At 47.4% G+C, this 144,179-nt stretch overlaps 2 protein-coding genes across 2 annotated transcripts in view; both read left to right on the top strand.

Annotated features, from left to right (window-relative positions):
- Positions 1-57,575, top strand: part of SYMPK (symplekin scaffold protein) — a 74,489-nt gene extending 16,914 nt beyond the window's left edge. The window contains exons 4-27 of the mRNA XM_068250078.1: positions 11,997-12,050; positions 12,135-12,208; positions 13,131-13,257; positions 14,474-14,723; positions 22,982-23,152; positions 23,243-23,485; positions 26,992-27,131; positions 27,783-27,933; positions 28,019-28,226; positions 29,389-29,539; positions 34,407-34,633; positions 36,229-36,310; positions 40,245-40,358; positions 41,246-41,393; positions 43,492-43,652; positions 44,856-44,964; positions 45,865-45,965; positions 48,280-48,370; positions 48,744-48,845; positions 48,928-49,115; positions 51,549-51,725; positions 54,457-54,531; positions 56,945-57,115; positions 57,392-57,575. Coding sequence (XP_068106179.1) covers positions 11,997-12,050; positions 12,135-12,208; positions 13,131-13,257; positions 14,474-14,723; positions 22,982-23,152; positions 23,243-23,485; positions 26,992-27,131; positions 27,783-27,933; positions 28,019-28,226; positions 29,389-29,539; positions 34,407-34,633; positions 36,229-36,310; positions 40,245-40,358; positions 41,246-41,393; positions 43,492-43,652; positions 44,856-44,964; positions 45,865-45,965; positions 48,280-48,370; positions 48,744-48,845; positions 48,928-49,115; positions 51,549-51,725; positions 54,457-54,531; positions 56,945-57,115; positions 57,392-57,508 — 3,432 coding nt within the window. The 3' untranslated portion in view covers positions 57,509-57,575. The remainder of the gene's footprint in view (positions 1-11,996; positions 12,051-12,134; positions 12,209-13,130; positions 13,258-14,473; positions 14,724-22,981; positions 23,153-23,242; positions 23,486-26,991; positions 27,132-27,782; positions 27,934-28,018; positions 28,227-29,388; positions 29,540-34,406; positions 34,634-36,228; positions 36,311-40,244; positions 40,359-41,245; positions 41,394-43,491; positions 43,653-44,855; positions 44,965-45,864; positions 45,966-48,279; positions 48,371-48,743; positions 48,846-48,927; positions 49,116-51,548; positions 51,726-54,456; positions 54,532-56,944; positions 57,116-57,391) is intronic.
- A 14,883-nt stretch (positions 57,576-72,458) lies between these two features.
- Positions 72,459-134,226, top strand: ARHGAP35 (Rho GTPase activating protein 35). The gene is made up of 7 exons (XM_068250077.1): positions 72,459-72,754; positions 99,808-103,722; positions 119,400-119,544; positions 120,970-121,047; positions 124,003-124,134; positions 131,833-131,938; positions 132,028-134,226. The coding sequence occupies exons 2-7, from the start codon at positions 100,048-100,050 to the stop codon at positions 132,335-132,337; spliced, it is 4,446 nt and encodes a 1,481-aa protein (XP_068106178.1). The 5' UTR covers positions 72,459-72,754; positions 99,808-100,047; the 3' UTR covers positions 132,338-134,226.
- The last annotated feature ends 9,953 nt before the right edge of the window (positions 134,227-144,179 follow it).

Below are 144,179 nucleotides of genomic sequence, written 5' to 3'. Positions count from 1 at the left end.
CGACCACGACGAATGTGCCAGACCGCGCTCCCTCCCCCTGACATTCCCAACATTTAGCATTAGATGAAAGGTTTATTACATTCCCTTGAGTTGGAGTGAGGAAAGTATTAGGATTATAAGGTAGAGGCACGTTACATTTGTGTACAGCTGAGGCGGGTAAAAATATTTATAAATGTATAAGTACTAACTTACAATCTGTAGGTAGTGTTTGCTGGTGGGAATTCTAACTTCTGACAGACTTGTGGAAGAGTTTGTTCTCACACATAAAATAGGAGAAGAAGGGCCGGCGTTTACATTTGTCATGTGGAGCATTCTCAGTGATGCTCTCTTGGTGTGGCCAACACTCTACACAGGTTGCTACGTGTGTGGCGGCGTGATACATCGGGGTCCCTTGCGGATTACTCACAGACTTCTTCTCTCTGAAAGCCATACGCCACACGGGCTGTTCATCCATAAAGCAATGTCAATCTCGTTCTTCAGCGCGGCAAGAGACGGCTCCCCTCCATAAATGTCCCCCTCCTCGCATTCCCCGTCTCCTCCTCCCTAGATATGCGGCGCCGCTTCACTCACCTGCTCTCGACATTCCAGCGACGGTATTTCCGTCTAGCGTCCTGTATCCATGGCTACAGCGATGCCTCATGTGACCTGTTAAATGCTGTCAGGTCACATGAGGCGCCGCTGTCGTCAGAGGAAGCAGGACTTGTGGCTGGTGATCCCATCGCTAATCTGCTGAGAGCGGGTGAGGCGCCGGTGCAGCTCTATCTGAATCTGCGGGTTTAATGTAGGGCGTGGCAAGCCGGGGTGACACTTCCTCTGGAGCTCTTGTGGGAACTATGGAAGTTTTTAGAATAGTCCAACATTACATCCACACCCCTGGGGAGGTGGAGAGGGGGGGGCGTGAGGGGGAGTGTTTTGTGAAAAGTCAGGCGTCTGCTCTTGTCCTATCGTGTGTGTGTGTGAGAACAAATCCAGCAGAGACTGGTATTTTCGGTAATTCCTTGTAAATTAATAAGTGCTTAAATACTTCAGGGACAAGTTAATAACAAGCTTTTTAAAGTCTTGCTTAATATTGATGTTTATTTACTAAACTCAAGTAATGATGTTTATTAAAGAGGACCTGTAGTGACATATAGCAGAATGCAGTAAATTATTCAGAATACACTTTCGCATTAATTATCCTGATTTCAGCATCAGAAACACTTCCTATATGTATATTTTGCTGTATGTAGCCCCGCCCTCCCAGTGATGTCACAGCCTAGGCTGATTAGTTATGCACCCTTCTTCTCCTGGTGCACTCTGGGAGACGAGGTGTTTTTTTTGTTTGTTAGTTTTCTATTCAGCTCAAAACCTACAACGCCCAATCATTCCCCAGCGGTGACGGTTGCCAGCAGTAAAGCTGCCGCCACTTGTGATAAATTTGAGAATCTAAATCGAGGAGAGGAAAGATGTTACAAGGGACAAACACTGACTAAAAATATATACATTAAAGTGGACCTGAACTCTTGCACAGGACAGAAAGAAAACAGAGAGATGCACCCTGTATGTATTTAGAGAGTTTAGCCTGTCTAATCCCCCTCATTTGTATGTAATCACTAGTTGTAATTTGATCTCTCCCTGTGTCACATGACTGCCTATGGCAGAGATGGCAGATAAGCCCATTTGAAAGCACGGGCTGTAAACAATATATCTGCTTCCAGGAATCAAGAAGTAGAAACTGCAGATTTATTTTAAGATTTATATCGGCTTTAACAAAGAAATGTTTTTTTTTTGTTTAAAGATTATTATGCTGTTGTGTAGATTTTAGAGCAGAGAGGAGGTCTGAGTTCAGGTCCACTTTAATACTGTATTGTAAACATCTTCATTGTTGTTTTTGCTACAGATTCTCTTAAAATGGTGCAGGGTACTACATAGGGGCGTAATGCTAAATCAAGGCCCCCTCCCCCCCCCCCCCTCCAAAAGCATAACCTTTATGGGACTGCCCCAGTGTTCACACACTTCCCCTTACCTATCCTAGTGACCCTCTCAGCCTGGGGACCTCATCTTGCAAGGGTCAAAAGTGAGGACATCGTCGTCTTCACACCCATAACAAGTGTAGCCCCCAAAACTCATGATTTTAAAGTGAACCAGAGACGAAGCACCCTCATGTATTTTACAATATATATCAGTGGGAACATTAGAGAAAACACCTACCCTGCTCTCTGTTTCATTCTTCACTGCTCAGCCTGCTTGTTACCAGCTCTGATAAAATCCCCAATTGAGCATTCAGTCTGGCTTTGCCCAGGATGATTATAGCTGAGTCAGTATTCTGTGATGTCTTTTCAAGCCCAAGTCTGCCCCCTTGTGCCTCTGCTTTCCTGCTACCAGGAGACATAACCGCAAACAGAACCACAAGGGGGCAGACTTGGGCTTGAAAAGACATCACAGAAGACTGACTCAGCTATAATCATTCCGGGAAAAGCTAGACTGAATGCTCAGTCGGGGATTCTTATCAAAGTTGATAACAGGCAGATTGTGCAGTGAAGAATGAAACAGAGAGCAGGGTAGGTATTTTCTCTAATGTTCCCATTAATCTATATGGTAAAATAAGGGTGCTTCGTCTCTGGTTCTCTTTAAGGATCGACCCCTTTATTGGAGGGAGTGAAGTAGTGGTTGGGGCCCCCAAACAGCTCTGAGCCCCCCTACGCCACTTGTACTACACCTCATTGAATACCTGTCTGATTCACTATTGCCATATAGATGAGATTTATCTTACAGACCATATGCAATTAAGAGATTGATCTTACATCTTATGGCCCATATGCAATTACCTTTTTTTTCTCCTGAGTTCTCTCCCAGGGGATCCTTTTTTTAATCTCTGATTTAGAGTAACTTTTCAGCAATTTGCAATGGAAAAAGTACCAAAAACTAGGCGTAAAAGTACTATCAAAATTATTTTGAGTATTTTTTTTTTTCCTTGCTGAGAATTTAAAAAGCATTTTGACAAGTTTAAAAATATCACCCACTCAGGAGAAAAAGGTAACTGCATATGGGCCCCGGTGTGAAATGGTTCCCTTGCCGATCATTATCTGATATGGCCATCTAAGCTTTTCTGTTGATTCCTGGAAGAGTAGATGATTTCCCGTGTGCTGAACGTCTTGCCTAGCTAGCACTGCGTCTTCTGCACTATAGGCCTCTTATAAAGGCGGAGAGGTGTCCTCTATTCTGATCTTCCTTATTATATCAGAAGTGTCCTTATGTATGTATTTCTAGGGAGGAGATGGAGGTTCTCTTTATGCTGTTCTTTTATTCCGTTTCTTTTTGTATACTGATATTAAAAACATTTAATAAACTTTTAATATTATTGATTCATAAAGCTCCAACATATTCTGTGGCGCTGTACAAAGTAAGAAAAACAAACCTGGGGTACATAATGATACAGACTATGATATACAACAGATATGGACACAGGTGCACAATACAGAACTGGTGATCACAATGACAGATGTAACCTGATGAATGAAATGTATAACAGAGTGCAAGCTATGAAATGAGTATCAAATTCCAAGACACAAAGGGTGAGAGAGCCCTGCCCTTGTAACATTGAGGGGGGGGGGGGAGGGAGGTGATGTACTATGCAGTAGTCATACAGGCAGTGTGTTTTTAGGTTATCTATTAGTTTGGCCAGAGGTCAAAGGGGGAATGGCCTAAGGTAGGGCGTATGCTTGTTAGGAAAAGTGAGTTTTGAGGGAGGGTTTAAAGATTGGAAGGTTAGAGAGTGATGGGTGTGCTGTGGAAGGGCATTCCAGAGGAGGGGTGAGGCACGTGAGAAATCTTGTCTCCGTGAATGTGATTCTAAAGGAGGCTAATAGAAGGCCATGTGCAGATCTGAGATTGCGGTTGGGTTGGTATCTGGAAACTAGTGAGGAGATGTACAGGGGAGACGGATTGTGGAGAGCTTTGTATTAAGAATGTTTAATACAAAACAGGGAGAGTAAGCATGTGAATCCTGAGAATACATTCTGCCTTGTAGGAGTAAGTTACAAGTGGCCAGCAAAGCCCTTTCACTCATCCCCCTTAACACACACTACTCTGTCCTTTAGGGATGTCTGTGAAGTCCTACACTGTTCATTCTGCAAACAGATCAGCCATCAGATAGATCCCTCTGATTGAATCTGATCATAGAGGGATCTATTTCCTGCCCACACACTGCACAGCGATTTCCAGTAGATTTCAGCATGTTGAAAGCTCACCCACCAAGAATCCTGGCCCCTTCCAGTGTCACCGCGGCGGTACCATGCGTCTCCGGGACATCAGTGTTCTCCCCAGGCTCTTTTAGCCGGGTGCTCCACCCAGCTAGTTTTGATGAGCACTCGGCTGTCATCGGCTCTCCTCCTCCTATGCTATAAGCAGAGTTGCACATAGAAGCACTGGTCCTGCATTCTCTCATATTGCCCCACCCGGCTGTAAAAAAATTCTGGGGAGAACACTGCACATGTAGTGATGGCACTACATGTGACCCTATCACATGGTACAAGCTGTGAAGTCGGAGGAGACCAGATTCGCAGCAGCATGACACGTGAGCTTTCACCGCCGCACAGAGGAATGGCGGAGATGCACTGGGGAGGACAGATCACCTGCCGGGGATCGCCCGTCATTGTGATATTGAACGCCGTTACTGCTGCACAACCGATGGAGCCCGTGCAACAGAGATTTTGCAGCATTCCCTGATCGATTTTGGGAGGAATTTGTTCGGAAGATTTATCAGGTAGCCAAGTTGCGGTATCTATATCAAGTCTCCTCCTAATATTATTGGATCAGATGGTTGGTCGGCCCACAAAATCGAGCAGTGTATGGGCACTCTTAGTGATTGGTGAGAGTTCATGGTGCTTTTTAATTGCTTTGTTTATAAAGCATACATGTCAAACTCTGACCCACGGGCCAAATCTGCCCCTCAGAATCATTCTATTTGGCTCTCAAGGGATTTCCCCATTTTGCATTATGTTTGTCCCACTCTGGACCACCAGGGAAGCTATATTGGAGGTGAAGCCCTGGAACACCAGGGAATCCTATGGGGGAGGGAGAAAGCACTAAACACTAGGGAAGTGTATGTGGAGGATGGGGGCCACTAGACACCAAGGAACTGTCTAGGAGTTGGAGGGGGGGGGGGGGGGGGGGATTAGACACCAGGGAACTTTATAAGCTGGCCAGTAGACATTGAGGTTGGCCCGCGACTTGGTCCCAGTGTTCAATTTCGGCCCACTTTGTATTTGAGTTGGACAACCCTGAGGCCAGCAGCAGTGGGGGTCCGGATGGAATGGTGACCCGAGGTGCCCCTGTGGGATGTCATGTGCAGGTGACGTCAAAACGCTTTTCGATGCCTTTGTCAGTCAACGTCCCCCGCAAGCGGCCGACGTGATGACGCAGAGCGTCAAGAACCTGGAAGAGCCGGCCTGACACCCGGCCCAGGTGTCGCCGGTAACGCATACGCCAGGACACGGACAGGAGCCAGGAGGACGCTGGGGTGAATGCTAATATGGATATTGGGAATGCTGTAGATGTGATATACCGTACTTGGACTTTGCAAAGGCCTTCGACACTGTTCCCCACAGAAGTCTGGTGCAAAAGTTGAGGATGCAAGGACTGGGGAAGAGTTTGTGTGCATGGATAGGGAACTGGTTAATGGACAGAAAACAAAGAGTTGTGGTCAATGGATCGTACTCAAAATGGGAGACTGTTAGCAGTGGGGTCCCACAGGGGTCTGTACTGGGTCCAGTGCTCTTCAATTTATTTATTAACCAGCTGAGCGGTCTGGACGAGCTCAGCTCGTCCAGTACCGCCGGAGCCTGCCGCTCAGGCCCTGCTGGGCCGATTTGGCTCAAATAAAAAGCAGCACACGCAGCCGGCACTTTGCCAGCCGCGTGTGCTGCCTGATCGCCGCTGCAGTGCGGCGATCCGGCGCATGCAGCGGCGAAACAGGGTCCCCCCAGCCGCCTGAGCCCAGCGTAGCCGGAACAAAAAGTTCCGGCCAGCGCTAAGGGCTGGATCGGAGGCGGCTGACGTCAGGACGTCGGCTGACGTCCATGACGTCACTCCGCTCGTCGCCATGGCGACGAGGTAAGCGAAACACGGAAGGCCGCTCATTGCGGCCTTCCGTGTTATTTCTGGCCGCCGGAGGCGATCAGAAGATCGCCTCCGGAGCGCCCTCTAGTGGGTTTTCATGCAGCCAACTTTCAGTTGGCTGCATGAAATATTTTTTTTTTTATTAAAAAAAAAAACCCTCCCGCTGCCTCCCTGGCGATCTTAATAGAACGCCAGGGTGGTTAATGACCTAGTAGATGCAGTAGTGAGCAATGTTGCTATTTTTGCAGATGATACAAAATTGTGCAGAATCATCAACTCTCAGGAAGATAGTGTCATATTGCAACAGGATCTGGATAGGATGGCTATATGGGCACATACATGGCAGATGAAGTTCAATGTTGACAAATGTAAAGTCATGCATTTTGGTCGTACCAATGGTCTAGCACCATACAAAATAAATGGGATACAGTTGGGGACATCAAACTTGGAGAAGGACTTAGGAGTACTCTTCGACAACAAGTTAAATAATCGTACTCAATGCCAAGCCGCTGCAGCTAAAGCTAACAAAATTTTGGGATGCATTAAAAGGGAAATAAAAACTCGAGATGCTAGCATAATATTGCCCTTGTTTAACTCTCTAGTAAGGCCACATCTGGAATATGGAATTCAGTTCTGGGCACCACATTACAAAAAAGATATTGCAGTTTTAGAGCAGGTGCAGAGACGAGCTACAAAATTGATACGTGGGATGGAAGGTCTCGCTTACCAAGAAAGGTTAGATAAACTGGGTTTATTTAGTCTAGAGAAAAGACGCCTTAGAGGGGATCTAATTAACATGTATAAATACATCAGAGGGCAATATAATAGCTTGGCAGATGAGCTTTTTGTCCCTAGGCCTTCTCAAAGGACTAGAGGACATGATCTGCGCATGGAGGAAAAACGTTTTAGCCATTTATTTAGGAAAGGGTTCTTTACAGCAAGAGTGATTAAGATGTGGAATGCATTGCCACAGGAAGTCGTTATGGCAAACTCTATACCTGCATTTAAAGGGGGCTTAGATGCTTTCCTTGCGTTGAAAGACATCCATGGCTACAATTACTAGGTTATGCCTAATGATGTTGATCCAGGGATTTTATCTGATTGCCATCTGGAGTCGGGAAGGAATTTTTCCCTTTTGGGGCTAATTGGACCATGCCTTGTGGGGTTTTTTTCGCCTTCCTCTGGATCAACAGGGGTATGTGGGGGACGGGCTGGAGTTGTACTTTGTACTGGTTGAACTCGATGGACGTATGTCTTTTTTCAACCAAAATAACTATGTAACTATGTACCTCGCAGCCTACGGTGGGCTGGAGGAAGCCCCAGGTAAGTGAAATTTTTGATTATAGGGTACTGCACATGGTCCCTTTACACACCTTTGGAACCATTGCATTCCAGTGACTCTGGAGGTGTGTTTAGCTATCAAGTACGACAGAGATGATTTTGCATATTCAGCAGTGATGCACTGTTTCACACCTCAGAGCTCACTCCAACCATAATAATCGCAAATGCCTTCTGTTTTAAGAAGGCAAACTTCTTTTAAACCTATGTGACATTTAATATGTAACATGATGCAGTTAGGATCAACACCACTTATAATATGCTGTGGCCACCATATTTTTTGGACAGCTACTGCAGTGCAGGTGGGCTTTCCATCATGCTTAACATGTTCAGCTCAAAGGAAAGTAGGATATAAAACAGAGTGAGGTGTTTATGCTACTAAACCGCTGGAGTGAGAAGACCTGGCAACAGCAGACCACATAAACATGGAGGTCCCCCCCAACTCTCCCCTGTTTACTAGCTCCTATAGATGGTGGTGTATTGTAAGGAGGGCAGAAAAGCCACCCCTTTTGCAGAAATGGTAGTACCTCCCATAGACATCCATAAGCGTAGTTCAAATGAACTTGCTGAGACTTGCCATATTTTTCAGACTATAAGACGCTCCTGACCATAAGACGCACCTAGGTTCAGAGGACAAAACCAGGGGAATAATATATCCTGAATCTGGTGCATCCATGGTGAAGGGGCATCTTGTGGATTATATCCCCTTTGTACTTCATGCCCCCTTGTACCTCTTATGTCTCTGTGTGTCCTCTATCCCACCTTGTGTCCTCCGCTTGTCCCTGTGTCCTCCTCTGCATGGGCACAGTACAGGGCGTCCCCGACATTGCAGCAGGTTGGAGGTCCGTATTGGCAGGCGTTCACAAATCAGGAACTCCCTGCATTAGGACTGTAAGACGCAGTGACTTTTTTCCGCCCGCTTTTGAGGGATAAGTGAGTCTTATAGTCCACAAAATACAGTATTTGAGTATTTTCAGCCACCATTAACACAAAACAACCTTCTGAACCTTATTGAATCACCACAGTCTACTTCTACAACCAGGACAGTAGTTGAATAAAAGAGCTTGATGAGAATTAATGCTTCTCCTGAAATCAAGATGAAAGACGTAAAATGATCCCAAGCCGAAGCTCGGGTTCAAAACAAGTTCTTACCCTGCAGAGAAAGAAGCCTCCGGATCCTATTGAGGCTTACCTCTCTTGTCAGCAGACAATCCCGAATCAGGGCGTGCAGCTTCACTTCCGTATTAATGGCAGTGCTGTAGCCTCGTGAACCCGCCTGCTGATGCACAGTAGCACGCAGCCTGGGGCTCCGGCTTACTGCGCATGCACGGGCTGGCTCAGTCGATCCCTGATCTGATTATCTTCAGGGGGCCGTGCTAAGCGACGGGGAACAGAATAGTGTGGGAAGCCTCAATAGGAACCTGAGGCTTTCCTTGTGTACCCAAGTTTTGGCTCGGATACACTTTACGGTGCCCATTGATTACTCGACTTTACAGCTGAACGAACATCCAATTTGATCATTATAATCGGATGATCTGTTCAGCGGAGAGCATGCTTGATCAAGGATGCAACCAATTTCAGGCCGAAATTGGTTGCAGGTATCGATCGGAAGCAGCGCATAACATTAACTGCAGTTAGATGTTGACCCGATTAACCCACAGTTAATGTTACGTGCATTGCTTTGCGCATTGCAATGCACGTAACTAAGGAAGGCACACACCTTACATGGCAGCGCACACTGCTATGTAAGGTGTGCATGGGGCGTTCTACTGGTCATTACGTGCTGCTTGATGAATCAAGCCCTATTTGTGCTAGGCACTGAACATACACACATCTATCTCATCATGTCACTTGTCACCTAGGGTAACCTTTAAGAGCTCAGACATGGCACATCTTGAACTCAAATGTAGGAATACGAGCCCAGGCGCCCTCTGTTGTTTAATAATCGCACAGCAGCTAACAGTAGGATCGAGTCCCATACACAGTCTCGTCAAATCGATAAGCAAGTCTGTAGCACTAGTGCCTCCAGTGATAAATAAATTGTATCTCTCTCCATCCACTGTCCTCAGGACGTTCCCCCTTATCTCCTCTAACTGTAGCATATTGGGATTCCGTCAGTGCTTGGTGCAGTAAATCGTGCTTTAATTGTAAATGTGGGCAGCACGGGGGCGTAGTGGTTAGCGCTCTCGCCTTGCAGCGCTGGGTCGCCAGTTTAATTACCAGCCAGGTCAACCTCTGCAAGGAGTTTGTATGTTTTTCCTCTGTCTGGGTTTCCTCCAGGCACTCTGTTTTCCTCCTCCCCCCCCCCCCCCCCCCCCAAAAAAAAAAACCATACAGATAAGTTAATTGGCCCTGGACAACGATACATGCACTACACGATACACACATAGACATATGACTATGGCAGGGATTAGATTGTGAGCCCCTCTGAGGGACAGTTATTGACAAGACAAACTCTGTACAGCGATACGTAGAATGTCAGTGCTAAATAAATATGTAAATAAATGCAGTACCAATAAAATAAAATCCACTCACTTCTATGGGTCCTGAACCAGTTAAGACCCACTGTTTATAAATGCTTACCACCTCAGTAGTACTAAGGTACAATCATCAAACAATCCTTGGTCAAAATAATGCCCGCTCTCAGCCCGACTGGTTTCGGCATCCTGCTGTCGTCATGGGTACATCGTGTAGCTTGCATACATAATATTTATTTGAAAAGCGATAACCTAGAGGTCAGGAAGGGAATATCTGCACTTATATTCAGAGATAAGGTACATCTTGTAGCTCGTGCTCTGTGTTGGCTTCAGTCCAAAGACCAGTACATCTGTATGAGGCTAGCACACGTCTTTCCAATGTGGATGACTTGAGACTCCTGTGAATCCCATATAGAAGTAAAACTCTGTGCGTAAATATAGATTGAAGAAAGCTCATAAGACACATTGCTGAGATGTGATAGGAGGTGGTAGGTATATTTTTCTTATTTCGATCTTGATGATCGATGCTCAGATATGTTGCCAGATATTTTTGCTATTGTTATACTGATTAATAACCCTGTTATAATATATAATCTTTGTATACTATTTGTATATCATTACAAAAATAAATGTATTATAGTAAAAGGATTTTGGTCTAAAGACTCCAGTTATTTCATTGGGGATATCTGTGGTACTACAAATACATATTGTTGACATGACAGTGGCTGAGAGCCAAACTGACCCTCCCTAGGAGAAATGATGCTTAATTGAGTTTAGCAATCTCTACAGATGGTTCACCTACTTTTTATTGGGACTGACACAGGTGGGTGTGTTTTTGCTGGAATTCGGTGGAGTATATATACAATGATAATACAGGTGGGTGTGTCTTGGCTGGGATTGGGCAGCATATATGATTAACTGGTGGGTGTGTCTTTGCTGGAATTGGGTATTGTATATTCAATGACAATACAGATAGGTGTATCTTGGCTGCGGTTGGGCAAAAACAGGGTGGGTGTGTCTTGGCTGGGAGTGGGCAAAAACAGATGGGTGTGTCTTGACTGGAATTGGTCAGTATATACAATTACGATACAGGTGGGTGTGTCTTGGCTGAGATTCAGTATTGTATATACAGTGATAATACAGGTGGGTGTGTCTTGGCTGGGATTGCATAGTGTATGTACAATGATGATACAGGTGGGTGTGTCTTGGCTGGGATTGGGCAAAAACAGGTGGGTGTGTCTTGACTGGAATTGGTCAGTATATACAATTACGATACAGGTGGGTGTGTCTTAGCTGAGATTCAGTATTGTATATACAGTGATAATACAGGTGGGTGTGTCTTGGCTGGGATTGCATAGTGTCTGTACAATGATGATACAGGTGGGTGTGTCTTGGCTGGGATTGGGTAAAAAGAGGTTGGTGTGTCTTGACTGGAATTGGTCAGTATATACAGTACAATGATGATACAGGTGGGGTTGTCTTGGCTGGGATTCAGTATTGTATATACAATGATGATACAGATGGGGTTGTCTTGGCTGGGATTGGGTAGTTTATATACAATGACAATACAATTGAGTGTTTCTTGACGGCTGTGGAGTCAGTACAATAATCATCCAGCTCTACCTCCCCAGTTTATGAAACCACTGACTCCGACTCCAGATACCCAAAATGGCTCAGACTCCTTAGTCTAATACTTACTAGGGCTGTGGATTTGGTACAAAAATCATCTCCAACTCCATCTCCGACTCCACAGCCCTGGTGTATACACGATGATACGAGAGTCTTATCTGGGATTATGGTTGTGTACATACAGTGATAATATAGGTGGGTGTGTCTTGCCTGGGTGTGGGTAGTGGATATAGAATATAAGTGGGTGTGTCTTGGCTGATGGTTGGGTTGTCTATACACGATGATGCGGGTGGGTCTTAGTATTGAGTACATGTTGTCTGGGATTGGGTAGCATATTTACAGTGGTGATATATATGGGTGTGTCTTAGCTGGGGGGAGGGGCTATTTCCAATCTTCTATTCTGTTACACGTTTATCATTTTTTTTTTTTTTTTTTTTTTTTTTTTTTTTTTAGGTTCAGGAACTAATTATAAACAAGGACCCGACGCTACTGGATAATTTTCTGGATGTAAGTGGAATTCAGCCACAAAGAATGGATTCAGAGCTTGTGGCCATTAATCCTTGTAGTAACATTGTGTTTTCCTCTGTACAGGAAATTATTACCTTCCAGGCTGATAAGTCTGTGGATGTTCGGAAATTTGTTGTGAATTTCATTGAAGAGGCGTGGTGAGTGCTGATCGGACAGTCATTCCTTCCTTATAGTCTTGCATGTGGCAGTAGGGTTGATGCACTAACCGCCGGTAATAATGCTGTGGCAGTGCGTGGTGATATTACCTTTACCACCGCCAGCAGTGTACCGCACAGTACTTAATAAGCAGAGTCTCATACTTTATTTTCAGTTTAAAGTACACCTGTGAGCAAACAAACAAAAAGGTAAATGATAGATACCTCAGTAGAAAAAAAAGTTTCTGGGTAGTCCAGAAACTTAAAGCGGACCTGAACTCAGAACCTCCTGTCTGCTCTAAAAGATACACAACAGCATAATAACCTTAAAGGAATCATCAGGCGAAAATTAATGAAATCCCATCTACTTACCTGGGGCTTTCTGCAGCCCCTCGCAGCCGACTGTCCCACACTGACAACTCCACTCTCCGCTGCCGGCCTGGGATCCCCGCGTGGTGCAGAGGATGACCTTGAGGTCATCCTCTACTGTACCTGTGCTAAGCGCCGCTGTCAATCACGGCCATGTTGTCCGCGGCTTACTGCGCAGGCAGCCACAGACAACGTGGCCATGATTGACAGCCGCACTTCACGCAGGCGCAGTAAGGACAACCTCAAGGTCATCCTCTGCACCGCGCGTGGACCCCGGGCCGGCGGCGGAGAGCGGAGCGGTCAGTGTGGGACAGTCGGCTGCGAGGGGCTGGAGAAAGCCCTAGATAAGTAAAGCGGATTTTGTTTAATTTTTCACTGATGATTCCTGTAAGGGGCCAAAAACGGCTGGTATGGAAGCGGTTAATTAAAGACCTGTATGGAAGAGGTCCTGGGTTGGGTAAGACCTTTGCATTTGTTACATGGGTGTATCACACTTTCTGGATTTGTCTAGCTCAGGGATTTCCTTCTTACAATTAATTTTTATTCCCTCATACAGCAAATTGGATAACGAGCTTTTGGTGAAGTTGATTGCCAACCTCAATATGCTTCTCAAGGATGAAAATGTAAACGTTGTGAAGAAGTCCATCCTGACCATGACTCAATTATATAAAGTTGCTCTGCAGGTGAGACAGCTGTTTCTGCTGCTTGTGTCCTCCATGGTGTCTCATCTGCATCTCAATTGAGAGGTTTCTTTTCACTACTTTCTGCGGTGACCTCTCCTCCTTCCACTGAATGTCATGGTCCTTCCTCCATATTCAGCTATCTACTTCTACCACTGAACACCATGGCCTGCTCTCTAAGTTCTATCTCCTCCCACCACTGAACACCATGGCCTCTCCTTCGAGTTCTAACTCCTCCCACCACTGAAAACCATGGCCTGTTCTCCAAGTTCTATCTCCTCCCACCACTGAACACCATGGCCTCTCTTTCGAGTTCTAACTCCTCCCACCACTGAACACCATTGCCTCTTCCCTCGAGTTTTATCACCTTCCACCACTGAACACCATGACCTGTCCTCCCAACCATCAACACCATGGCCTCTTCTCCTGAGTTCTCTCCTCCCACCACTGAACACCATGGCCTCTCCTTCGAGATGTATTTCCTCCCACCACTGAGCACCATGGCCTGTTCTCCGAGTTCTATCTTCTCCCACCACTGAACGCCATGGACTCTTTTCCCGAGTACTATCTCCTCCCACCACTGAACACCAGGGCTTTTCTCCCAACCATCAACACCATGGCCTCTCCTCTGAGTTATATTTCCTCCCACTACTGAACACCATGGCCTGTCCTCTGAGTTCTATCTCCTCCCACCACTGAACACCATGCCCTCTTCTACAAGTTCTACTTCCTCCCACCACTGAACACCATGGCCTCTCCCCCCTGAATTCTGTCTCCTCCCACAACTAAACACCATGGCCTCGTCTCTGAGTTCTCTCGTCTTCGACTACTAAACAATGTGGCCTCTCCTCCAAATTCTATCTCCTTCAAGCGTTTAATTCTGTTGCCTTTCTTCCAAATTCTGCTGTCTTTTCCACCACTGAATTCCATGACCCCTCTAAATGTCTTCCATCACTAAGTGACTTTAATTAGCTGCTGCTTTTTATTATTATTATTAATATTATTATTATGCATTTATAAAGCACTTACATCTTCCTCTGAGCTTTACAAAGTCCTTACTTATGTCACTAACTGTGCCTAAACTGTCTCTTTGGCCAAAAAATAATTTAGCGTATTTACACGTCCTGAGGTTTGTTTTGTTTTTTTGTCTAGTTGTTGTCACATGTTGATCATGTGATTTCCCAGCACACTGACTGCTTTTTGGCCATTCTTTACGCAGTGGGTCGCCCGTTCTCGCCCTCCGTCTGATCGCCAGGAGTCATGCTGGGATCTGGTGCTGGAAATGGCCAATGACATCCTTCAGCTTCTGGAATCGGACAACGACGGCATCCGAACGCACGCCGTGAAGTTTGTGGAGAGTTTGATCGTCACGCTATCCCCACGAACCGCAGACAGCGAAATTCCTAAGAGACAGGAAGGGGACATCAGTCTGGAGCAGATCCCCATGGACCACCCATTTCTAAAATACAGTGCGTAGTTTACTTTATCTGTACTCACGTCCAGGTGTCTTCCCTTATCAGACGGCATTATCTATAGTCACCCCTATATATACACCATTCCTGACTGATTTATGTCTGCTTCTCCATAGTCCATGAAGAGACCAGATTGTCAGAAACTGTCAGTTTCTTACAGTCAGCATATTGCCACTTGTATCTTTTAAACAATTCCTTAAAGGATACCATTTAATAAAGTAAAAATGGGGGGAGCAGGCCGGTGTACGAGGCTCTCCTCATGCCCACCACTCACCCCGTTCTCCTCCGGCGCCCTCCGTTGTGGTGTAATGTCCCCTCCCGAACCTACTTCCGGGTCAGTGAGCAATGTGCAGGTGCTGCCGGGCGATGTGCGTCCTTGACTGTGCGCCCGAGGTTGGGAGCACTCTGCGCATGCGCACTACATAACAACTACATAGTGCACATGTTCAGAGCGCTCCTGGCTGCATGTGCGCAATCAAGGACGCACGTCACCGGGCAATGCATGGGCAGTGCTCAACAGCCTCCCAACTCGGAAGTCGCTTTGGGGGGACATTACACCATAACGGGGGGAGCGGTAGGAGGAGAGCCTCCTACACATGCCTGCTCACCCTATTTTTGCATCTTTAGATGGGATAAGGTACCCTTTAATTTTAACTAGTATATTTTAACCTCTCAACGACTGCGTCATGCCGATGGGCGTGAACGCGGTGGCAGCCCCAGGACCGCCTAACGCCAATTGCCGGCAAGTCTTGAGGCGGGGTTTTGCAGGGGATTGTGCGCCGATGCGAGCGCATCTCCGCTTGAACGACGAAGCTCCGCTCCGTCATCAGTCTCCCAGCGGCGAGCACCGCCAGGTGAGTGTTAGACGACGAAACCGCCGTCTATTTACAGTGTATAAAATGGCTGTCCCCCTGAGAGTGTCAGGAGCGATCCGCTGTCGGCTGGCTGGGGGGGGGGGGGGGGGGAAGCAAAAAAAAAACAACAATATTTATAAAAGAAACCCCCACAAATATTTATATAAAAATTAACAAACATGCCGGTAGAAGTAAGAGCCTACCAACAGAGAGCTCTGTTGGTGGGCAGAAAAGGAGGGGGGGGGGAATCACATGTGTGCTGAGTTGTACGGCCCTGCAGCGAGCCCTTAAAGCTGCAGTGGCCTAATTTGTGAAAAATAGCCTGGTCACTAGGGGGGCGTAAGCCTATGGTCCTCAAATGGTTAAAGACCCTGCATTATATTCATATGTTCAGTTGTGCTTGTAAGTTTCCATACCCTGGCAGGGTATATAAACGTATGAGCACAGCTGTAGCAATGTGGAAGTTTTAGAACACATTTTGAATAATACAAGTTAGAAAAGGTATTGTTTATGTTCTCAGTTACAAGATGGATTATATTTCCCAGGCATTGAGACATAAACAACGCTATGCTTGGAGAAAGTAGTTTTGTTATGTCTGTATGTGTTCTTTATCAAATGTCAACAGGGTTTTTTTTTTGTTGGTATAAATAACAAGGTTTTTTCCTACTTTTAATAAGAATGTAACCAGCAACACCTGGTGGAGAAGTTTATATAATCACATTTCAACTGAAGAATAATTTAACAATTTATAAGAAAACATGTGAAATGATTTTTTTTTTAATAAGTGAATTTATGCTCTGAATATTCTATATTACTTTTCTATCAGGACAAGTAAAGAATTATCTTTTGTATTTTGTAGTATATAATTATCTTTTGTACTTAGCGAATTGTGGAACTTAAAGAGACACTGAAGCGAAAAAAAATGATATTATGATTTGTGTGTGTAGCACAGCTAAGAAAAAAAACATTAAGATCAGATACATCAGTCTAATTGTTTCCAGTACAGGAAGAGTTGAGAAACTCCAATTGTTATCTCTATGCAAAAAAGCTATTAAGCTCTCCGACTAACTTAGTCGTGGAGAGGGCTGTTATCTGACTTTTATTATCTTAACTGTAATTGAACTGTTTACTTTTCCTCTGCTAGAGGAGAGGTCATTACTTCACAGACTGCTCTGAAAGACTCATTTTGAATGCTGAGTGTTGTGTAATCTGCACATATTATAGAATGATGCAATGTTAGAAAATACACTATATACCTGAAAATAAAAATATGAGAATATTTTCTTTGCTGCTAATCTTCTAGTAATTATTCATAGTACACAACCAATTCACTATATCATATATATTTTTTCGTTCAGTGTCTCTTTAAAAGTTGCTGGTTGATTTTTGATTAGCCAAAATGTCTGGTAAATTAAGCTAATCTCCTACGTCATGGGAATAGATGGTGGAAAATGTTTCATAACCAGAAGTCAAAATGTCTGCTGACATTATTCTAATCAACAGATCAAGACACATTATGTACAGGTCAATTTATAGACTGGCCTCAATTCTGGCAGCTATGTGGTTAAAAAAAAAAAAAAAACTATCTGTAGTTCTCCTTTTTTTGAGAATTCTGAAAGATTTTTCTGCATTTCTGAAAATGTGTTTAAAGTGTGAAAAAGTTCAGTATTTCAGCGGTAAGCATGTGGTAAGTAATAAAAATAATAGTCTTTAATTGTTTTCCATAAGATAGGATAGTCTTTGTAAGGGGTTTTATTTTTTTGGAGGGGAGGGGTATTTCATTATGTAGAAATCTATGGAAAGTATATTTATAGGCATCCCCTAAAAAATAAAAAGTATCCAGTAAATATTTAGAGTTTCATTTCTACTATTCTTCCCTATTACATAGCCTGAGTAGGGACTCCAACAACAGCAATAGGAACTCTACCACTAAGAACTGCAAAATGCATACAAATTGACTTTACCTCCAGGTAAAGGCAGGTCTTAAAATGATCAGTAAATAATGTGCTAACATGCCCCCTATTTTCCATGAGAATTCCGATTTTCCAGTAAAATACCACAAAATTACCGCACATTTTATGACCTAGTTTACCGCATGCGGTAAATTCTGACTAAAATAGCAAACTTTTTTTTACGCATGCTGTAAAACTGATGCTAAGCCTACCAGAATTGAGGCCAATCCGCTTTAGTCATTAAGCTTTGCTGCTAAAGCAGCGCAGCTTAATGTAATAGAGCGCTTGTTAAACAGAAGAGTGGCCGCTATGCACACCTTACATAGTAGCGCTAGCTGCAATGTAAGGAGCGTGCCTTCCTTAGTTACCTGCGTTGCTTACATAACTTACATAACTTTAAATGTGGGCGGTCCTGTGAAGTATCGCGACCACGATACTTCACTAGCGGCCGCTAACATAGTTACATTAACTGTTAATTAACATAGTAGAAGGCACTAGTGAAGTATCATGGTCCCAATACTTCACAGGACCACCCATATTTGAAGAGACTCTGTAACAAAATGTTCAGCCTTATTTCTTCTATCCTATAAGTTCCTATACCTGTTCTAATGTGGTCTGGATTACTGCAGCCTTTTCTTGTTGCACTGTCTCTGTAATGTATCTAATCTTCTTTTCTTTGTCAAGCTCTGTAGACCCAGGGAGGAATGCACTGCCTCTGCTGTGATAGGGAGAAGTTATGCACGCCCCCTTTGCTCTCTCCTGTGTGCTGTGTGTGTATGAGTCACATGCAATGTCTCTGCTCACAGCCAGCATGTCTGCAGGCTCACAGAGCTGTGACCTTGTGAACAGCTGTGAGTGCAGAGGATCAGTGCAGAGCTCAGATAAGAAGCTAAGGCAACAAAGGGAATAACATTCCAGCAGTCATGTCAAGTTTGGGAGGAGCCTCTGCAAACAGGCACCTGCTCTGATGATGTACTTCATGTTTGGTGGCCATCTTCATTGTTTACAAAAACAATGAATAAAACAGTGACTTGACACCAAGAAAGCAGTGGAGCTGCGAAAATGGCACAGAGGGGGCTAGGAGAAGACAACTAACAGGCTGGTACATTTATTTATGTAAGATTTTCAAAGTACAGATTAGGCCTGAACGATAAATCGAATTTAAACCGAAATCACGATCACCAAGATCACAATTTCGGAATCGTAAAACCGGCAATTATCGCGATCACATCATTTCCACATGGGGGAAGTTTGAAGAGGCGGCTTCAAACTTCCCCAAAGTCCCGGCGCGTGCGGCCCGCATCGTTGGACGTACCTTCCGCACGAGTCCAACGATGTCCGTCCTCTATCGTCGTCTGCAGGCTCTTGTGCTTGCCACAACTCTGGGTTCCTGTATATCACATGACATACAGGAAGTATTCCGTGCATTAGATCCTGCAGGAGGCTAAGTGGATAGACGGGCATCGCTAGACTCATGCTGGAAGCTATGTCCAGTACTGATGCAGCTTGGGGGACAGAGGAGGCACAGAGATACATAGTGTGGGCACAGAGACAGAGATAGGAGATACAGAGAGAAACTGAGCGGGGACAGAGACACAAAGGGGGCAAAAAAGAGACCTAGAGGAGGCATAAAGAGGCAAAGGGGGCACAAAGAGGGACAGGAGTGAACAAACAGACACAGAGGAGGAACAAAGCTTGATTTGAAGGAAATCGTGAATCAAATCGAAATCGCAATTTCGGACAGAAATCGATCAATTCAATTTTTTCCTAAAATCGTTCAGGCCTAGTACCAGAGCCGGGACAAGGTCCTCCAGCACCCAAGGCTGAGACAGCAAAGTGCGCCCCTCCATCCCTCCCACCCCAGCCGTCACACACTGATTGCTATTAGACTAAGAGGGCCATAGGGCCCACAACCTCCCCAACACCTTAATCTCCAGTTATCTGGCTTGCAGTCACTGCCATGTATCCTTTTTCTTATTTCTTTCTGCTTCAAACACAATTAGGAATGACAGCTGAATGAATTGTGCGCCCCCTCCTACACTGCGCCCTGAGGCTGGAGCCTCTCCAGCCTATGCCTCGGCCCGGCCCTGCCTAGTACAGAGTCTCTTTAAAGTTACGCGCATTGCTATGTAAGCAAAGCGCGTAACTAAGGAAGGTGCGCTCCTTACATAGCAACTCCGCTGCTATGTAAGGCGGGCATAGCAACCACTCTCCATCACATTAGCTTAATGAATCGAGCCCAATATGTCTACGGAGCCCATGTCTAATCAATGACGTTAATTCCCTCTGGTAATATAAATGTCAAAATTGGAAGAATTTGGTTTGTGAGTCAATAGAGAAAAAGCTGGTATCGCCTTAGTAATTTGTAGAAGTTTCTTGAAACAGAACCGTGCCAGCTTTTCAGGACCTTGCTGGGTCCCTTTATCAAGGCGTGCAGCTCAAGATCATGAGCAGCAACTCCAAAAAGGTCGGCACCACCAATCTTTCAAAGCTCAATTACTTTTTTTAGTGAAAAATAATGAGACAAGTGCAGCGACAGACTGCTGTTTCGGTCCATTCTCAAGCTGCATGTAGTCATGATCTCGCCGGCTGCGAAAGAAACTTCAGAATTAGGCTTCGCCTTGTTCACATGCGATTACAAACGTGTAAAAGTGCATGATCAAACACTCATGCGTTTGTGTGCGTTTCAGTGCGTTGCACTTTTTTTTAACCACTTCACCCCAAGGAGGTTTTTACCCTAACGGACAAGAGCGATTTTCACCTTTCTGTGCTCATCCCTTTCATTTGCCAATAGCTTAATCACTACTTATCACAATTATATGACCTATATCTTGTTTTTTTCACCACCAATTGGGCTTTTTGGGGTTGATCTTTGTTTTCGGTAATTACTTTATTTTCTATGCATTTTAAAGGGGAAAAAATACACGATTTCTCCAAATTTGTCCCCTATATTTTTAATATAAACACTGCTACTGTACATAAAACCCACACATTTTATCTGCCTATTTGTCCTGGTTATAACAAGATTATAATTATGCCCCTAGTACAAAGTATGGTGACAATATAGCATTTGGAAATAAAGGTGTATTTTTTTTTTTTGGGGTGTTTTTTTTTTCTCACTATTTGCACGTGCACAGGAATGCACGTGCGGGTGCACGCGGGAGCGCGCACGGCAGCAGCAGCAGCAGTAGCAGTGCATGACGTTTTAAAACATCCTGGAGCCATTAAGAGGCTCCAGCAGGACGTTTTAATACGTCTTCATGTCACAAAGTGGTTAAAGGAAAACTTAAGCCAAAAAAAAAAAATGATATTTACTCACCCGGGGCATCCCTCAGCCCCCTGAAGCTGGATGGTGCCCTCGCAGCCCCGCTCCGATCATCCTGTCCCCGCCGGCGGCTACTTCCGGGTTCGGCGACAGCCGCCGACAGGCTGGGAACGCGGCTGTTTTTCCGCGTTCCCAGCCGCTATATCACCCCTCTATGCTGCTATAGCGTATATATTTCTTGTTGCACTGTATATACTATATATACGCTATAGCAGCATAGAGGGGTGATATAGCGGCTGGGAACGCGGAAAAACAGCCGCGTTCCCAGCCTGTCGGCGGCTGTCGCCGAACCCGGAAGTAGCCGCCGGCGGGGACAGGATGATCAGGGCGGGGCTGCGATGGCACCATCCAGCTTCAGGGGGCTGAGGGATGCCCCGGGTGAGTAAATGTCATTTTTTTTGTTTGGCTTAAGTTTTCCTTTAAGCATGTTTTTCTTATTGTAACAGTTGTCAATAAAGCTTCGTTTTCATATGAAAATGTATTTTTTTTTTTAATTGGGGTAAAAAACGCATTTGCTTCTATGCACTAAAAAAGTGCACCCATTCACTTGGATTGATGTGCATTTTACAGCTCAACGCACAAACGCATGCAACGCTGCATTTTTGTTAGCGCGGTGCATAGATGTGAACCAGGCACATTTAATTACACGGGAAAATCAATACCTTGCAGAACGCACAGGGCAATGCACTGTGAAAAGTGCACAGAAATGGCCCTGATGTGAATGAGGCCTAAGTCTGTGCAGGGATGGGTTGGATCCACCTCTGGCCATTCCCTGCCCCAGTCTGTGTCAATGGTCCACACTCCACATAACAGCCGTTGACTACACTGATGCGTTCGGGATTATCCTTTCAATATCACCTTTGGTTTGTATCTTGCAGATGTTGTGAAATATCACCAATCCGTCTCTAGGAAGTATAGTACAGGTTTATTTACTGTACATGAGACAATACTGTATGCCTGCCGAGGAAGGCTCGGAAGAGAAGTTATATACTCTAAATTGCATATTACAGTAAGAGTAGGTTCACACTTGTTTTAAAAACGTATCCGTGGCTCCGTTTTTTGGGCTTCTTCAAAATCGGAGCCACGGATACCAATGTTAAAAATAGCAGCCTTCTTCACTCAAAAAATAAACAAAACAAAAAAATGGATCGTCTGCGTTCACCCAGCTCCGTTTTGAAAACCTGAACGGAAGGTCCGGATTTGTAGCATTTTCACGGACCGCACCTGGATCTTCATGTCACCCCAATAGGTGTCTCCCCAGGTAGCCTGAGGGGGTACCGGGCACAGCGGTGGGGAGATGGGTCGCTCCCCCTCCCTCACCTAGGTCCCCCCCCATCCCCGCCCCCCTCCAGCTATTTGTGGCAAAAGTAAAGAGCGAGCGAGAGGGGAAGTTTACCTTTCTTCCTCTGCGCGCCGCGTGACTTCTGGTAATGCCACCCACTAGAGGGCAGCATTGCAGGAAGTCACGGCGAGCAGAGGAAGTAAGGTGCTTCCCTGCTCGCTTGCTCTTTACTTTTGCCGCAAATAGGGAGCAGGGATGGGGGGGGGGGGGCGACCCACCTCCCCACCGCTGTGCCCGCTACCCCCCATCCTGGCTGCTACCCCCTCAGGCAACCTGGGGGACACCTCTTGGGGTCCTGGTGCAGCCAGCCGGATCAAAAACGTTTGCTGCAAAAGGGCAGCACGGATCCGTTTGCCTTCAGGTTTTCAATCCCAGGATCACGGATCGCAGGCTCCATTCTGCAAACGGGCTAGCCTTATTCCTCCTACCTTGACCCCGATTGGATCCTTACAGATACTGTATCTAAGCTGACTATTGGACATGCATAAATGAATACCTATGAGTAGATGAGGTCAGTTAGGTTTGTTTAAGCAATAGTTATAATTCAAGGCTAGTTAGACTTCTAGGATTAACTCAGCAAGGTTAGTTAAACTTTTGAGAATAACATGTCACCATCTCTTATCTACAAGACTGCACAAATCATTCCCATCAGCGCATTCTAAAACCTATGACAATATGTGACAAAAGAAAGAGACCCAGTTTTATGAGAGTAAATGTAAGGGAGCGTGGCAAAATGGTTAACAGGCGGCCATTTTGTTATAACTTTCATTTTTACTTCACAGACATGTTACGAGACTCTGGGAAACAAGCCCTCAAAGAGCTCCTGAAGTTCATGGCCCATCCGGCAATCTCCAGCATCAACCTCACCGCGGCCCTGGGTTCACTGGCCTCCATCGCTCGTCAGAGGCCAATGTTCATGGCAGAGGTAGTGCAGGCGTATGAAACGCTTCATGGTGAGCAATGAAAGTGTTGTCTATCTCCATTCTTAGATGTTCTCTTAGGCCGTGGCTGTATCCATGGTTACTGTTGTCTTGTCATTCCAGCCAACTTGCCACCAACTTTGGCCAAATCTCAGGTGAGCAGCGTGAGGAAGAACCTGAAACTGCAACTCCTTAGCGTCCTGAAGCACCCGTGTTCCTGCGATTACCAGGGGCCCATCAGCACCCTCTTGCAGGATCTAGGCACCAGCCAGGCAGAGATCACCCGTAATTTGCCACCGCCAAGGGAAAGCAGCCGTAAGAGGACCAGAGAAGGTGGAGAGGGCAACCAGAAGAAGAGCAGGACTGGTGAGGGACGCTTTGGGTGACATCTCTGACATAGACACCATACTTGGGCTGCTAGTTGTAGCGAGTAGATACAAATAGCAAAGACGAGTCAAATAACGGTTATATTGCACTTTTCTCCTGGCAGACTCAGTGTTTGAGCTGCAGCCACTAGGGTGCGCTTTATAGGCAGTAGCAGTGTTAGGGAGTCTTGCCCAAGGTCTCCTTACTGAACAGGTTCTGGCTTAGTCAACAGGAAGAGCTGAAATTCAAACCCAGGTTGCCTGTGTCAGAGGCAGATCCCTAAACCAGTACACTATCCAGCTACAGCTGGACATGGTGTCAGGGCTGTGAAGTCGTAAAAAAATCATCAGACTCCTCCATTTATAAAACCTCCGACTCCAGGTACCCAAAAATTGCTCCAACTCGGACTCCACAGCCCTGCTCTGTATGCAAATGAATTATGTTTCCTGTAGGTTTTAGGCCTGCGTTAATAGTGTTTATAAACATATTCAGAAACTTGCCTCTGTTATTGTATTTTAAATTACCAATAACCTGTTGATGACTGCCTAGTTCCATATGGCGGCGGCAGAGCGGCTCTGTTCCTCCGCGCCACCATATGGCGTCATCTCGCGAGAGGCAAGATTCGACGGGAGCTCGCACGAGCATGAGCTCCCGTCAGTAAGCCCTGCAGGACACAGCGATCAGCCTGCCAGCGACTGATCAGCGCTGGCAGGCTGTTTTTTCTTTTTTTTTCTTTTTAGAAATCGTCAATTTAGTGTGCAAATAGCGCTGACATCTAGTGCAACGCTGCACAGAGTATTGCCTTGTATATATGTGTAGGGTTGTGTATGCATCATAGTGTAAGGACAATTTAGGGGGCGAAGGGGGGGGTGATAAATAAGGCATCGATTTTGCTATTTTTTATTTAAAATAAAAATGGCAACAGCAATCAAATACCACCAAAAGAAAGCTCTATTTGTGATAAGAAAAGTAGGTAAAATCATGTGGGTGCCACGTTGTGTGGCCGAGCAATAAACAGTTAAAGTTGTGAAGTGCTAAATTGTAAAAAATGGCCTGGTCAGTGGTGGTGGGGGGGGGGGGGTACAAACCTCTGGTCCTCAAGTGGTTGAAGTGTCCCCAAGCTGAAGCTCAGGTTCCCAAAGGCAGACTTATGGAAGAAGAGGGAGTCTTCTGGATCCTACTGAGGCTTCCCTCGCTGTCCTCTGGTCCCCTCTCGCCGCTCCCCTCCAGCTGGTCAGGGCTGCCCTCCTCTTCTGACACGAGCAGCAGTACTGCAGCTACATGGGCAGCTTTTGACGGTAATCTTTAGAGGGTCAGCAGTCAGCGACGGGAGACCAGAGGACGGCGTGTGAAGCCTCATTAGGATCGCTTCTTAGGTTAGCGCTCTTTCCTTGTGGCGCGGTTCTAATCCCAGCCAGGTCAATATCTGCAAGAAGTTTATATGTTCTCCCCATGTCTGTGTAAGTTTCCTCCGGGCACTCCGGTTTCCTCCCACATCCCAAAAACATAATTGGCTTCCCCCTAAATTGACCCTAGACTACGATACATGCACTACACGATACATACATAGACATATGACTATGGTAGGGACTAGATTGTGAGCCCCTCTGGGGGACAGTTAGTGACTAGACTATATACTCTGTACAGCGCTGCGATAGATGTCGGCGCTATATAATTACTTAAATAAGTATGCTATTTTAAAGAGGATCCGTTCTAATAAAAATGCCCCTGGGGGTACTCACCTCGCCTCTGGCTTCCCCCGTCCTCTTCCGTCCCATGGCTACAGCGATAGAACACCCAGAACAGCGGGGATGTAAATATTTACCTTCCCTGGCTCCAACGCAGGCGCAGTAGCAGCTCTCGGTTTGGAAATAGACACTCCCTGTCGAGTCCGCTCTACTATGCAGGCGCAAGTCTCCTGTTCCTGCGCAGTAGAATGGAGCCGACTAAGATCGGCCATTTCCGAGCGGAGAGCCGCAACAGCGCCCCCGCTGGAACCATGGAAGGTAAATGTTGCTCAGCCTGACAGATTGTCAGCTGTGCATTTAGTGGAACGGAGGAGGAACGAGAGGCTTCCCCCTACCGAGGTGAGTACCCCCCAGGGGAACTTTTTTTTATTAGAGTCTCTTTAAAGGATACCACAACTGAAATGTGACATAATGAGATAGACATGTGTATGTACAGTGCCTAGCACACAAATAACTGGGCTGTGTTCCTTTTTTTCTTTCTCTGCCTGAAAGAGGTAAATATCAGGTATGTAAGTGGCTGACTCAGTCCTGACTCAGACAGGAAGTGACTACAGTGTGACCCTCACTGATAAGAAATTCCAACTATAAAACACTTTCCTAGAAGAAAATGGCTTCTGAGAGCTAGAAAGAGATAAAAAAGGGGGAAATTCTTATCAGTGAGGGTCACACTGTAGTCACTTCCTGTCTGAGTCAGGACTGAGTCAGCCACTTACATACCTGATATTTAACTCTTTCAGGCAGAGAAAGAAAAAAAGGAACACAGCATAGTTATTTGTGTGCTAGGCACTGTACATACCCATGTCTATCTCATTATGCCACATGTCAGTTGTGGTATCCTTTAAATATCAATATATGTAAAAAACATCAGTCAATATACCACACTGAGTCCATTTTTAGCATATAGAAATATTGCAGTTCACGGTTGTGATCCTCTTCACCACTATCGCAGAGATAGAGATCTGTCTGCTGCCCATACACCGCAGACCGATTCCTTCACCATGAAATCTGTTGGGAATCGGCCGAGTTCGCTGCCTGGCCGCTGCCATCCAGTGTATAAATGTATCCCTGTGTGTGCATTTATACGTTACCTGTCCTGTGTCGTCCACCACGCGGTACCTATCCGTCCTATGAATCCCCCGCTTTTCTGTTAGCGGTATACATGCCGCTGGCACAAAGCATGCGCATCTGTCATCATGCACACGACACGCTGGTGGCGTGTATACCGCTAATGGAAGAGCAGGGGGTCCTGAAGATGGGTGGGCTCTGCGTGGTGAGCAACACAGGACAGGTAATGTATAATTGCACATGGGGGTACGTTTATACGCTGGTAGGGGGCAGTGCCAAAGGTTTCATTGCGTTGTCATCCCGATATCGCTCACTATTACCGATGTGCATCCTTTCGACCACGACGTCTAGATATCTTGCAGCATGTTCGTTTAAATTCACCCCGGCCGAAATAGGTTGTGTTGTTGATCGGGCATGCTCTTGGCAACACCAATTTTCATCCAATTCGATAATAAATGAATCGGATGGTCATTGGCCGCCAAGTCAAGAGATGTATGGGCATCTTTAGATGAGTGATTGACTTTTGTTTGTGGTGAGTGAATGAGTTTATGATTAGTGAATGAGTTTGTGCGATTGCCACGTTTACATGAAGCCAACACAAAGTGCGCTACATGTGGACATCCTAGGAGGACTTCGTATTTAGAGTTCTTCACCAGTAGAAATCCGAATTGTAACTTTGTTTTCTTTTTCTAGACGCTCCATTGGCTGATGACGATGATGAGAAAGACCCGGTTCCGCTTCCTCCACCGCCTGCTCCCAGCACTCTGTCTGCTACGGATATCACAGCGGACTTCCTTAACCCGCTGCTCACTCCAGAAAGCGTGGCCAACCTGGTATGTGAGACTTCTTCTTATCACTAACAAACTGGTGCTCATTGGTCACCACACAGGTTGGATGATAAGAGTGGGCAGGAGAGATAAGTATGGAAGAGATGGGCACATTGTGGGGAGGTCAAAGACTGGGGTAAAAAAAAAAAAACTAAACCTGGTGCGTCTATAGTGCAGGGGTGTCTTATGCACCTTTTCGCCTAAACTGTCTCTAAGCTACACTGCTCAGCTACGCTAACTCCTGCTGCCCCCACCAGCTACACTAACTCCTGCTGCCCCCACCAGCTACACTAACTCCTGCTGCCCCCACCAGCTACACTAACTACTGCTGCCCCCACTGTCTACACTAACTCCTGCTGCCCCCAATGGCTACACTAACTCCTGCTGCCCCCACTGGCTACACTAACTCCTGCTGCCCCTACTGGCTACACTAACTCTTGCTGCCCCCACTGTCTACACTAACTCCTGCTGCACCCACTGGCTACACTAACTCCTGCTGCACCCACTGGCTACACTAACTCCTGCTGCCCCCACCGGCTACACTAACTCCTGCTGCCCCCACCAGCTACACTAACATGAACTTTGTCTTTTGGTTAGGATATATGGTATATTGGTTCTGTTCCTTCAACCTAATCCCTTTTTTCTCGTTCTATGTAGGTCCTCATCAGTATGGTCTACTTGCCGGATACCATGCCGGCGTCTTTTCAGTCCACTTACACCCCGGTGGAGTCTGCTGGGACAGATGCTCAGATTCGGCATCTTGCTCGACTCATGGCCACGCAGATGACGGCGGCCGGCATTGGTCCAGGTGAACGAGAAGGGATTTACTAGAACGCTGATGTGTAACTATGCAAGCTGTGCTTGGCTTTGACTCGCCTGATCTTCTCCTGCAGGTGTGGACAAAGTGGAGCCTGCCCCGGTGGAAGTAGTGGAGGAGGAAGGCCCTAAACCGGAGGCGGTGGTTATTAAACGTAGGATCTCGACACTGGTTGTCCCAGGCCAGGCTATCTCCGTACTGGGCTCTCGTGTGAAAGCTGGAGACGATGAAGCACCTCTTGCTAAAAAGAGACCTGAACCTATATTGCCCTCAACTCAACCTCGGTGAGGAAGCTGACATCCTTCTTCTGTTAACATTAGGAAGATGGAGCATTGAAGGAATCGCAGATAAACTTATAGACGTCTGCAGCTCTATTCATACTGGACATAACAGGAAAGGCAGATTTTAAATGTCACACATTGTGCCGGAGATTTATAGTCAATCGTTCCTATGACACTGTCTGGGAAATGGCAGGCTCAAACGGGGTGGATCAGGTCATTTGGCTGTCCCAGGATCGGCAGGCATCTATGCCAAGCGGCTACTACATAGGAATTAATTCTTGTAGCTGATTATATGATCGGCTACAACAAGTGGTTGCTTGGGCGCAGTGGTTAGTTAAAGGCACTTAGAGTTGGGGTTAGGCATTAGGTTGGGGTTCTTGTTGGGCACCTGCAGGGGAAGGTTCAAGTGAGAATGGACTCCAGGTAGTGCATAGAAAAATATTGGTTAGCTAAATGACCAATATTTTGTAGGTAGCAGCGCCGCCCGCTGCCCATCTCATACAGTGACGATCCAATACGTACTCAAGAGGTGAGGGGAAACACAGACCGCAATAAAATCTAGAAGAGGTCATAGCCACTATGTAAAGTTAATTTGTTTTCCTGGATGTTGGGTTTTGTGTTGTCTTGGTTGAGGGTCTTCTTCCTTCTCTTGACCAAGCTGGAGTAAGGGCAGGAAGTGCGTCCCAGGACTACACTGGTACATACCACACTGATGCCACGTCTCAGTCTTTGCTCTCTTGACTAAGCATGGAGAAATTTGTGGGTGGAGTTAGGCAAGAATGCGGGTCTCAGGGCTACTCTGGTACGTACTGTGGTGATGCCACGTCTCAGTCTTTGCTCTCTTGTCTAAGCATGGAGAAATTTGTGGGTGGAGTAAGGCAAGGAGGCTGGTCTCAGGGCTACACTGGTACATACTGTGGTGATGCCACGTCTCAGTCTTTGCTCTCTTGTCTAAGCATGGAGAAATTTGTGGGTGGAGTAAGGGCAGGAGGCGGGTCCCAGGGCTACACTGGTACATACTGCGGTGACGCCACGTCTCAATCTTTTCTTTCTTGGCAAAACATGGTGAAAGCTTTGGGTGGAGTAAGGGCAGGAGGCTGGTCCTAGGGCTACACTGATAGATACCGCGGTGACGCCTCATCTCAATCTTTGCTCCTTCTCTTAGGCCGACAGGAACCGTGGGCCGGAAGAAAGTCTTTAAGTTGAAAGACGTTTCGCAGCCATTGACGGATGTGCAGACCAATAACCTGAAGCTGCAGGCCGTGCAGAGAATCCTGCACGCAGAGCGCACTGTTGGCGGCAGTGGGGCGGCCCAGGTGGGTATTAGAGAGAGCGAATGAGATGCTGGTAATTGCCAGTTGATGCACTTTTTATGTGCAATTCCAAGTGGCAGAAATATCTGTATGAACCTGTCATTTGTTTTCCTGCACCTGGGAGGGTGGGAGAATACGGAGGCTGCCATCTTTGTTTTCTTTTAAGCACTTCACATCCAGACCTTGTTTCCCACTTATGGACCAGAGCAGTTTTGACAGTTTATTTATTTTTTTAAGTATTTTTTTTTTCTAAGTATATAGTACCGACATATTACGTAGTTTAGCTATATCCTTATTTAATCAGAAATAACTTTATCCCTACTTATGACACAGAAATGAAATGTATATTGTTTTTTTTTTTCAAGACAGACTAGGCTTTCATTGTATGGCATTTTTTCCCTCGAACAATATTGTTTTCTATGGTTTTCAATGGTTAAACAAGGAGAAAAATAGAAAAAAACACATTATTTCTCACTTTTACCAATTCCAGTTTAAAAATAACAAGTGCTACTGTGGCTAAAAAACACAAATTTTGTTTGGCTATTCTTACCGCTTATCACAAAACTTAGATTACATTCCTGTCACAATTTATGGTGAAGATATTTGATTCTGAAATAATGTTACAGTGTGTATTTTTCACTATGAACTGAGAAAATAAAAGTATTTTTTTAATGGTAAAAATCTATCCCATTAGCTCAGGGAACATATATTCCCATTCACCAATTAGTGCCAGAAATGTGCACAAGAGCAAGCCCAATCCTGCACAGCACTGCTTCTGCTACAAGACTGATATCTACTGACTCGTGGCTTAGATGAGGTCACAGAGGACGTATATCTACTGTAGTGGTGGATAAAGTGGTTATGAAACTCCAGTAACTCGGCTGTGTTATTAACCCCTTTGCTATAAAAATCGCACCTGAAACAAGTATGTAGTTTGTAGACATATTGGTTCTGGGTCAGTAAAAACAATTAGAAACGGACCAAAGCTACAGTCCAGGAAGGAGGATTTGCAGAAGGAAGTAATGGGTAGCCTCCATGTTTCTCTCTCTTTAGGTTTCTCTAAGGCCCCTTTTACACTAGGAGGGTAAACCTGTGTTGCAAAACCCTATTTTACCACTGGGGGCACAAAAGCAATAAGTCTATGGAGGCAGGGGATCAGCAGGACAGCCAGACAACTGGTATTACTTAAAAGGAAATAAATATGGCAGCCTCCATATCCCTCTCGCTTCAGTTGTCCTTTAAAGTGGAACTGAACTCATAAAATGTAAAAACAGCATTGAAATCCATGTGAGAAATTGCAGGCAAAAACAGTACAATAAATGTACAAAAATATGTTAATAAACTATATAATATACAATTAATGCATAAGCCCCGCCCCCTGTGACGCTGGCTGCCGCGGCAGCCCTGCTGGCACGCAAAGGTCACTGGGAGACCTTCTGCTTATGCAAATTCTGCCTTCCAAGTCAATACCGAGTGAGACGTCCTGCTGCTATTGTTGACAGTGCACGTCATCAGCAGGCGTTTCCTGTGAAGATGGACAAACAGCTACTGCGTACACATGCTTGTGTAATTAACTCCTGCCCGGCCGTTCTGTGCTGCTCTCTGTCCCCGCTGTCTCCCAATTGCAGATCAGCGCTGCCCTCTGTCCCCAGCCCGCTGCCTTCCTGTCAGAAGACACTGGCCAGTGCAGTGTGTGCGGGGACAAACCACTTTTACAGAGGGGGTTTGCAACAAGCTGCTGTAAAAATAAATAGACTTAGATCAGGCTGGTGCCTGATCTACATTTCCCATTCCCTCCTGCTCGGCATTTACAGCTCCAGCTCTGCTGACTAATAAGCTGAGAACTGCAGAGTCCTGGAGTGTAAGCATGTCCAGCTCCCCCATCCCCCGGGAAAGTGAAGACGCTGGAAAGAGGAGAGATACACAGACACTCGTGCAGGGGAGACAGCGTGTCAGAGTGCTGTGAGCTGGAGGTGCTGTGCTGTATGTATGCAATGTGTGTATGGACCTGTGTATGAATGGCTGCTTGTGTGTATGCATTGTGTGCTGTGAGTTGGAGGTGCTGCCATATGTATGCAATGTTTGTAAGTATATGGACCTGTGTATGAATGGCTGCTTGTGTGTATGCATTGTGTGCTATGTATGCTATGTGTGCATATGTCTGGATCCACGTATAAATCACTGCTTGTATGTATGCATTGTGTGCTGTATGTGTGCACAGTATAAATGTGTGTGTGTGTGTGTCTTTGTGATATGCATGTATACATTATATATATATATATATATTGTACTTCTATAGAGAATGTTTCACCCTCCCTCCTCCTTTGTGTCCGGTGTAGCACCCCTCTTTCAGCCCCATATAGAGCATGGCCAATACCCCCCCCCCCCCCCTTCCAATATTAAAGTAAATAGTCGGTTTTGTGACACCAAGAAACAGTTTATCTCGGCACCTAAAGCGTAGCTCGTGAGTTGGGTACCTGCTATAGTCCACAGCATGTGCACAGGGTAATTCGGGTACTGACCCTCGGCGGACCCCAAATTACTTTTCCCTCCAAGTTACTATGACTTGGAGGGGGAATCATATTTAGCGGCTCACCCTGCGCCCAATTCACCGCCATAGATGGTGAACTAGCCGCAATGTTTGCTGATCTTTGTTACCTCAATTATATACAGTATAAGCTGTTACTCCGTGCCTGTACTGATAGTAAACTAGCTGCAATGTGTGCTGATCTCTGCTGCCTCCAGTATGTAGAGTATAAGCTGTTACTCTGTGGCTGTACTGATAGTAAACTATCTTCAGTATGTGCTGATCTCTGCTACCTCCAGTATGTACAGTATAAAGTGTTAGAGCTGGTTCACATTAGCTTGTGTTCCGCTCCGATGAGCCGCAGCCACAGCAATGCTTTCCCTATGGGAAAGTTCACATTGCTACGTTCCGCTGCCTGCGTTCTGCTCATCGGAGCAGACGTTCCCGACATGTTGGGACCTTGCGTTCCCACTCCGTTCAACAGAGCAGAACGCAAGAGTACGGGGTGGGTGTCGTAATGTGAACCAGCCCTTACTCTGTGGCTGTACTGATAGTAAACTAGCTGCAGTGTGTGCTGATCTCTGCGACCTCCAGAATGTACAGTATAAGCTGGTACTCTGGCCCTGTACTGATAGTAATCTAGCTGCAGCATGTGCTGATCTCTGCTACCTCCACTATGTACAATGTAACTTCTGTTACTCTGTGCCTGTACTAATAGTAATCTAGCTGCAATGTGTGATCTCTAATACCTCTGTGTACAGTATCATCTGTGACTATGTGCCTGTACTGATAGTAAACTAGCTGCAGTGCGTGATGATTCCTGCCACCCCCAGTGTGTACAGTATGAGACAAGACACATTTATATCATGCTTTTTTTCCTGGCAGACTAAAAGCACCAGAATTTCAGCCACTAGGACGCGCACTATAGGCACTAGCATTGTTAGGGAGTGTTTGCCCAAGGTCTCCTACTGAGTAAATCAAGCTTACTGAACTTGAAGAGCCAAGATTCTAACACAGGTCTCCTGTGTCAGAGGCAGAGTCCTTGACGAGTACACTATCCAGCCACTACAAGCTGCTACCCTGTGCCTGTACTGATAGTAAACGAGCTGAAGTGTGTGTGTGTGTGTGTGTATTGGGAGGGGGGCAATTTCAGTGTAAAATCGCGGAAAAAATCACTCCTGCAAAACGCAGGTGTGAATAGAGCCTAAGAAAGGTTTGCGCTTCGCAGTGTAAAAAGGACTCCCTGGACTTTTTTGGTTCAGTTCCTCTTTAAAGCGGAACTAAAAGGTCCTAAAAAAATAAAAATAAGAGTTTCACTTACCTGGTGCTTCTGCCAGCCCCCTGAAGCCGACCTGTGCCCGTGGTGTGACATCCCGATCCTTCGTTCCCACGCCGCGGCTCCCCTTCACTTTGCGCAGTGGGAGTCCACTGCGCCAGAGAGCGCATCCTTGTTAATACTCCTGTTGCGAGGAGTGTACTGTGCAGATGCAGTAGAGATTTTGTCGCACTGCGCCTGCACAGGACGCTCCTGGTCACATGAGGGCACACAAGGATACGTGTGGCCACGCCGTTGGCTTCCACTGCGAGAAGAAAAGTGAGCCATGGCGGTGGAACGGAGGATCGGTTTGGCACGATGCGGTCGCAGGTCGGCTGCAGGGGGCTGGCAGAAGCCCCAGGTAAGTGAAACTCTTATTTTTATTTTTTTAGGACCATTTAGTTCCGCTTTAAAGGACAACTGAAGCGAGAGGGATATGGAGGCTCCCATATTTATTTCCTTTTAAGTAATACCAGTTGCCTGGCTATCCTGCTGATCCCCTGCTTCTAAAAGTTTAGCCATAGTCCCTGAACAAGCATGCAGCAGATCAGATGTTTCTGGCATTCTTGTCTACCCAGCGAGACACAAGATTAGCTGCATGCTTGTTTCAGGTGTGTGATTCAGACACTACTGCAGCCTAATAGGCCAGCAGCGCTGCCAGGCAACTGGTAATAAATATGGCAGCCTGCATATCCCTCTTGCTTCAGTTGTCCTTTAAAATCATAGGGAGTTGTTTTTTGCATCATAGAATATAGTCCAATAAGCCAGTACACTCTGTAATTCACAGCTTTCTAGCTCAGTCTGTTCTGGGTAGGGCTCAATACTTGTCAGCACCCCTGGTATCAGTGAGCCGTGCTTGTGGTTGGCATCACTGTAGAGTTCCATGCTTAGGCTGCTGGTGTGTAGTGAGGGAGGACGTCCCCTTGCCATTACTATCGGTCAGACTATAAGCCAGACGCTCTGTGTGCTTCTGTAATACTCGTGTCTTGAGATCTCCACAATAACCAGACCTTCCTTTTTTGCTGCAGATGCGTGTGAAGCTTTTGGCTCGCTTAGTGACCCGCTTGGATCCATCTTTGAAGGCCGAGGTCTTGGCCCATTTTTTGAATGAGCCCCGGCAACGCCTGGACCTGGCACTAGCATGGCTTTACCAAGAATACTGCGAATATCAGTCCGGCGCAGGAGAGGAAGGCTATCAGGAGTGTCTGATCGGAATTCTGACCGGTCTGCAGGAGCGTCCTGACCAGAGAGATGGGTGAGCATTGACTGATGTCTCTAAAGCCTGCTACAAACATCCAAATTCGATTGGCCAATCGCTGGTCAATTTTACCACCTCCATGTAGTATGAGAGCTTACCTACACAATCTGTTCATAGTATTCAAAATCCATTGGCCCTCATGCTACAGGGAAATGGTAAAATTGGCCAATCGAAATTAGATATGCACCCTAATCCTGACCAAAGAGATGGGTGAACAGTGATAGATTTCCCTAACCTTTACCAGAATGATGAGTATTGACTTACTCTATATCCCTAACCTAGATCAGAGAAGTAAACAGAGAAGGCCGGCACTGCCAGTGTAATGTTTAATTGTTGCAGTTATGTTTAATTGTTGCAGTTTAGGGCCTGTTCATACTTGTTGCGTTTGTAGAACGCGTATAAATTCAAAGAAACGCAAGTTGAAAAACGCATGCGTTTTTCTTGCGTTTGAATGCGTTTTCTATTGCGTTTTGCACAAACACGTGACCCAGGGGAAAAAAAAGAATTATGGGAACCGCAGAGGAAAACGGACGCTAAAAACGCAATAGTACGCGTTTTTGATACGCGTCCATAGACTTTCATTGCGTCCGTTTCTATGCCTATCGCACAGAACTGCGTGCAGCAATGCGGATGAGAAACGTATGCGTCTCATACGCATACATGTGAACTAGCCCATTCAAAAGCATTAGGAGCCGTTTCTATGCGTTTTTGGTACCAGTACGCGTTCCCTGAAAACGGCTAGGAACGCATATAGTCTGAACAGGCCCTTAGAAGCTGACATTTCGGGACTCACATGTTCCTTCATCAAGGCTTAACAGGTCTATCCAACAATATCAGCCAGGCAAAGGTTCATGCAGCCGGACATACACTCACTGGCAAGCCATGTGTACTCACAGCAGCTGCCTGAGAGTACACACCACTTGTCAGTGAGTGCCCAACTGCATGGACTTGTTCTCAGGTGATATTGTCAGATAAACATATGCTCTGATGAAGGGACATGTGAGTCCTGAAACGATACCTCCTATCTGAAAACTAAACATTACACTAGGAGTTCCAGTCTTCTCTGTTTATTTCCTATGGATTTAAAGGGATACAATCGGCTTTCTTTTTCTGTAGTTTTTCCTGGTTTACAATAGCTGTAGGAGTGGCCTCAGAAATGGATGGAAAGATAGTAAGTTTGGCACAATAAGCTCAAGAGTTGGCGCAGTGTTTGGGAGTTGTTCAAGGGAGTATTGATGCATTGAACACTTGATAATAAGAGAGGGCAGGGCACAGACTAAATCTGTTTGAGAAGATTGCAGCCTATAGCACAGCCAGTCTGTGGTACAGGAAGTGACCAGTGTTGGTGCTCTTGAGTAACAGACATGGCCAGTGAAGTACTTGCCGACGATTTTGATTGGCTAATTTCGAGAATTGCATTATTAGCATCTCATTGACCATCTATATTGCCCGGGTCTTTTACAAGTGAATGAACATTGTCTAATCAAGGAGTTTATAGAGAAATGAAACACGCAGCTGAAGACCTGCACAGAGAATGTTTGTGGCTAGAAAGAGGCTTTGTCTTATTCTGTTTACCTTTCCTCCTCCTGTAGAGTTTTCACCAAGTTTGTCCTCGAGGCTCCGCTGCTGACTGAAGCCGCACTGGACGTTGTCCGAAAATATTGCGAGGATGAGGTTCGTCATGAATGGGGGCAACACGGGGCCGTTTTAGTGGTGTTCATTGCTAGGTTTGTCGGTCTTCCTCCAGCCAGAAAGACTTTTTTGGCTCCTACCAACAGCTGCTTATATATAGGTGTAAAGTTCGGTTCATACAACGCAGTGCACACGTGACGTTGGGTACGATCGATATTTCAGTACGGGTTGCACTGCTGATGCTGCTGTTCGATCAAGTAGGAAGCTATGAGAGTATCTGTCATGCTCCGCTTCTGCTCACAGCTCTTCCCCGCACTTCAGCAGCCTTTCCACACTATAAACAATGGACATGTTCAGATAATAAAATGGGCAAGCCTATCCTCATTTTTGTCTAGTCCATTTAAAAAAATAATAATCTCAAAGTGTATGCTGGCTTAGATGTATTTTATATTGAAAACACACCTGAACTGAGAGTGACCTTGTATGGAGAAAGCAGGGAATGGCAATGAGAAGATGGGTGGAATGTGGTGACCTTGTACGAAGAAAGAAGGGAATGGTACTGAGGAGATGGGTGCAATGTGGTGACCTTGCATGAAGAAAGAAGGGAATGGTACTGAGGAGATGGGTGGAATGTGGGGAACCTTGTGTGGAGGAAGAAGGGAATGGCACTGAGGAGAAGGGTGGAATGTGGTGACCTTGTATGGAGAAAAAAGGGAATGGCACTGAGGAGAAGGGTGGAATGTGGTGACCTTGTATGGAGAAAAAAGGGAATGGCACTGAGGAGAAGGGTGGAATGTGGTGACCTTGTGTGAAGAAAGAAGGGAATGGCACTGAGGAGATGGGTGAAATGTGGTGACCTTGTGGGCAGAAAAAAAGGAATGGTACTGAGGAGAAGGGTGGAATGTGGTGACCTTTGTATGAAGAAAGAAGGGAATGGTACTGAGGAAATAGGTGGAATGTGGTGACCTTGTGTGGAGAAAGAAGGGAAATGGTACTGAGGAGATGGGTGAAATGTGGTGACCTTGTGGGCAGAAAAAAAGGAATGGTACTGAGGAGATGAGTGGAATGTAATGACCTTGTATGAAGAAAGAAGGGTATGACACTAAGGAGATGGGTGGAATGTGGTGACCTTGTATGGAGAAAGAAGGGAATGGTACTGAGGAGATGGGTGGAATGTGGTGACCTTGTATGAAGAAAAAAGGAAATGGTACTGAGGAGTTGGGTGGAATGTGGTGACCTTGTATGGAGAAAGAAGGGAGTAGCACGGAGGAGATGGGTGGAACGTGGTCAACTTGTCTGAAGAAAGAAGGGAATGGTACTGAGGAGATGGGTGGAATGTGGTGACCTTGTATGGAGAAAGAAGGGAATGGTGCTGAGGAGATGGGTGGAATGTGGTGACCTTGTATGGATAAAGAAGGGAATGGTACTGAGATGGGTGAAATGTGGTGACCTTGTATGAAGAAAGAAGGGAATGGTACTGAGCAGATGGGTGGAATGTGGTGACCTTGTATGGAGAGAGAAGGAAGTAGCACTGAGGAGATGGGTGGAACGTGGTGAACTTGTCTGAAGAAAGAAGGGAATGGTACTGAGGAGATGGGTGGAATGTGGTGACCTTGTATGGAGAAAGAAGGGAATGGTACTGAGCAGATAGGTGAAATGTGGTGGCCTTATATGGAGAAAAAAGGGAATGGTACTGAGGAGATGGGTGGAATGTGGTTACCTTGTATGGAGAAAGAAGGGAATGGTACTGAGCAGATAGGTGAAATGTGGTGGCCTTATATGGAGAAAAAAGGGAATGGTACTGAGGAGATGGGTGAAATGTGGTGACCTTGTATGGAGAAAGAAGGGAATGGTACTGAGCAGATGGGTGAAATGTGGTGGCCTTTTATGGAGAAAGAAGGGAATGGCATTGAGGAGATGGGTGAAATGAGGTGACCTTGTATGAAGAAAGATGGGAATGGTACTGAGATGGGTGAAATGTGGTGACCTTGTATGAAGAAAGAAGGGAATGGTACTGAGGAGATGGGTGGCATGTGGGGACCTTGTATGAAGGAAGAAGGTAATGGCACTAAGGAGATGGGTGTAATGTGGTTACCTTGTATGGAGAAAAAAGGGAATGGTACTGAGGAGATGGGTGGAATGTGGTGACCTTGTATGGAGAAAGAAGGGTATGGGACTAAGGAGATGGGTGGAATGTGGTTACCTTGTATGAAGAAAGAAGGGAATGGTACTGAGCAGATGGGTGGAATGTGGTGACCTTGTATGGAGAGAGAAGGAAGTAGCACTGAGGAGATGGGTGGAACGTGGTGAACTTGTCTGAAGAAAGAAGGGAATGGTACTGAGGAGATGGGTGGAATGTGGTGACCTTGTATGGAGAAAGAAGGGAATGGTACTGAGCAGATAGGTGAAATGTGGTGGCCTTATATGGAGAAAAAAGGGAATGGTACTGAGGAGATGGGTGAAATGTGGTGACCTTGTATGGAGAAAGAAGGGAATGGTACTGAGCAGATGGGTGAAATGTGGTGGCCTTTTATGGAGAAAGAAGGGAATGGCATTGAGGAGATGGGTGAAATGAGGTGACCTTGTATGAAGAAAGATGGGAATGGTACTGAGATGGGTGAAATGTGGTGACCTTGTATGAAGAAAGAAGGGAATGGTACTGAGGAGATGGGTGGCATGTGGGGACCTTGTATGAAGGAAGAAGGTAATGGCACTAAGGAGATGGGTGTAATGTGGTTACCTTGTATGGAGAAAAAAGGGAATGGTACTGAGGAGATGGGTGGAATGTGGTGACCTTGTATGGAGAAAGAAGGGTATGGGACTAAGGAGATGGGTGGAATGTGGTTACCTTGTATGGAGAGAGAAGAGAATAGTACTGAGGAGATGGGATAGGAAGTGGTGACCTTGTATAGAGAAAGAAGGGAATGGTACTGAGGAGTTGGGTGAAATGTAGTGACCTTGTATGGAGAAAAAAGGGAATTGTACTGAATAAATGGGTGGAATGTAGTGACCTTGTATGGAGAAAGAAAGGAATTGTACTGAGGAGATGGGTGGAATGTGGTGACCTTGTAAGAAGAAATAAGGGAATGGCATTGAGGAGATGGGTGAAATGTGGTGACCTTATATGGAGAAAGAAAGGAATTGTACTGAGGAGATGGGTGGAATGTGGTGACCTTGTATGAAGAAAGAAGGGAATGGTACGGAGGAGATGGGTAGAATGTGGTGACTTTTTGTGGAGAAAGAAGGGAATGGTACTGAGGAAGATGGGTGGAATGTAGTGACCTTTTGTGGAGAAAGAAGGGAATGGTACTGAGGAGATGGGTGAAATGTGGTGACCTTGTATGGAGAAAGACGGGAATGGTACTGAGGAGATGGGTGGAATGTGGTGACCTTTTGTGGAGAAAGAAGGGAATGGTACTGAGGAGATGGGTGAAATGTGGTGACCTTTTGTGGAGAAAGAAGGGAATGGTACTGAGGAGATGGGTGGAATGTGGTGACCTTTTGTGGAGAAAGAAGGGAATGGTACTGAGGAGATGGGTGAAATGTGGTGACCTTGTATGGAGAAAGAAGGGAATGGTACTGAGGAGATGGGTGGAATGTGGTGACCTTGTGTGGAGAAAGAAAGGTTATGGTACTGAGGAAATTGGTGGTATTTGTGACATTATATTAGGGATGAGCAAGAACAATTTTGTGAGAAACAAAATTGTCCAGGAGGCCATTGTCTTCCTTCCGATGCGATCCATGCTGCTCTCTATCTTCTGACCCCTTGTATAGAGAACAAAGGGTAATAGTACTGAGAATATGGGTGGTATATGATTACGTTGTATGATGGCTGAACATTATCACCGATATGGAATGAGGATACGTGACTACGTTGTTTGGCATCTTTGTTCTGTTTTTCAGGCTTTAGGATTTGGCTCATCTGTTTTTGTTGCTGTGGTCGTCCTGTTTTGTCACAGTGCTTATTTCTTTACAGGGCCGCAGCTATCTTGGGATGTCTACTCTACGAGATTTGATTCTGATGCGTCCTGCTCGACAGTTCCAGTACCTTCACCTTCTCCTGGACCTGAGCTCCCATGAGAAGGACAAGGTTAGTTCTTGACATCTTGTGAGTTGATTTGAGTACTTGCATCATCTTCTGAAGCTGAGCTCTTAGTTGACGGGCAAGGATAGTTTTTGGCTTGATTTTCAGTTCTGCTAAGGTTCTTTATCTTCTGTTCTCGCGAGGAGGACAAGGTGAATGGCTGGCAAAGGTTTTAGTTTTGTTTAGCCTTTCAACCTTCTGCACGTGTGCTCTATGAGAAGGTTAGTGCATGACTCAACTTTTTTAGTTCCTTCTTGATTGACCTTCTGGGGCTGAGCTCTTGTGAAAGTCAGGATGAGTGTTAGGCCTTATCATCCACGTTTGTGCATTTTCTTCTGGAGCTGGTTTTTAGTAAGGACAAGGACAGTAACCGTGCATAAGACTCGATCCTGTGTGAACTCCATTCTAGAATTCTGCTTTCATAAGAGGGCAGGGTGAGCAGTTTGCCCAATTCTCAATTTTTTAGCATACCTACAGCCTTCTAGAGCTGAGCACTGCTGAGGCCGACCAGGTGAGGAATGGGGCAAAATGGTTAGTTCTGTACCACGGCTACACTTTCTCATGGAGCTGTGCTCTCCTAACCAAGACCAGTTAGGGAATTGGCCGTATTCTCATTTCTGTACAGTACCCACACCTCCTCATGGATCTGAACAGTCCTGAGGAAGTTCAGGTGAGGGACACGCCATGATTCTACATTCTGTCCAGAATCTTGCAAAGTTGAGATTTCTTAACAGGGTAGCTGATTTGTTAGGTTCTCGGTCATATCCTGAGTCCTATTCAGATTTGACTTGCTCTGCTGAAGATGAAATCTTACGGGAGGACTGTGTGAGTGAATGTCCACGTTTTCCGCCATTATTTGTTCTTATTGTTCATGGTGGTTCTCTTTTCTCCAGGTACGTCAGCAGGCTCTGAACCTCATTAAGAGAATGTATGAGAAGGACGCCCTGCGCCAGTACATCGAGAAATTTGCCCTCAATTACCTGCAGCTCCTGGTTCACCCCAATCCACCTTCACTGCTGTTTGGGGCAGATAAGGACACAGGTGGGATAATCTGCGCTATAATTCAATAGGAAGTCTGGGATAATAAAGTAATGTGTGTATGTTGCATTTTTTTATATTATGATTTAATGGATTTATGTAGTGCCAAGTTATTACGCAGTGCTGGACAATAAATAAGGTTACAGACAGTGGTGATATTAGGGTGATTCAACAAAATACATACAATGAGCAAAAAAGTGCACAGTGCCAGATCATACACTGGAGTCGTAGTCCCAAAAATTCAAGTTCATGTGATTCTGTGAGCAGGATGCAGAAGGAGTGGAGGGCCCTTGGCTTACAATCCAAAGTGAGGGGGTGGTGACACGATACAAACTATCAGTCTGTTGCTGTTTTTAAAGGACACAACCAAGCAACCTAAAAGTAAAAAAATCCACTTACCTGTGACTTCCTCAAGCCTCTGCCAGCAATCCTGTGCCCTCACCACAGCTCCGCTCCACGCTGGTGGTCCGGGGTCTTCTCCGGCGCAAGATCCCCACTGCGCATGCGTAAGCGGCTCTCAGAGCAGTGCAGTAGTTCTGCGCCTGCGTAGTACAGTCCGGATGACGTCAGCGCGAGCAGTGAGCCGCATACTGGAGTGCAGAAAAAGTTGGCATCTCCACCGGAGGGCATCGGGAGCCACCGGAGCTGCGGCGAGGGCACAGGATGGCTGCCAGGGGCTGGAGGAAGCCCAAGGTAAGTGGAGTTTTTATTTTTAGGTTGCTCTGACTTTCCCTTTAAAGTACAGCTGAGGCATTGAAAAAATCAACAAAAAGTCTGATACCTTTGGATAGAGAAAGCTCTGGAGCATTTTGAGCCTTCCCTGTTCCCCTCTTGGTCCCCCCATTCCAGCTCTGTCACCCTGGACCCAGGGAACGCAGTACAGAGCTGCCCATCTTTGGGGGCACTTGGAGAATAGGAGAGCTCCTGGAGGCAGCGTAACTTCACTGGGGGACAGAGAGGGAACGAGAAAACTGTGAGAGGACAGGGAAGGCTCAATGGGATCCAGGGCCTTTCCTTTCCATAGATAAGTATCTGACCCTTTTTTTTTTTTTTTTTTTTTTGTACTACAGATTTGCTTTAAAGAGGAGCAGTCAGCCATACTTTCTCAGAAAAAAAAACTAATATATTAGTAGATAAATACTTGCTCTACTTGCATAACGTGTATTGCACTGTCCACATTTCGATTTGAGTGATAGTTCTACAGTAAAAAAAGAGAAAATCCTCCTTAGCATATCCCATATTAACCATGGCTATTTTGAAGCCAATCCTGATGTAATTTCATCCCTTACTCTCCTCTGCCTGATTTGCCTGCCCTTCACTATAGAAAGTGTATTGTCTCAGCATGAGAAATATTGAAGCATCAGAGAGGAACAGAGGTGTGGGAGGGGAAAACAGGAGTAAAGAGGCTTCAGCCAATCAGGCTGCATTAGTTAAGTCTGAGGGGAAGTAGAGAAGCAAAAAAAAGAACAACCCAGCATGCCCTGCAACTTTTGTGTGTACCACATACGAGTCAGGTAAACTGGGGAATGATCATTTATCAACAAGAAAAGTAATAGTGATTTTAAACGGAACCAGAGAGGAACGTAAAAAAAAAAAGCTTTTATACATACCTGGGGCTTCTTCCAGCCCCATAAGCCTGGATCGCTCCCATGCCGCCATCCTCTGCTTCCTGAATCGGCAGTACCGGGTCCCATCACTTCCGGCGGACGCGGCCAATTGTCCGCATCACAGGGGCTCCCTCCATACCCATACGCATGCGGCTGCCTAGTAAGCAGCCTCACGCATACGTATATGGAGGGAGCCCCGTGTGATGCGGACAATTGGCCACGTCTGCTGGCCGACTGGCGGCCATGACGGGACCCGGTACCGGCGGATCCAGGCAGCAAAGGACGGCGGCGTGGGAGCGATCCGTGCGTATGGGGCTGGAGGTATGTATAGAATCTTTTTCCTGGGGCCTCTGGTTCCCTTTAATTTTTGGATTGCCTGGTTAGCATCCTTATTACTTGGTTACCAGATAAAAATAAAGAATTGATTTTGTGCCTGACAGTTACACTTTAATACAAGACACACTGCTTTACTAGTCTGCTTTTTCTTGTGTCAGAGGTGGCAGCTCCTTGGACAGAGGACACCGTCAAGCACTGCTTGTATCTCTACCTGGCTCTGCTTCCTCAGAATCACAAACTTATCCACGAATTGGCGTCCGTCTATACCGAAGCCACAGCGGACATTAAGAGGACTGTGCTGAGGGTTATTGAAACACCGGTAAGTGACTAGTGTTTTATGTATGGAGAAGTGAATACTGGTAATGGGGAGGACTTGGAAAAGTCAGAGGAATGGTGAGGAGGAGGGAACTTGGCAGAGGGTTGAAAAGTGAAGCTAAAAATGGAACCCATGGAGACTGGGAGGTGCTTGGTAAAGGTCTCAGGAACACAGAGCATTAGATCAGGGAGGTACCTGGTAGTGGTCTGAGGAACAGGGAGCATTAGATTAGGGATGTGCTTGGGTGTGGTCTGAAGAACCACTTATATAGAGGTAATAGGTTGGGAGTGGACAAAGGAATGGAGCCTGAGTTTAGGGAGGTACATGGTAGAGGGCTGAGGAACATAGCATTAGATAAGGTACCTGGTGGTGGTCTGAGGAATGGCTAATAGAAACAAGAGACTTGGAGAGGACAGTGGAACGGAGCCCAAGATTGGTGAGGTATCTGGTAGTGGTTTGCTGAACCGCTTATAGAGGAATGGAGCTCCAGACACTCCGATTGGTAGTCTGCCTTAACGATTTCTCTCATTGCTAATCTGAAATTGATGGTTACTTAATCTGGCAGGGGAAACTTGGACAGCCAGAAAAGTTCTGATAAGACCTAATTACCTACGCAATTTGGCCTGGCATGGAAAGTAAGTTTGTCAGCTTACTGGAGTACAAGAGGAATCGCCGCCGGGAGACTTGGGCGCAGGATACAGTCGGTATGGCTTATTAAGTTCCCGGCGACGTTAAATACTATTCCCCCTGCAGGCCGCCATGGATAGTGGGGAATGAAATAATTAAGCTTCCAGCAATTGCTGGAGGCCGAATTATAGTGTTTTATAAGTAACTTCAGCCCCATCTTCTGTTACTCATAATTCCTATTACGGCCTATGGTGGTGCCGGCTGCGCCCAAATCTCCTGCGCTGGAATGAAAGTGTTTGTGGTGACTGATATGTTATGCTGGAAATACACCATGATATTTTTTGGCAGATCGATGGTTCGATAGATAATTTCCGACAGGCCCGATCGGATTTTTGATCGTTTTTTTATAAAAGTGAATGGAAATTGATTGGAAAAATGATTGGAAAATCAATCGGACAGTAAATCTGCTGAAAAATCTCATCGTGTATTCCCAGCATAATAATGTATTCGGTTACTGTATGAAATATGGTAAATGCGTCACAGTAACGATGTCTGATCCTCCTCTCTCTCTTCTCTTAGATCCGCGGGATGGGAATGAATTCTCCAGAGTTGCTATTACTGGTTGAGAATTGTCCCAAAGGAGCCGAAACACTGGTCACTCGCTGCCTGCACATCCTGACCGATAAAGGTGATTTTATTTATTTTATACCCCCTTGTGCTTCCTGGAGTAGGAGGAGCAGGGAGGTTACGGTATAGCTCTCACTTCCTGCTATCTGCGAGTGTTGCCACCTGAAGACACGCCTCTTTCACCGCCCTCCACCCTCTCCTTAAAGGTGGCCACACACCATATAATTTATTTCTTTGCGCCTTTACAATTCTTGACTGATTGTATTGTTTCGAAAAATCAAACCAGCCCACCATAAACTATTCGTTTTTAAATTGATCAGAGTTTTCCATCGCAGCCAATAGATCAAAATATAGAAATTTTAGGAACTGGGATGATTTTTCTTGATCGCAAAAAAAATAAATATTTGATTTCTCTATAAAATTGCTAACTTTGTTTTCGAAAAAATTGGAAAGCTGAACATTCGGTTTAATCATGTTTGGCCACCTTGAAGCAAACCTGGGAGGTTTGCAATCCAATGTTTTTTCTACTCGTCTACATAGCCACATCTTCTGGAAAAATACTAAGTATACAGAGCCAGGGTTGTGGAGTCTGAGTTGGAACAATTTTTGGGTACCTAGAGTCTGAGTCGCTGGTTTCATAAACTGAGGAGTCGCAGTTGGAGTCGGATGATTTTTGTACTGACAGCCCTGTAGAGTGTTGGGTCAACAAACATAGGGCACCCCATTTTGACAAGTACAGATGGCTTGGACCAACTGATAAAAAGATGGTGCATGAACATGGCATTTATCGCAGGTCTGCGGGGCAGAGGCCTTCTACTTAGGAATCTGAGATGGCGTTAGGCATGCTCTAGCGCTATTTGGTTATTTAATGGAAATGTGGCCCAGGGAGCGCTGTATGGAAGCCATCCTCCATCCAGATCAGCCATGATGTAACATTGTTGTCCTCTCCGCTTCTCTCCAGTGCCGCCGTCTCCAGAGCTGGTGAAACGTGTGCGTGAGCTCTACCAGAAACGCCTCCCGGATGTGCGATTCCTCATCCCCGTGCTGAACGGTCTGGATAAGGTAAGATGAGATTTGTGCAGACAATGAGGCATCCAGACGTCCTCACCTCTGCCTTGGAATGTAACTTCGTAATTTAGCAAGGATTATGTATTGAGATACCACGACAAAAGCCAGAGATTAGGGACGTACTTGGTAGTGGTCTGAGGAATGGCTGTAGTAGATGAGACTTGGAGAGGACAGAGGGACGGATCCCAAGATTACGGAGGTACATGGTACAGGTCTGAGAAACAGAGCATTAGATCGGGTACCTGGTAGTGGTCTGAGGAATGGCTGTAGGAGATGATACTTGGAGAGGACAGAGGGACGTAGCTTGAGGTTAGGGAGGTACATGGTAGAAGTCTGAGGAACAGAGCATTAGATCAGGTACCTGGTAGTGGTCTGAGAGGAATGGCTGTAGGAGATGATACTTGGAGAGGACAGAGGGACGTAGCTTGAGGTTAGGGAGGTACATGGTAGAAGTCTGAGGAACAGAGCATTCGATCGGGTACCTGGTAGTGGTCTGAGGAATGGCTAATAGAGAGACTATTGACTTGGAGAAGACAGAGGGACTGGGCCCGAGATTGGCGAGGTTACATGGTAATGGTTTGAGGAGCCACTTATAGAGGTAATATCCTGGGAGAGGACCAAGGAACGGAGCCAGAGATTAGGGACGTACATGGTAATGGTCTGAGGAGCCGCTTATAGAGGTAATAGGCTGGGAGAGGACAGGGGAATGGAGCCAGAGATTAGGGGCTTACTTGGTAGTGGTCCAGGGCGCCAACATCTCTGCCTTGGAATATAACTTTATTTGTTTAATTTACTGAGGATTATGCATTTCTTGAAATACCGCAACAATTTTTTGCAGTTCTAAAAAGAGTTCAAATCTTTATTTGTACAAAATACAAACATTTTTCTTATTAAAAGCAATTAAGACAATCCTAGAAAAGTATTTTGCTAACCCCTCCAAGCCAGAATTTATAATTGTATTGGCCTCATGAGGATGGGATTGTCGACGTGCTTAGACTACATCTGTGATCTTCATGAAGATTGACAGATTCAGTTGTCTTAATTGCTTTCAATAAGGAATATTTTTGTATTTTGTGCAAATAAAGGTTTGACCTGCAAAATATTGTCGTGGTATCTCAAGAAATGCACAATCCTTACCAAATTACAGAGTGTTCTACTGGGGTAAAGTGGATTGCCCTGTAAAGTGTTGTCTTTTTTGCCTTTGTATGAAAAAAAAAGTCTTTCCCAATTAAGAATCATACCATGGGAATGTAGACATCCCTCCCCGTGAAAAAGAGAAGAACCGAGAGCCCGATATCAGTATTATGATAGAGAACAGAGGCGCCAAAAGGATAAAAACAATATTTAAAAGTTTTAAAATGATTGCTTAGGAGGCAGTGGTGGACTCACCTCCTACAAGCAGACACAACAACTGTGTATTCACAAAAGGGATATTTATTGGTATACTCCAAATCAGATCGCTATCAGATAGCGATCTGTTTTTGGAGTATACCAATAAATGTCCTTTTTGTGAATACACAGTTGTTGTGTCTGCTTGTGGGAGGTGAGTCCACCACTGCCTCCTAAGCAATCATTTTAAAACTTTTAAATATTGTTTTTATCCTTTTGGCGCCTCTGTTCTCTATCATAATCCCTCCCCGTGCAGCATTAAATGTCCAGCACCACTTCTAACTTAAAGTACTGATGAAGTTCATCTGACGAAGGCATGCGAACGCTGAAACGCCTGCTGGAGGCATTTTGGGATTAGGACCTGCCCAGATCTGTGTCCGCCAAGAGTTCCAGGCAGAGGACACTGCACTGCTGGCCACAGCCTGGAGGAGGCTTTAACACAGGGGAGAGGGGATCCAGTTCCCATAGTTTTGATAAGCTCCATTGAGTTTTTAATCTTGTTAGAACTTTTAATGTAACGAATAAAACTGTCTATGGCGCACTCTAATTCTAAGATTACCGTGCGTACCCAAGACCAGAGCGGCACCACTTGTTACCATTGGAGGAAGTACTTTGGCACCTTTTTTTCACGACAGGTACACTTTAATTTGCTGACAGCCAGTCGGTCACAGCTTTCATTTGTTAGCATGGCTTCTGCTTCCTGGATCCGTGGAGATTTACGAGTTAGGAGATGTTTGTGTTCATTCCTCCTCAGCAGCAGTAGTATGAGGGGGAGCGCAGTATTACTGGTGGCGCAGCGAGTAAACCCTGACAGAAGTCCTGATCCTCCTCCACAGTCCTATAGTTGGGTCTGGAGGCCCTCAGATCAAAGCCATGCAGCACAGGCCTCCTAACTTTCTGCTTTCCTCTTGCTTTATAGAAAGAAGTTATCCAAGCTTTGCCGAAGCTCATCAAGCTGAACCCTATCGTGGTGAAGGAAGTCTTCAACCGTCTACTGGGAACACAGCATGGTGAGGGGGTTATGCTGGGGTGGGGGCAGGGCTAAGGGGGACTATGTTGGTACAGCAGAAGTTGAGGCCGGGCTACCTTGAACCCTTGGGGGAGGTAACGGTGGTTGTGTGTGTCTGCCCTGGTAGAGTGAGGTAGAAAGGTGTACTGTTGGTACAATGTGCCAGGGCAAGGATGCTGGCGTGTGCCAGGGCAAGGATGCTGGCGTGTGCCAGGGCAAGGATGCTGGCGTGTGCCAGGGAAAGGATGCAGTGGGGGGGGGGGGTGTCACAGAAAGGGGTACGTAACACAGAAAGGATGCAATCCATCTAATTAGCAGCTACCAGGCCAGCATGGTTCTGCATGTAATCCCTGATTCAGATTTTTCTCCACCAGGCGATGTCAGCTCCTCCATGTCTCCTCTCACCCCCGGCGATCTGCTTGTGGCTCTTCACAACATCGATTCCAGTAAATGTGACATGAAGTCGGTTATTAAAGGTAAGAGGTGGAAATCTGTCACTGTGAGTTCTACTCACGGCTTTCCATTGTCACCGTGACTCACCGCTCTTCCGTTCTCCAGCCACCAACCTGTGCTTTGGCGCCCGCTCGGTCTACACGTCGGAGGTCTTGGCCGTGGTTCTCCAGCAGCTGATGGACACCACGCCGCTACCGATGCTCCTCATGAGAACCGTCATCCAGGCTCTGGGGATGTACCCGCGCCTTGGGGGCTTCATCATGAACATACTGACCCGACTCATCTACAAGCAGGTCTGAAGGCCCTGAAGCTGGCCACAAACTAACATGTTGATTGTTACTAGGGATGGCCACACACTAACATGTTGATCATTACTAGCGATGGTCAGTGAGATGCTAATTAGGGAGGAGTGTTCAAATTCCACGTTATTCCAATTTTTCAACGTTCTCAATAAGCTTTCTGGAATTGGCTTTCCACAGCGGAAAACGGTGTGCAAAAATCAGAATGCCACATTACCGAGACTCAGAGATTTCTGGCCAATCACAAGACCCAGAAGCATTAGACCAATCTAGAGAATCAGTACTGTACTGCGGAAATTGCATAACTCTGAAGAATTAGGCCAATCGCATAACTGGGAAGTATTAGGCCAATCGCATAACTGGGAAGTATTAGGCCAATCGCATAACTGGGAAGTATTAGGCCAATCGCATAACTGGGAAGTATTTGGCCAATCGCATAACTGGGAAGTATTTGGCCAATCGCATAACTGGGAAGTATTAGGCCAATCGCATAACTGGGAAGTATTAGGCCAATCGCATAACTGGGAAGTATTAGGCCAGTCGCATACCTGGGAAGTATTAGGCCAATCGCATAACTGGGAAGTATTAGGCCAATCGCATAACTGGGAAGTATTAGGCCAATCGCATAACTGGGAAGTATTAGGCCAGTCGCATACCTGGGAAGTATTAGGCCAATCGCATAACTGGGAAGTATTAGGCCAATCGCATAACTGGGAAGTATTAGACCAATCGCATAACTGGGAAGTATTAGACCAATCGCATAACTGGGAAGTATTAGGCCAATCGCATAACTGGAACGTATTTGGCCAATCGCATAACTGGAACGTATTTGGCCAATCGCATAACTGGAACGTATTTGGCCAATCACATAACTGGGAAGTATTAGGCCAATCGCATAACTCTGAAGTATTAGGCCAATCGCATAACTGGGAAGTATTAGGTCAATCGCATAACCGGGAAGTATTAGGTTAATCGCATAACCGGGAAGTATTAGGCCAATCGCATAACTGGGAAATATTAGGCCAATCGCATAACTGGGAAGTATTAGGCCAATCGCATAACTGGGAAGTATTAGGCCAATCGCATAACTGGGAAGTATTAGGCCAATCGCATAACTGGGAAGTATTTGGCCAATCACATAACTGGGAAGTATTAGGCCAATCGCATAACTGGGAAGTATTAGGCCAATCGCATAACTGGGAAGTATTAGACCAATCGCATAACTGGGAAGAATTAGGCCAATCGCATAACTGGGAAGTATTTGGCCAATCGCATAACTGGGAAGTATTAGGCCAGTCGCATAACTGGGAAGTATTTGGCCAATCGCATAGCTGGGAAGTATTAGGCCAATCGCATAGCTGGGAGGTATTAGGCCAGTCGCATAACTGGGAAGTATTAGGCCAGTCGCATAACTGGGAAGTATTTGGCCAGTCGCATAACTGGGAAGTATTAGGCCAATCGCATAACTGGGAAGTATTAGGCCAATCGCATAGCTGGGAAGTATTAGGCCAATCCCATAACTGGGAAGTATTAGGCCAATCGCATAACTGGGAAGTATTAGGCCAATCGCATAACTGGAACGTATTTGGCCAATCGCATAACTGGGAAGAATTAGGCCAATCGCATAACTGGGAAGTATTTGGCCAATCGCATAACTGGGAAGTATTAGGCCAGTCGCATAACTGGGAAGTATTTGGCCAATCGCATAGCTGGGAAGTATTAGGCCAATCGCATAGCTGGGAGGTATTAGGCCAGTCGCATAACTGGGAAGTATTAGGCCAGTCGCATAACTGGGAAGTATTTGGCCAGTCGCATAACTGGGAAGTATTAGGCCAATCGCATAACTGGGAAGTATTAGGCCAATCGCATAGCTGGGAAGTATTAGGCCAATCCCATAACTGGGAATTATTAGGCCAGTCGCATAACTGGGAATTATTAGACCAATCGCATAACTGGGAAGTATTTGGCCAATCAGAGAATGCAGAAGTATACCCCAGTTGCCAATCATAATGCGGATTATGCATAATAGAGTACATCAGCTTAAAAATGTGTTGTTTTTTTTTGTTTTTTAGTTTTTTTTCAATTAACTATCTTTATTGACAAAAATAACAAAAAAAATTTCTCTGTGACGTCAGGCATTGGGTATTCAGAACTCTGTGGTAATTGGAAAAACCAGTGTGAGAATGCGGAATTGCATCGGAGTGGGAAATCGCCATTTGCGACCATCCCTAATGCTGGCTTCAATGCAGATTATATGCAGCTTCAATTCAATTCACATTCTTGTGATTTTTATTGGCCCAGGTCCGAGCTCCATGCAGTTTGCATTAAATTTGCATTTGCTAACCACAGTCATTAGCATTTCATTGACCAGCTCTAGCCTTCCTGTCTCGCAGCTCTCTCTATCTGTTCCTCCTCTCTGCCCCCCAGGTGTGGAAATACCCCAAAGTTTGGGAAGGTTTCATTAAATGCTGCCAAAGGACCAAACCCCAGTCGTTCAGTGTGCTTCTGCAGCTCCCTCCCGCCCAGCTGGTGTCCGTCCTGCAGACGTGTCCGGACCTCCGGGACCCTCTCCTGGCTCACGTCCGCGCCTTCACACCCAATCAGGTCAGTGCTCTATGAGGAAACGCTGCATGCTATGCCTTCACACCCAATCAGGTCAGTGCTCTATGAGGAAACGCTGCATGCTGTGCCTTCACACCCAATCAGGTCAGTCCTCTGTGAGGAAACGCTGCATGCTATGCCTTCACACCCAATCAGGTCAGTCCTCTGTGAGAAAACGCTGCATGCTGTGCCTTCACACCCAATGAGGTCAGTGCTCTGTGAGGAAACTCTGCATGCTATGCCTTCACGCCCAATCAGGTCAGTCCTCTGTGAGGAAACGCTGCATGCTATGCCTTCACACCCAATCAGGTCAGTGCTCTATGAGGAAACGCTGCATGCTATGCCTTCACACCCAATCAGGTCAGTCCTCTGTGAGGAAACGCTGCATGCTATGCCTTCACACCCAATCAGGTCAGTAATCTGTGAGGAAACGCTGCATGCTATGCCTTCACACCCAATCAGGTCAGTCCTCTGTGAGGAAACGCTGCATGCTATGCCTTCACACCCAATCAGGTCAGTGCTCTATGAGGAAACGCTGCATGCTATGCCTTCACACTCAATCAGGTCAGTGCTCTATGAGGAAACACTGCATGCTATGCCTTCACACCCAATCAGGTCAGTCCTCTGTGAGGAAACGCTGCATGCTGTGCCTTCACACCCAATCAGGTCAGTCCTCTGTGAGGAAACACTGCATGCTATGCCTTCACACCCAATGAGGTCAGTGCTCTGTGAGGAAACGCTGCATGCTATGCCTTCACACCCAATCAGGTCAGTCCTCTGTGAGGAAACGCTACATGCTATGCCTTCGCACCCAATGAGGTCAGTGCTCTGTGAGGAAACGCTGCATGCTGTGCCTTCACACCCAATCAGGTCAGTCCTCTGTGAGGAAACGCTACATGCTATGCCTTCGCACCCAATGAGGTCAGTGCTCTGTGAGGAAACGCTGCATGCTATGCCTTCACACCCAATCAGGTCAGTGCTCTATGAGGAAACACTGCATGCTGTGCCTTCACACCCAATCAGGTCAGTCCTCTATGAGGAAACACTGCATGCTGTGCCTTCACACCCAATCAGGTCAGTCCTCTGTGAGGAAACACTGCATGCTGTGCCTTCACACCCAGTCAGGTCAGTCCTCTGTGAGGAAACGCTGCATGCTATGCCTTCACACCCAATCAGGTCCGTCCTCTGGGAGGGAACGCTGCATGCTGTGCCTTCACACCCAATCAGGTCAGTGCTGAATGAGGAAACGCTGCATGCTATGCCTTCACACCCAATCAGGTAATTCCTCTGTGAGGAAACACTGCATGCTATGCCTTCACACCCAATCAGGTCAGTCCTCTGTGAGGAAACGCTGCATGCTATGCCTTCACACCCAATCAGGTCAGTCCTCTGTGAGGAAACGCTGCATGCTATGCCTTCACACCCAATCAGGTCAGTCCTCTGTGAGGAAACGCTGCATGCTATTCCTTCACACCCAGTCAGGTCAGTGCTCTGTGAGGAAATGCTGCATGCTATGCCTTCACACCCAATCAGGTCAGTGCTCTGTGAGGAAACGCTGCATGCTATGCCTTCACACCCAATGAGGTCAGTGCTCTGTGAGGAAACGCTGCATGCTATGCCTTCACACCCAATCAGGTCAGTGCTCTGTGAGGAAACACTGCACGCTATGCCTTCACACCCAGTCAGGTCAGTCCTCTGTGAGGAAACGCTGCATGCTATGCCTTCACACCCAGTCAGGTCAGTCCTCTGTGAGGAAACGCTGCATGCTATGCCTTCACACCCAGTCAGGTCAGTGCTCTGTGAGGAAACGCTGCATGCTATGCCTTCACACCCAATCAGGTCAGTGCTCTGTGAGGAAACGCTGCATGCTGTGCCTTCACACCCAATCAGGTCAGTCCTCTGTGAGGAAACGCTGCATGCTATGCCTTCACACCCAATCAGGTAATTCCTCTGTGAGGAAACGCTGCATGCTGTGCCTTCACACCCAATCAGGTAATTCCTCTGTGAGGAAACGCTGCATGCTATGCCTTCACACCCAATGAGGTCAGTCCTCTGGGAGGAACCGCTGCATGCTATGCCTTCACACCCAATCAGGTAATTCCTTTGTGAGGAAACGCTGCATGCTCCTCCAGTGCCTAACCCCTCCAGTTCCTAAACAATCCCCCTCCACTCCAGCCTCCAGTGCCTAACCACCGCCTCTCCACTCCAGCCTCCACTGCCTAACCAATTCTTCCACCCCAGCCTCCAGTGGCTAAACAATCCCCCCCCCTCCACTCCAGCCTCCAGTGCCTAAACATCCCCCCTTCCCTCTAGTGCCACACACACACACACTCACTCACTCACTCACTCACACACTCCAGTTCCTAAATACCCTCTTTCTCCAGATTCCAATGCCTAAACGTTTGTTACAGAGTAAAATGCACTATATACATTTATTTTTTTTCCTATATTGCTGTCGGCTACAACAGGTTTCAAAAATCTGACAACTGACAGGTTTTTGACCAGTCCATCTCCTCATAGGGATTCTCAAGGGGATTCTTACTATATACATGCTTCTTATAAGTGAGAGCAACCTTAGGAGAAAAGTGCATTTGCATTTTACTCTGGGAGAAATAGACTTATTAAAAATGTTTATTTTAAATTTTACAATTTTCCCGGTAGTGGTCCTTTAAGGTTCCTCCATCACCAGTATTGCTCTATTTAATGACTGGTGATCTCTCTCTCTCTCCCGCAGCTGGCACACGTCCCTCACGCCATTATGGCCATCTTAGAAGCTGAATCCCGAATGGATGAAGACATGGAAGAAGAGGTGTGTAACTTACGCCACAGCAAGACTTTCTAGCAGAACTACAGTGAGATAGAAAAGCAGCCCTGCATATAGGAAAAAAGAACAATTAACAAAGTCTTGCCTGTAACAATAACAGTTCTAAAGATTTCCAGGCCTCCCTGGATGCTGAGCCACAGTAATGGGAGCTGTAATGTGTACACCTAACTAAGCTGGGGTGCAACATGGCAGCTCACTGACTACACCGCAGGGTGTGACCCACAGGCCATTCAGTGCCGGACTGTTACTGCAACAGGCGAGATTTCAGACACTTATAGAGACTGAGGCTTGTTTATAAAGAATGGCAATCTGAATTTCAATGCCAAATGTTTTGTTAAAAGAATCATCAATCAAATTATGCTACCCCCCCACCCTCACCACCCACTCCACTTACCTAGGGTACAGTACACAACCACGTGGATGTGACTGACAGCGGTACTTTCGCAGGTGCAGTAGCCTCTGCACCGGAGGGGACCCCAGCCGGTGGCTGCGAGGGGCAGAGCGGCTGCCAGGGGATGGAGGAAGCCCCGGGTAAGTAGAGTGGGGGGTAGCATAATTTGATTAAAGATTCCATTAAAGGATATGAGGTGACATTATGAGGTAGACATAGGTATGTACATTGCCTAGCACACAAATAACTATGCTGTTTTTTTTTAGTCTTTCTCTGCCTGAAAGAGTTAAAAATCAAGTATGCAAGTGACAGTCTCTGCCCTACGACCATTACTTAAGTTATCACTAGAAAATGTAGTCTTAAGGTGGCCAGACAGCTGTCGATCTGCCACAAGATCAACAATTGGAGACATACCTCTCTGATACAATCTGGTCAGAGAGGGATCGGAGGGATCCTGTCCACGCACTGCAGACAGATTACCAATAGATTTCAGCATGTGGGCGCAGCTTCTTCTGGGTCCCCGAGAGTCGCCATCACTGCACAGATGTTGGCCCAGCTAGGCGCGGCCAGGAGCGCTCTGTGCATGACATCAATCGTGACGTCATGGGCATGCGCAGGTCGCTCCCAGCCGCTGTAGGACGCAACTAGCCAGGCCAACATCGGCGCAGTGATGGCGACTCCCGGGGACCCGGAAGAAGCTGGGAGGGGTCTTAACGAGAATCTGTACTCTGAAATTCTTACAATAAAAAGCATACCATTCTATTCATCATGTTCTCCTGGGCCCCTCTGTGCTGTTTCTGCCACTCCCTGCTGCAATCCTGGTTTGTAATTGCCAGTTTTAGGCAGTGTTTACAAACAAGACATGGCATGTGATAGGCTGAGAGGAGCTCAGTCTGTGACTCACACAGAGCCTGCAGGGGGCGTGGGGAGGGCGTGTATAGCTTCTGCCTATAACAGCAGACAGCACCTTCCTGCCTGAGGCCGACAAAGCCGTCAGAGGAAAGAAGATTAGATAATATAGCAGAGATAATACAGCCACTGTGCAACTAGGAAAGGCTGCAGTAAGCAACACCCCATTAGAACAGGTATAGGAACTTATAGGATAGAAGAAATAAGGCTGAACATTTTGTTAGTCTCTTTAAGTTGAGAAAGAGGGGTGTCATGGGGGAGCAGTGGTCATCAGGACAGCTCCCCCTAAATGCCAGCTCCACCCATTTCTCCATCCTTTTTCAGCTCTGGTATCCTTTAAATGGAACCTGAGACGTCAGTAGGGGGAAAATTGATACATACAGTAGTTAGGGTTTTCTCCAACCCCCTTCAGAGCTTTGGCTTTCTTGCCATACTACTAGGCCACCTCGATCCGCCGCTAGGGTCCTCTGAAGTTTCTCTGGTCGGGGTGTACTGCGCATGTGCTGCTCGGGCCACAAGCTCCTCTCATCAGGAGCACATGATGGCGTGCACGCAGCCGAACTGCGCATGCACCGACATGCCCCGACAAGAGAAACTTCAGAGCACCCTAGTGGTGGCCTGGGTGGACAACAAGGAAGCCAAAGGTCTGAAAGGGGCTGGAGAAAGCCCCAGGTATGTAGCAACTTTCTCCCCACCCCCATCTCAGGTACACCTTAAACGGAAATATACATAGCAGCCTCCAAATACCTATCACTTCAGGTTCCCTTCAATGCCGAAAGATGAGAAAGTTTGGAGAGGCAGAAAATGATCAGCTAAATAGCCTTTGCAATCAGTGGAAGGCAAGTTGGTGACTTTGGTAAGGGCTTCCAATTGAATTCTGAAGGCAGAGACTAGACTGAAGGAGTCAGATGAGGCTTTAGTAGAAAACATAGGGAGCTGAATGGTAGACAATTTTGTAAAAACTCTAGGCCACATCTGCTTGGATGACTTGCGTTCTTCAGCTCAGGACGTCATTCAGAAATCATCCCAGCAGTAGAATAATAACCTGCTTTATGTTCCCGTGATAGTCACACATGTCCTTTGCTTTGTTTGAGCCAGGCAGCAGAACCTCCAGGCCAGGACCTCATCGCCAAACGTCTCGCCCAAGAAAAGGCTATAAAGCGTCAAACCGCCGAGGAACAGAAGGAGAAATACAGCCAGGAGATGGAGGATGAGACCGAAATGGATCTCCCCGTTATCTTAATAGAGGAAGAGGAGGAGATGTTAATGGTTTGTATTAAAAAAAAAAAAAAAAAAAACTCTTGAGATAGAATATGAGAGGGGTGTGACCTGATTGAATACAAATGTATTTGATACAAAAATACAAAACTTTATTGAACACTTGCAGAAAAATTATACATAAAAACATCCATGGTAGCAAATTGCCCAAGCCCCCACCACCCCCAAATCCACCTACCCCTTGATCTTATTAAAATGTTGCTTCATCTTTCAGGCTTCCATATAATCTCTTCTTTCCTAACTTTGTTCCTCACTGTTTACCTTTAGAAGAATCATGGTAAAGAATCTCCCACGGAGGACATGGAGAACATGGCCACACGGACAGTGCACTCTCCGTCCCTCGATGAGGTTGTGCAAGAAGGTTTAGAACATAAAGAGGACTAGGCCCGAATGTCAGCCTGTTGTCATCAATCATTGTTCATGTAATAAAGTATCTCTCGATTGTGGTCCACTTGTGGTCCTCTGTGTTCTGTTTGCACTATTATTATTGATTTATAAAGCGCCAACATATTCCGACTAACTGTACAAAGTAAGAAACAAACATGGGATACAAAATAATACGAGATTCTACTGTACAGACAATGGTATACACTAAAATATAAAATACAGAAACAATACAGAATTGGTAATTAGTGACAAAATTAATATGAATATGGGGTGAGAGAGCCCTGCCCTTGGGAGCTTACAATCTAAAGCAGGGGTCTCAAACTCGCGGGCCATTTGCGGCCCTCGATACAATATTTTGTGGCCCTCACCGGCAAAAGCTTCCTTATAGTTCGCTTCAGTGCTCCCAAGAAATCCGCCGCTAAACGAGGGCTGCAGAGCCCCCAAATCGACCGGGGGGCAATCCACCGGCATTTCCTGGAAGGGGCAGAGCTTTCAGCTTCAGCTCTGCCCCTCCTGACGTCAATCGCCGCACGGATCGCCGCCTCTCCCTGCCCCTCTCTGTGAAGGAAGAGTGAGAGGGGTGGACAGAGGCGGCAATGCACCACGATTGTGAAATTCCCTGCGGCCCCCAGGTAAATTGAGATTGAGACCCCTGATCTAAAGGAATAGGAGGGGAACAAGAGGTGGGGTACTTTACAGTATTAAAACCTAGAGGTAATGTTTAAGTTATCTAGTAGCAGTACAACTTGGCCAGAGATCAAAAGGTAGAGCGTATGCTTGATGGAAAAAGTGACTTTTGAGGGCACATTTAAAGAAGTCAAAGGTTGGAGAGTGATGAATGTGTTGTGGAAGGGCATTCCATCCAGAGGAGGGGTGAAGCACATGAGAAACCTTGTATACATGAATGCGAGGAGTTATTCTAGAGGAGGACAAAAGAAGGTCATGTGCAGATCTGAGAATGCGGTTGGGTTGGTATCTGGAAACTAGTGAGATGTACAAAGGAGAGAGATTAGAGTTAAGAGTTTGAACTGGATCCTCTGGTAGCCAATGAAGAGCTTGACAGAGAGGAGCAGCAGAGGAAGAACGAGAAGATGAATGAGATGAGCAGCAGAGTTCAGTACATATTGGAGCAGTGCCAGTTAGTCCAGATGAGATATAAGAGCATGCATTAACATTGTAATTGAGTCCTGAGGGCTCGTTTCCACTATCGCGAATCCGCATGCGTCCGATTCGCACATGTAATGCAAGTGGATGGGCCTGTTTCCACTGTAGCGTTGTTGAGGTGCGTTTTTTTCAGCGGTGAAAAAACGCACAAAAGAGACGCAGAATTCGCCTGCGAGTGGAATGCATGCGAATCGCAGGCAATGTATTTAATAGGGAAATCGCATGCGGTTTTTTTTACGCGATTACGCGTGCGATTCCGCATAGGAACCAAAGTAAATTAACACAGGCAGTGACATGGTTAAAAACTCATATAGCCTAATCTATGCGAAATCGCGTAAAATAACGCGTAAAACGCACCTGCATGCGATTTCATCAGCGGTGGAATCCAGGCGATTCCGCACCGCAATAGTGGAAACGAGCCCTGAGTGAGAAAAGGTTGGATGCGAGATATGTTTTTCAGTTGGAGATGACAGAAGCTGGTTAGGGAGTGAATGTGAGGAATAAGAGAGATGAGTCAAATACTACCCCTAAGCACCGTGCTTTGAGAACTGAAGTTATAGGGATGTTAGTAACATTTATTGTTATATCGGGCAGAGAGGTGGACAGAAACGGTAGAAAAATTAGTGCACTACTACACATACCTGCCTGACATATGGAAAAATGCATATATCGATCACAAAATCTCAATAAAAAGCTATGCTATCACTAGAAGGGAGCCTTAGCTGAGTTATACTTTTACATCCACTGTAGCCATCTTGGTTACTCAAAGGAGTAACGCTGTTCACCACTTGAATTGAGACAATCCATGCACAGAGAAGACCTCTACCAGCGCCACTTCAAAAACGTTACTCTGGTCTAATGCTGGGTACACACGATGAGATTTCCCGTTCGATTTGCGGATCGATTCGATTAAATCAAACATGTTCGATTGGATTTCGATCGTTTTTTTCATGATAGGTATGCAAAATCGACGGAAAAAACGATCGAAATCCAATCGAACATGTTTGATTTAATCGAATTGATCCGCAAATCGAACGGGAAATCTCATCGTGTGTACCCAGCATAAGGCAGAAACGCCTCCAGCAGAGTCACAGGAAGTAAGTGTGTGGGAGTGGTCAGCTCAACTGCCACTCCACATCTTAAAGTGAATCCGAGATGACAGTGATTTGGAGACTCATATTTATTTCCTTTTAAACAATACCAGTTGCCTGGCTGTCCTGCTGATTTGTCTGCAGCAGTGTCTGAATTAAACCAGAAACAAGCATTCAGCTGATCTTGTCAGTTCTGAAATGTCAGAAACACCTGATCTGCTGCATGCCTGTTCAGGGGCTATGGCTGAAAGTATTAGAGGCAGAGGATCAGCAGGATAGCCAGGCAACTAGTACTGCTGAAAAGCCTCCATGTCACTCTCCTATCAGGTTCACTTTAAAGGATACCGGAGGTGAACATAAATGGTGTTCTTTTACTTGCCTGGGGCGTCTTCCAGCCACCCTAGGCTTGTAGGTCCCTCGCTTTCCATCCAGTCCTAATCCACGATTCGCTGTTTGACCCGGTATGTTCCGCACTACTGCGCATGCGTTGGCGCACCTCCTGGATCGCGCTCCTGTGGCCGAGAGTGCTCTGCGCATGCGCACTACATTAAGACGTGTAGCCGTGCATGTGATCGAGACCTGCCACCAGGCCAGCGCATATGCAGTAATGCGCGACTTAGCAAAGTTGCGCGTTGTACTGGTCAGAACAGCAGATTGAGGACCAGGAATACAGCGAGGGACGAAAAGGGTACAGGGACTGGAAGTAAAATAACACTATGTTCTCCTCAGGTATTCTTCAAGCCTGGTGCACGCATTCGGTTTTGATTGGCCAATTCATTTTACCATCTGCATGTAGTATGAGGATTTATCTACACTCTCTGTTCATGGAATTCAAAGTCTGTTGACCCGCGTACTGCATGGAAGTGGTAAAATTGCCCAATCAAAATTGAAGGTCTGTTCCATGTTTTTGTCATGCTTCTTTAAAGGATACCCGATGTGACATGAGATAGACATGGGTATGTATATTGCCTAGCACACAAATAACTAGGCTGTGTTCCTTCTTTTCTTTCTCTGCCTGAAAGAGTTAAATATCAGGCATGTAAGTTGCTGACTCAGCCAGGAAGTGACTACAGGGTGACACTCACTGATAAGAAATTCCAACTATAAAACACTTTCCTAGCAGGAAAGAGATAAAAATGATCAATAGTTCATAGATTTTAACTCTGGCATACGTAAATGAATGTGTCATTGAGCAAAAACAATAAAACAGTTAACTTAAAAAGTAGATTTAAACATAAAATAAAACTGTGGAATATCTTAAAACGTCATTTTTAGGAGAAGGAAGATGGATATCATATTTTTTTCATTAGTTTATTTTCGCCTTGGCTGTCCTTTAACTCCTTGCTGACCACTCTACGCTAATTGGCGTGAACGCGGCAGCAGCCCAACGACCACTCCACGCTGATTGGTGTGAACGGCCTTCTATGGGGCTAGCTCCGCTCTGCCTTCAGTCTCCCAGCGGCGACCGCCGCTTGGAGACTTTTAGACGGCGAAACCACCATCTTAATAGGGCTGTACAGCGCCATGCGATCTAAGGCAGCGCTGTACTGGGGACGCAGAAGCGATCAGCAGTGATAGGCTGGCCAGGGGAGGGAGGGAGACAAAAAAAAAACACTTTTTTTAATGAAAAAACAACAACAAATATTTGTAATGAAAAAATAAACATTGGGGGAGTGATCAGACCCCACCAACAGAGAGCTCTGTTGGTGGGGGGGGGGGGGGAATCACTTGTGTGCTGAGTTGTGCGGCCCTACAGCAAGAGGTCTCTAGTTAAAAATGGCCTGGTCACTAGGGGGGTTGAACACCGTGGTCCTCAAGTGGTTAAAGGCTCTGGGGGCGGGAGCTCATAATTAAAAGCATACATCCTGAGCAAGATGTCTGGTCGTCGTGATCAATCAGGTGTTTGCAGCAGTAAGCGGCGAGTGGTATCGGGACAAGTGACGAAATACCCCTGGTGACGAAATGTACATGCACAAACAGGGCACATTTATACACCGGGGGGGACTCGCCCGGTCGAATCTACCCATCATTAGATGTATGGCTATCTGTAGCCATAGACCCTGATCAAGCATGCGGATCCGATGTTTCTGACTGAAGCCTGACTAGGTTAGTTGCACTTTTGTTTCCGGTTGTGGTGGGACCTGGGCAAAGTCATGCAAGGGATTCCCTGCTGGAGTGAAATATGGTGGAGACTTTGTGGGCCATGAAGGCCTGACTAGTACCCTGAACATGATGGATTAAGATGCAATGGGGCCCTATGCAGGTAGTCAATTTAAGGCCCCCTTGTGGTCTTTTTCAGTAAGATGAAGTGGAGAGAGGTCAGAGAAGGTGGCAGATGGGGGCCCCTCTACACCCACTAGGCCCTAGGCACCTGTCTAGGTTGCATAGGGGATGATCCTGCTCTGGCAAAGATTGTGGAGTCTCTCATTAGAAGCCTACTTGAATGGCGGAACAAGAGATGCTGGCTAAATATAGCAAGTGCTGGGTTAATCCAGGGTTGAGCTTGCGGTGGAAGTTGAATTCCATAGGCTAAGGGGAGGAACCCCGACAGCATATCAGTGCGCCTGGAAGCTTTAGGTGGCAGCCCCACCATCAGGATCGGGTGCTTAAAGGAGAACTGTAGTGAGAGGTATATAGTGGCAGCCATATTTATTTCCTCTTCAGGTGTGTGACTGGAATTGATTAGTAACAAAAAAAAAAAACTCCCCTGGGGGGTACTCACCTCGGGTGGGGAAGCCTCCGGATCCTATTGAGGCTTCCTCCGTCCTCCTCTGTCCCACGACGGCGGCGATAAAGCTTCCCGAACAGCGGGCATGTAAATGTTTACCTTTCCTGGCTCCAGCGGGGGCGCTGTTGCGGCTCTCCGCACGGAGATAGGCGGAAATAGCCAATCGCTGTCGGGCCACTCTACTGCGCTGGCGCAAGTCTCCTGTGCCTGTGTAGTAGAGCGGATCCGACAGAGATCGGCTATTTTCACCTATCTCCGTGCGGAGAGCCGCTGGAGCCAGGAAAGGTAAATTAATCAGTGCTTATAAACATTTGTCAGGCTTGTCGAGGGAGGATTCCGGGACACTTTGGGGGAGCCAGTGCTGGACTGCCTGCAGCTACAGGAGTGGGGGAAGCCTCATTGAGACCCTGAGGCTACCCCCTCCCGAGGTGAGCACCCCCCAGGGGAACTTTTTTTTTTTTTTGTTACAGGTTCTCTTTAAAAGAAAAATAAAATGGTTGCCTCCATATGCCTCTCACTTCAGGGCCCCTGTAAAAGTGTGGAGCCTGGAGGGAGGCCTAGGCCACATTGCAGAGGGTAGGTGAGTGGGCAGCACTGTCCAAACGCCACAGGCCATGAATGCTGGGGGGGAGGGGGGACTTAAAGGGGCACTACAGCAAAAAATAATAAAATTTAAAATACGGTATGTGCAAACATATACAAATAAGAAGTACACTTTCCAGAGTAAAATGAGCCATAAATTACTTCTCTCCTTTGTCGCTGTCACTTACAGTCGGTTGTAGAAATATGACAGAGGTTTTTTTCAAAAGCACTTAGTGAATGGCAGTTGCTTTGTCCAACTGCCAAAAAACTGTGTAGCGAGCAGGGAGGCTGGCCAGCATCATTGTTTAAATCCTTTTTAGGGAATATCTTTTTAAAGAATAAAAGCCTTGCTGAGAATCCCCTATTAAGAGATGGACTAGTCCAAAACCTGTCACTTCTGTCAGATTTCTACTGCCTACTGTAAGTGACAGGAATGTAGGAGAGAAGTAATTTATGGCTCATTTTACTCTGGAAAAAGTGTACTTCTTATTCGTATATGTTTGCACATATTTTAAATTTTATAATTTTTCGCTGTAATGCCCCTTTAATGTAATCCATTCCAATTTCTCAAGGCAAGGGTGACACTTGTACGGAGCAATGTGTTCATTGGATAGGTTACAAGCGTGTTATTTTATCACTTGTCAGACGGCCATCACTGAATCCGCCATCTTGAAATGCTGGTGACGAGGTCGCTGTGCATGTCTTCTGCATTTTCAGCTTATGGTGTCCCTCAGTTCCAACAACACATATCTCTACGCATAGAGTTGATTAGGTTGTTAACTGTGGCCTGTGGAATGTTGGGCCACTCCTCTTCAATAGCGGTGCAAAGTTGCTGAATATTGGCAGGAGCTGGAACATGCTGTTGTATACGCCAATCCAGAGTATCCCGAACATGCTCAATGGGTGACATGCCCGATGAGTATGCTGGCTATGCAAGAACTTTGTGTACAGATCCTTGCAATATGGGGCCGTGCATTATGCTGCAACATGAGGTGTTGGTCGTGGATGAATGGCTGAACAATGGGCCTCAGGATCTCCTCACGGTATCGCTGTGAATTCAGAATACACAGACCTCCCAACTTTTTGAAATAAGAGGGGCCCGTTTCCACTAGTGCGGTGCGAATCACCGGGATTCCACCGCTGACGAAAACGCACGCGGATGCGATTCCGCGTGCGTTTTTTGCCGCGATTTCGCGTGCGAATTCGCATAGGCAGGGTCTATGCGATTTTAACCATGTCACTGCCTGGTCCAATTTGCATTACTTTGCATGCGAATTCGCACGCGAAATCGCGGCAAAAAACGCACGCGCGTTTTCCCTATTAAATACATGGGCTGCGATTCGCCTGCATTCCTCCCGCAGGCGAATTCTGCAGGCCCTACTGTGCAGAAAAATCCTGCACAGAAAAACGCACGGAAAGAATGACAAGTGGAAACAGTCCCATCCACTTTCATTGCCTATGCGAATTCGCCCTAGTGGAAACGGGCCCAGAGAAACCGTAATCAAGAACTGAACTTCAGCCCAATCAGTAGCTGATACCCCCTTTCCCTTAAAGGGGAACTGAAGAGAGAGGTATATGGAGGCTGCCATGTTTATTTCCTTTTAAGCAATACCAGTTGCCTGGCAACCCTGCTGATCCTCTGCCTCTAAGGGCCCGTTTCCACTATAGCGTTACGAAATCGCCGGCGAATCACCGCAGGCAAATCGCATGCGGGTGCGATTCCGCATGCGTTTTTGCCGCGATTTCGCATGCGATTTCGCATAGGTAAGGCTGTATGCGATTTTAACCATGTCACTGCCTGTGTGAATTAACATGGGTACCTATGCGAAATCGCGGCAAAACACGCATGGGGAAAACGCATGCGATTTCCCTATTAAATACATTGCGTGCGATTCGCCTGCATTCCACACGCAGGCGAATTCTGAGGCCCCTACCCTGCAGTTTTTTTCTGCACAGAAAAACGTGCGGGGAAACGCACAAATGGAAACAGTCCCATCCACTTGTACTGACTGTGCGAATCCGCATGCGGGCAACGCATGCGGATTCGCGATAGTGGAAACGGGCCCTAATACTATTAGCCATAGCCCCTGAACAAGCATGCAGCAGATCTAGCAGACTAGCTGCATGCTTGTTTCTGGTGTTATTCAGATACTAATGCAGAGAAATAGACCAGCAGGGCTGCCAGGCAACTGGTATTGATTAAAAGGAAATAAATATGGCAGCTTCCTTATACCTCTTACTTCAAGTCCCCTTTAAGAAATATTTTCCTTTTCTCAAAGGGATCATCAGGGGGCGCTGTATGGCTGATATTGTGGTGAAACACCTCCCACAGTGTGATGTCAGGACCAAGGTCCTGACATCACGCTGTGGGAGCCTTGTTGCATTGTGGGAAATAACAGCTGTTTGCAACTGCCAAAAAAGCAAGCAGCATCTCTTTCCAGTGACATCACCTGCCAGCAGTAAAAATGTTGCCACGTGATAAATTTCAGAATGTAAATCAGGGAGAGGAAAGATTTTACAATGGGCAAACACTGACTAAATCATGTATACATAATTATTTAAAAAATTAAGTACTTTTTTTCATTATGTTATTTTCACTGGAGTTCCTGTTTAAGCCACACCTCTTCTACACCCCTAATCCTGCCCCCAACAGGCCCTATTCACGCATACCTTAAAGATTTTATAGGAAAAATATGTTGTTTTATAATTAAAACCCCACTGGTCCTTTCTATCCTGGTTCATTTTCCTTCATAATAACATTTGAAAATAAGAAATATATCAATTTAAAGGATATAAATAAAGTTTACCCACATTTAGACACATTCTGAAGTAGAAAAATACATATATTTACATAAGATCTGCTCATGAGTGTGGAAAGAGGGACAAATGAGGAAGAAAGAATGACAGAGGGACTGGGTCCCCAAAGAGGGACTGTCATTCCAAAAGAGGAACCGTTAGCTATGAGAATACAATCAATAAAATGCACTTATGTTCATTGTCCATTACATATGCCTGCCCATACCATAACCCCACCGCCACCATGGGCCACTCCATCCGCAACGTTGACGTCGGCAAACCGCTCACCCACACGACGCCACACACGCTGTCTGCCATCTGCTCTGAACAGTGAGCCGGGACTCATCCGTGAACAGAACGCCTCTCCAACGTGCCAGACGCCATTGAATGTCAGCATTTGTCCACTCAGTGAACTGCAGTCAGGTCCAGACCCTGATGAGGACGGCGAGCGTCCCTGAGGGCTGGAACCCACTAGAGTGATTTTATGAGCGTTTGGGGAGCGCTTTGAATCGCTAGCGCTTTCCCTAAACGCTCTGCCAATGTAAATAAATGAAACAAATTCCACAGTAGCGATTGCGATAAGCAAAATCGCAATCGCAGGACATGCAGCATTTTGAAAGCGTTTGCGCTTCAATGTAATGTACTGAAGCGGTGGCAAATCGCTCATGAATCGCTACACATAGCGATTTTAGTGCGATTGCAAACTGTAAATAAAATTATGATACATTGAAAGGACCAATCAGAATTAAAATCACTAATCGCAAATCGCTACACAATCGCTTACACTTTTTAAAATCGATTCCCAAAAGTGCTGGAAAACGCTCATGAAATCGCTTACAAATCGCTTATTAAAAACGCTAGCGATTGTACTAGCGATTTGTGATTTGTAGTGGGTTCCAGGCCTGAGACTGTTTCTGACAGTTTGTGCTGAAATTCTTTGGTTATGCAAACCGAAAGAATTGACAATTTTGAACAGGTCCGCTCTGTTTTCCTATTGTTTTTCTGATTACTTTTGTACAGAAGTGATTGGAAAATCAATCAGAAATCAGATTGGACTTGAAAATTATAGATTCGCCCCATCGATCTGACAGGAAATTGCATGGTGTGTACTGGGCTTTACTGCTTATTACCTGTATTGTGTTGTCTGTCACCCTTATTATCATTGTCTGTAACCTTACTTATTGTCCAGTGCTGCGTAGCACTATATCAATCCAAAAAATAACTTTTTTTTCTCCTCCACCTCCAACAATACATGAATATTTTTAAGTAAATCTGAGATGGGTGTTGTGGGGTTATTTATACTTACCAGGGGCTTCCTCCAGCCCCATTAGTTGCCCTCACTGTCCTCTCTGGCTGCTCCGTTGTCTAGTAAACCCTCCCGGTAATCCATCCAGCAGCACTCTTCTGTGCATGCGCAGCTGGGCCACGCACGCACGCCACGTTGCACTCCTGCAGCCGGGAGTGTTCTCCCGAGCACAGGACTTATGCCAGGGGTACGCACACGGCCAGGCCACGCATGCGCAGATGCGCACGACTAGCCAGATTACCGGGGGATTTCCTAGAGAACGGAGCGGGCAGCGAGGAACCCCACGCAGCTAATGGTACTGGAGGAAGCCCCAGTTAAGTATAAATAACCCTACAACGACCATCTCAAGTTTACTTTAAGAGGAAGTGAAAACAACATAATGAATAATGCCTCTTTCACCGTAGGACGTTGTGTTTTGATGCGACGTTAAAGTCGCACCGCAAATTAAAACGCAATGGCCCCAAAAAGTCGCACAGCAATATTAAGTCTGTGCGACATTCACAGTGCACACGTTGCGTTTGTGTGTAACGTGTAGCGGTATTAGAAAGTGCTGCATGCTGTGCGTTATACACGTTATTAGTTATGCGTTGGACTGTTTGCACATGATCAGTAATGACTTGGAAGCATACTTTTCATTTCCTGTATGGTCTACTGCATGCGACAACGGGGCATGAAGTTGCGTTACGACTTTTTGTGGGCGTTGCGGTGTAATTTGCGGTGCGACTTTAACGTCGCATCAAAACGCAACGTCCTACTGTGAAAGAGGCCTAAATTTGCTTATTGTTTACAATATTAATTTAGGCCTCGTTCACATCATTTAGCGCAGATGGCCGTTCGATCAGAACGCAACGTGCGCAATTGCACGCCATCTGCTCTGCTGATCCCATTCATTACAGTGAATATGTCAGTGCTGAGATTCCTGAAAAATGCATGCAGCCAGGGGCGTCGCTAGCCCTATTTTAGCAGCATCAGACCTCGATCAGCCGGTGACCACTGTGCGGGCACTAGGACCTAGCACACCGCACTGATATGCGGAAGTGACATCACTTCCGCATATAGAGCATGGTGCTGCGTCCGTGCGCCCGCTCTAAGTGGTCGGGTCGCACGCTGATCGAGGTCTGAAGCTGCTGCTGGGAGGTGAGTGAGGGGTCCCTGTCACTCACTACCTAGCTGGGGGTCCCTGTCACTCACTACCTAATGGAGGGGAGGGGGCGTGCCTGTCACTCACTACCTAACTGGGGGGCGCCTGTCACTCACTATCTAACCTGGGGGTCCCTGTCGCTCACTACCTAACTGGGGGGCGCCTGTCACTCACTATCTAACCTGGGGGTCCCTGTCTGTCACTCACTACCTAACCTGGTGGTCCCTGTCACTCACTATCTAACACGGGGTCCCTGTCACTCGCAATCTAACTGGGGGTCCCTGTCACTCACTATCTAACTGGGGGTCCCTGTCACTATCTAACTGGGGGTCCCTGTCACTCACTAAGTAACCTGGGGGTCCCTGTCACTCACTATCTAACCTGGTGGTCCCTGTCACTTACTACCTAGCTGGGGGTCCCTGTCACTCACTACCTAACTGGGGGGCACCTGTCACTCACTATCTAACCTGGGGGTCCCTGTCACTCACTACCTGACCTGTGGGTCCCTGTCACTCACTATCTAACCTGGTGGTCCCTGTCACTCACTATCTAACCTGGTGGTCCCTGTCACTCACTATTTAACTGGGGGTCCCTGTCACTCACTATCTAACTGGGGTCCCTGTCACTCACTATCTAATCTGGTGGTCCCTGTCACTTACTACCTAGCTGGGGGTACCTGTCACTCACTATTTAACTGGGGGTCCCTGTCACTCACTATCTAACCTGGGGGTCCCTGTCACTCACTACCTAACCTGTGGGTCCCTGTCACTCACTATCTAACCTGGTGGTCCCTGCCACTCACTATCTAACCTGGTGGTCCCTGTCACTCACTATCTAACTAGGGGTCCCTGTCACTCACTACTTAACCTGGTGGTCCCTGTCACTCACTACCTAACTGGGGGTCCCTGTCACTCACTATCTAACCTGGTGGTCCCTGTCACTCACTACCTAACTGGGGGTCCCTGTCACTCACTACCTAACCTGGTGGTCCCTGTTACTCACTACCTAACTGGGGGTCCCTGTCACTTACTATCTAACCTGGTGGTCCCTGTCACTCACTACCTAACCTGGTGGTTCCTGTCACTCACTACCTAACCTGGTGGTCCCTGTCACTCACTATCTAACCTGGTGGTCCCTGCCACTCATTATCTAACCTGGTGGTCCCTGCCACTCACTATCTAACCTGGTGGTCCCTGCCACTCACTATCTAACCTGGTGGTCCCTGCCACTCACTATCTAACCTGGTGGTCCCTGTCACTCACTACCTAACTGGGGGTCCCTATCACTCACTATCTAACCTGGTGGTCCCTGTCACTCACTACCTAACCTGGTGGTCCCTGTCACTCACTACCTAACCTGGTGGTCCCTGTCACTCACTATCTAACCTGGTGGTCCCTGCCACTCACTATCTAACCTGGTGGTCCCTGCCACTCACTATCTAACCTGGTGGTCCCTGCCACTCACTATCTAACCTGGTGGTCCCTGTCACTCACTACCTAACTGGGGGTCCCTGTCACTCACTATCTAACCTGGTGGTCCCTGTCACTCACTACCTAACCTGGTGGTCCCTGTCACTCACTACCTAACCTGGTGTTCCCTGTCACTCACTATCTAACCTGGTGGTCCCTGCCACTCACTATCTAACCTGGTGGTCCTTGCCACTCACTATCTAACCTGGTGGTCCCTACCACTCACTATCTAACCTGGGGGTCCCTGCCACTCACTATCTAACCTGGGGGTCCCTGCCACTCACTATCTAACCTGGGGGTCCCTGTCACTCACTATCTAACCTGGGGGTCCCTGTTACTCACTATCTAACCTGGGGGTCCCTGTCACTCACTATCTAACCTGGGGGTCCCTGTCACTCACTACCTAACCTGGGGGTCCCTGTCACTCACTACCTAACCTGGGGGGCGCCTATCACTTACAACCTAACCTGGGGGGCGCCTGTCACTCACTACCTAACCTGGGGGGCTTCTGTCGCTACCTAAACTGGGGGACTCCTGGCGCTACCTTAACTAGGGGGCACCTGTCACTACCTAAACTATCCAGGCCAGCCAGCCCAGCATCACCACCAGCCACAGCATCGGCCACAGCATCACTGCCAGACCTTTCAGCCCACACATCATCCCCAATCCAGCCAAAAACAGTATTGCCAGGCACAGCAGCCAGTAGAGAATTCAGAAACCAGGTGAGAGGTGTCTACCATATTAAGGGGGCATTCTTCCTATTTATGTGAAATGCTGTCTATTTATGTGCCTCTTGACTGCTGAATTTGTCTTGTTGGGTGTCTCATGATTTGTTGGGAGCCTCAAGATTGCTGAATTTGTCTTGTTGGGGGCCTCATGATTTGTTGGGGGCCTCATGATTGCTGAATTTGTCTTGTTGGGGGCCTCATGATTGCTGAATTTGTCTTGTTGGGGGCCTCATGATTGCTGAATTTGTCATGTTTGATTGCTAACTGCGAGACTATGGGAAAAGCTGAATCCTTATCATATGAGACAATAGCAATAAACCTACTTTTTTAGCTTTTTCAAACAGAAAGTAAAACTGGGAGGGTCTAAAAAATTGAATACATTTTTCAGGAGCAGGATGGATGAAATTGTTTATCTTCACAGTTTAATTTCAACTTGGATTTTCCATAATGTTCATGTATGAGTTAAAACGTTTGTACAGTATTTAGTTTAAATTGCTGTTGCCACATTGCGATAGATAAGTGACTTTTGGGTTGCAGTTTGGGAACTCGGCCTCCTGTCCTAAACTAAGTTCATGTAAATTTGTCTCCACCCGTTACCACACCCACATTCTGGTCCATGGCCCACCCATTGTAAAGGCCCATACACACGTCGGATTTTAGCGAACGACCCGTCGTTTGAACGTTCCGTCGTTCGGACGTTTTCGCGTCAAATCCGACGTGTGTACAGACTATCGTTCGGGTGATAAGACTGGTTACCAGCGATCCGCCCGGCGGATCGTTGGTAACCAGTCTTATCACCCGAACGATAGTCTGTACACACGTCGGATTTGACGCGAAAACGTCCGAACGACGGAACGTTCAAACGACGGGTCGTTCGCTAAAATCCGACGTGTGTATGGGCCTTAAGGTGTTACTCTGTGCCTTTACTGATTGTAAACCAGCTGTATTGTATGCTGATCCCTGCTACTTTCAGTATGTACAGTATTAGCTGTAAAGCCTGGTACACACATACAATTTTGATTAGCCAATTTTAGCTCTGTTCATCAAATTCATTGTCTGTTGGCCCACTTACTGCACGGGGGTGGTAAAATTGGTCAGTGATTGACCAATCAAAATTGTATGTGCGTATACATTTTTGATCTATGCCTATACTGATTGTAAATTATCTAAAGGACAGGGGGCTCCATCCAATATTTCAATGGACAGGCCCGTTATCTGTAGCTTACACCGCTGCTAAGTTCATGTACATTTGGCCCCACCCATGGTTACGCACACTCACCGCATGGCCACGCCCATTTTGCCACGGCGCATATAAACCCCCCCCAGTGCCCACAGGTGCCCCCGATCTCCAAGGACCCTAGGAACGCTCCTGCATGCAGCAGTGTGACAGCGCTGGGAACGGTAGAAGTGCTGTCTAGTGTCTATGCACTTGTACCATTCTTGCGTATCGCACACTATACACACTGCCGAAATGCGCACAGCAGCACGTATAGTGGAAACGAAGCCTGATAGATTATTTAGTCGGTGTTTGCCCATTGTAAAATCTTACCTCACCCTGATTTACTTCCTCAAATTTATCACAGGTGGCAACATCTTTAGTGCTGTCAGGCGCAGTTCTGCAGAATGTTTGTTTACTGAGCGTTCTAAAGCCAGTACAAATAATACCTTCCTTCCTGAATTCCAACCCCCACTCTGTTTATATGTGCTGCTGCCCACTCCCCTAGCTGGGGGGGCAGGGTTAGTTAATTAGTAGTGATATCATTAGGTAGCACTGCTTGTAGCCCCTCCCCCTCCTAAGTGGGGGCAGGTTAGTCAGAGGCAGAGTCATCAGTGGTGATATCATGAGGCAGCGCTGCCTGTGGCTCCTCCCCCTATTCAGTCATCTGTCAGACTGTCTCTGGGCTGCGTTGTTCGTTACAAATAAAGTTATACGAAGGCAGCCGCGATGGCCCCTGGAGCAGTAACATGGCGACACAGTCACTTCCGGTGACCTCACCGCCCGTCTCCTAGAATTACACAGGAGTGTAAAGATGGCGGCACTTCCGGAGGCGCTCCCGCGCGTGCCCGGCGCCCTTTCTCCTCTGCTCGTGCCCGCGCCCGCGCGCCCGCCGGAAGGAAGGAGCCGCCATTACAGGAGGAGACTCCCGAGTCACCCGGATACACCCGGAAACCGCGGCCTGGGGCTCCCCGACACCCGACCCACCCGCATCCGCAGAGAAGCTGCCCGACCACACCCGGGTGAGAGAGGACGGGGGGAGGGGACAGCGAAGCAGCGCGGCTCAGTGCAGAGAGCCCCGTGTGATGCCAGAGGCAGACAGGTCCTCTTCACTGCACAGCCCCACTGCCAGCCGCGCGCCCAGCATACACTGCCCAATATATATCCCACTCTCATCTAACATACAGTGTGCAGGTACCCCACCCGGTCCCCCTCCTTATATATACATCCCACTCCCAACCAATATTATACACCCTAATATATCCCACTCCCTACCAATATACACCCCAACAGTCCCATCTAATATACAGTGTGCATGTACCCCACCCAGTCCTCCTCCTATATACACCCCAATATATCCTACTACCAACCAATATACACCCTAATATATCCCACTCCCAACCAATATACACCTTAATATATCCCACTCCCTACACCCTAATATATCCCACTCCCTACCAATATACACCCCAATATATCCCACTCCCAACCAATATACACCCCAATATATCCCACTCCCTACCAATATACACCCCAATATTCCCATCCAATTTACAGTGCACCCCACCCAGTATCCCCTCTTCCAATATACACACCACTGTACTTCCAATATATCCCACTCTAATATACAGTGTGCATGTACCCCACCCAGTCCTCCTCCTTATATATACACCCCAATATATCCCACTCCCATCCAATATACACCCCAATATTCCCATCCAATGTACAGTGCACCCCACTCTGTCCTCCTCCTATATACACCCCAATATATTCCACTCCCTACCAATAGTGCTATCTAATGTACAGTGTACCCCACACAGTAACCCCTCCTCCAATATACACCCACCTGTACACCCCAATATATCCCACAGCCAACCAATATACACCCCAATATTCCCATCCAATGTACAGTGCACCCCACCCAGTACCCCCTCTTCCAATATTCACCCCACTGTACCCCCAATATATCCCACTCTAATATACAATGTGCATGTACCCCACACAGTCCTTCTATATATACCCCAATATATCCCACTCCCAGCCAATATACACCCCAAAATACAGTGTGCATGTACCCCACCTAGTACCCCCTCCTCCAATATACACCCCAATATACAGTGTGCCAGTACCCTCTCCTTTTATATAAAATCTCACTCCCTGCTAATGCTCCCATCCAATATACACATCAATGTATAGTGCGTATGTACCCCGCCCAGTGCCTCCTTCTGTATGCACCCCAATATATCCCACTCCCAACCAATGCTCCCATACAGTATACTTCCCAATATACAGTGTGCTTGTACACCCGCAGTACCCCCTCCAATGTACACCCCAGTATATCCCATATCCCCAACCAATGCTCCCATACAGTATACAACCCAATATACAATGTGCATGTATCCCACCCAGTACCCCCTTCTCCAAAATACTCCCCAACACAGTGTGTGCTTGTACACCCCAGTATATCCCACTCCCAACCAATGCTCCCATACTCTGTATATTCCTTGTGTATATCTGTTCATACCTTATAAATGTTGCACTGTTTATAAATGGTACAGTATATTTTTTTTTATACTGGATTTTTTTCAGACAAAATTAGGGGTAAGCCTATCAATATAATTGTGTGGTTTTTTTGTTTTTTTTTAACAATATTCATTTATAAGTCATTTAGTAAGTGTTTGCTGATTGTAAAATCTTTCCTCCCTGATTTACCTTCTGAAATGTATCTTTAGTACTGGCAGGTGATCTCTGCGAAATGTTCAATTTTTGAGAGTTCTAAAGTACAAGATATACCTGGACTCCCAGAATGCTCTAGTGGTAGAATTCCTCATAATAAACAGCCTAGGCCAAACCTCAGTGGGAGGGTTTGGCTTCATAATATACACAGTATAGTCCCCTACTTACAAACAACTCAAGTTACATTACAGAGATACAAAATTGTGTTCCTATACAAAATATGTTTGTTGAATTTTTTTTTTATTTTTTTTGTTAAATCTTACAGTATTGTATAAAAGGTTATACATAGTTTAACCATTTTCAGACTGTGCTAGTTGAAATCGATGTCCTGCTATTGGCTGTGTGGCTCTGGCAGGGCGTAAATTTTAACACCACTGGCGCGCACTCCCGCCTATCGCGCCGCTCGTCCCCCACTGCAGCCCACTTGCCCTGCCCGTCAGTATGATGGCAGAAATCTGTGAGCAGGTCAGGAGCCAATAAAATTGTCTCCTGACCGGCGCACAGAGCTGCGATGGGAGAGCTGCGGTTCTGCACGGCGATTAGTCAGTAAGCCCTGTTTTGCGGTACCAACAGTCTGGTCCTTAAAGAAAATCTGTAATGAAAAAAACTCCCCTGAGGGGTACTTACCTCGGGTGGGGGAAGACTATTGAGGCTTCCCCCGTCCTCCTCGGTCCCACGGCGGCGGAGAAAATCCTCCCGGAGCGACGGCGATGTAAATATTTACCTTTTGGCGCCAGCGAAGGCGCAGTATCCACTCTTCGTACAGAGATAGGCGAAAATAGCGGATCTCCGTCGGGCCGCTCTACTGCGCAGGCGCAAGTCTCATGCGCCTGCGCAGTAGAGCGGACCCGACGGAGATCGGCTATTTTCGCCTATCTCCATAAGAAGAGCCGCAACAGCGCCCCCGCTGGAGCCCGAAAAGGTAAATATTGCACAGGCTGTCTGATTTGTCGCCTGTGCGTTCCGGGGGCTTTCTGCCGAGACCACCATGGGACACGGGAGGACGGGGGAAGCCTCAATAGGGTCCAGAGGCTTCCCCCTACTGAGGTGAGTACCCCCCAGGGGAACTTTTTTTCAGTACAGGTTTTCTTTAAAGAGGAACTCCAGTGAAATAATGTGATAAAGTGCTTCATTTTTACAATAATTATGTATAAATGATTTAGTCAGTACTTGCCCATTGTAAAATGTTTCCTCTCCCTGATTTATATTCTGACATTTATCACATGGTGACATTTTTACTGTTGGCAGGTGATGTCAGTAGAAGGAGATGCTGCTTGCATTTTTCTGGCAGTTGGAAACCGCTGTAAACAGCTGTTATTTCCCACAATGCAGCAAGGCTCCCACAGAGTGATGTCAGAACCATGGTCCTGACATCACACTGTGGGAGGGGTTTCGCCATAATATTAGCCATACAGAGCCCCCTGATGATCCGTTTGTAAAAAGGAAAAGATTTCTCGTGGGAAAGGGGGTATCGCCTACTGATTGGGATAAAGTGCAATCCGTGGTTACGGTTTCTCTTTAAGGGGCCAGAGACTGCTGGTATGGAAAGTGTTAAAGTGATTCCGAGCCGAAGCTCGGGATGAAAATCGCATACATACCCATAGAGGGAAGCCTCAGGATCCCACTGACTGAGACTTCCCTCGCTGATCTACAGCCCCCTGTTGTTGAGCACGGCTCCTCTCCACGTCGCGGCCGTGCAGATCTTCTTCCTGATGCGGGGCCTCACAAGCCCGTGGCTCTGGCTTGCTGCGCATGCGTGGGTGGGTGGGCTGGGTCGGCTATTGCGCGACCATGCTGGAGCAGAAAGATACACGGCCCCGTTAGGATTAGCGATAATGCCTTGTCTCTAATCTTCTGGGGGCAACAGGGATAACACAGCAGGGAGGGAAGCCACAATGGGATCCTGAGGCTTTCCTCTCTTTAGGTAAGTATCTCATTTTGTACCTGAGCTTTAGCTCGGGGTCACTTTAAAGCGGACCTGAACTCAGAACTCCTCTTTGCTCTAAAAGATACACAACAGCATAATAACCTTTAAACAAAAAACATTCCTTTGGTACAGCTGATACAAATCCTAAAATAAATCTGCAGCTTCTACTTCCTGATTCATGAAAGCAGCCATATTGTTTACAGCCCGTGCTTTCAAATGGGCTTATCTGCCAAAGGTGTGACACAGGGTTAGAGATCAGATTACAATTTGTGATTAGACACGTGAGGGGGGATTAAACAGATTAAACTCTCTAAATCCACACAGGGTTCATTTCTCTCTGTTTTCCTTTTGTTTTGTGCAAGAGTTAATTTTTACTTTAAGGCTGCTTACACACTAAGACGTTACAGGCGCACGTTAGTGCAGCCTGTAACGCTCCCCCAACGCACAGCAGTGTAACACAAGTGGGCTGTTCTCACTGCCCACGTTGCGTTACATGTAACGCTGCACGTTGTAGTGAATGTGCAGCATGCTGTGCGTTCTAACGGCTTTAGCCGCGTTAGACTGTTTGCACATGCTCAGTGGGGGGCGGAGAGGAGGCGGGGAGATGCCGCTACAGTAGCCGCGCACATGGCTACTTAATATGCACTGCACTGGCGGCCGCTGATTGGCCGGCGGGACCACGTGATGCGGAGTGTCTCGCTCCGCACCCCTTTGCCCCCCCGGCCAATCAGCGCCACTCTGGGAGACCTTATGCGGATAGAGCCGCCTAACGCGGCTCACTCTAACGTCCTCTCCCACACCACCATGCGTTGCGTTAGGGGCACGTTATGCGACCATAACGTCCCCTAAAACGCAACGTCTTGGTGTGTAAGTAGCCTAAAGCACTTTAAAAGCACATTGAAAACAACTAAAACATAGTTTATGCTATATGTACCAATCCAGAGTTGTCCGAAAGTAAATGTTTTCTCCACATTTCAGCATGTATAACACAGGACCCCTTTTACCAACAATTCAACTTACAAACCATCTCCCGTGACTGGAACTTGTCTGTGAGTAGGGGATGGTCTGTATAGAAACTTAACATAAAAGTTGGTATCCTAAAACAGTTCCTCTTCAAAGCTTTTGGATAGTTTGCTTAAACGGAACATCAAGCGAGAGGGATACGGAGGCTGCCATATATATTATTAACCCTATGCATGTCTGTAGAAACACTCCAGATTTATTGCAGGGTTTGTATCAGCTGTAACAAAGGAATGTTTTTCTTTAAAGGTTATTATGCTTTTGCTTATCTTTTAGAGCAGAGAGGAAGTTCTAAGTTCAGGTCCGCTTTAAAGGATGACATCCTCTCACCCCTTCCCAACTGACTGTTCTTTTCTGTAAGTTCAAATGATTATCACAGGAAAAGCAGAGGAGTACAGAAAAATATCTAGACTAGCCTCCTTAGCGGCAATCCCGAGTCAGGCTCGGGACGGAAATCCGCAGCTCAGAGCAGTAATCCCGTGCCTGAGTGAGTTATATGCAGGAGCTGCTGCAGATCTCTGTGGTATGTTTTTAACTTGTTTTGGGGGGGTCTAAAAGTTTGTGAAAAAAATGCACGGCTTTTAGACACTAAATCTGGAATTTATAACGCCAGGGAGGCTAAAGATATCGCTCCAAAGTGAAGCCAGGTTCCCAGTAAAGTGGAAAACAAAGCGTTGAGCTTTATGAAAATCATATGCAGAATATCCACAAAATTGTCATCAATCTATAGTTAACTGGGATGCATTGTAACAACAAGCTTCAGTAAGCCTCTCACTCATAACATCCACCTACACTCATGCACGGAGTTCCCCTTTAACCACAAGCTGGATGGTGCATAAATAGGAGTATCAAAAACCGTACCAAGTTGAATGATGATTGATGTGCACAAGGAAAAAAAAGTTCCTTCTTATTTTGATGATCAACAAATATCCAGCAAATTGGAATCAATTAAAAGCAAAAAAGACCAATGTCTATAGCAGGGGTCTCAAACTCAATTTACCTGGGGGCCGCAGGAGGCAAAGTCAGGATGAGGCTGGGCCGCATGAGGGATTTCACAATCAGCAGCAACCCCCCCCCCCTGAAGCAAACTATTTTGCATAATTTACCTTATAGTTCGCTTCTGTGCTCCCATTACAAGTAATCCGCCGTGTCCCCACCGCAAAACGAGGGCTGCAGAGCCCCCAAATTGCCTGGGGGGCTATCCGCCGGCATTTCCTGGAAGGGGCAGAGCTTTCAGCTTCAGCTCTGCCCCTCCTGACGTCAATCGCGGCGCATCACCGCCGCTGCCCGCCCCTCTCACTCTTCCTTCACAGAGAGGGGCGGGGAGAGGCGGCGATCTGTGCAGCGATTGACGTCAGGAGGGGCAGAGTTGAAGCTGAAAGCTCTGCCCCTTCCAGGAAATGCCGGTGGATTGCCCCCCCCCCCTGGCGATTTGGGGTCTCTGCAGCGCTCATTTAGTGGCGGGGATGTGGCGAATTACTTGGGAGCACTGAAGCGAACTATAAGGAAGCTTTTGCCGGCGTGGGCCACAAAATATTGTATCGAGGGCCGCAAATGGCCCTAGGGCTGCGAGTTTTGAGACCCCTGGTCTATAGGCTTCTAGGCATACGCAGTAACGTACCAGTAGGTGTCTGCAATCATGTATGTAATCTGAGGCTCCGACTGGTAGCCTCATATACTCACAGATCCTTTATCAGTGTTCTCCCCAGAATTTTTTTCCAGCCGGGTGGCATGAAAAAGTAGCTGGGTGGGGCGAGATGAGAGAATGCTGGCCCGGCGCTTCTTTACACAATTCTGCTTACGGCAGAGGAGAAGAGCCAGTGACAGTCAGTTGCTCAACAAAACTAGCCGGGTGAAGCACCCGGCTAAAAGCGCCGGGGGAGAACACTGCTTTATATATCATGCGATGGGGTATTTCTTGGCATAACACTCGCCCATATGAAAAGTGTGTCATCCGCAGTTGAATGTCCTTGGTGGGCAGATTGCTATTACCGGTTGTGGGCGTTGCTGTAGTGGCAAAGAGACCTTTTTATGTCTGTTTAGCCGCAGTAAAAAACTGATGGGTCTGTTGGATGTGTTGCGGTAAGTGGAATGCACTCTTGTGCCGTCTGGGATTTTTATTTTCCCCCCTGGAATGCCATTTGGGGGGTGGAATCTGGTGATGGGGAGGTAGAAGGAAATCTCTGCTGGGAACTGGCGATGCAATTTCTGATCAACTGGTGGTTGGGCAGGAAGTTGTAGTTTTTTTACATGTCCAAACTGTTCCCGATCGATTTTACAATAATAACTTTGCAAAATCGATTCCTTGTTCGGTCGGAAACAGGATATGCCGGAAAGAATCGGCAGATACCTGTAGATCAGACAGGAAATTGCATTGTGTGTTGCTAGCATTAATGGAAGAGGGAGGAGAGAATCGTAGGAAATTGGATTAGATCTAATGATGGAGAAAATGGTGGGGAGATCTGGTGATGAAGGAAGTTTTATATGCGGGAGGTGGAAGGGTATCTGGTTATGGAAGAGGTGAGAATAGATCTAATGGAGGAGGAGCTGAGGGTAAATTTGGTGATAGAGTGGGCCTGGCTAGATTTAGTTGTTAAAGACTTGAGAGGAGCAGTTGAGGTGGCGTAGGACGCGGGCGCGGTTGAGGCGGTGTAGGACGCGGGCGCAGTTGAGGAGGTGTAGGACGCGGGCGCAGTTGAGGAGGTGTAGGACGCGGGAGCAGTTGAGTTGGCGGAGGACGCGGGAGCAGTTGAGTTGGCGGAGGACGCGGGAGCAGTTGAGTTGGCGGAGGACGCGGGAGCAGTTGAGTTGGCGGAGGACGCGGGAGCAGTTGAGTTGGCGGAGGACGCGGAGCAGTTGAGTTGGCGGAGGACGCGGAGCAGTTGAGTTGGCGGAGGACGCGGAGCAGTTGAGTTGGCGGAGGACGCGGAGCAGTTGAGTTGGCGGAGGACGCGGAGCAGTTGAGTTGGCGGAGGACGCGGGAGCAGTTGAGGTGGCGTAGGGCGCGAGGACGCGGGGACGGTTGAGGTGGCGTAGGACGCGGGGGCGGTTGAGGTGGCGTAGGAAGCGAGAGCAGTTGAGGTGGCGTAGGAAGCGAGAGCAGTTGAGGTGGCGTAGGACGCGGGGGCGGTTGAGGTGGCGTAGGACGCGGGAGCGCTTGAGGTGGCGTAGGACGCGGGAGCGGTTGAGGTGGCGTAGGACGCGGTAACGGCTGAGGTGGCGTAGGACGCAGGAGAGGTTGAGGTGACGCAGGAGAGGTTGAGGTGGCGTAGGACGCGGGTGCGGTTGAGGTGGCGTAGGACGCGGTAACGGCTGAGGTGGCGTAGGACGCGGGAGAGGTTAAGGTGGCGTAGGACGCGGTTGAGGTGATGTAGGACGCAGGAGTGGTTGAGGTGGCGTGGTAGGACGCGGTAACGGCTGAGGTGGCGTAGGACGCGGGATAGGTTGAGGTGGCGTAGGGCGCGGGAGCGGTTGAGGTGGCGTAGGACGCGGTAACAGTTGAGGTGGCATAGGACGCGGGGGCAGTTGAGGTGGCGTAGGACGCGGTTGAGGTGGCGTAGGACGCGGGAACGGTTGAGGTGGCGTAGGACGCGGTAACGGCTGAGGTGGCGTAGGACACGGGAGAGTTTGAGGTGGCGTTGGAGGACGCAGGGGCGGTTGAGGTTGATGAGGATATGGTAGCGGTTGAGTTGGTGGAGGGTGCGCGAGCAGTTCTATTGGTAGAAAACATAGGAGGCGTACTGGTGATAGGTGTGTAGATTTGGTGACAAAGTATAGCTGGTGGTGATGGGGGCAGAGCATGGAGAAGTGGCTCTGGTGACAGGAGGTGTAGCTTTGGAGGAGGAGGAGGTGGGTGTAGCTTTGTAGGCAGAGGAGGTGAGTGTAGTTATGGCGACAGTAGATATTTTGGGTGCCTGGAGTCGGTGGTTTCATAAACTGAGGAGTTGGGTAATTTTTGTACCCACTCTACAGCCCTGGATATAGGGGGTGGTCCTGTGGGGGAGAATGGAGGAGTAGTTCTGTTGACAGGCGAGGTCAGGAGAGATCTGGAAATGGAGGTATTGGTTGCTATGCATCTTCATTCATAGGGGTGTGGTCTCAGTCTCCATAGCTGTGATATGTAGTGGTCTACAGACCCTGATTGGATAAGTACAGTAATAAGCTCTGACCCTTGTGGGCGCGTCATGTGGCTGACATGTCTGGACACGTTGGGGCTTGCAGTTGTCTGCAGGTAACCCGTGCAGGACCCCTGGTGTCCCAGCAGGTGTTACTGGGGCCTGTCTCCTGCAGGTAACCCGTGCAGGACCCCTGATGTCCCAGCAGCTGTTACTGGGGCCTGTCTCCTGCAGGTAACCCATGCAGGACCCCTGGTGTCCCAGCAGCTGTTACTGGGGCCTGTCTCCTGCAGGTAACCCGTGCAGGACCCCTGATGTCCCAGCAGCTGTTACTGGGGCCCGTCTCCTGCAGGTAGCCCGTGCAGGACCCCTGATGTCCCAGCAGCGGTTACTGGGGCCCGTCTCCTGCATATAACCCGTGCATTACCCCTGGTGTCCCAGCAGCTGTTACTGGGGCCTGTCTCCTGCAGGTAACCCGTGCAGGACCCCTTGTGTCCCAGCAGCTGTTACTGTGACCCGTCTCTTGCAGGTAACCCGTGCAGGACCCCTGATGTCGCAGCAGCTGTTACTGGGGCCTGTCTCCTGCATGCAACCCGTGCAGGACCCCTGGTGTCCCAGCAGCTGTTATTGGGGCCTGTCTCCTGCAGGTAACCCGTGCAGGACCCCTGGTGTCCCAGCAGCTGTTACTGGGGCCTCTCTCCTGCAGGTAACCCATGCAGGACCCCTGATGTCCCAGCAGCTGTTATTGGGGCCTGTCTCCTGCATGTAACCCGTGCAGGACCCCTGATGTCCCAGCAGCTGTTACTGGGGCCTCTCTCCTGCAGGTAACCCATGCAGGACCCCTGATGTCCCAGCAGCTGTTATTGGGGCCTGTCTCCTGCAGGTAACCCGTGCAGGACCCCTTGTGTCCCAGCAGCTGTTATTGGGGCCTGTCTCCTGCAGGTAACCTGTGCAGGACCCCTGGTGTCCCAGCAGCTGTTACTGGTGCCTTTCTCCTGCATGTAACCCGTGCAGGACCCCTTGTGTTCCAGCAGCTGTTACTGGGGCCTGTCTCCTGCAGGTAACCCGTGCAGGACCCCTGATGTCCCAGCAGCTGTTACTGGGGCCTGTCTCTTGCAGGTAACCCGTGCCGGACCCCTGGTGTCCCAGCAGCTGTTTCTGGGCCCTATCTCCTGCAGGTAACCCGTGCAGGACCCCTGATGTCCCAGCAGCTGTTATTGGGGCCTGTCTCCTGCAGGTAACCTGTTCAGGACCCCTTGTGTCCCAGCAGCTGTTACTGGGGCCTGTCTCCTGCATGTAACCCATGCAGGACCCCTGGTGTCCCAGCAGCTGTTACTGGGGCCCGTCTCCTGCAGGTAACCCGTGCAGGACCCCTGGTGTCCCAGCAGCTGTTACTGGGGCCTGTCTCCTGCAGGTAACCCGTGCAGGACCCCTGATGTCCCAGCAGCTGTTACTGGGGCCTGTCTCTTGCAGGTAACCCGTGCAGGACCCCTGGTGTCCCAGCAGCTGTTACTGGGCCCTGTCTCCTGCAGGTAACCCGTGCAGGACCCCTGATGTCCCAGCAGCTGTTACTGGGGCCCTTCTCCTGCAGTCACCTCTTGTATTGATCGCTCTGGGCTGAAGTGGGATGTTTATGAAAGGCTGGGCGACCTTTGTCCCTTAGTGGAAGCATGGTCAGCTGCTGTCGCTGTGTGTTTTAGAAAATGTCCCCCTCCAGCTCTAATGGAACCATATTTGCCAGTCTGAGTTCAGGTGTGTTAGAAGGGGTGCACTCCACCTCCCCATTTGTAGAGGAACCTTGCCTTCCATTGTGATTACAGGTGTGTTGCAGAGAATGTTCTCCCCTAGCTGTGAAGAAACTTCACCTGCTGCATTGCAGGAAGCATCTCCCTGTTGTGGCTGCTGCATTATGGGAAGTGTCTCCCTCTGCTGCATTATGGGAAGCGTCTCCCTGCTGTAACTGCTGCATTATGGGAAGTATCTCCCTGTTGTGGCTGCTGCATTGGGGGAAGTATCTCCCTGTTGCTGCTGCATTATGGGAAGTATCTCCCTGTTGTCGCTGCTGCATTGTGGGAAGTGTCTCCCCGTTGTCACTTTTGCAATATGAGAAGCGCCTCCCTGTTGTGGCTGCTGCATTATGGGAAGTATCTCCCTGTTGTCGCTGCTGCATTATGGGAAGTGTCTCCCTGTTGTGGCTGCTGCATTATGGGAAGTATCTCCCTGTTGTCGCTGCTGCATTATGGGAAGTATCTCCCTGTTGTTGCTGCTGCATTATGGGAAGTAACTCCCTGTTGTAGCTGCTGGATTATGGGAAGTGTCTCCCTGTTGTAGCTGCTGCATTATGGGAAGTGTCTCCCTCTGCTGCATTATGGGAAGTGTCTCCCTGTTGTAGCTGCTGGATTATGGGAAGTGTCTCCCTGTTGTAGCTGCTGGATTATGGGAAGTGTCTCCCCGTTGTCACTTTTGCAATATGGGAAGTATCTCCCTGTTGTAGCTGCTGCATTATGGGAAGCGTCTCCCTGCTGTAACTGCTACATTATGGGAAGCACCTCCCTGTTGTGGCTGCTGCATTATGGGAAGTGTCTCCCTGTTGTGGCTGCTGCATTATGGGAAGTATCTCCCTGTTGTAGCTGCTGCATTATGGGAAGTATCTCCCTGTTGTTGCCAGGGCTGTGGAGTCGTTACAAAAATCTTCCGACTCAGACTCCTTGGTTTATGAAACCACGACTCCGACTCCGGATACCCAAAAATGGCTCAGACTCCTCGACTCCGACTCCTTAGTCTAATACTTAACAAGGCTGTAGATATTGTACAAAAATCATCCGACTCCTCAGTTTACGAAACCACGACTCCGGGTGCCCAAAATTGCCCGGACTCCCACTCCACAGCCATGGTTGTTGCAGCTGCATTATGGGAAGCGCCTCCCTGTTGTCGCTGCTGCATTATGGGAAGTATCTCCCTGTTGTGGCTGCTGCATTATGGGAAGTGTCTCCCTGTTGTGGCTGCTGCATTATGGGAAGTGTCTCCCTGTTGTCACTTTTGCAATATGGGAAGCGCCTCCCTGTTGTCGCTGCTGCGTTATGGGAAGTGTCTCCCTGTTGTCACTTTTGCATTATGGGAAGCGCCTCCCTGTTGTCGCTGCTGCATTATGGGAAGTGTCTCCCTGTTGTCACTTTTGCAATATGGGAAGGGTCTCCCTGTTGTCGCTGCTGCATTATGGGAAGTGTCTCCCTGTTGTCACTTTTGCAATATGGGAAGTGTCTCCCTGTTGTGGCTGCAGCATTATGGGAAGTATCTCCCTGTTGTCGCTGCTGCATTATGGGAAGGGTCTCCCTGTTGTTGCATTATGGGAAGTGTCTCCCTGTTGTTGCTGCTGCTGCATTATGGGAAGCGTCTCCCTGTTGTTGCTGCTGCATTATGGGAAGCGTCTCCCTGTTGTCACTGCTGCATTATGGGAAGTGTATCCCTGTTGTCGCTGCTGCACTATGGGAAACGTCTCCCTGTTGTTGTTGCTGCTGCATTATGGGAAGTATCTCCCTGTTGTCACTGCTGCATTATGGGAAGCGCCTCCCTGTTGTGGCTGCTGCATTATGGGAACCACCTCCCTGTTGTGGCTGCTGCATTATGGGAAGTGTCTCCCTGTTTTCGCCGCTGCATTATGGAAAGCACCTCCCTGTTGTCTGCTGCATTATGGGAAGTTTTTCCCTGTTGTGGCTGCTGCATTATGGGAAGCGCCTCCCTGTTGTGGCTGCTGCATTATGGGAAGTGTCTCCCTGTTGAGACTGCTGCATTATGGGAAGCGCCTCCCTGTTGTGGCTGCTGCATCATGGAAAGTGTCTACCCGTTGTCACTGCTGCATTATGGGACGCGCCTCCCTGTTGTCTCTGCTGCATTATGGGAAGCGCCTCCCTGTTGTCTCTGCTGCATTATGGGAAGTGTTTCCCTGTTGTGGCTGCTGCATTATGGGAAGTTTCTCCCTGTTGTCGCTGCTGCATTATGGGAAGTATCTCCCTGTTGTTGCTGCTGCATTATGGGAAGTGTTTCCCTGTTGTGGCTGCTGCATTATGGGAAGTTTCTCCCTGTTGTCGCTGCTGCATTATGGGAAGTATCTCCCTGTTGTTGCTGCTGCATTATGGGAAGCGCCTCCCTGTTGTGGCTGCTGCATTATGGGAAGCGTTGTCACTGCTGCATTATGGGAAGCGCCTCTCTGTTGTCTGCTGCATTATGGGAAGTTTTTCCCTGTTGTGGCTGCTGCATTATGGGAAGCGCCTCCCTGTTGTGGCTGCTGCATTATGGGAAGCTCCTCCCTGTTGTGGCTGCTGCATCGTGGGAAGCGTCTACCCGTTGTCACTGCTGCATTATGGGAAGCGCCTCCCTGTTGTCTCTGCTGCATTATGGGAAGCATCTCCCTGTTGTCGCTGCTGCGTTATGGGAAGTATCTCCCTGTTGTAGCTGCTGGATTATGGGAAGTATCTCCCTGTTGTCACTGCTGCATTATGGGAAGTATCTCCCTGTTGTGGCTGCTGCATTATGGGAAGTATCTCCCTGTTGTCTCTGCTGCATTATGGGAAGCATCTCCCTGTTGTTGCTGCTGCATTATGGGAAGCATCTCCCTGTTGTCTCTGCTGCATTATGGGAAGCATCTCCCTGTTGTCGCTGCTGCATTATGGGAAGCATCTCCCTGTTGTCGCTGCTGCATTATGGGAAGTTTCTCCCTGTTGTCGCTGCTGCATTATGGGAAGTTTCTCCCTGTTGTCACTGCTGCATTATGGGAAGTGTCTCCCTGTTGAGGCTGCTGCATTATGGGAAGCGTCTACTTGTTGTCACTGCTGCATTATGGGAAGCACCTCCCTGTTGTGGCTGCTGCATCATGGGAAGCGTCTACCCGTTGTCACTGCTGCATTATGGGAAGTGTCTCCCTGTTGAGACTGCTGCATTATGGGAAGCGCCTCCCTGTTGTCTCTGCTGCATTATGGGAAGCATCTCCCTGTTGTGGCTGCTGCATTATGGGAAGTATCTCCCTGTTGTGGCTGCTGCATTATGGGAAGTATCTCCCTGTTGTTGCTGCTGCATTATGGGAAGCGCCTCCCTGTTGTGGCTGCTGCATTATGGGAAGTATCTCCCTGTTGTTGCTGCTGCATTATGGGAAGCGCCTCCCTGTTGTGGCTGCTGCATTATGGGAAGTATCTCCCTGTTGTTGCTGCTGCATTATGGGAAGCGCCTCCCTGTTGTGGCTGCTGGGTTATGGGAAGTATCTCCCTATTGTCGCCAGGGCTGTGGAGTCGTTACAAAAATCTTCCAACTCCGACTCAGCATGGTCAGCTGCTGTCGCTGTGTGTTTTAGAAAATGTCCCCCTCCAGCTCTAATGGAACCATATTTGCCAGTCTGAGTTCAGGTGTGTTAGAAGGGGTGCACTCCACCTCCCCATTTGTAGAGGAACCTTGCCTTCCATTGTGATTACAGGTGTGTTGCAGAGAATGTTCTCCCCTAGCTGTGAAGAAACTTCACCTGCTGCATTGCAGGAAGCATCTCCCTGTTGTGGCTGCTGCTGCATTATGGGAAGTGTCCCCTGTTGTGGCTGCTGCATTATGGGGAGCGTCTCCCTGTTGTGGCTGTTGCATTATGGGAAGTGTCCCCTGTTGTTGCTGCTGCATTATGGGAAGTGTCTCCCTCTGCTGCATTATGGGAAACGTCTCCCTGCTGTAACTGCTGCATTATGGGAAGTATCTCCCTGTTGTGGCTGCTGCATTGGGGGAAGTATCTCCCTGTTGCTGCTGCATTATGGAAAGTATCTCCCTGTTGTCGCTGCTGCATTGTGGGAAGTGTCTCCCCGTTGTCACTTTTGCAATATGAGAAGCGCCTCCCTGTTGTGGCTGCTGCATTATGGGAAGTATCTCCCTGTTGTCGCTGCTGCATTATGGGAAGTGTCTCCCTGTTGTGGCTGCTGCATTATGGGAAGTATCTCCCTGTTGTTGCTGCTGCATTATGGGAAGCGCCTCCCTGTTGTCGCTGCTGCATTATGGGAAGTATCTCCCTGTTGTAGCTGCTGGATTATGGGAAGTGTCTCCCTGTTGTAGCTGCTGGATTATGGGAAGTGTCTCCCTGTTGTAGCTGCTGGATTATGGGAAGTGTCTCCCTGTTGTAGCTGCTGGATTATGGGAAGTGTCTCCCCGTTGTCACTTTTGCAATATGGGAAGTATCTCCCTGTTGTAGCTGCTGCATTATGGGAAGCGTCTCCCTGCTGTAACTGCTACATTATGGGAAGCACCTCCCTGTTGTGGCTGCTGCATTATGGGAAGTGTCTCCCTGTTGTGGCTGCTGCATTATGGGAAGTATCTCCCTGTTGTAGCTGCTGCATTATGGGAAGTATCTCCCTGTTGTTGCCAGGGCTGTGGAGTCGTTACAAAAATCTTCCGACTCAGACTCCTTGGTTTATGAAACCACGACTCCGACTCCGGATACCCAAAAATGGCTCAGACTCCTCGACTCCGACTCCTTAGTCTAATACTTAACAAGGCTGTAGATATTGTACAAAAATCATCCGACTCCTCAGTTTACGAAACCACGACTCCGGGTGCCCAAAATTGCCCGGACTCCCACTCCACAGCCATGGTTGTTGCAGCTGCATTATGGGAAGCGCCTCCCCGTTGTCGCTGCTGCATTATGGGAAGTGTCTCCCTGTTGTGGCTGCTGCATTATGGGAAGTGTCTCCCTGTTGTGGCTGCTGCATTATGGGAAGTGTCTCCCTGTTGTCACTTTTGCAATATGGGAAGCGCCTCCCTGTTGTCGCTGCTGCATTATGGGAAGTGTCTCCCTGTTGTCACTTTTGCATTATGGGAAGCGCCTCCCTGTTGTCGCTGCTGCATTATGGGAAGTGTCTCCCTGTTGTCACTTTTGCATTATGGGAAGCGCCTCCCTGTTGTCGCTGCTGCATTATGGGAAGTGTCTCCCTGTTGTCACTTTTGCAATATGGGAAGGGTCTCCCTGTTGTCGCTGCTGCATTATGGGAAGTGTCTCCCTGTTGTCACTTTTGCAATATGGGAAGTGTCTCCCTGTTGTGGCTGCTGCATTATGGGAAGTATCTCCCTGTTGTCGCTGCTGCATTATGGGAAGGGTCTCCCTGTTGTTGCATTATGGGAAGCGTCTCCCTGTTGTTGCTGCTGCATTATGGGAAGCGTCTCCCTGTTGTCACTGCTGCATTATGGGAAGTGTATCCCTGTTGTCGCTGCTGCACTATGGGAAGCGTTTCCCTGTTGTTGTTGCTGCTGCATTATGAGAAGTATCTCCCTCTTGTCACTGCTGCATTATGGGAAGCGCCTCCCTGTTGTGGCTGCTGCATTATGGGAAGCACCTCCCTGTTGTGGCTGCTGCATTATGGGAAGTGTCTCCCTGTTTTCGCCGCTGCATTATGGAAAGCACCTCCCTGTTGTCTGCTGCATTATGGGAAGTTTTTCCTTGTTGTGGCTGCTGCATTATGGGAAGCGCCTCCCTGTTGTGGCTGCTGCATTATGGGAAGTGTCTCCCTATTGAGACTGCTGCATTATGGGAAGCGCCTCCCTGTTGTGGCTGCTGCATCATGGAAAGTGTCTACCCGTTGTCACTGCTGCATTATGGGACGCGCCTCCCTGTTGTCTCTGCTGCATTATGGGAAGTGTTTCCCTGTTGTGGCTGCTGCATTATGGGAAGTATCTCCCTGTTGTTGCTGCTGCATTATGGGAAGTGTTTCCCTGTTGTGGCTGCTGCATTATGGGAAGTTTCTCCCTGTTGTCGCTGCTGCATTATGGGAAGTATTTCCCTGTTGTTGCTGCTGCATTATGGGAAGCGCCTCCCTGTTGTGGCTGCTGCATTATGGGAAGTGTTGTCACTGCTGCATTATGGGAAGCGCCTCCCTGTTGTCTGCTGCATTATGGGAAGTTTTTCCCTGTTGTGGCTGCTGCATTATGGGAAGCGCCTCCCTGTTGTGGCTGCTGCATTATGGGAAGCTCCTCCCTGTTGTGGCTGCTGCATCATGGGAAGCGTCTACCCGTTGTCACTGCTGCATTATGGGAAGCACCTCCCTGTTGTCTCTGCTGCATTATGGGAAGCATCTCCCTGTTGTCGCTGCTGCATTATGGGAAGTATCTCCCTGTTGTAGCTGCTGGATTATGGGAAGTATCTCCCTGTTGTCACTGCTGCATTATGGGAAGTATCTCCCTGTTGTGGCTGCTGCATTATGGGAAGTATCTCCCTGTTGTCTCTGCTGCATTATGGGAAGCATCTCCCTGTTGTCGCTGCTGCATTATGGGAAGTTTCTCCCTGTTGTCGCTGCTGCATTATGGGAAGTTTCTCCCTGTTGTCGCTGCTGCATTATGGGAAGTTTCTCCCTGTTGTCACTGCTGCATTATGGGAAGTGTCTCCCTGTTGAGGCTGCTGCATTATGGGAAGCGTCTACTTGTTGTCACTGCTGCATTATGGGAAGCACCTCCCTGTTGTGGCTGCTGCATCATGGGAAGCGTCTACCTGTTGTCTCTGCTGCATTATGGGAAGTGCCTCCCTGTTGTCTCTGCTGCATTATGGGAAGCGCCTCCCTGTTGTCTCTGCTGCATTATGGGAAGCGTCTCCCTGTTGTGGCTGCTGCATTATGGGAAGTATCTCCCTGTTGTGGCTGCTGCATTATGGGAAGCGCCTCCCTGTTGTGGCTGCTGCATTATGGGAAGTATCTCCCTGTTGCTGCTGCATTATGGGAAGCGCCTCCCTGTTGTGGCTGCTGCATTATGGGAAGTATCTCCCTGTTGTTGCTGCTGCATTATGGGAAGCGCCTCCCTGTTGTGGCTGCTGGATTATGGGAAGTATCTCCCTATTGTCGCCAGGGCTGTGGAGTCGTTACAAAAATCTTCCAACTCCGACTCAGACTTCTTGGTTTATGAAACCACGACTCCAACTCCGACTCCGGATACCCAAAAATGGCTCAGACTCCTCGACTCCTTAGTCTAATACTTAAAGTGAACCTCCGGACTAAAAATCGACTCAGCAGCACTGAAAAGGCTTTGTGTTTCTTTAACAGTTTCACAGCATCAGAACTTTGTTTCTCTTATACAAGCCTCATTTTTAGCTGCACAGAAGAAAACTGCCCGGGCTTTTTTCCCCTGGTGCTGTGCAAAGCATGATGGGATTTCTGATTTTGTTGTTCTCGTTCTGCTGTTTTGGTGCAATTTTTTTTTTTTACATTTTGAATTTGACATTTGAAGCCTAGCACGTGCAGCTTGGAGGGGTAATCAGGACACAGGATAGTTGGAACTTTGTCTCCTGCTCCTTGTCACCTCCTTTCAACCAAAAAGATGGCTGCCCCCATGACAAAGATGGCAGCCCCCATGAATCACAAACATTTGCCTGTTCTTTTAAAACAGGGTGGGTAAGAGATTATATTACCTATCTATTCTAATGAACATAACTAATGTAACTTGATGACAGTATGTTTGTTTAGGCTGAAGTTCCCCTTTAACAGGGCTGTAGATTTTGTAGAAAAATCATCCGACTCCGACTCCTCAGTTTACGAAACCACGACTCCGGGTGCCCAAAATTGCCCGGACTCCGACTCCGACTCCACAGCCCTGGTTGTTGCAGGTGCATTATGGGAAGCGCCTCCCTGTTGTGGCTGCTGCATTATGGGAAGCGCCTCCCTGTTGTCGCTGCTGCATTATGGGAAGTATTTCCCTGTTGTAGCTGCTGCATTATGGGAAGTATCTCCCTGTTGTAGCTGCTGGATTATGGGAAGTATCTCCCTGTTGTCGTTGCTGCATTATGGGAAGCGTCTCCCTGTTGTCACTTTTGCAATATGGGAAGCACCTCCCTGTTGTTGCTGCTGCTGCATTATGGGAAGTATCTCCCTGTTGTGGCTGCTGCATTATGGGAAGCGTCTCCCTGTTGTAGTTGCTGCTGCATTATTGGATGCATCTCCCTGTTGTTGCTGCTGCATTGTGGGAAGTATCTCCCTGTTGTGGCTTCTGCATTATGGGAAGCGTCTCCCTGTTGTCGCTGCTGCATTATGGGAAGCGTCTCCCTGTTTTGGATGCTGCATTATGGGAAGTGTCTCCCTGTTGTGGCTGCTGCATTGTGGGAAGTATCTCCCTGTTGTGGCTGCTGCATTATGGGAAGTGTCTCCCTGTTGTGGCTGCTGCATTGTGGGAAGTATCTCCCTGTTGTCGCTGCTGCATTATGGGAAGTATCTCCCTGATTTGGCTGCTGCATTATGGGAAGCGCCTCCCCGTTGTCGCTGCTGCATTATAGGAAGTATCTCCCTGTTGTGGCTGCTGCATTATGGGAAGTATCTCCCTGTTTTCACTGCTGCATTATGGGAAGTGTCTCCCTGTTGTTGCTGCTGCATTATGGGAAGCGTCTCCCTGTTGTTGCTGCTGCATTATGGGAAGCGTCTCCCTGTTGTGGCTGCTGCATTATGGGAAGTATCTCCCTGTTGTCACTGCTGCATTATGGGAAGTGCCTCCCTGTTGTTGCTGCTGCATTATGGGAGGGTCCCCCTGTTGTGGCTGCTGCATTATGGGAAGGGTCTCCCTGTTGTTGCTGCTGCATTATAGGAAGTATCCCCCTGTTGTGGCTGCTGCATTATGGGAAGTATCTCCCTGTTGTAGCTGCTGGATTATGGGAAGTATCTCCCTGTTGTGGCTGCTGCAGTATGGGAAGCGTCTCCCTGTTGGTGCTGCTGCATTATGGGAAGTATCTCCCTGTTGTGGCTGCTGCATTATGGGAAGCGCCTCCCCGTTGTCGCTGCTGCATTATGGGAAGTATCTCCCTGTTGTGGCTGCTGCATTATGGGAAGTGTCTCCCTGTTGTGGCTGCTGCATTATGGGAAGTATCTCCCTGTTGAGGCTGCTGCATTATGGGAAGTATCTCCCTGTTGTAGCTGCTGGATTATGGGAAGTATCTCCCTGTTGTCGCCAGGGCTGTGGAGTCGGTACAAAACTCTTCCAACTCCGACTCAGACTCCTTGGTTTATGAAACCACGACTCCGACTCCGGATACCCAAAAATGGCTCAGACTCCTCGACTCCGACTCCTTAGTCTAATACTCAACAGGGCTGTAGATTTTGTACAAAAATCATCCGACTCCGACTCCTCAGTTTACTCAACCACGACTCCGGGTGCCCAAAATTGGCCGGACTCCGACTCCACAGCCCTGGTTGTCGCTGCTGCATTATGGGAAGCGCCTCCCCGTTGTCGCTGCTGCATTATGGGAAGTATCTCCCCGTTGTCGCTGCTGCATTATGGGAAGTGTCTCCCTACTGAAGCTGCTGCATTATGGGATGCATCTCCCTGTTGTAGCTGCTCCATTATGGGAAGCGTCTCCCTGTTGTGGCTTTTGCATTATGGGAAGTGTCTCCCTGTTGTTGTTGTTGGTGGTGGTGGTGGTGGTGGTTGTGTTGCTGCTGCATTATGGGAAGTGTCCCCTGTTGTTGCTGCTGCATTATGGGAAGGGTCTCCCTGTTGTAGGTGCTGCATTATGGGAAGGGTCTCCCTGTTGTAGGTGCTGCATTATGGGAAGGGTCTCCCTGTTGTAGGTGCTGCATTATGGGAAGGGTCTCCCTGTTGTAGGTGCTGCATTATGGGAAGGGTCTCCCTGTTGTGGCTGCTGCATTATGGGAAGCGTCTCCCTGTTGTGGCTGCTGCATTATAGGAAGGGTCTCCCTGTTGTCGCTGCTGCATTATGGGAAGCGTCTCCCTGTTGTCGGTGCTGCATTATGGGAAACGCCTCCCTGTTGTGGTGGCTGCTGCATTATGGGAAGTGTCTCGTCTCCCTGTTGTCGCTGCTGCATTATGGGAAGTGTCTCGTCTCCCTGTTGTCGCTGCCGCATTATGGGAAGTGTCTCCCTGTTGTTGCTGCTGCATTATGGGAAGCGTCTCCCTGTTGTTGCTGCTGCATTATGGGAAGCGTCTCCCTGTTGTTGCTGCTGCATTATGGGAAGGGTCTCCCTGTTGTTGCTGCTGCATTATGGGAAGCGTCTCCCTGTTGTGGCTGCTGCATTATGTGAAGGTTCTCCCTGGTTTGGCTGCTGCATTATGGGAAGTATCTCCCTGTTGTGGCTGCTGCATTATGGGAAGCGTCTCCCTGTTGTCCCTGCTGCATTATGGGAAGTATCTCCCTGTTGTGGCTGCTGCATTATGGGAAGTTTCTCCCTGTTGTTGCTGCTGCATTATGGGAAGCACCTCCCTGTTGTGGCTGCTGCATTATGGGAAGAGTCTCCCTATTGTCTCTGCTGCATTATGGAAAGTGTCTCCCTTTTGTGGCTGCTGCATTATGGGAAGTGTCTCCCTGTTGTGGCTGCTGCATTATGGGAAGTGTCTCCCTGTTGTGGCTGCTGCATTATGGGAAGTGTCTCCCTGTTGTGGCTGCTGCATTATGGGAAGTGTCTCCCTGTTGTCGCTGCTGCATTATGGGAAGCGCCTCCCCGTTGTGGCTGCTGCATTATGGGAAGTGTCTCCCTGTTGCTGCTGCATTATGGGAAGTGCCTCCCTTTTGTGCCTGCTGCATTATGGGAAGTGTCTCCCTGTTGTTACTGCTGCATTATGAGAAGCGCCTCCCTGTTGTGGCTGCTGCATTATGGGAAGTGTCTCCCTGTTGTCGCTGCTGCATTATGGGAAACGCCTCCCTTTTGTGGCTGCTGCGTTATGGGAAGTGTCTCCCTGTTGTCACTGCTGCATTATGGGAAGCGTCTCCCTGTTGTTGCTGCTGCATTATGGGAAGCATCTCCCTGTTGTGGCTGCTGCATTATGGGAAGAGTCTCCCTGTTGTGGCTGCTGCATTATGGGAAGCGTCTCCCTGTTGTTGCTGCTGCATTATGGGAAGCATCTCCCTGTTGTGGCTGCTGCATTATGGGAAGAGTCTCCCTGTTGTGGCTGCTGCATTATGGGAAACGCCTCCCTGTTGTGGTGGCTGCTGCATTATGGGAAGTGTCTCCCTGTTGTGGCTGCTGCATTATGGGAAGCGATTCCTTGTTGTCATTGCTGTTATGTTGAGAGTAGATCCCCCTTCCTGCTCTCCTGGTGTCACATCAGCTTGGATCATGTTTTCCTGTGGTGAGTGCAGTCACATGTGCAGGATTTGCCCTCTCAGTAATGCTCATTCAGCGTCTGTAATCTGTCATGACACGGGAAGTGTGGAGGAAGCGCTACCGGCTGCACTGCGTCTCACACATCACATGACCGCTCTGCGATACATCTGGTAGCAGCGATACTCCATGTGTCTCCACTTATAGCTGTTGGCCTGTCACTCATTTTATGGCCTTGTTATCACTCTCTGGTGTCCTTCTGGAATCATCTACAAGCGGCTGGTGTTTGTGTTCAGTCATTCACATTCCAGAGCGAAGGACTTCAAAAAAAAAAACCTGCCGCATTTCTGTGACTGTGTCCTCAGAAAGGAGGCGGGTCTGGGGAGCGATGGTGAAATGGCCGTGTGCCCAGGGGGTGATGGGAAATCTGTAGGAAGAAGGAGGGAATTGCCCTCTTTATAATGCCTGGTACACAACATGAGATTACCTGCCAGATCTATTATTTTGAACATGTCCGATCTGACTTCCGAACGATTATTCGATCGTTTTTCCATTCACTTCTATGGAAAATTGAACTAAAATCAGATCAGAACAGTTGGAAATAATCCATTTGGCAATAAATCTGCCTGAAAGTCTTATCATGTGTACCAGGCATAAAGGCCCATACCCACGGGGAGAACAAATGGTCGAAACGTTCAATGGTTGACACTTCTTACCGACTATTGTTTGAAATCACACTGAGAAGAAAAGGAATCCGGGCACCAGCAAGTTTGCATAGCAATCCACCAAATGTTATTGCGTCCCCATCACCAACAGATACATGCAGAATCGCAAATACAACTTGCTTCCTCAGAGACCAAATGTACTCAGCAACGTGAAAAGCAAATTGTTTGAAAATCTGTAGCACAATCGATGGCTGAATTGAATAAGCAAGCGAGCTATGATAGTGCTCTGGCAACGACTGACATGACAGACCGATTTGGCAGATAATCGTTTAATTTTAGCAGTGTGTACAGATCTTTAAACAATGTGTCTGCTAAAGTTTACAGCATTTCCCCCTGCATACTTGATCACTTAGGGCTCTTTCACACTACAAGCAGCGGTAAAAGGCTAAAACGCTGCGTTTTGAAGGCGTTTTAACGCCAACACATAACTATCAATTGTAATGAGAAACGCCGCGGTCAGCCCTAAAAAAAGCTCCTGGGAGCTTCAAAACGCAACGCTCCAAAACGCAGCGTAAAGTGTGAAAGGTAAAATAGAAGTCTAGGGACTTTCATTTTACCTTAAAAAACGCCAACTATAGCCGTGGCGTTAAAACGCCGAAAAAGCCCTCTAGTGTGAAAGGGCCCTTAAAGTGAACCAGAGATGAAGCACCCTCATGTATTTTACCATATATATCAGTGGGAACATTAGAAAAAACACCTACCCTGCTCTCTGTTTCATCCTTCATGGCTCAGCCTGCTTCTTATCAGCCCTGATAAAATCCCAGACTGAGCATTCAGTCTGGCTTTGCTCAGGAATCATTATAGCTGAGTCTGTGTTCTCTGATGTCTTTTCAAGCCCAAGCCTGCCCCCTTCTGGCTCTGCTCAGGAATCATTATAGCTGAGTATCTGCTCTGATGTCTTTTCAAGCCCAAGCCTGCCCCCTTCTGGCTCTGCTCAGGAATCATTATAGCTGAGTATCTGCTCTGATGTCTTTTCAAGCCCAAGCCTGCCCCCTTCTGGCTCTGCTATAATGACTCAGCTATAATGATTCCGGAGCAAAGCCAGACTGAATGCTCAGTCGGGATTTTATTAGAGCTGTTAACAAGCATGCTGAGCAGTGAAGGATGAAACAGAGCAGGGTAGGTGTTTTCTCTAATGTTCCCACTGATATATATGGTTAAATACATGAGGAGACTTCGTCTCTGATCATTGGCAATCCTATCATTGGCAATTCTTGCAGGGAATTGCTGCTGTTCTCATCCCATCGCTAAAAATCTTTTGTATACAGATTGTGGAAACGTCGTTTGATGGCAGTTTCCCGCAATTGTCTTGCAGGTGGAACTAAGCCTTATAAACAAGTATTACTGTGGCTGTAGGGAGTTTTTTATCATGTCGGTACTGTGGATTCAGGTGAAGTCATGCTAAGCCTGGTACACACCTTCAATTTTGATTGGCCAATTTTACCACCTCCATGTAGTAGGAATAGGAATACTGTGAACAGATTGTGTATGTAAACTCTCATACTACATGGAGGTGGTAAAATAGATCAGTGATTGGCCAATTTAAAATGAGATTCGTGTCACCCTGTCAGTCCATTCTCCAGGCAGCAAACCAACGGATATGTAGACTAGCCCCGTGCTTTCCTATAGGTCCGCTTCTCAGAGTATTTTTCAGGGCTGTGGAGTCAATACAAAAATCATCCAACTCGGACTCCTCAGTTTATGAAGCCACCGACTCCGACTCCAGGCACCCAAAATCAGATAAAAGTCTTTGGAAAATGAAAGATCACAGACCAATTTGACCCCTTTCCATGTATTATGAGAGCCATACCTACACAGTCTATTCTATGGAGATGAACTCCCCATCAGATAAAATCTTTTCAAGATGCTGCACACAAAGATGCTGTACACATGCAAAAGATCAGGTCCTGCAAAATGCATTCATAGTCTATATCTGCAGATCTCATACACACCTTGTTTAACGGACAATCTGCAGATCAGATCCACCAGGATGGATCTTTAGATCTGCAGATGATTGTCTGATCTGCAGATGAATGTCCGTTAAACAAGGTGTGTATAAGATCTGCAGAAATCATAGACTATGAATGCATTTTGCAGGAACAGATCTTTTGCAGATACTGATCTGTTGCATGTGTACAGCATCTGTGTGTGCAGCATCTTGCAAAGATTTCTGTCTCATGGGGAGTTCAGCTCCATAGAATAGACTGTGTAGGTATGGCTCTCATACTACATGAAAGGGGGTAACATTGGTCTGTGATCTTTTATTTTCCAAAGACATTTATCTGATGTGTGTACCCACCTTTAGTCTAATACTTACCGACTCCTTAGTCTGATACTCCAGTGTGTTTGACCATTGCGATAGCACAGTGGGGGTTCCCGACTTGCACATTAACCAGCTGAGCGGTCTGGACGAGCCCAGCTCGTCCAGTACCGCCCGAGCCTGCCGCTCAGGCCCTGCTGGGCCGATTTGGCTCAAGTAAAAAGCAGCACACGCAGCCGGCACTTTGCCAGCCGCGTGTGCTGCCTGATCGCCGCCGCTCTGCGGCGGTCCGCCGCGAGCAGCGGCGAAAGAGGGTCCCCCCAGCCGCCTGAGCCCAGCGTAGCCGGAACAAAAAGTTCCGGCCAGCGCTAAGGGCTGGATCGGAGGCGGCTGACGGCAGGACGTCGGCTGACGTCCATGACGTCACTCCGCTCGTCGCTATGGCGACGAGGGAAGCAAAACAAGGAAGGCCGCTCATTGCGGCCTTCTTTGTTTATTCTGGGCGCCGGATGCGATCGGAAGAACGCCTCCGGAGCGCCCTCTAGTGGGCTTTCATGCAGCCAACTTTCAGTTGGCTGCATGAAATAGTTTTTTTTTTTATTAAAAAAAACCCCTCCCGCAGCCTCCCTGGCGATCTTATCAGAACGCCAGGGTGGTTAATAAACGGATAGTGGATGCATTGGCACATCCAATGATATGGCACAGGTCTGCTCCACAGTGTGAGTACATCCAACAGATCTCGAGGGGAGGGGGGGGGGGGTTCCCGAGGCGGGCCTTGGTCAAAGGTCAAATACTTACCTGAGAATTCTGAAACCTCTGGATCCTGTAGAGGCTTCCCATGTCATCCTCCGGTCCACCTCCTGAATCTTCTGCTATGGGTCCCTGTAATTGAACCAGTCGGGGGGTGTAGTGTGCATGCCCGGGTAGCTGACACCTCCTTTCTCACAAGAAATCTTTTCGTTTTCTCAAATAGATCATCAGTTGGGTCTGTAAGGCTGATATTGTGGTAAGACACCTCCCACAGTGTGATGTCATAACCAAGGTCCTGACAGTTTGCGGTCTGTGAACCTCCTTGCATTGTGGGAAATAACAGCTTTTTCCATCTGCCAAGCAAGCAATATCTCCCTCTGTGCATAGAACTCACAGTAACAAACATTCTGTACAGATCACCTGTCAGGACTAAAGATTTCACCACCAGTGATGCATTTCAGAATGTAAATCAGGGAGAGGAAAGATTTTACAATGGGCAAACACTGACTAAATAATCTATAAATGAATATTGTAAAAAATAAAGCATTTTTATTCATTGTTAATTTCACTACAGTTCCTCTTTAAACTTTCCTAGTGGTTCTTGGCACCATGAGCTATCTGGGTATTCTGTAGTTTAGGGTTTTAGTAAGCAAGCACTTCCCAGACCCAGAGGTTCTGATATTTACATGTTAACGTCTCATTCTCTTGGTGCCCGCTGTTTACTGGGATGGTGGAGGCACTTTCTTTTAAATAACTATTATCAAATAAACTGTTCTTCTGTAAGCTCCACATACCTATAGAGCTTTTAGCCAGCAACAATAGAAAGCTTTTCAGAGGTCTCATCACCACCTGTGTGAAAAAATCCTTGTTTACCAGCTGCTTGTCAGGCTAGAGCTATACCATGTAGATAGGTTACACTTCTCTGCCACTATTCACAGAGGAATGAATTACTGTTTGTTTCTGCACTCCCTGCTTTCATATGAGAACAGCTGAGGGATTTTTAGATACAGAGAAGGATCTGAAAAGAAGGACCTGTACTTTTTCTTTACTTGGAAGCTTCCCCCTTGCCCTATTCAGAATCAGATCTCCCTGACTGTAAACTGTTTACACTGCGAGGCAGAGAGAGAGAAATGGGATCAGACACACAGAGCTGCAGCTGATGATTATTTACACACATTTGAAGCTCCCTGCTTTCTATAATTCTAAACACATTTTACTCACAGTATTGCAGCCAGTGAGGACTGTTTATGTATGCTGCATGTGCTGGACACAGTCCTTCATAGTAATGCCCACAGTGAAAACTGTTCTCTGTAAATGTCATATTTTCTTCACATAAAACATGAAAAAAAGCCTTTGTATTGCTGTTTGCTAGTAATTACTGTAAATATATGTGGGCATTAGAATTTTAGTTAACTTTGATAGTTGTCCTTTAATATGCATGCACTTTATTAACGACCTTGAATAAAAATAATCTTACATCTTTCTTCTTGTTTCTTCTGCAGACTGCCCTGGGGAATCATGCCTGAAGTGTGTGGTCTGCGCTCCGAGGGTGGACCGTCAAGGCACAGAAAGATCTCCTGGTAACTCACAGCTCTTCTGAGTAACGACCTTGCATGGGGAAGATTCCGATCCTGAAGCTCACGTCCCGGCCTGGACCTTCTTCACCAAGAATCTGTGCATGGGGTGGCACTGCCAAGCCTCGCCTCAGCAACTGTTGATGTGGGCAGGATGAGTGCTGCGCCATGATGATGGCACGGAAACAAGATGTCCGCGTGCCCACCTATAGCATCAGCGTGGTGGGCCTGTCAGGCACCGAAAAGGAGAAAGGCCAGTGCGGCATCGGAAAGTCGTGTTTGTGCAACCGCTTCATACGACCTAGTGCAGATGACTTCCACCTGGACCACACATCCGTCCTTAGCACTAGTGACTTTGGGGGCCGCGTGGTCAACAATGACCACTTCCTGTACTGGGGTGAGATTACCCGCCAGCTGGAGGACTGTGTGGAATGTAAGGTGCATGTGGTAGAACAAACAGAATTCATAGATGACCAGACCTTCCAGCCTCATCGCAGCACAGCTCTGCAGCCTTACATCAAGCGAGCTGCCTCTACTAAACTGGCCTCAGCCGAGAAACTCATGTACTTCTGCACGGACCAATTGGGCCTGGAACAAGACTTTGAGCAGAAGCAGATGCCCGAGGGCAAGCTGCAGGTGGATGGCTTTCTGCTGTGTGTGGACGTCAGCCGTGGCATGAACAGGAACTTTGACGACCAACTAAAATTTGTCACCAACTTGTACACCCAGTTGGCCAAGACCAAGAAACCCATCGTGCTTGTTTTAACCAAGGTCGATGAAGGCGTTGAACGCTACATTCGCGATGCTCATGCTTTTGCACTCAACAAAAAGAACTTACAGATGGTGGAAACGTCTGCCCGATCCAATGTTAACGTGGAGTTAGCTTTTACTGCCCTGATCCAGCTCATCGATAAAAGCCGGGGAAAGTCCAAAATCATTACGTACTTTGAGGCGTTAAAGCAGCAGAGTCAGCAGATCGCGGCGGCCAAGGACAAATACGAATGGCTGGTGGGACGCATTGTTAAGTCTCACAATGAGAACTGGCTTACTGTTAGTCGGCGCATGCAAAGCAGTAGCGAATATCAAGACTACGTTTACCTAGAGGGCACGGACAAAGCCAAGAAACTTTTCCAGCAACACATTCAACGGCTCCGACAGGACCACATCGATCGGCGCCGCAAGGTCTACTTATCTGTTCTACCACGTGCTTTAGAAGCCCTTGTGCCTGACCTGGAGGAAATAGATCGCCTTAAATGGCCCAAAGTAGCCAGTCTATTGGAGACAAAACCTGGCTTCTCCCAGTGGTTTGTAGTTCTCGAGGACATCCCTTGGGACCTGACAAGCCACATAGACAACTTGGAAGATGACCGAATACCTTACGATATGCTGGAGACCCAACCAGCCACTGAGGTGTATTTTTCTTACCTGGAAAGACTGAGGAACGCAAGGAAAAAGGAAGAAATGAAAAGAGACTTCAAAGACAAACTAAGTTTATCTCCATTTATCACCCCGGGAAAGCCCTGGGAAGAGGCTCGTAGCTTCATCATGAGTGAGGAGTTGTATCAGTGGCTGGAGGAGTCTGTCTACATGGACATTTATAGTAAACATCAGAAAGAGATCATAGACAAAGCCAAGGAAGACTTCCAGGAGTTGCTGCTAGAGTATTCCGAGCTCTTCTACGAGTTGGAATTAGATGCCAAACCCAGCAAAGAGAAAATGGGAGTGATTCAGGAAGTTCTTGGTGAGGAGCAACGCTTCAAAGCTCTGCAAAAGCTGCAAGCAGATAGAGATGCCCTAATTCTCAAACACATTCACTTTGTCTATCACCCCACTAAAGATACTTGTCCGAGCAACCCAGCATGCGCAGACACAAAGATCGAACAACTTCTCTGTTCTAGGTGCACTTACCCATACGACCGCATTTTTAAAGACCCCAATGTGGATAGGATAAATTTAGTGATTCTTGGTAAAGATGGACTGGCACGAGAACTTGCCAACGAAATCCGTGCCCTGTGCACAAACGACGATAAGTATGTTGTGGATGGGAAGATGTATGAATTATACTTGCGTCCCATCGAAGGCAACGTTCGACTCCCCGTCAACTCATTCCAGACCTCAACGTTCATGCCCCATGGATGCCTCTGTCTATACAACTCCAAAGAGTCCCTCTCCTACGTGTTAGATAGTATTGAGAAGAGTCGCGAGTCCAGTTTAGGGAGAAAAGAAAACCACTTGCTTAACTTACCTCTAACATTAATCCTGGTTAACCGGAGGGGGGATACAGGGGGAGAAACTGCACAGAGCCTCATTCAACAGGGCAGAGAGGTAGCCAACAGGTTACAGTGCGTCTTCTTAGACGCGGCATCAACTGGCTTGGGTTATGGTCGTAACATAAACGAGAAACAGATTAGCCAGATCCTGCGTGTCCTCCTCGAGTCCAAACGACATTTGAACGTTGTTAGCACCACGCCAAGCATCAAGGATCTGGTGGATTGCGATCTGAGGATTGTCATGTGTCTCATGTGCGGAGATAACTTTAACGTGGAGGATGTTCTGAACGTACTCAAGCCACACACTTATCGCCCATCACAGTTTGGACAAGGGGGATCTGTATTACTCGATTTGCTCATTGGTAGTCAGAAGCGCCGCCTGGAACTGCTCGTCTTGTCTTACCATGCCTCCTTCAACATTCGCAAGACACGACTGGTACACGGCTACATGGTTTTCTACGCTGCCAAGCGCCGTGCCTCACTGGCCATGCTGCGTGCCTTTCTAGGGGAAGTCCAGGATATTGTCCCTGTTGAGCTTATAGCTGTAACAGAGGGTCCATTAACTGTGCTGGATAATGTAACCAGGGACCAACTGGCAGAAGGAGAGGAGATAGCACAGGACATTGACGGCAAATTCATAATGTTACCTTGTGGTCCAGGGCAAGCCAAGATGGACATGTTCTACCCTTTCTTCAAGGAAGTGACTGAGAGAAAAGTAATCATTGAAGCCTCACACATGTATGATAACACAGCAGAAGCATGTAGCACTACAGAAGAGGTCTTTAGCTCACCCCGTGCCGGGTCTCCACTCTGCAATTCTCACTTGCCTGATTCCGAGGATGACTTAGACCCATCTCCTCAGCACATTCTGTCTAGGGATGACCTGAGCATTGCTGCACCCACTAGAGACCATTCTAAATTGACCAGAGAACTGGAAGACAATGAGAACCTTCCCTTTATCTCTGTCGTGAGCACCTTAGAGAGCAAATTCAACAACAAGGTACCTCCACCCCTCAAACCAAAGCCCCTAATCCCATTTGATATTTCCAAGCCAGATCTGTCTTACTTAGATCCTGGCTCCCGAGACGGCCACAGGAGGTCCTTGACGTCCATCACCTGGCCCCCAACAGAAGCCTTCGACCCCTCGGACTATGCCGAGCCCATGGATTCTGTGGTAAAGCCCAGGAACCAAGAGGAGAACATTTACTCAGTGCCTCACGACAGCACTCAAGGTAAAATCATTACCATCCGCAACACTAACAAGCCACAGTCCAACGGTAGCGGCAACGGTTCTGATAGTGACATGGACACAAACTCTCTGGAGCGAGCACGGAAAGCTTCCATAGTGACCAAACCAGTCCTGTACCGGACCAAGTGTGCCAAACTCGGCAAGTTTTCCAGCTATCGAAGCAGCCTGAGCGTAGGCAGCGACGATGAACTGGGAGTAAGGAGGGAGGAAGAAAAGACTGGAACCCAGGGAACAAAGGGAGACAACACTACAAATTCCTTTGAGGCTGATGGGGAAGATCCACGAAAGAGGAACATTCTCAGGAGCCTAAGAAGGACCACTAAGGTAAGACCTGGCATATCTGTGCTTTGTGTTAGAATTTTACACCTAATATGATGTAACAAAGCCTCGAATGGGAGATTTTACTAAAAGAAACAAGAAAGCAAGGTGAAGATGTTACACTCTAATCCTCCAGCCATGGGAAAATAAATTAATTATAATTTCGTAAAGCACACCTGAAGTGAGAAGGCTATGGAGGCTGCCATATTTATTTCCTTTTAAGTAATGCTAATTGCCCGGCTGTCTTGCTGATCCTCTGCCTCTAATACTTTTAGCATATGCAGGTCAGATGTTTGGGACTGGATTAGCTGCATGCTTGTTTCAGGTGTGTGTGATTCAAACACTACTGCGGCCAAATAGATCAGCAGGGCTGCCAGGCAACTGGTATTGTTTAGAAGGAAATAAATGTCATCCTCCGTATCACTCTCTCTCTTCGAGTGTACTTTAAAGGACACCCGAGGCGAAAATAAACTAATGAAATAAACAATTTGTATCCATCTTCCGTCTCCTAAAAATGACTTTTTAAGATATTCCACAGTTTTATTTTATGTTTAAATCTACTTTTTAAGTTTTAACTGTTTTATTGTTTTTGCTCAATGACACGTTCATTGAAGTATGCCAGAGCTAAAATCTATGAACTATTGACCCTTTCTATCTTTCCTGCTCTCAGAAGCCATTTTCTGCTAGGAAAGTGTTTTATAGTTTGAGTTTCTTATCAGTGAGAGTCACACTGTAGTCTCTACCTGTCTGAGTCAGGACTGAGTCAGCCACTTACATACCTGATATTTAACTCTTTCATGCAGAGAAAGAAAAAAAGGAACACAGCCTAGTTATTTGTGTGCTAGGCACTGTACATACACATGTCTATCTCATCATGGCACTTCGGGTATCCTTTAACCTCCTGAGCGGTATGGATGAGCTCAGCTTGTCCATTACCGCCGGAGGGGATGCATGGCCCAGGGAGATTTTTTTTTTTACTTTTTGTACTAGCACTTGGCTAGCTACATGTGTTGCCCGATTGCCGCCACTCCCCACCTGATCGCTGTGATTGCCGGGGTTATACGTACCGCGTTAATCCTCCCAGAGCTGCGCTGGTTATTGATATCCCTTTCACTGTAGCTCTGTCTGATGAAATGCTCGTTGAGATGCTAAAAATGCATATTTTATGCAAAATTATGGAGCTGGGAAATGGCACAGGGTTGCATTTGATTGGCCCGTTTCAAGCTTCATAAAGGTGCCTTAAAAAGAGGGAAGAGACGTATTGAGGTTGCCATATATGTTTCCCTTTAAACGATACCAGTTGCCTGGCTGCCCTGCTGATCTTTTTGGCTGCAGTAGTGTCTGAATAACACCAGAAACAAGCATGCAGCTAATCTTGTCAGATCTGACATTAAAGGGAACCTTAACTGAGAGTGATATGGATGTTTCCTGTTAAACAATACCAGTTGCCTGGCAGTCCAGCTGATCTCTGTGGCTGCAATAGTGGCTGAATCACACCCTGAAACAAGCATGCAGCTAATCCAGTCTAACTTCAGTCAGAGCACCTGATCTGCATGCTTGTTGAGGGGCTGTGGCTGAAAGTATTAGAGACACAGGATCAGCAGGAGAGTCGGGCAGCTGGTATTATTTTAAAAGGAAAAATCCATATCCTTGTCAGTTTAGGTTCCCTTTAATGTCAGAAACACCTGATCTGCTGCATGCTTGTTCAGGGGTGATGGCTAAATGTATTAGAGGCAGAGGATCAGCAGGGCTGCCAGGCAACTGGTATTGTTTAAAAAAAGAAATAAATATGGCAGCCTCCATATCCCTCTCACCTTGGGAACCCTTTAAATCTGCATGAACTTGTAGTTTGAATCTGATTGACCATCCCTGATTGACCATACCTGGTGCAGACGATGCAATTTTCCCATCAGATCGACTGGTTGATCGGTTTCTGGCTTATCCGATCTGCTCTCAGTTTAGGAAGAGATCGATTTTTGTGCAGTACTGATCTTAAAATCGATCCTGTTTGGACATGCCGGAAATTATAAATTGATCAGACGGAAAAATTGCATTGTGTGTATCAGCCCGAATGAGAATCATTCTCCCACATTGGAGAATAGGTTAGGTCACAGGTAGGTCATAATACAGCCCAACATACAGCAGTCATTCAAAATGAACGTCCTCTCTCCTCTGAAAGATAAGCATCAGCATAATAACCTTTAAAGAAAAACATCTGGCTGTGATACAAATCCTGCCATAAATCTGCTGTGTATCTACTTCCTGTTTTTATGGAAGCAGACGTAGGGCTAACATAATGTTTACAAATTAGCTGCGCTGCCATGGCTGAAGAGATTCCTGAGCTGACACAGCTGAGAGATCAAATTACAGTTGTGATTAGTTACAGATGAGTTGGAATTAGACAGGCTAAACTCTCTAAATACATACAGGGTACATTTCTCTGTTTTCCTTCTGTTCTGTGCAAGAGTTCAGGTCCACTTTAAAGAGAATCTGTACTGTCCGATTTGTACAATAAAAAACATACCAATCGAGTTACTGTGATCTCCTGGATCCCTCTTTGCCGTTTCTGCCTCGATCCTAGCTTTTAATCGCCAGTTTTAGGCAGTGTTTACAAACAAAAAACAAGGCCGCAAACCAGGAAGTGATGTATGTGTGTATATATCATGTTACAGTATACTACAAGTTTTTATTACATAGGGAATTATCTGCACTCCAGTCAGGGATTCTCAGTTTCTCAGCTTGACAAGCTGAAACAGAGCAGAGACCTGTCTGTGAGGGATAAACAGAGCCTGTAGGGGCCGTGCGTAACTTCTCCCTATCACAGCAGAGGCAGCACATTTCTCACTGGGCCGACAAAGGAAAGAAGATTAGATATATTGCTGCAACTAGAAAAGGCTGCAGTAATCCACAGCACATTAGAACAGGTATAGGAACTTGTAGGATAGAAAAAAATAAGGCTGAAAATGTTGTTACAGTCTCTTTAACCACTTAAGCCCAACTGGACGAGATTTCTCGTCCAGTTGGGCTGCGCGCACTCCCGCGGGTCGCGCGCGCTCCCGCGGGGCCCCCCGTGCGCGCCCCCGCTGCTGCCCGCTAGCCCACCGATCAGTGAAAGGGATTATAAATCCCTTTCGCTGATCAGACCCCCCCGGAGAAAAGCCGACAGCATCTCTTCAGATGCTGCGGCTTTTCTGAGCTCTGGGCTCCTTTCTTCTGCCTGGGAGCGAGATCGATCGCTCCCAGGACTTTTTGATTCTGGCCATCTTGTGGCCAAATAGCAAATTACACCTGAAAATTTTTTTTTTTCAAATTAAACATATAAATATATTAAAAAAAACCCTGTTTACCTCCCACACCAAAAATACCCACATACAAGTTTAAATTAAAAAAAAAAAAAAAAATTACAGTAATAAAAAAAAAAAAAACATAAATAGTTACCTAAGGGTCTGAACTTTTTAAATATGCATGTCAAAGGAGTATATCAATATGATTTAATAAATTATGGGCTTCTAAACAGTGATGGACGCAAAACGGAAAAAATGCACCTTTATTTCCAAATAAAATATTGTCGCCATACATTGTGATAGGGACATAATTTTAACGGTGAAATACCCGGGGCATATGGGCAAATACAATACGTGAGTTTTAATTATGGAGGCGTGTATTATTTTAAAACTATAATGGCTGAAAACTGAGAAATAATGAATTTTTTCCATTTTTTTCTTATTCTTCCTGTTAAAATGCATTTACAGTAAAGTGGCTCTTAGCAAAATATACCACCCACAGAAAGCCTAATTGGTGGCGGAAAAAACAAGATATAGATCAATTAATTGTGATGAGTAGTGATAAAGTTATTGGCAAATGAATGGGGGGTGAAAGTTGTTCGGATGTAAAAAAATTTCAACCCTTCGGGCTTAAGTGGTTAAAGAGGCTGTTTGGACAGAAAATGTAAATATTTTTCTTTTCAATTCTGCAGACTACCAGGTATTATTTATTTTGAGATGGACAATACAGATTATATGCAGTGGGTTTGCCCAATTCTAAGCTGCAGTAAATATATCAGGCTTCCTTTTTTTAAAAAATAAAATTCTTCCAGTGTTACACTGCCCTAACTGCTGTATTCAAATACTGCTTGGCTGAAACTCCTTTTTCTCTTCCTTATGCTTCATACACACTTGAGATAAGTCTTTTGAAAATGAAAGATCACAGACCAATTTTACCCCCTTCCATGTAGTATGAGAACCATACCTACACAGTCTATTCTATGGAGCTGCACTCCCCATCAGATAAAATCTTTGCAAGATGCTGTACACAAAGATGCTGTACACATTCAACAGATCAGTATCTGCAAAAGATCTGTTCCTGCAAAATATCCATTCCTGCAAATTGCATTCATAGTCTATGAGATCTGCAGATCCTCATACACACCTGGTTTAAAGGTGCATACACACATCAGACTATAGTCTTTGGAAACTGAAAGATCACAGACCAATCTTACCACCTTTCATGTAGTGTGAGAGCCATTAACTGACATTCATCTGCAGATCTGAAAATCCATCCTGGTGGATCTGATCTGCAGATGAATGTCAGTTAAATCATGTGTGTATGATGATCTGCAGATCTTATAGACTATCATTGCAATTTGCAGGAACGGATCTTTGGCAGGAACAGATCTTTTGCAGATACTGAGCTTTTGTGTCTGTACAGCATCTGTGTGTGCAGCATCTTGCAAAGATTTGTATCTGATGGGGAGTGCAGCTCCATAGAAAAGACTGTGTAGGAATGGCTCTCATACTACATGGAAGGGGGTAAGATTTCTGTCTGATGGGGAGCGCAGCTCCATAGAATAGACTGTGTAGGTATGGCTCTCATACTACATGGAAGGGGGTAAGATTTCTGTCTGATGGGGAGTGCAGCTCCATAGAATAGACTGTGTAGGTATGGCTCTCATACTACATGGAAGGGGGTAAGATTTCTGTCTGATGGGGAGTTCAGCTCCATAGAAAAGACTGTGTAGGTATGGCTCTCATACTACATAAAGGGTGGTAAGATTGGTCTGTGATCTTTCAGTTTCCAAAGACTATAGTCTGATGTGTGTATGAGCCTTCACAGACAATAATCTGCAGATCAGATCCACCAGGATGGATTTTCAGATCTGCAGATGATTATGATGGGACTTCTGCCAGCCCTCTGCAGCCGACCTGTGCCCTCGCAGTTCTGGACCGATCCTCGTTTCCTCCGCCGCGGCTCACTTTATTTCCAGTAATGGAGGTTGGTCGTAGCCGGTCAGGAGCTGATTTTGTTGGCTCCTCACCTTGTGATTGGCAGTGATTGGCTCACATTGATAACCGGGTCTGGAGCCAGTGAAATCTGCTTCTGATCGGCTCATGGAGCTCTATTGTCATACCAACTGGAGAGCAAGTGCACTGCAGCAACGGGAGAGTGACTTAAACGGCGAGAGAGACGGGTCTGTGCTGTTTAGTGTCAGTGAGGCCATGTTTTTTTTTTTTTGGGGGGGGGGGGGGGGGGGGGGTGTTATCAGAAAAGTTTCTGGTCCTTAAAGGGAAGGTCGAGGGTAAAAAAATAAACAAAAATCAACTTACTTGGGGCTTTCTCCAGCCCCTGGTTGCCGTTCTGTGCCCTCACCGCAGCTCCGGTGGCTCCTGGTCTCCTCCTGTGCAGAGGCTGACCTTGCCAGGTCACAGTGGAACGCAGCTAGGCCTCTGATATTAGAGGGGAGCCCGGGCCACTGGCAGGGAGCGGAGCTGCGGCGAGGGCATAGTACGGCTGCCAGAGGCTGGAGGAAGCCCGAGATGAGTTGATTTTTGTTTATTTTTTACCCTGGATGCGTCCTTAGGGAATCTAAACTGAGAAGGATAGGGATTTTTCCTTTCTAAAATACCAGTTGCCTGACTCTCCTGCTGATCCTGTGTCTGCAATACTTTTAGATCTAGATCCTGAACAAGCATGCAGATCAGGTGTTCTGACTGAAGTCAGACTGGATTAGCTGCATGCTTGTTTCAGGTGTGTGATTCAGCCACTACTGCAGCCAAAGAGATCAGCAGGACTGCCAGGCAACTGGTATTGTTTAAAAGTAAACATCCATATCCTTCTGTTTAGGTTCCCTTTAAAGGACAGTTGCCTGGCAGTCCTGCTGATCTTTCATGCATCTGTTGTGTCTGAATCGCGCACCTGAAACAAGCATGACTTCAAATTTAATTCAAACACTTGATCTGCTGCATGCTTGTTCAGGGTCTGTTACTAAAAGTATTAGAGGCAGAGGATCAGCAGGATAGCCAGGCAATGTGCATCCTTTAAAAGGAAATAAATATGGCATCCTCGATATCCCTCTCACTTCAGTTGTGCGTTAATGACTGTAGAATACCCAAGCAGCTCGGGGTGACACAGAACCTCTAGGAAAGTATAGGGGACTAAAAGAGACTGAAAGCCCTCCTACTAAAAAGCAACGGTCAGAGTAATTTGTCTTCTTAAAACAGAAGGTATTTGAAATATTTTGTCTTTGAGCGACTGTGGTCTCCCACAATGCACCATAACTGAATATGCAAATGATCACTTTATGCCCCTGAAACCAGGCTGGCACCCAGAACCGCTGGTGTACAGCAAGCCTTTAGCTTATACATGTTACAGAGCCACACCAACCCCACATGCAGACAGCTGGTTTCAGACTGTTGTTCCTCCTCAGTACATGGTAGGGACTAATATGGCAGGGGTGTCAAACTCAAATACAAAGTGGGCTGAAACTGTACACTGGGACCTAGTCATGGGCCAACTTCACTGTCTACTGGCCACCATCCTCCCTCATAAAGTTCCCCAGTTTTTAACGGCCTCCCTCCAACCCCTATACAGTTCCCTAGTGTCTAGTGGTCCTCCTTCACCATACAGTTTCCTGGTGTCTAGAGGCCTCCACCCTCCCCTATACAGTTCCGTAGTGTCCAGAGGCCCCCAACCTCCCTGATACAGTTCCTAGTGCTTATTGATTTAAAGGGTTTCTCTTGCACTTTAAAAAAAACAAAAAACTGCCTCTTACCTGGGGCTTCTATCGGCCCCCCTGCATCTTGAATCTCGTGCGTTCCCCATCACCAGTGTAATTATTCATCTAACTAGACTTTAGAACTGCGGTTGCGCGGACGTGGCCGCACCTGTGCTCGCTCCTGCGCACGTCAGCGGGAGCTTACTGCGCAGTACACAGTTTTCCTGTGCTGCGCTTGCGTAGTAAGCTCCCGCTGACGCGCGCAGGAACGCGCATGGCCGGGCATCTGCACTTCTATTTGTCTAGTTAGACGAATAATTACACCGGTGGTGGGGAACTGGAGATCGGAGGAGGACGGCGCGAGACATTCCAGCAGCAGGGAGCCGATAGAAGCCCCAGGTAAGTGGCAGTTTTTTGTTTTTTAAAAGTGCAGGAGAACCCCTTTAACTCTGGCTTCCCTGGTGGTCTAGAGTGGGCCAAGCATAATGCAAAGCAGGAAAGCCACTTGAGGGCCAAATTGAATGGCTCTGAGGGCCAGATTTGGCCTGCGGGCCGGAGTTTGACATGTATGCTCTATGGGATAGATATTAATGACTGTGTCATTGTGATTGCTTGCGACATCCACAGCAAGATTTGTGTAAACACCTCCAGATCAGACAGACTTTTATTAAAAGTTTTTCTCTGAGGCACATTGACATGTGAATAATTATGAGCTGATTTGATGCAGATTTATAGAGCTTGGAAATGGACCAATCAAATGCAGCAGCATAGCGTGACCTCACAGTTGCTGGGCGGGATGCAGCATCTTCCTGGCCGAGCTGTGACGGCAATGCAGTATGTCCCGTTGAAGGGACTTCATATGCTTTGATGGGCATTACATCCAAGGCTGGCAACCTGCATGCATTTTTTGAAAGGAAGGCCTGCACTGTGTGTTACTAATCGAACGGCATTGCCCCTCCCCCCACCCCGAATGCTGACCAGTCTCTTGTGTGTTGCCATGGAGATTGGGAACCTCCAACTGGAAAAGTAACCAGAGTGCCCCCCCCCTTCCTTCTGAAAAACTAACTATAACAAGTAACTTGTCTATATATCTTATCTAAAGTTTAGATAGTTTACACAGCAAATCTAGCTGCAAACAGCTTCAACAGTTTATGAATATTTATTCCTGTAATACGAGGGCAGCCATGTTCTGTTTGTCAGCATCTCCACCCCTCAACCTGTGAAAAGTCCACTCCCATCTCCTCCTCCCTCATCCCCTCTGCCTCTGAAATCTCTGGCTAGTAACACCTCCCCCTCCTCCTGCCCAGACTGAGCTCCCATAAGCCCTTGCTAAATCGCTCTAAGAGTGACGAGGCACAAAATGAGCGGTGGGCGAGGCTTGTTTAGTTTATAGGGAATTAAGTATTAAAACCAAAAAAAAAGTATTTGGCTTGAGAAATGCCCTTTAAACTATATGAAAGGAACACAACTATGCAATGAGTAAAAGTTTCTCGGATCCACTTTAATCAACCAACTCCTATGGCTTTTAGCATAGCGAGGGGTACCCTGGGAGGTAGTAGTAGGACCCCCTACTTCGCACCACAAATCAAACTTGTCCCAAGGTTTAAAGGCATACTGCTTTTCTTTACATCCATGCTTCATATATGGGAGTAAAATAATTCAGAGGTTTAGGAGGGATTATTATGTATTTATATTGCACTGACCTCTTCTGCAGCACTTTACAGAGTACATAGTCCTATCACTGACCGTCCTCAGAGGAGCTCACCATCTAATCCTACCATAGTCATAGCCTAATGTCCTACCATATTCTTATTATGTATTTATATAGCACTGACATCCTCTGCAGCACATTACAGAGTACATAGTCATGTTACGGACTGTCCTCAGAGGGGCTCACAATCTAATCCTACCATAGTCGTAGTCTAATGTCCTACCATATTATTATTATATATTTATATAGCACTGCCATCTTCTGCAGCACTGTACAGAGTACATAGTCATGTCACTGACTGTCCTCAGAGGGGCTCACAATCTAATCCTACCATAGTCTAATGTCCTACCATATTATTATTATGTATTTATATAGTACTGACATCTTCTGCAGCACTGTACAGAGTACATAGTCATGTCACTGATTATCCTCAGAGGAGCTCACACTCTAATCCCTACCATAGTCTAATGTCCTACCATATTATTATGTATTTATATAGCACTGACATCTTCTGCAGCACTATACAGAGTACATAGTCATGTCACTGACCGTCCTTAGAGGAGCTCAGTCTAATCCTACCATAGTCATAGTATAATGTCTTACCATATTATTATGTATTTATATAGCACTGGCATCTTCTGCAGCGCTGTACAGAGTACATAGTCATGTCATTGACTGTCCGCAGAGGAGCTCACAATCTTATCCTACCATAGTATGGAGCCTTGCCCTCTCAGAGATGTTTAGCCTTGGCTGTTTAGCTATTTAGCTATGTAGCTATGTGGAATTCTCCTTAGAGAGGATTCTGGAAAACTAGGTATTACTTTCACTGGCTTTGGAAGTCTCAGAAACAAACATTCCGCAGAGATGTACCTCCCAGAAGTAAAAAAAAGAAAAAGAAAATGTCACCTGTGCTAAATTTCAGAAAGTAAATTGGGGAAGGAACAATTTAACAATGGGCAAACACTAACTAAATAATTTAGAAATAATTATTGTAAAAAAATAAAAAAAAATTCATTACATTTTTTTTTCACCACAGCTGCTCTTTATTATCATTAGCTGTAATGGTCACATGCTGGGATCCGAGCTACAGAGCCATCCCAGAACTGAAACTAAAAGTCAGTGTGCAAGCTGCGTGTCATACTACGCCATTACAGTGCAATGGGGCAGAACTGGTTAGTCCATACCGGACAGGTGGAAAGCTATTAAGTAACAGCAGTTCCCCGCATGCCTGCAGTCACTTCTTCTTCACAAACCAGTCCCACTCAGCCAATCACCCTGGAGGAACCAGACACAAAGGCTCCAGATCTCAGGAACCCCGCGTGAGCAAGGGGATTGGGGGATTTACTTTGGCAGGAGGTGTGGTCCTAAAAAGTGGGTGCGGCTTTTATTTTTTGCAACAGCCTTATTGGGGCTGTACACACATCCAACGTTGACTGTCCAATTTTACCACATCTGTGTAGTATGAGTGCTTACCTGAACAATCTGCTCATATACAAGATCTAGTGCAGGCATGGGCAAATTCGGCCCTCCAGCTGTTATGGAACTACAAGTCCCACAATGCATTTGCCTTTATTAGTCATTACTGTGGCTGTCAGACTCCTGCAATGCATTGTGGGACTGGTAGTTCCTTAACAGCTGGAGGGCCAAGTTTGCCCATGCCTGATCTAGTGTCTCTCATCCTACATGGAGGTGGTAACATTGGCCAGTCAGAACTGGATATGTGATCTTTATTTCTCCCCGTTCCATGTTCTTTCCTATGTAGCGCTATATACTATGTTACAATGGGCCAGATTTATCAAGAATGTCTCAAGAGTGTCTGGTAGGTTTTTAGAAATCCGTGCAGAACTGTCTCAGGCATCCTAAGAAATCATTAGATAGTGCAGATTCCTTCTAAAACGATTGTATAATAGGAGGAGCTAGGGAGGTCTCTCAGACAGTGCAGGGTGTGAGGGGAATTGCTGTTGCTGAGGTAACCAACACACCTGCTGTATTGATAGTAGCAGGCTCTGAGGAGGAATTCAGCAGGGGGAGGAGCACCACACAAATCATGTCTAGCCTGCACTCTGCAATCATGTCTAGCATGCAGTTCTACATCTGTAGAACTGCTATCAGGCACTTCTTAATCTGCACCAGTTTAGGGATGGATTTTCACTTCTCTTAACTGTAGTGCAGCTCTAGAAATTCATGCTAAACTGCCACTATTACCTAGGACTTAAGAAGGGTTTTATTATCGGGCTGTGGAGTCGGTACAAAAATCTTCCAACTCCGACTCCTCAGTTTCTAAAACCACGACTCTGACTCCGGGTACCCAAAATTGCTCGGACTCCGACTCCTTGACTCCGACTCTTTAGTCTAATACTTAACAGGGCTGTGGATTTTGTACAAAAATCATGCGACTCCGACTCCTCAGTTTCTAAAACCACGACTCCGGGTGCCCAAAATTGCCTCGACTCCAACTCTGACTCCACAGCCCTATATTATCATGCAGAACTGTTCTACCTGCTGGTTAGAACAGATTAAGAAGAAAAAACTGTCGGTAATGCATTTACAAATCTCCCCGAATGTTTCTTACTAGAGCTCCCACAATTATAGTGCTCACCTATTATTAAATTCTTAGTACTCCCCATCACACTGTTTATTGTAGTGCTGTGACGGCGCTTTTTATCACACTCCTACCCCCATTTTTATGCCTACTCCTATGCCTGTCTCGCTACTCCAGTGCTTCTAAGGGCCTGTACACATGCTCAACTGATGTTGTCTGTCTGGGATCATGAGCTGATCCTCTATGGCAATATCGCTGGGCCGGGCTGCACACAGGTGTCAACTGTGTAGCTGGTAACGTGCTGTGTGGGCCTGACGGAGGGACAGCAATGGTTCATGTGTGACATCACACGGCAGGCGGGGGATCGGCATCTGTGGGGTTGAGTACATCTGTCTGTCAGATCGCTCGTGGGTTGCCAGGTGCAGTACACACACCGAATTGTCAGCTGTGGCGTTCGTTGTGGGCCCGCCGCAGCCTAGTTAAAGTGGACCCAAGATAAACTTTTACTCATTGCATAATTGTGCCCCTTACATATAGTTTATAGGGCATTCCTCAAGCCAAATACCTTTTTTTTTTTGTTTTAATACCCTATTTCCCTATAAACAAAATAAGCCTCGCCCACATCTCCTCCGGGGCCTAAGCATTTTGAGTCCCATGTAGCAAGTGCTCATGGGAGCTCGGTGTGGGGGGAGGAGGCTTTTTCCCGAAGGAGGAGTTACAAGCCAGAGATTTTAAAAGCAAAGGGGAGGGGAGTGGAGCTTTCACAGGCTGAGGTGTGGAGATGCAGAGCAGCTTGCCTGTGTGATGACAAGCAGAATATGGCTCTCATTGTATCACAGGAAGAAATAATCATATAAGACTCGATTCATAAAGCATTACCGCATGCGGTATTGCAGAAAACAGCTGAATACTGATCACTTAGGAAAATGTCAATTCACAAAGGCGGTTACCGCATGAAAAACTGAAGTTACCGAGCTGTGAGGGAAATTAACGACTTGTGCGGTAAATACCTCAATGAATGCAGGGCTGTGGAGTCGGTACAAAAATCCACCAACTCCGACTCCTCAGTTTAGGATTCCTCCGACTCCTCTAATTTGCATATGACAATCTTGTTGATTGAAAGTATGTAACATGAAATTCACCTCTTAACTGCCAACGCTTAGGAATTTTAAAAGACAACTGAAGTGAGAAGGAAATGGAGACTGCCATATTTATTCCCTTTAGTCATAGACTAAAACTAGTCCTTGGTAAGAGTACTTGTAAAAGGTACAGACCGGAACAAAGAACATCTATTAGGCCCTAGGCAATGTAAGTGTGGGTGCATGTAAGAGTGATGTGCAGGTACTCTGCAGGGGAATAAGGGGATTCTTCCTCTATTACACATTCTACATGTACAATCTGAACATCTATCAGGCCCTAGGCAATGTAAGTGTGGGTACATGTAAGAATGATGTGCAGGTACTCTGCAGGGTAATGAGGAGATTCTTCCTCTATTACATTCTTCACGCACAATCTGAACAAGGTTTATGGGTGATAGACAACACCTCTGTGTTCAATGTGCACAACATTCTCAGTGGATTCCCTGCAGCTCTGTGGGGGGTGCATATGTAGAGTATAGTACTACTGTGTAACAAAGTAAACCTGAGACAGATGAAATTAAAGTTTTATACATACCTGGGGCTTCCTCCAGCCGCCTTCAGGATAATCATTCCCTGCCGCTTCAGCTCTGACTTGGGCTAATACCATGGGGGGCATTTTGTAAATTTGCACTGTGGGATATTTGTTGTATAGCACTTGTATATATGTATAGCACCTTCTGAGGAAGCCTTGTTTAGGTGAAATGAGATTTCATTAGGGTTCTATGTACAGCACTATGCACTTTCCCTGAATCACTATTAGCTCTTTTGCCTCCCTGTGTGCAGTGGACTGGGTAACCATATACCCTGAGGTGTCAGGAATTGGATGTGCGATTTTATCTTTTGTCTGTACACCTTGGTCCCATCCACTGTAACCAGTGTATGTTCGGCAACCCTCGGATGAGATAGCTACACCTCACTTGCAGTGTCGGGTGGAGGGGGATTAGCCAAGACCCTCATTACCGGAGGTTGTAATCCCTATTTGAGGGCTTCACTGGGGACCGACCAACATTTGTGGCGGCCCACCTTTTTAATATTATTATAATAAAGTTAATAACACTTGTATATATGTACCTATAGGGCATGTCAGTTAGGGCTGGTTCAGACGGGCGTTTTTGTGGCGTTTAACGCAGCGTTTCAGACGCAGCGTTTTTTGGGATCTACTGCCATCCCATGCAAGTGAATGGGAGCGTTTAGAGCTGGCTTTTGCAGGCTTTCATGAAAGCCTGGCAGTAGATCCCAGCATTGCGTCTAGTCTCAAAAGCAACATGCTGCTTTCAGAGGCAGTAAACGCGAGGAAACAATAGCAGAGACCAGAACTGCTAGCCTTGAACGCCTTTCAAAAGCTAGCTTTTAAACGCTGGCGTTTGAACGCAATGCCAAGCAAAAGCTCAGCAGACGCCCGTGTGAACCAGCCCTTAGACAGTAGTGTTTGTAGAATTTTCCCTGGTACTTATCTGTCTTTCGGTCAGTGTGTGGTATCCAGTGAGAACACACCCATAGCATTACAATGGCAAGAACTTTTGAAATCACAAAGCGCTCAAAAAAGCTCTTGTAGTGTGAACCAGCCCTAAGGGAGGAAATGACATTAGGATTGGCTTCAGACAGAGGCTGTAAAGATGGAAAATGCCTGAAACCGGTTTCTCTTTATTTAGTAGATAAGATTCACTGAAATCTAAATGTGGACAGTACAATGCATATGTTATGCAGGTAGAACAAGTTATTTATCTACTTATATATGTGTTTTTTTCTTAGGATAGTATGGATAATCCTACTGCTTTAAAGAGAACCCGAGGTGGGTTTTAAAAATCCTAATTGCACACAGAGGCTGGGTCTGCATATAATGCCCAGCCTCTGTTACTATATTGTGCCCCCCCCCCCCAGCGTTCTGCTGTGCCCCCCAAACTAAATTGCGCACAGCGTGTCCCCAGCTGGCTGTTTACATTGCGAGTGTCATTCTCGCCGCTCCCCCGCCTCCTCCATAGTGCCGGTCCCCACCCGCGTTCCTTTCCTCCAATCAGCGGGTAGGGAAGGGACGCAGGCGGGGAGCGGCACTATGGAGGAGGCAGGGGAGCGGCGAGAATGACACTTGCAATGTAAACAGCCGGCTGGCGACACGCTGCGTGTCGCTAGCACGAAGGTTTGATTTATGGGGGCAAGCAGAGCGCAGGGGGGGGGGGGGGGGGGGGGTCTGGGGAAGAACAATATAGCAGCAGAGGCTGGGCATTAAATGCAGACCCAGCCTTTGTGTGCAATTAGGATTTTTAAAACCCACCTCGGGTTCTCTTTAAGGAACAAGCGACACCCATGCTAACCTAGAAATAAAAAACACATATATAAGTAGATAAATACTACTTCTACTTACATAACATATGTATTGCACTGTCCACGTTATGACTCCTGTGAATTGTATAAAGGAAAAGCAGAGAATCCTATTCTAGACAGTTCCCATTTTGGTTACCTTTGACCTCCTGACATTTCCTCCCTCACTTTTTCTTTCTCCTCTAGCTAATAGTGTATTCGTTACCCGCCCTCCTCCCAGAGTCTTCAGACTCATACAGATAAGTTAAAGAGGAACTCCCGTTCATTTTTACAATAATTATGTATAAATGATTTAGTCAGTGCTTGCCCATTGCAAAATCTTTTAATCCCTGATTTACAGTCTGACATTTATTACATGGAGACATTTTTACTGCTGGCAGGTGATGTAGTTGCTGCATGCTTTTTTGGCAGTTGTAAACAGCTATTTCCCACAATGCAACAAGCTTCACAGACCGGAAACTGCCAGGAGTACCACGGTCCACAGAGTTTCTTGTGGGAGGGGTTTCCCCACTATTTCAGTCATACAGCGCCCCCTGATGGTCTGGAAAAGGAATCGATTTCTCATGTAAAAGAGGGTATCAGCTACTGATTGGGATAAAGTTCAATTCTTGGTCAGAGTATCTCTTTAATTGGCTTCCCCCTAAAATTGGCCCTAGACTCCGATACATACACTACATGATACATATATAGACATATGACTATGGTAGGGATTGTGAGCCCCTCTGAGGGACGGTTAGTGACAGGACAATATACTCTGTACAGCGCTGCGGAATGTGTCAGCACTATACACAACACTAAATAATAGTAATGAAAAAGATCAGCGTGTAATACGTACTTTGGTATGTTTAAACATATGGGTTTACTTAGACTTATAAAGGCAATGTTTTTTATCTGTTTACAGAACTGCTCATTCTATAGAACACTATGGAAGTTTTGAGCCGTTTCACACAACGTTTCCTGTTTTCTTTTTCATCCTTATAGAAAAGAGCACCCAAACTTCGGCCATCTTTGACCAACCAGAGGTGGGAGAGCACCTATTTTGGAGTTCCACTGGTTAATGTAGTGACCCCAGACAGACCCATTCCTATCTTCATTGAGAAGTGTGTGGAGTACATTGAGACCACTGGTGAGTGTGCCTGTGTGGAGTATCTGTATGCATCGGCAGAGAATAATGGGTGTGGTGTACAGCACATGGGCGGAGCACAGGGAGTGGGGTAAAGGGCATTGGCAGAGCACACGATGAGGTGTGGTGGGCAGGGGCAGAACATGGAGTCGGGACGAAGTCTGTAGGGGGCAGTGTAGTGTACAGGGCAGAAAACACGGAGGGGTGTGGTGTATAGGGCAGGGCCAGAGCATGCAAGGTGGTATACAGAAACGCTTTGCACTTTTGGGGTACTATATAATAAATATAATTCCTTTTTATACAGTCTTTCGTGTCTGCTTTATGGAGGTAAGTCCAACGCTTCCTCCAGGGAACGGTCAGAGCATGCAGTGGGGTGTACAGGCCATGGGCGGAGCACACAGTGTAGGTATAGTGTACAGGGCAGGGACGGAGCACACAGTGGAGTGGGGCTGTACAGGGCAGGGGCGGAGCACAGAGTGGGGTGGGGGTGTACAGGGCAGGTGCAGAGCCCACTTTCAGGTGTGGTGTACTGGGCAGGAGCGGAGCATATATTGTAGTTATGGTGTACAGGCCAGGGACGGAGCACACAGTGTAGGTATTGTGTACAGGGCAGGGGCGGAGCACACAGTGTAGGTATTGTGTACTAGGCAGGAGCGGAGCATATATTGTAGTTCTGGTGTACAAGGCAGGGACGGAGCACACAGTGTAGGTATTGTGTACAGGGCAGTGTTGGGAATGTGTCGAGGCTATGCTGTACAAAGCAGGGACAGAGCAATATAGTGTAAGTAAGGTGTACAGGGCAGGGGCGGAGCACAATACAAAGAGCACGTGTGTAAATGGGATGTGTCATGTACAGGGTGAGGGAAAAAGCACATATTGTGGGTGTGCTACAGGGCAGGGGCAAAGCACATGGTGCAGGTATGATGCACAGGGCGTTTGCGTAGCACACAGTGGGGTGTGGTATACAGGCAGGGGTGGAGCATATAATGTAGGTATGGTGTACAGGGCATGTGTAGAGTGTATGATGTACAGTGCATGGGTGGAGCACATAATGTGGGAATGGTGGGTGGGGCAGCGTTGGAGCACACAGTGGGGTGTGGTGTAAAGGCAGGGGTGGAGCATATAATGTAGGTATGGTGTACAGGGCATGTGTAGTGTATGATGTACAGTGCATGGGTGGAGCACATAGTGTGGGAATGGTGGGCGGGGCAGGGTTGGAGCACACAGTGGGGTGTGGTATACAGGCAGGGGTGGAGCATATAATGTAGGTATGGTGTACAGGGCATGTGTAGAGTGTATGATGTACAGTGCATGGGTGGAGCACATATTGTGGGAATGGTGGGCGGGGCAAAGCACACAAACTGGGTATGATGTAAGTGGCCTTCCTGTGATTTCCACCAATATTTATGACTTTTTTCCTATAAGCAGGAATGAGCACGGAAGGACTCTATAGAGTCTGCGGCAATAAGGCAGAGATGGACGCCCTGCAGAGACAGTTTGATCAAGGTGAGCATCACACATCAGTCAGGGAGGGATCCGGTGAGAGGAGTCTGGCCTCAGTGAACCAGGAATGGGAGATTGAGTGATGCAGAGGGCTGGGTTTACTATTTTGTTACCGTTACTTGTCTCATTAGCAGATAGTTTATAGCAGCTTAAAACCCCAGCTATCCGCTCCCCTTCTTACCCCCTCCCACTTTGCAGTCCCTCTGCTGCACTCCTCACCCCTCCCACTCCACCATCCTTCCACTCCCCTCATCAACCCTTCCACTTCACCATCCCTCTGCCCCCCTCTTTACCCCTCCCATTCCGCTCTCCTTCTGCTCCCCTCCTTACCCCTCCCATTCTGCTTTCTTTCTGCTCCCCTCCTTACCCCTCCCATTCCGCTGTCCTTCTGCTCCCCTCCTTACCCCTCACATTCCGCTGTCCTTCTGCTCCCCTCCTTACCCCTCCCATTCCGCTGTCCTTCTGCTCCCCTCCTTACCCCTCCCATTCCGCTGTCCTTCTGCTCCCCTCCTTACCCCTCCCATTCCGCTGTCCTTCTGCTCCCCTCCTTACCCCTCCCATTCCGCTGTCCTTCTCCCCTCCTTACCCCTTTCTTTCTGCTGTCCTTCTGCTCCCCTCCTTACCTCTCCCTTTCTGCTGTCCTTCTGCTCCCCTCCTTACCCCTCCTTTTCTGCTGTCCTTCTGCTCCCCTCCTTACCCCTCCCCTTCCGCTGTCCTTCTGCTCCCCTCCTTACCTCTCCCTTTCTGCTGTCCTTCTGCTCCCTTCCTTACCTCTCCCTTTCTGCTGTCCTTCTGCTCCCCTCCTTACCTCTCCCTTTCTGCTGTCCTTCTGCTCCCCCCCCCTTACCCCTCCATTTCTGCTGTCCTTCTGCTCCCCTCCTTACCCCTTCCTTTCTGCTGTCCTTCTGCTCCCCTCCTTACCTCTCCCTTTCTGCTGTCCTTCTGCTCCCCCCCTTACCCCTCCATTTCTGCTGTCCTTCTGCTCCCCTCCTTACCCCTCCATTTCTGCTGTCCTTCTGCTCAGCCGCGATCCCGGCTTTTAATCGTCAGTTTTAGGTGGTGTTTACAAACAAAAAAGGCCGCTAACCAGGAAGTGATATGTGTGTGTGTGTGTGTGTGTGTGTGTGTGTGTGTGTATGTATGTATGTATGTGTGTGTATATATATATATATATATATATATATATATATATATATATATATATATATATATATATATATATATATATACACAGTATACTACAAGTTTTTATTACATAGGGAATTATCTGCGCTCCTGTCAGGGATTCTCACAGTTTCTCAGCATGACAATCTGAAACGGAGAGTAGAGACCTGTCTGTGAGGGATAAACAAAGCACACACAGAGCCTGCAGGGGGCATGCATAACTTCTCCCTATCACAGCAGAGCAGCGCATTCCTCTCTGTGTCGACAAAGCCTGACAAAGGAAAGAAGATTAGTAGATATATTACAGTGCAACTACAAAAGGCTGCAGTAATCCAGACCAAATTAGAACAGGTGTAGGAACTTATAGGATAGAAGAAATAAGACTGAAATTTTTGTTAGTGTCTTTAAAGGGAAGGTTCAGGGAGGGGATTAAAAAAATAAAAATAAATTTCTACTTACCTGGGACTTCCTCCAGCCCGTGGCAGGCAGGAGGGGCCCTCGCCGCCGTTCCGCAGGCTCCCGGTGGTCTCCGGTGCCCGACCCGACCTGGCCAGGCAGTACAGCCCGGCGGACGTCCGATGACGTCAGCGCGCCGGCGTGGGACGCAGAAGTCCCAGGAAATGGAGCGCAGAAGAGCCTGACCTGGCAGCCGGCCTGGTCGGGTCGGGCACCGGAGACCACCGGGAGCCTGCGGAGCGGCGGCGAGGGCACCTCCTGCCTGCCACGGGCTGGAGGAAGCCCCAGGTAAGTGGAAATTTATTTTTATTTTTTTAATCCCCTCCCTGAACCTTTCCTTTAACCCTCCCACTCCATGGCAGCTCCTACAGCTATTAGAAACCAGGAGAAAGTGCAGGGAAAATTGTGCTTGGTTCCATTTAAGAGGGACTTTTCTAGAACTTCATATTTGTTTTTGTGTTTAAGGGTTAAAGCAAACCGAAGACAGTTTAAAAAAAAAAAAAAAAAAAAAAAAGCTAGCCTCGGGATCCTCCAGACCACTGCCGCCGCTAACCCTCTTACATTTTTTGGCCGCGCTCCTCTGTGTGCATGAGCATGGCCATACTTTATTAACTTGATCTTTTTAATGGAAGCGGAAATCCTTTCTCAGCTACCCTCCTCACTCTTCCACTCTGCTGTCCCTCCTTGCCCCCCCTCCCACTCTGCTGTCCCTCCTTACCCCCCCCCCTCCCACTCTGCTGTCCCTCCTTACCCCTCCCACTCTGCTGTCCCTCCTTACCCCTCCCACTCTGCTGTCCCTCCTTACCCCTCCCATTCCGTTGTCCCTCCTTACCCCCCCTACTCTGCTGTCCCTCACCCTCCCACTCTGCTGTCCCTCCTTACCCCCCCCCCCCCCCTCTGCTGTCCCTCACCCCTCCCACTCTGCTGTCCCTCCTTACCCCTCCCACTCTGCTGTCCCTCCTTACCCCTCCCACTCTGCTGTCCCTCCTTACCCCTCCCACTCTGCTGTCCCTCCTTACCCCTCCCACTCTGCTGTCCCTGCTTACCCCTCCCATTCCGTTGTCCCTCCGATCCCCGTGATGGTAAACTCCTGTGATGGCAATCAGTTGGTGTACTCAATGAGATGCTAATCATTTTGAGTTCATGCAAAACGTATGCAACTTCAGATTCTAAGCTGCATAATACTTGCATCAACATGGAATTATCAGCATCCCATTGACCATCCTTTAGTAATGGGTGACCATTGTTGGTGACCACAGCGAGGTGGCAGATTTTGTGCGTATCAGAATAATCCACGCTGTTATAATGACGCTGTTGTCACCGGCCTCCATCTTGCAGATCACAGCCTAGACCTGGCCGAGAAGGATTTCACGATAAACGCGGTCGCTGGAGCCCTGAAGAGCTTCTTCGCCGAGCTGCCGGATCCCCTGGTGCCGTACAACCTCCAAACCGAGCTGGTGGACGCCTTCAGTAAGTGAAAAAAAAAAGAAAATAAAAAACACAAACAGTGGTGCGCCTGACAGAAGGGGGCCCCGGGCTCTGCCACCGCCAAGGACCCCCAAACCCACATGTGACACCAAGAGGGGGGAGTGCAGGTAACCCCCAGTACTCCCGCCACCAGGGGACTCACCCACACTGCCTCCATCTAAATGCTGAATGCAAAACACATGAGAAGCAAATACTCATTTCCAGCCAGAAATCTGCCATTTTGGTCCACAGACAGCCCGTCAGCCAATCAAGTGTAATGATATACACCCGAGTGTAGTACCAAATCTAGCGGAAGTTGCATAGAATCAGCAAAACAAACAGGCGAGAGGTTCGGTCGCACATAATCGTAGACTATGCAGTGTTCTCCCCAGAATGTTTTTTCAGCCGGGTGGCATGAAAAAGTAGCCGGGTGGGGTGCAACCGGAGAATGCAGGGCCGGCGCTATTCTGCGCAACTTTGCTTACAGCATAGGAGGAGGATGAGGAGGTGAGCCAATGGCAGCCGGGTGCTCACCAAAATTAGGCTAAAAGAGCCATGAAATAAGTGGCGGTAGCCAATCATATGCTTTTAATTTGAAGTTGATGCTAATTTATGCAGATTAGAAATGGAACAGTTGCTCAAATGTTTTGGTTTAATTTCCGTATGTTTATCATAAAATTAGCATCAACTCGAAATACTGACCAAATCATTGTCAATCCATAAAAAAATAAGTAGAAAATGACACAAGTAAATGACTTTTTTACTATACTTTGCTGTGTGGAGTAAACACTTGTCTTTTCAGCTAGGCCCTGTTCACAGTGATCAGTTGCGCTGCAGAATAACTCTGCATGTCATCTCACTGCCCATAAAACTCGATGGGCCTGTTCCCAGTACTGCGCTGTAACTGATTGCAGTATTCTACTAATTATGCTGCCAGCAGGAGTAAAAGGCAGAACAATGAGTGCTTAATATTTTGGCTTTTACTCCTGCTGGTACTGTAATTGGCCTGAGGAAGAGGGCTCAGACTTACGAAACGCGTTGCCTGTGCTAATTAAATTCCATTGTCCTATTGGAATTGTTGTTACTGAGATAAGCCACCTCCCACCATTTTCTTTTTTTTATTTGTTTTAAAGGACAACTGTAGTGAGAAGGATACGGAGGCTGCCATATTTATTTCCCTTTATGCAATACCAGTTGCCTGGCTGTCCTGCGGATCCTCTGCCTCTAATACTTTTAGCCATAGCCCCTGAACAAGCATGCAGCAGATCAGATGTTTCTGACATCAGATCTGACAAGATTAGCAGCATGCTTGTTTATGGTGTGATTCAGACACTACTGCAGCCAAATAGATCAAGAGGGCTGCCAGGCAACCGATATTGTTTAACAGGAAATAAATATGTCATCCTTCATATTTTTCTCACTTCAGTTGTCCTTTAACCATCACTGTAGGGGGTGTGGCTGCGAGGATGTCAGGGAGGCGGGTGCGGCTGTGTATGTCGGGGAGCATTTCTTTCACTGTGTTTGGGGTCCTGAAGCCCCCGTGTGTTAAAGCGAACCCAAGGCAAACTTTGCATCACAAAAAGCATACTTGCCTAAGAAAGAAGCCTCTGGGATCCTGTAGAGACTTCCCTCGCCGACAGTCCAATAATTCCAGTCCGATGCTGATTTTATACTGAGTTTATGCACCTTGGAAACGGACCCGTCTGTTGCAGCAGCTGCACATTTTGATGATTTCCAAGCTGCATGAACTTGGAGGATTCCTGGCGATGATAGTAATCCAGGTCAGCACAGAGGACCCGCGCCCAGCAGCAGCAGCTAGGTGTGGGGTCAGATTACAGCAGCATTCCTGGATGGGGGGCGTCACGGGAAGACTGACAGCACACTTGTCACGTTGACAGCTTTCGTGTTTATAAAGCGGCTGTATACACCCGGGGCCAGGCCACGGGCTGCCTCTCTCTCTCTCTCTCTCTCTCTCTGCAATCTGGGGACAGCGCATTGCTGGAATTCCAATCTTTACTGTGCAGCACTTTGCCTTGTTCAGGACAGTGCAATTTTTTTCTTATATCTGTCAATAGTTAACTGTTTGTGTGTTTTGCTTTGTGTGTTTAATCTTTGGTATTTTATTAATTCTGGCTGAGCAGTCTGTTCCAGTAGTGAACACAGGAGAGTAAAAACAAGCTGTTTGTCAATTTCCAGGTAGTACATATAGAGCAGTTGTCCTTTAAAGGACAACTGACGTGAGAGGGATATGGTGGCGGCCGTACTTATTTGCTTTTAAAGTGCACCTAAACTGAGAGGAATATGAAAGTTGCCTGGCAGTCCTGCTGATCTCTGTGGCTGCAGTAGTGGCTGAATCACACATCAGAAACACAGCAATGCAGCTAATCCAGTCTGACTTCAGTCAGAGCACCTGATCTGCATGCTTGTTGAGGGGCTGTGGCTAAAAGTATTAGAGACACAGGATCAGCAGGAGAGTCAGGCCACTGGTATTATTTTAAAAATAAAAAAATCCCTATCCTTCTCAGTTTAGGTTCCCTTAAGCTATACCAGTTGCCTGGCTGTTCTGCTGATCCTCTGCCTCTAATACTTTCACCCATAGACCCTAAACAAGCATACAGCAGATCAGGTGTTTCTGACATTGTCAGATCTGACAAGATTAGCTACATGCTTGTTTATGCTGTGATTCAGATACTACTGCAGCTTAAATAGACCAGCAGGGCTTTTTAGGCAACTGGTATTGTTTAAAAGGACATAAAATATGGCAGCCTCCATATCCCTCACACTTTAATTGTTCTTTAAGGGACACCTAAACTGAGAGGGATATGACGGCTGCCATAATAATTTCCCTTTTAACAATACCAGTCGCCTGGCTATCCTCCTGATCTTTCTGGCATCGGAAGTGTCAGAATCACACATCTGAAACAAGCATGTGGCAAACCAAGGTGGTCAGCGGTGCGCGCCTGTGCAGAAGAGGCTGCAGCGCGGGACAATATTTACAGTGTGCACTCCTCCTGTCCGCTCTACTACGCAGACACAAGTCACCAGGGCCCAAGGGCAAGCTTGGACTGCGCCTGCGCAAGAGTGCAGATAGTAATTATTGGTGTGTGTCTGTAGTGTGTGTGTGTGTCTGTGTGCCACTCGGGGGCTGCCAGCGCTGGATCCCCATATGAAATTCATTTTTTTCCTGAGTTATCGCCTATTTCATTTTTTCAAACTCGTCAATAAAATGCCTGTTAAATCACCAGCAAACAAGAAAGTACTTAAAATTGTTTTCATAATGCTTTTCCCCCGTACTTTTTGGTACTTTTTCACTTGCAAAGTGCTGAAAAGTTATTCGGTTCTTATCCGTTAGCCGGGCGCATCCTCTAGGTGGAGACAAAACTCCACCAGAGTTACATCTTTCCCTACTATCCATGGCGGCCTGGAGGGGGAATAGTAATTAGCGCCACCTGCCGGATGCGCCTGGCTAACGGATAAGTACCAGTTATTCTAAATAGAATATGAAAAATGATCTGCTAGGAGAAAACTCAGGAGATAAAAGTAAGACTGGAGACTGGGACTTTTTACTGAATCTGAATAGAACTGATGAAAAATGATTGGAAATTGTTAAACAAGAGTAGCTGATGAATGGTTTAATGAGAAGGGGTCTGCAGAGTGCGTATGGGTCATAATTCAATCTACACAACCATCTGAAAGGATCCAATCCACCAGCACTGCAGGTTGATTTCACTTTTATACAAATTTTATTCTGCTTGAAAATGGACCAACCAATAGTACAGCCCTGGCCAAAAGTTTTGAGACTGTCAAAAATATTGGAAATGAGAAAAGTTGGTGCTTAACCTACTTTTCCGTTAATCCCGAGTCAGACCTTAAATCTGGAAATAATCATAATGCCAGGGAGGTTAAAGAGTTATCCGGCAATCTAAAGAAAATAAGTGCTACTTACCGGGGGCTTCCTCCCGCCCCAAGCTCCCAGCATGTCCCTCGCCGCAGCTGTTTGCCGCAGCTAGCTCCCGGTCCCTGGCGATGTCAGGCCGACCCCCAGGTCAGTCTGTACTGCGCCTGCGCGAGCGGCGCTGTCAATCACCGCCACGTGGGCCGGAGCGGACTGTCACAGGCGCGCAGAACTACTCCCACCTGCGCAGTCCGCTCCGGCCCACGTGGCGGTGATTGACAGCGCCACTCGCGCAGGCTCAGTACAGGCCGACCTGGAGGTCGGCCTGATGTCATCGCCAGGGACCGGTAGCTAGCTGCGGCGAACGGCTGAAGGGAGAGCTGCGGCGAGGGACATGCTGGGAGCTTGGGGCTGGAGGAAGCCCCGGGTAAGTAGCACTTATTTCCTTTTATCTGCCTGATAACTCCTAAGGTTTTTATAATAGCAATTTGCATACACTCCAGAATGTTATGAAGAGTGTTCAGATGAATTGGATAGTCCTTCTTTGCCATGTAAATTAACTGGATCCCAAAAAAACCTTTCAGCTGCATTTCATTGCTGTCATTAAAGGACCTGCTGAGATCATTTCAGTCAGGCTATCATCTTGTTAACTCGGGTGAGAATGTTGACGAGCACAAGGCTGGAGATGATAATGTCAGGCTGATTGGGTTCCAACGGCAGACTTGACATAAAAGAAGGCTGATGCTTGAAATAATTGATCTTCCATTGTTAACCATGGTGACCAGCAAAGATACGCATGCAGCCATCATTGCGTTGCATAAAATTGGCTTCACAGGCAAGGATATTGTGGCTACTAAGATTGCACCTACAGTTGTGTTCAAAATTATTCAACCCCCACTGAAATTGAGTGTTTTGGCCAGTTTGACGTTGATTTTGATCATTTCAGTCATCTTGTTTACAATTAAACCAGAGAGGCACTTGTAAGTCAGACAAATATAACATTTATAATGAAATAACCACAAATGTCTTTTCTGTGCTCACATCATTATCAGTTTTATTCAAACCCCAAGTGACATTCATTCTTAGTACTTAGTACAACATTCTTTTCCAGTTATAACAGCTTTTAAACGTGAAGCATAGCTTGACACAAGTGTCTTGCAGCGATCTACGGGTATCTTAGCCCATTCTTCATGCGCAAAACCCTCCAGTTCAGTCACATTCTTAGGCTTGCGCGCTGCAACTGCATTCTGTAAGTCCCACCAGAGGTTCTCAATCGGATTTAAGTGTGGTGACTGCGATGGCCACTCCAAAATGTTCCAGCCTTTAATCTGCAACCATGCTCTAGTGGACTTGGAGGTATGCTTGGGATCATTGTCCTGTTGAAAGGTTCAACGTCTCCCAAGCCTCAGGTTTGTGACGGACTGCATCACATTTTTATCCAATATCTCCTGGTACTGAAGAGAATTCATGGTACCTTGCACACGCTGAAGCTTCCCTGTACCTGCAGAAGCATAACAGCCCCAAAGCATGATTGACCCCCCACCATGCTTCAAAGTAGGCAAGGTGTTCCTTCCTTCATAGGCCTTGTTCTTCCTCCTCCAAACATAGCGTTGAAGAATGGGCTAAGATACCCGTAGATCGCTGCAAGACACTTGTGTCAAGCTATGCTTTACATTTAAAAGCTGTTATAACTGGAAAAGGATGTTGTACTAAGTACTAAGAATGAATGTCACTTGGGGGTTGAATAAAGCTGATAATGATGTGAGCACAGAAAGACATTAGTGGTTATTTCATTATAAATGTTATGTTATATTTGTCTGGCTTACAAGTGCCTCTCTGATTTAATTGTAAACAAGATGACTGAAATGATCAAAATCAATGTCAAACTGGCCAAAACACTCAATTTCAGTGGGGGTTGAATAATTTTGAACACAACTGTAAATCAGCAATTTATAGGATCATCAAGAACTTCAAGGAAAGAGGTTCAATTCTTGTTAAAGAAGTTATCAGCCAAATTAATGAAACTGAGGTTTACTCACCTGGTCCTCTCTCCAGCCCCTTGCAGCTGACTGTCCCACGCAGACCGCTCTACTCCCCGCCGTTCCCCCGGTCTCGGTATTCAGGCCCGCGGGGTCGGCCTTACTGCAGCTGCGCGAAGCGCCGCTGTCAATCAGTAGTTCTGCGCCTGTGCAGTTCGGCGCGGCCCACGTGGCCGTTATTGACAGCGGCGCTTGGCGCAGCCGCTGTAAGGCCGACCCCGCTGTCGGCCTTAATACCTAGACCGGGGAAACTGCAGGGAGCGGTTGGCGTGGGACAGTCGGCTGCAAGGGGCTGGAGAGAGCCCCAGGTGAGTAAACCTCATTTTCATTAATTTGGCTGATAACTCCTTTAAGAAAGCTTCAGGGAGTCCAAGAAAGTCCAGCAAGCGCCAGGATCGTCTCCTAAAGAGGATTCAGCTGCGGGATTGGAGTGCAACCAGTGCAGAGGTTGCTCAGGAATGGCAGCAGGCAGGTGTGAGCGCATCTGCACGCACAGTGAGGCGAAGACTTTTGGAAGATGGCCTAGCGTCAAGAAGGGCAGCAAAGAAGCCACTTCTCACCCAAAAAAAACATCAGGGACAGATTGATCTTCTGCAGAAAGTATGGTGAATGGACTGCTGAGGTCTGGGGCAAAGTCATATTCTTCGATAAAGCCCCTTTCCGATTGTTTGGGGCATCTGGAAAAAGGCTTGTCAGGAGAAGACAAGTTGAGCGCTACCATCAGTCCTGTGTCATGCCAACAGTAAAGCATCCTGAGACCATTCATGTGAGGGGTTGCTTCTCATCCAACAGAGTGGGCTCACTCACAATTTTGCCAAAAAACACAGCCATGAATAAAGAATGGTACCAAAACACCCTCCAACAGCAACTTCTTCCAACAATCCAACAGTTTGGTGAAGAAAAATGCATTTTCCAGCACGATGGAACACTGTGTCATAAGGCAAAAGTGATAACTAAGTGGCTCGGGGACCAAAACGTTGTAATTGTGGGTCCATGGCCTGGAAACTCCCCAGATCTTAATCCCATTAAGAACTTGTGGTCATTCCTCAAGAGGCAGGTGGACAAACAAAAAACAACTAATTCTGAGAAACTCAAAGAAGTGATTATGAAAGAATGGGTTGCTATCAGTCAGGATTTGGCCCAGAAGTTGATAGAGAGCATGCCCAGTCCAATTGCAGAGGTCCTGAAAAAGAAGGGCCAATCTGCAAATACTGACTCTTTGCATAAATCTCATGTAACTGTCAATAAAAGCCTTTGAAATGTATGAAGTACTTATAATTATATTTCAGTACATCACATAAACAACTGAAACAAAGCTCTAAAAGCAGGTTAGCAGCAAACTTTTGACAGTATTTTTGACAGTCTCAAAACTTTTGGCCTGGACTGTAGCTTCAGTAGTTTGAAATGGTTTAAAGTTAATCCAATATTCTGGGAGCTTTTCCAGGATGATTAACCATGCCACCAACAGTACCACAAAGTCCAAAATTGGTCAGCACACTGTTGCACCTGATCACAACCCTTTTATTCCATCAGCTGTCCATCACCAAGAGCTGACAACTGTTTCGTGCCCACAGCAGGTCCCCTTTATGAAGGGATAAAGCATAATAGGGACAATAATTTTCAAATTGCATACATTTGCATCACCTTGGAATCATTAGCATCTCATTACCCGTACCAGATGTGTAGTTGAGGATCACGATGTGTTTGAGGAGGTGATTGGGTCTATGTACAGGTCCTCTTTGATTTTCCCCATTTTCTTGTCTCCAGAAATCAACGACCTGGAACAGAAGCTTCAGGTGATGAAGGAATTGCTGAAGAAACTCCCCAAAGAGAATCAGGAGATCTTTAAATACGTCATATCTCACTTGCACCGGTGAGTAGCGCCCCCTGTCTGCACATCTCTGCCCCCCATGCTCATCCTCTCTAATGTCGCTAATGTTTCCTCTCTCCCATTCTCCACAGAGTGAGTCAGCACCATCACACCAACCTGATGACCAGTGAGAACCTGTCAATCTGTTTCTGGCCTACTTTAATGCGCCCAGATTTCACCACCATGGATGCCCTGACTGCAACACGCACCTACCAGACAATCATCGAGCTCTTAATCCACCAGTGTCAATACTTCTTTAACCAGCGCCCCCCTGTGGACCTTCCTACCCCCAGCTCCCCTTCCACTCCTCCTCTCCACCAGCCCTCACCCCCTCAGTCTCCTCCTCTGACCCCTGTCTCTCCCTCGCAGACCCTGCTACCTACAGATCATAACATCCTGTGACCTCCTTCCCCTCCCCCCCAACAGCTTCTAGTCGTCCGGAGGTAATGTCTGCACTGACCTCTACTGGAGGGGCCGGTGCCACGACACGTGGGACCACTAGATATGAGACTTGGAAGTCTGAGCCAGGGACGGACCCTACCGTGGAGAACCGCGCACTTGTTTCCGAGAAGACGAGGGCTTCAACTTGGTACATAACTAGGAAGGGGCTTCCCTGGTACACTAACTGCAATAGAAACTGTGCCTGGTACACTAACTGTGCTAGTAGGGCGACACCTGGAGGCCAGACTGGATCCTGCGAGGAGCTACACTGTGAATTGTATCGGGAGCCGGTCTGGGTTCGCTCCGGAATCCTCGGACACTGATGTCACAGTACATATCTTAGCACTTACAGGCGCGGCCCGCGGGACGCTAGGGTTTATGGGGCTGCATGAATTGTATGTGTTGTATATTACTACACAGAGAACACTAATGTGTGACACGGCTGGAGACCACACGCATGTTTCATGTGTCCGACAGATTTTCAATGTTGGTTTAACCACTGCTGCTCCAGCATTTCTCTCTCTTTTAATCCGGCACCCGGGGATATTGGTGAGCTGTGGCTGACGAGGGCTGCACTGTCTGTGGTAACCGATTTCCTGAGGTACCTTATTTCCCCTTCCCTTTCCCTCCTTTTCCCCTTCCCTTTTCCCTCCTCCCTTTCTGGCTCACCTCTGAGCCTCTCTCATGTGCTGATCTTTTATTTTTATGTTCGGATCAAGGCCCGATCCTCACATACAGAAAGGATAAGACTGCACCCCCTTTCCCTGTATTAACTGACGTATTCTGCCGAATTTGACACCCCCGCGTAATACACACCCCGAACCCCCCGCAATGATCTCGTCCTCACTACCTCTGTGTTGATACACTAACCGTCATTAAGTGTTAAAAGCATCATCCAACCCCCTTCGCTTTTCCATAGGACCAACATAACGTAAAAAAAAGTCTCTTGCTATTAACTGACTTCACCCCAATTAACCACGTGACGGTCCATCCCCCCCACCCCAGTGCGTAGGAGAGCCGTATGGAGGACAAATGAGAGGGGGGTTGTATGTCTTTAGACGGACGACTTGTATGTTAGACCTGAGAGATGTCTCGTAAGTTTCTGTGTAGAATGTCCAATAGCGTCAGATGAGAGGCGGTCGGCTTTGTGGATGGTGTTTTTTGGGGGGATAAAAAGATGTGGAACAGACCCAGAGGGTGGAAATGACTCGCGTCTTGTCTATAAAGTCCTCTACATTTCATTTCTGCCACGTGGATGTGCATGCGGCCTTTGCTGCGTTTCCTGTCTTCTCGCTGACGTCAGAGGCTCGCGGCGGGGTAGTGTGGCGGTTTACTCGTGCTACTCTGTCCGAGCCTGGTAGCGTTGGTGAGATCACAGGTGTGGCAGGCTGGATACGAGAAGAAGGAAAGGGAGGAGATGGTGTGAAAACTAAGGAACTTATAGAAAGAACCCCAGTGATATTTGTGAAAACTAAGGAACTTATAGAAAGAACCCCAGTGATATCTGCTCCTCCGGGTCTGTCCTTGTGGTCTCTGGTGGCGGAGGGTCGGTCGGTTGTACTGTATCGGGTTATGTGATGTGAAGAAGGCAGAGCGATGTGAATGTGTGATCCTCTATCCTGTCACATGTGGTGTGGGGCCCGCTTCCAGGGACCCCGGCTATTTCCTGTTCTGTTTGTCACTGTCTAATGGTTGTGACGGAGGGGTCATTTAGTGCATGAGAACGTGAGCCTTCCACCAATGCCCTGAACCATGTATTTGCTGCCAGTTCGCTCATTGCAATTGGAGGAAACTTTGAGGGCCTTAATGTGACTTGTATTATAGCTAATAAATCTTCTTATAAACTCCCAGTGCTGTCACTCGTCTTCTCTGCATATTTGGTGTATCCCAGGGGCGGGTGATACTTCAGAGTGACAACTGCAACCAAACGTAATGTCCAGGTTTACTAAGGAGCCTTGGTAGGCTTCACCACGAGGCCTACTCAGAACCCTGCAAAAGCACCACTACCAGGCCTACTCAGAACCCTAGGCAAACTCCACCTCCGGGCTTACTGAGAATCCTTGGCAAATTTCACCTCTAGGCTTAGTTGGAACCTTATGCAAGCTCCACCTCCTGGCTTACTCAGAACTTTAGGCAATCCTCAACACCATGCTTACTCAGAACCCTAAGCAAGCTCAATTTCCTGGCTTACTCAGAACCTTAGGCAAGCCTCACCACTGGGCTTACTCAGAACACCACCAGGCTAACTCAGAACCCTAGGCGAGCTCCACCATTGGGCTCACTCTGAACTTTAGGCAAGCTTCACCGCCAGGTTTATGCAGAACCTTAAGCAAGCTCCACTTCTGGTCTTACTCAGAACCCTAGGCAAGCCTCACCACCAGGCTTACTGAGAACCCTAGGCAAGCCTCACCACTGGGCTTACTCAGAACCATAAGCAAGCTCCACCACTGGGCTTACTCAGAACCCTAAGCGAGCCCCACCACCAGGCTTACTCGAAACTCTAAGCAAGTTCCACCTCCGGCCTTACTTCGAACCCTAGACAAGCTTCACCTCTCGGCTTACTCAGGATCTTAGGCAAGCTTCACCTCCAGGCTTACTCAGAACCCTGGGCAAATTCGACCTCCAGGTTTAAGTGGGTACACACATCAAATTTTGATTGGCCAATTTTACCACCTGTAGCATGCGGGCCAAAAGATTGTGAATGCCACAAACAGATTTTGTAGGTAAACTCGTAATACTACATAGGAGTGGTAAAATTGTCTGTCCAAAATTGATGTTGGACCAGGTTTTAAACCTGGCACACACCTTCATTTATGATTGGCCAATTTTACCACCTCCATGTAGTGTGAGGGCCAAAAGATTATGAATACTACTCCTGATTGTGTAGGTAAAATCTCAAAGTACATGGAGGTGGTAAAGTTGGTCAGTGAGTAGCTAATCAAAATTGGATGTGGGTACCAGGCTTAACCCAAAACCCTAAGTAAACACCACCTCCAGGCTTAATCAGCAGCATAGGCAAGCTCTACCTCTAAACATTCTCAGAAACATAGGCAAGCTCCATCTCCAGGCTTTCTCAGCAGCATAGGCAAGCTCCATCTCCAGGCTTACTTAGCAGCATAGGCAAGCTCCATCTCCAGGCTTACTCAGTAGCATAGGCAAGCTCCACCTCCAGGCTTCCTCAGCAGCATAGGCAAGCTCCACCTCCAGGCTTCCTCAGCAGCATAGGCAAGCTCCACCTCCAGGCTTCCTCAGCAGCATAGGCAAGCTCCACCTCCAGGCTTACTCAGCAGCATAGGCAAGCTCCATCTCCAGGCTTACTCAGCAGCATAGGCAAGCTTCACCTCCAGGCTTCCTCAGCAGCATAGGCAAGCTTCACCTCCAGGCTTCCTCAGCAGCATAGGCAAGCTTCACCTCCAGGCTTCCTCAGCAGCATAGGCAAGCTCCATCTCCAGGCTTCCTCAGCAGCATAGGCAAGCTTCACCTCCAGGCTTACTCAGCAGCATAGGCAAGCTTCACCTCCAGGCTTCCTCTGCAACATAGGCAAGCTCCACCTCCAGGCTTCCTCTGCAACATAGGCAAGCTCCACCTCCAGGCTTACTCAGCAGCATAGGCAAGCTCCGCCTCCAGGCTTACTCAGCAGCATAGGCAAGCTCCACCTCCAGGCTTACTCAGCAGCATAGGCAAGCTTCACCTCCAGGCTTCCTCAGCAGCATAGGCAAGCTCCATCTCCAGGCTTCCTCAGCAGCATAGGCAAGCTTCACCTCCAGGCTTCCTCAGCAGCACAGGCAAGCTTCACCTCCAGGCTTCCTCTGCAGCATAGGCAAGCTCCACCTGCAGGCTTCCTCAGCAACATAGGCAAGCTCCATCTCCAGGCTTACTCAGCAGCATAGGCAAGCTTCACCTCCAGGCTTCCTCTGCAACATAGGCAAGCTCCACCTCCAGGCTTCCTCTGCAACATAGGCAAGCTCCACCTCCAGGCTTACTCAGCAGCATAGGCAAGCTCCGCCTCCAGGCTTACTCAGCAGCATAGGCAAGCTCCACCTCCAGGCTCTCAGCAGCATAGGCAAGCTCCACCTCCAGGCTTATTCAGCAGCATAGGCAAGCTCCACCTCCAGGCTTCCTCGGCAGCATAGGCAAGCTCCACCTCCAGGCTTAATTCAGCAGCATAGGCAAGCTCCACCTCCAGGCTTACTCAGCAGCATAGGCAAGCTTCACCTCCAGGCTTACTCAGCAGCATAGGGCAAGCTTCACCTCCAGGCTTCCTCTGCAACATAGGCAAGCTCCACCTCCAGGCTTCCTCTGCAACATAGGCAAGCTCCACCTCCAGGCTTAATTCAGCAGCATAGGCAAGCTCCACCTCCAGGCTTATTCAGCAGCATAGGCAAGCTCTACCTTTCAGGCTTACTCAGCAGCATAGGCAAGCTCCGCCTCCAGGTTTACTCTGCAGCATAGGCAAGCTCCACCTCCAGGCTTCCTCGGAAGCATAGGCAAGCTTCACCTCCAGGCTTACTGAGCAGCATAGGCAAGCTCAACCTCCAGGCTTACTCGGCAGCATAGGCAAGCTCCACCTCCAGGCTTACTCGGCAGCATAGGCAAGGTCCACCTCCAGGCTTACTCTGCAGCATAGGCAAGCTCCACCTCCAGGCTTACTCGGCAGCATAGACAAGCTCCACCTCCAGGCTTACTCGGCAGCATAGACAAGCTCCACCTCCAGGCTTACTCGGCAGCATAGACAAGCTCCACCTCCAGGCTTCCTCGGCAGCATAGGCAAGCTCCACCTCCAGGCTTACTCAGCTGCATAGGCAAGCTCCACCTCCAGGATTACTCAGCAGCATAGACAAGCTCCACCTCCAGGCTTACTCCGCAGCATCGACAAGCCCCACTTCCAAGCTTACTCAGCTGCATAGGCAAGCTCCACCTCCAGGTTTATTCTGCAGCATAGGCAAGCTCCACCTGCAAGCCTACTTGGCAACACAGGCAAGCCCCACCTCCAAGCTTACTCAGCTGCATAGACAAGCCCCACCTCCAAGCTTACTCAGCTGCATAGACAAGCTCCACCTCCAAGCTTACTCAGCAGCAAACTCCACCTCCGATTCTTAGGGGCTTACAAATTGCAGCAAAATTTGCATGCTGCCATACAACTAGCATCTCAATAGTCATTTCTAAAGGTGCCCATTAACGGTACAGTTCAGTGGCCAATTTCCCGCTAGCCAATTTGATCAGATTAATGGAACCAATCTGTTTTTCGTTTTCATCAATGAGATTCGTTAGCGGGAATTTGGCCATTAATGGGAATGACCGATAGTTTCCGATTGATTACCGCTTAATGGGCACCTTAATATGGATCTTGGCTGGTAATCCTGCTTGATCTTTCAACAGCCACTCCGTTCATGAATCCTGGGGGTCTGGTCCTGGATAATCCTCCAAGAACTGGGCAGATCCTACTATCGATTATCGTGATGCCAAAATCTTCCATGGTGCTGTACAATTCACACTACATAGTTACACACAGTATGGTAACTCTACTTGTAAACTATACATAGAAGAGTAAAGAAAGACCGATCTAGGAACACAGGTGCTGGAAACACTAGGAGAGTGAGCTGTGCCCTCTCATGCTTACGCTATGAGGATTACAGGTAAGGATGAGCTCTCTGAATCGTCACAGTTCACATCGGGATTTGGCCGTTCCGAGTAAAATTAGGAACATCGGAAATTACACTGTTTTAAGTACCACAGCCCATTCTGCTGACGCAAAGATTGGCTTCGGAAACAAGAATTTTCAGCAAACACGGCGTTAACACAATGGCTAGAAAAGTGTAAATTGGCATCCCCTGCCCTGGTTCCCCAATCCGTGAGGAAAACCGCTCGTTCCGCCACTCTAATGTGGCCTCTGGGGACCGGAGATTCCCTGGCGGCCATCTTGTTGGTGCCACTGTATGCCAAACATTCTTGTTTCAGAAACCAATTGATTTTCCCAGCCATTGTGTTAACCCCGTGTTTGCTGAAAACTCTTGTTTGCGAAGCAGCAGAACTAGACCACAATGGCCTCAATTCACTAAGCTTTATCAAACACTTTATCAAACGTTTGATAATTTACCTCATGGGTAAAATCTAATTTTGAATTCACTAGGGTGTGAATAAATATATAACACCTTAGTGAATGCAAAATTAGATTTTACCCATGAGGTAAATTATCAAATGTTTGATAAAATGTTTGATAAAGCTTAGTGAATTGAGTCCATTGACTTCAATAGAAAAGTGCTTTGAAACACAAAATTCGGCATTTACGGAATCGCAATTAAAATTTGGTTGTTTTCCGATCAACTACAATTACAGGTAGAAGACAAAGGGTGAGGGAAGCTGGTAAATTGTATATGAGACAGAACTGTGCACCTCACTGTATATTACACAGTGATTATTAGTCACATGCTCAGTTATGCAAATATTTTGCAGCTTTGAACTGAGAAAATCACATGTGGCAACTGCTGAACGTTATTGGTCCATTAAGTGATTTAGTCATTGTAAAATCTTTCCTCTCCCTGATTTACATTCTGACATTTATCACATGGTGACATTTTTACTGCTGACGGGTGATGTCAGTGGAAGGAGATGCTGCTTGCTTTTTTGGCAGGTGTAAACAGCTATTTCCCACAATGCAATGAGGTTCACAGACAGGAAACTGCCACAACCATGGTCCTGACATCACACTGTGGGAGGAGTTTCACCACAATATCAGCCATACAGAGCCCCCTGATGAGCTTTATTTATATTTATAAAGCGCCAACATATTAACCACCTTGGCGTTCTGCTTGTTTCCAGATTTTAGGGTATAGAAGTGGTGCATTTTTTTGCACCCTTTCAGACGCTAAAACATGCAGCCAGGGAGATCTGCAGCAGCCCAGCAATCACTCACCTCCCTGGCTCCAGCGCTGCAGTTGGGCCTCCATCCTCCGGGTGGCGCTGCAACTCTAAAATGAAATTGCCGGCTGTCGTCATGACGACAGCCGGCGATCTCACCAGCAGGAAGCAGAGCCCCGGAGGAGAGGAAGAAGAATGCCGGCCAACGTCGGGATCCCCCGGGAAGTATGTAGAAACGCTCCCGCTGCACACATTGCTCTGCATACAGCCTCCGGCGGCTACCCCGAGCAGAGGTCGGGATTACCGCTCTTAGCTGCGGTTTTCAGCCCCGACCCTCGCTCGGGGTTACAGCCAGGGAGGTTAAGCAGCGCTGGACATTAGTTTAGGTTACAGACAATATTTAGGGGTGACAAACAGCAATATGACAATACAGGAATACAAGAAAAAAAAACATCTATATGAGAAAAGGAATAGTAAAAGGGGGAATCGGCTACTGATTTGGGATGAAGTTCAATTCTTAGTTACGGTTTCTCTTTAAGTTGAAGGTGGAAAGGGTGAGTGAGTCCTGAAGAAGTTTGGGGAGGGAATTCCAGGGGAAAGCAGGAACATAAAAAGTCCTGTATGCGAGAGTGGATGGGAGAATGGTATCAAAGCAGAGGCTGCATTCAGGTTGATGTCTGGAAACAAGTGCAGACTTGTATGGGAGAGCCAGAATAGAAAAGCGTTCCTAAAATAAGAGCTACAATTGTAGCATACATTAAAAAAATAATGCAGGCAAATTTGGGGGCGTAGGGCGAAGCCGAAAGATGGCAAACCCTGTCACCCCGCTGCAGCCAAACTACTGCCCACACTAGATTCTATCCTAAACTTGCAGGAGGGTGACACATAATTTGGGCCTGGCTATTGCTAGCAGCCGAACTACCACATCTTTTTGCTAATTTGAGCTCCAACTATTGCCAGCGCCCAAATTAGTCACTGAGCGCTGCTATAGTCGTAATTTGCATTGCGGCCTATAGAAGCGCCCAAAGCAGTGCACTGCACCAAAATTAGCTGGCCTGCCTCACAATTTTAAACTCTCCTTAGTGTGTGTATTTTTTTTTTATTTAAACATGCACATTTGTTAAAACATTGTTTTGAAAAAACGCATTGCAAAATTGCTAAGCGCTTAAGTTTTGCGGTGTGAACCAGGCCTAAATGTAGTAGTGTAAAATCATTTGCAAGTAATTACAGAAGGCATATTACATTAAACATTCACCAGTTAGGGATTGCTGTTCTTCCTGCAATCACACTCAAAGTTGGGGGTTTGAGGTAGGTGGGGGTGGGGGGGGATACAAAAACTGCAATTACAGCGCTGAGATAAACAAGGTACGCAGCTGAAAGACCTAAATGATTGCGTCAATATAAAGAGGAGGTAATTATAACACTTACCAGAGACGGAAGATAATTTGAAGGGCTTTATTGGGTGGTTTAAAGGATACCCGAAGTGACATGTGGTGACATGATGAGATAGACATGTGTATGTACAGTGCCTAGCACACAAATATCTAGGCTTTGTTCCTTTTTTCTTTCTCTGCCTGAAAGAGTTAAATATCAGGTATGTAAGTGGCTGACTCAGTCCTGACTCAGACAGGAAGTGACGACAGTGCGACCCTCACTGATAAGAAATTCCAACTATAAAACACTTTCCTAGCAGAAAATGGCTTCTGAGAGCGAGAAAGAGATAAAAAGGGGAATTTCTCATCAGTGAGGACGCGATTCCACTTGAGCGGCGCGCGTCTGTGAGACGCACTCTGGGTCTGCGGGAAAAGCAGACGAATCCCTTCAGCCGTGACATGCACGGCTATGGGATCCGCAGCCTCCCGCGCCGATTCGGATGCAAAAGCCGGCCGAATCGCTAGCGGTAGCCATTGCACCCTATGGCAGAGTTTCCCCGCACTATTCGCCTGCGGGAAAACTGCGGATTCGTGGTGGTTTCCGCTCAAGTGGAAACGTGCCCTGAGGGTCACACTGTAGTCACTTCCTGTCTGAGTCAGGACTGAGTCAGCCACTTACATACCTCTAATTCTTTCAGGCAGAGAAAGGAAAAAAAGGAACACAGCCTAGTTATTTTGTGTGCTAGGCACTGTACATACCCATGTCTATCTCATCATGTCACTTCGGGTATCCTTTAACCCTCTGGGCGATACAATTGCATCGCCCAGGAGGGGGTGCAGCACTTTTTTTTTTTTATTATTCTTTAAATCATGTAGCGAGCCCAGGGCTCGCTACATGATAGCTGCAGCGGCATCCCCCCACCCACTCCGATTGCCTTCGGCGATCAGAGTAAGCAGGAAATCCCGTTCAGAACGGGATTTCCTGCTGGGCTTCCCCGGTCACCATGGCGACGGGGCTGGATGATGTCATGGACGTCGGGACGTCAGAGGGAGTCCCGGTCCACCCCTTAGCACTGTCTGGCACTGATTGGCCAGGCTGCGCCTGGGGGTGGGGGGGGGTTCGCTGCACGGCACGACGGGTAGTGGCGGCGATCGGAAGTTACACGCAGCTAGCAAAGTGCTAGCTGCGTGTAACAAAAAAAAAATTATGCAAATCGGCCCACCAGGGCCTGAGAATTCCTCCTGCGCGATATACCCCGAGCTCAGCTCGGGATTATCGCCCAGGAGGGTTAAGAACTTGTGCGCTTGGCCCTCATCCTGTGCCAGAAAAAAACAACTACACTCCGTGAGGTAAAAGAACAAATACACACGCTTTACATTCATAATACATACAAAACATGTACAGTGACTAAAGTGAACCTAAACTAAAAGTTTAAAAAAAGTTTAACTTATCTATGGGCTTCTACCGACATGTCCTGTGCCTGCGCCGGGACAAACCTCGACCCCCGCCGCGGCTGCGTTTTGATTTCTCACTGCACGGCCCTGGCTGGGCGCGTCCAGGCTCGCGTGGTAGAAGCCCCAGGTAAATTAAACTTTTTTTTTTCACTTTCAGTTAAAGTGTACCAGAGAGGAAAATAAAGGATTTGCTACTCACCCGCGGCTTCCTCCAGCCCCATAAGCTCTCCCGAGTCCCTCGCCGTCCTCCTGCAGTCTCCCGTTCAGCCACGATCAGTCCCGGGAACAGCTCAGTCGCGTCCAGTCCGAGTCTTCTGCGCATGCTGGTGCACGAGAGTTCTGTGCTGAGTTTATGGGGCTGGAGGAAGCCCCAGGTAAGTATCAAATCTTTTGTTATTTTTTTTCTCTTGGTCACTTTAAGGTTCAGGTCGCATTCACAGTAAGACGTTGCCGTTAATGCGACCTTAAAGTCGCAACGTAATGTCTGCTTTAAAAGGTATCGCACTGCTAGCAGTGAGTTAGCACAACACAACATTTTTTAATGTTACTGTAACATCGCACTGTGAACGGCAGATAGGATTAGCATTGCAGTGCAGTAAGCTGCGTTATAATACTTTATAACGTGCGACCATAACGTCCCACTGTGAATGCGACCTCACTCTAAATATAAATGGAATCCTAAAACATGCTGCCCTAACAAATGGTGATGTTGAAACAATGGAACACCTCTTCAGTCAATATGAAGATTTGTCAGTGTATATACAGTCAATTACAATGAAACATTTGTAAAGTGCTTTTCTCCAGTAAAGGCAGCCATACACTGGTCGATGTGCCATCAGATCGACCAGCTGACAGATCCCTATCTGATCGAATCTGATCAGAGAGGGATCGTATGGCTGCCTTTCCTGCAAACAGATTGTGAATCGATTTCAGCCTGAAACCGATCACAATCTGTTGTGGTGGTGCTGCCGCCGCTCCCCCCGCCGGTATACATTACCTGAGGCTGGCTCCCGGGCGTGATGTCCCCGTCATGTGGCACCTCCGGCTCCGGCATCCGCATAGAACTTACGCTATCACACCAGTGACAGCGGAAGTTCAAATAGAGCGCCCTCTAGTTGTACTTCCGCTGTCACTGGCATGACAGCGGAAGTTATACGAGGATGCCGGAGGCGCCATGACGGGAGCAGTGACGGACGGGATGCCCGGGAGCCAGCCTCAGGTAATGTATACCTGATCGGATCGGCCGCCGCTAGCGACGCGCTCCCTACCCGCGGGCGATCGAGGGTAATTTCCCGCACGGCGCGATCGACGGACCGATCCGATTTCGGGAGGAAATCGGATCGGCGGGTGCGTGTTGCGCGAACGATTGGCAGCAGATTCGATCCCAGTGATCGAATCTGCTGTCGAAACTGCCGCAAATCGGGCCAGTGTATGGCCACCTTAAGACCCAAAGCGTATAAGCTTGTCTCAGATCAGTACATAGTGATGTGTGCAGGGGAAAACTCATATGATCATACATGCCAGACTAAACAGGTGGTTTTTCAGCTTTGATTTAAACACACTCAGGGTTGGAGCTGTCTTGATTATGTTTGGCAAGGCATTCCACAGGGTAGTGGCAGCATGACAGAAAAGTCTGGCTCCAAACTTTTTTTTATTGGGCTCTGGGGGTGGTCAAGTTATTGGATCCTTCTGATCTGAGGTTATGGGTGGTGTGACACAGTTGCAGCAAATCCTTCAGGTATCCGGGGCCTTCTCCAAGATGACAGCCGTGTGGATTGTGCGATAGTTTTACTTTCCAGAATTCCGAAGAGGAACACTTTATAAAACGCCAACATCATGAAGAAGAGATTCGAAGCAGTGGTCTCCACGATGAATGGAGACCGCCTCCACCCAGAGATGAATGATTAAGATGTAATGGAGCCCTAGGCATGGTGGTAGATTTGGGTCCTTTTGGTAAGCTGAAGTGGAAAGAGGTCAGAGAAGGTGGCTGGGGAGGGCCCCTTGACACCCACTAGGCCCCAGGCACCTGCTTAGGTTGCCTGGTGGATAATCCTGCTCTGCCTCCATTGCAGCCCTCACCAGTATGTTAGACCCCTCAGTTATGCTCAGCGGTGCTT

The sequence above is a fragment of the Hyperolius riggenbachi genome, chromosome 8 (genome assembly GCF_040937935.1).
Source record: "Hyperolius riggenbachi isolate aHypRig1 chromosome 8, aHypRig1.pri, whole genome shotgun sequence".
Taxonomy (NCBI): Eukaryota; Metazoa; Chordata; class Amphibia; order Anura; family Hyperoliidae; genus Hyperolius; species Hyperolius riggenbachi.
The sequence above is the reverse complement of the archived record's forward strand: the minus strand, read 5'-3'. Positions and strand labels throughout refer to the sequence as shown.

What these genes read in the sequence shown, in the direction of transcription:
- ARHGAP35 (XM_068250077.1), top strand. Translation starts at nt 100,048, where the DNA reads ATGATGATGGCACGGAAACAAGATGTCCGCGTGCCCACCTATAGCATC. An exon ending in GGAGTACATTGAGACCACTG is followed by an intron (nt 119,545 to 120,969) that starts GTGAGTGTGCCT and finishes TCCTATAAGCAG; the next exon opens with GAATGAGCACGGAAGGACTC. An exon ending in CGAGCTGGTGGACGCCTTCA is followed by an intron (nt 124,135 to 131,832) that starts GTAAGTGAAAAA and finishes TCTTGTCTCCAG; the next exon opens with AAATCAACGACCTGGAACAG.